We start from the raw sequence: 113382 nt of genomic DNA, 5'->3' as shown, positions 1-113382 counted from the left end.
GGTCTGTGCACAGCTTTCACCTGGTCAGTCTGTCAGGGAGCGAGCTGGTGTCCTTCATGTTTTGTAAACTCAGTGTAAAATGTACTTTGTTGGGATAGTTCAGGGTTTAGGGATTAAGGAAATGTCTTAGTTCCTTTATGACTCTTGTCTGGATAGTTCAGGGGTTTCCCCTTACTATGAAAAGTGAACAACTTCCTTGACATACTTCTTATTTCCTTTATGACTCATATGATTTAACCTCTTGTCTGGATAGTTCAGGGGTTTCCCATTACTATGGAAAGTGAACAACTTCCTTGACATACCTCTCTGGTTCAGTGGAATAAGGAAGACTAATTATTTAATTTAGTAACATGATTATTTCCAATTTGGGGACTTGTGTGAAAGCATATAGATCCTACAATTCACGTGTGTTTATATTCTTTGTGAGAGCACACACAGGGCTCCATTGCAACATTTTCAGTTGGTGGCACAAGCCTATGATTTGGTCACGGCAATATTGTTGCAAGGTCAGGCAACAGAAAAAATGTGTAATCCAATGATCCCATCTAAACTAGTCAAAGTGCTCCATTCTAAGTGTAGGCTGCTTGACTACTAAAATGGTATGATTGAAAAGATGAGTTGTATAAACTAAATCGGATGTCCTTGCAGGAATGCATGATGCAAGTTACTTTGATGTGCAACCTTAGCCAGTGATTGTCACACCCAAAATTCATGACAATAGGACTACAATTCAAAATAGGGTTTCAGAATTGTTCAACATAGTAATTCATTTGTACACGTTGTTTTGGGCACTAATATCACTTAAGATAATACAGAAAGCTTGGGACCCTATTTTTTGTCAACGGTAACAGTGTTTTGCATGCATTCACAGTTTCAAATGTTCAACAATCACTAAGCATGCTCTATCCCGCTTGTCAGAGAGGGTGAAAGTGCACTGTCAATATGCAACAAAGCAGCCAGTAAAAACTCTACGGAGTCCAGACAACAGTCTGATTGGCCAGTGGGCCTGGTGTAAATGGTTTGGCAGCCTTATCTATTCATTCAATCAATTGGAATACTAAAGAAGCAATCCACCCTTGAGCGATCAACAGGACAATAGAATCTTGCCGAGTTGAGAGCATGTGAGAAGTCTTAATAATATATATAATAATAAGCATGTGAGAAGTCTTAATAATATATATAATAATAAGCATGTGAGAAGTCTTAATAATATATATAATAATAAGCATGTGAGAAGTCTTAATAATATATATAATAATAAGCATGTGAGAAGTCTTAATAATATATATAATAATAAGCATGTGAGAAGTCTTAATAATATATATAATAATAAGCATGTGAGAAGTCTTAATAATATATATAATAATAAGCTTAATAATATATATAATAATAAGCATGTGAGAAGTCTTAATAATATATATAATAATAAGCATGTGAGAAGTCTTAATAATATATATAATAATAAGCATGTGAGAAGTCTTAATAATATATATAATAATAAGCATGTGAGAAGTCTTAATAATATATATAATAATAAGCATGTGAGAAGTCTTAATAATATATATAATAATAAGCATGTGAGAAGTCTTAATAATATATATAATAATAAGCATGTGAGAAGTCTTAATAATATATATAATAATAAGCATGTGAGAAGTCTTAATAATATATATAATAATAAGCATGTGAGAAGTCTTAATAATATATATAATAATAAGCATGTGAGAAGTCTTAATAATATATATAATAATAAGCATGTGAGAAGTCTTAATAATATATATAATAATAAGCATGTGAGAAGTCTTAATAATATATATAATAATAAGCATGTGAGAAGTCTTAATAATATATATAATAATAAGCATGTGAGAAGTCTTAATAATATATATAATAATAAGCATGTGAGAAGTCTTAATAATATATATAATAATAAGCATGAGAAGTCTTAATAATATATATAATAATAAGCATGTGAGAAGTCTTAATAATATATATAATAATAAGCATGTGAGAAGTCTTAATAATATATATAATAATAAGCATGTGAGAAGTCTTAATAATATATATAATAATAAGCATGTGAGAAGTCTTAATAATATATATAATAATAAGCATGTGAGAAGTCTTAATAATATATATAATAATAAGCATGTGAGAAGTCTTAATAATATATATAATAATAAGCATGTGAGAAGTCTTAATAATATATATAATAATAAGCATGTGAGAAGTCTTAATAATATATATAATAATAAGCATGTGAGAAGTCTTAATAATATATATAATAATAAGCATGTGAGAAGTCTTAATAATATATATAATAATAAGCATGTGAGAAGTCTTAAGGGTGTGCGAAAGTGTTATCAAATGTTCCTATTACACCAGGTAATCCTACATGCTATTAGATCAAGTAATCAGCTGTTTTTAAGAATGTAACTAATCCCGGGTTACATTTTTTAAATAATCCGGGCAGATTGAAATATATAAATGTAGTAACTAATTATATAATCCCTGTCATCATGTCATCTGTTACTACCCAACCCTGAACACAGGTATGTTTACATCATACATACCTAGTTTAACTAAATTCAAATCTTTGGAGTGTTTTTTGGAATGTAGATGTGTAGCCAACTACTGGAACGACTCAATACATTTTTCTCAACAAAGGAAATAAATGGGAATTCATGTGTCATGTGAATGAAATATTCTGTTCCGACAACAAAGTTGACAGGACCACTTTGAAAATGAGAGCATGGAGTTATTGGTCTTGTACACTCAAACTCCATTCTGGACCTCGAAGCCAGTTATACACACTTCCACTGCATGTTTTAATTGTTCCCCTTTGGTTACTGGTTTAGACCTAGGACACAAGGTGGGTGCTATTAATTATCACGAAGAACAGAAAATAGTTGAATACACCTGGCCTGGTAGATAAAATGTCTTGCTCTAAAGACTCAAGTTCTGCATCTCTTTTGAATGTTCAAAAAATAACAGGGTCTCTTATTAATCACCAGGTAGTTTTGATGTTACTCTGAAAATGTAGTTCACTACAAGTTAAACCCCTTCAAATTAGTGGATTCGGCTATTTCAGTCACACCCTTTGCTGACAGGTGTATAAAATTGAGCAAACAGCCATGCAATCTCCATAGACAAACATTGGCAGTAGAATGACCTTACTGAAGAGCTCAGAGACTTTCAACGTGGCGCTGTCATAGGATTTATTCAAGTGTCAAGTAATCGGTAGCTTGTTTAACTATATTTCAGAGTAGCTTCCCCAGCACTGCTGGAAAGCAGGTAGTCATAGCAGTATATTTGTAATGAGTGGCCATCATATTCATCACGTTCATTGCATCTTATACGTTTCAAGTTCTTATTCAAATGTGTATTATCATCATCATCATCAAGTTGCAGAAAGAAATACTCTGCTTCTAAAAAAAAACAGCTCCGATTTGTGTGTGCCCACACTCATTGCAGTTTTCTTAATTTTCACTATTTTCTACATTGTAGAATACATCAAAACTATGAAAAAACTATGGAATCACGTAGAAAACAAAAAAGTAGGAGATTGCAAATAGGATACTGATGACACTGATAAGTGCCACTGACCAGTAGTAACTGTAAATTGGAGCTGTTTTTTTTATTTTTTAGAAATTTTGTATTTCTTTCTGCATCCAGTAACCAATAACACCCATGGAATCATGTAGTAATCAAAAAAAGTGTTATTTTATATTTGAGATTCTTCAAATAGCCACCCTTTGCCTTGATGACAACTTTGCACACTCTTGGAATTCTCTCAACCAGCTTCACCTGGAATGCTTTTCCAACAGTCTTGAAGGAGTTCCCACATATGCTGAGACCTTGTTGGCTGCTTTTCCTTCACTCTGCGGCCCAACTCAACCCAAACCTACTCAATTTGGTTAAGGTCGGGGGATTGTGGAGGCCAGGTCATCTGATGCAGCACTCCATCACTCTCCTTCTTGGTAAAATAGCCCTTACACAGCTTGGAGGTGTGTTGGATGATTGTATTGTTCAAAAACAAATGATATTCCCACTAAGGGCAAACCACACTGGATGGCGTATCACTGCAGAATGCTGTGGTAGCCATGCTGGTTAAGTGTTCATTGAATTCTAAATAAATCACTGACAGTGTCACCAGCAAAGCACCACCACACACCTCTTTCACCATGCCTCACGGGGGGTCCCACACATGCGGAAATCATTTACCATCATTTACTTTGATCTATTCTGCCTCTCACAAAGACACAGAGGTTGGAACCAAAAATCTCAAATTTGGACTCATCAGACCAAAGAACAGACTTCCACCGGGCTAATGTCCATTGCTTGTTTTTCTTGGCCCAATCAAGTCTCTTCTTCTTATTGGTGTCCTTTAGTAGGGGTTTATTTGCAGCAATTTGAGCATGAAGGCCTGATTCACGCAGTCTCCTCTGAAGAGTTGATGTTGAGATGTGTCTGTTACTTGAACTCTGTGAAGCATTTATTTGGGCTGCAATCTGAGGTGCAGTTAACTCTAAAGAACTTATCCTCTGCAGCAGAGGCAACCCTGGGCCTTCCTTTCCTGTGGTGGTCCTCATGAGAGTCAGTTTTATTATATCGCTTGATGGTTTTTGCGACTTCCCTTGAAGAAACTTGACAAGTTCTTGAAATGTTCCGGATTGATTGACTTTTATGTCTTAAAGTAATGGACTGTCATTTCTCTTTGCTTATTTGAGATATTCTTGTCATAATATGGACTTGGTCTTTTACCAAAAAGGACTATCTTCTGTATTCCCTCCCTGCCTTGTCACAACACAACCTATTGGCTGAAACTCATTAAGAAGGAATGGAATTCCACAAATTACTTTAAACAAGGCACACCTGTTAATTGAAATGCATTCCAGGTGACTACCTCATGAAGCTGGTTGAGAGACTGCCAAGAGTGTGCAAAGCTGTCATCAAGGCAAAGGGTGGCTATTTGTTATTTCATAGTTTTGATGTCACTATTATTCTACAATGTAGAATATAGTAAAAATAAAGAAAACCCCTTAATAAGTAGGTGTTCTAAGACTTTTGACCGGTAGTGTAAATATATATATATTTTAAAGGAACAGTTTCCCCATAATAAAACAAGAGTTTAGTTCATGTTAGAGTGATATACACTACCATTCAAAAGTTTTGGGTCACTTAGAAATGTCCTTGTTTTGGAAAGAAAAGCACATTTGTCCCAAAAAATAACATCAAATTAAACAGAAATACAGTGGTCATTGTTAATGTTGTAAATGACTATAGTAGCTGGAAACTACTGATTTGTAATGGAATATCTACAGTATATAGGCATACATAGGCCCATTATCAGCATCCCTCACTCCTGTGTTCCAATGGCACGTTGTGTTAGCTCATCCAAGTTTATCACTATAAAAGGCTAATTGATCATTAGAAAAACCTTTTGCAAATATGTTAGCACAGCTGAAAACTGTTGTTCTGATTAAAGAAGCAATAAAACTGGCCTTCTTTGGACCAGTTGAGTATCTGGAGCATAAGCATTTGTGGGTTCGATTACAGGCTCCAAATGGCCAGGAACAAACAACTTTCGTCTGAAGCTTGTCAGTCTATTCTTGTTTGAAGGCTATTCTAAGCGATAAATTGTCAAGAAACTGAAGATCTGGTACAATGCTGTGTGGTACTGTCACGCCTTCATCTGTTTCTCCTGTCCTTGTGATTGTCTCCACCCCCTCCAGGTGTTGCTTATTTTCCCCAGTGTATTTATCCCTGTGTTTTCTGTCTCTCTGTACCAGTTCGTCTTGTATGTTTCTAAGTCAACCAGCGGTTTTCCCGTTCGCCTGCTTTTTGCTATTCTCCTTTTTCTAGTCCTCCGGGTTTTGACCCTTGCCTGTTTCTGGACTTTGTACCCGCCTGCCTGACCATTCTGCCTGCCTGACCATTCTGCCTGCCTTGACCACAAGCCTGTCTGCCACTCTGTACCTCCTGGACTCTGATCTGGTTTTGACATTTTGCTTGTCCACGACCATTCTCTTGCCTACCCCTTTGGATTAATAAACATTAAGACTCCAACCATCTGCCTCCTGTGTCTGCATTTGGGTCTCGCCTTGTGCCTTGATAGAACGTTGGTTGCAATTTCAGTTTAATCCACCTGAAAAGACAGAACAAATAATACAACAAATATTGTGGTTAAACTCAAAGATACTAATTGATAAAAAAAAACGTTATTTTTCGATGACATTTAAAAAAAATAATTTTGTAAATTATATCACAAATAAGACTGGAGTTATGTTACACATGCATGGCTGTTACACATGCAGCTAACACAGACATGTGGAAATGTTTGCTCTACCCAAAATTACAACCAACTAATTGCATCATTACCACAAGAATGGATGAGGCAAGTTGAAGTAGGAAAAAGTTAGGAACTTTTTTTTCTCCATTGGCCCTGCCTTAAAGACTACAATTGGTTAAAGAAAATTGTGATAAATATATACCAGTTTCATTTAAGGACCAACAAATTGACAGCTGTACCATATAAATTGCAAAATAGTTGAAGAGATTTTTGATGTACCGATTCCATGGCACATGGTCTTTGAATTGACTCGCAAAACAATGCTGGATTAAAAAAAAAAAGAAACGTCCCCTTTTCAGGACTCTGTCTTCCAAAGATAATTTGTAAAAATCAAAATAACAGATCTTCATTGTAAAGGTTTAAACACTGTTTCCCATACTTGTTCAATGAACCATAAACAATTAACAATCATTCCACAGGTGCATGTTCAATGAACCATAAAAAAATAACAATTGTTCCACAGGTGCATGTTCAGTAAGACACTAACAGCTTACAGAGGCACGTAGGCAATTAAGGTCACAGTTAGGAAAACTTAGGACACTAAAGAGGCCTTTCTACCGACTCTGAAAAACACCAAAAGAAAGATGCCCTGGGTCCCTGCTCATCTGCGTGAACGTGCCTTAGGCATGCTGCAAGGAGGCATGAGGACTGCAGATGTGGCCAGGGCAATAACTTGCAATGTCCGTACTGTGAGACGCCTAAGACAGTCTACAGGGAGACAGGACGGACAGCTGATCGTCCTCGCAGTGGCAGACCACGTAACAACACCTGCACAGGATCGATATATCCGAACATCACACCTGCGGTTCAGGTACAGGATGGCAACAACAACTGCCCGAGTTACATCAGGAACACACAATCCCTTCATCAGTGCTCAGACTGTCTGCAATAGGCTGAGAGATGCTGGACTGAGGGCTTGTAGGCCTGTTGTAAGGCAGGTCCTCACCAGACATCACCAGCAACAATGTTGCCTACGGGCACAAACCCAACCGTTGCTGGACCAGACAGGACTGGCAAAAAGTGCTCTTACATTTACATTACATTTACATTTACATTTAAGTCATTTAGCAGACGCTCTTATCCAGAGCGACTTACAAATTGGTGCATACACCTTAAGACATCCAGTGGAACAGCCACTTTACAATAGTGCATCTAAATCTTTTTAGGGGGGTGAGAAGGATTACTTACCCTATCCTAGGTATTCCTTGAAGAGGTGGGGTTTCAGGTGTCTCCGGAAGGTGGTGATTGACTCCGCTGTCCTGGCGTCGTGAGGGAGTTTGTTCCACCATTGGGGGCCAGAGCAGCGAACAGTTTTGACTGGGCTGAGCGGGAACTGTACTTCCTCAGTGGTAGGGAGGCGAGCAGGCCAGAGGTGGATGAACGCAGTGCCCTTGTTTGGGTGTAGGGCCTGATCAGAGCCTGGAGGTACTGAGGTGCCGTTCCCCTCACAGCTCCGTAGGCAAGCACCATGGTCTTGTAGCGGATGCGAGCTTCAACTGGAAGCCAGTGGAGAGAGCGGAGGAGCGGGGTGACGTGAGAGAACTTGGGAAGGTTGAACACCAGACGGGCTGCGGCGTTCTGGATGAGTTGTAGGGGTTTAATGGCACAGGCAGGGAGCCCAGCCAACAGCGAGTTGCAGTAATCAAGACGGGAGATGACAAGTGCCTGGATTAGGACCTGCGCCGCTTCCTGTGTGAGGCAGGGTCGTACTCTGCGGATGTTGTAGAGCATGAACCTACAGGAACGGGACACCGCCTTGATGTTAGTTGAGAACGACAGGGTGTTGTCCAGGATCACGCCAAGGTTCTTAGCGCTCTGGGAGGAGGACACAATGGAGTTGTCAACCGTGATGGCGAGATCATGGAACGGGCAGTCCTTCCCGGGAGGAAGAGGAGCTCCGTCTTGCTGAGGTTCAGCTTGAGGTGGTGATCCGTCATCCACACTGATATGTCTGCCAGACATGCAGAGATGCGATTCGCCACCTGGTCATCAGAAGGGGGAAAGGAGAAGATTAATTGTGTGTCGTCTGCATAGCAATGATAGGAGAGACCATGTGAGGTTATGACAGAGCCAAGTGACTTGGTGTATAGCGAGAATAAGAGAGGGCCTAGAACAGAGCCCTGGGGGACACCAGTGGTGAGAGCGCGTGGTGAGGAGACAGATTCTCGCCACGCCACCTGGTAGGAGCGACCTGTCAGGTAGGACGCAATCCAAGCGTGGGCCGCGCCGGAGATGCCCAACTCGGAGAGGGTGGAGAGGAGGATCTGATGGTTCACAGTATCGAAGGCAGCCGATAGGTCTAGAAGGATGAGAGCAGAGGAGAGAGAGTTAGCTTTAGCAGTGCGGAGCGCCTCCGTGATACAGAGAAGAGCAGTCTCAGTTGAATGACTAGTCTTGAAACCTGACTGATTTGGATCAAGAAGGTCATTCTGAGAGAGATACCGGTAGAGCTGGCCAAGGACGGCACGCTCAAGAGTTTTGGAGAGAAAAGAGAGAAGGGATACTGGTCTGTAGTTGTTGACGTCGGAGGGATCGAGTGTAGGTTTTTTCAGAAGGGGTGCAACTCTCGCTCTCTTGAAGACGGAAGGGACGTAGCCAGCGGTCAGGGATGAGTTGATGAGCGAGGTGAGGTAAGGGAGAAGGTCTCCGGAAATGGTCTGGAGAAGAGAGGAGGGGATAGGGTCAAGCGGGCAGGTTGTTGGGCGGCCGGCCGTCACAAGACGCGAGATTTCATCTGGAGAGAGAGGGAGAAAGAGGTCAGAGCATAGGGTAGGGCAGTGTGAGCAGAACCAGCGGTGTCGTTTGACTTAGCACGAGGATCGGATGTCGTCGACCTTCTTTTCAAAATGGTTGACGAAGTCATCTGCAGAGAGGGAGGAGGGGGGGATTCAGGAGGGAGGAGAAGGTGGCAAAGAGCTTCCTAGGGTTAGAGGCAGATGCTTGGAATTTAGAAAGTGGCTTTAGCAGCAGAGACAGAGGAGGAAAATGTAGAAAGGAGGGAGTGAAAGGATGCCAGGTCCGCAGGGAGGCGAGTTTTCCTCCATTTCCGCTCGGCTGCCCGGAGCCCTCTTCACTGACGTGTCACGGTTTTGTCTCACCAGGGGTGATGGTCGGATTCGCGTTATTCATCAAAGGAATGAGCGTTACACCGAGGCCTGTACTTTGGAGCGGGATCGATTTGGAGGTGGAGGGTCCGTCATGGTCTGGGGTGGTGTGACACAGCATCATCGGATTGAGCTTGTTGTCATTGTAGGCAATCTCAACGCTGTGTATTACAGGGAAGACATCATCCTCCCTCATGTGGTACCCTTCCTGCAGGCTCATCCTGACATGACCCTCTAGCATGACAATGCCACCAGCCATACTGCTCGTTCTGTGCGTAATGTTTGTGTTCTGCCATGGCCAGCGAAGAGTCCGGATCTCAATCACATTGAGCACGTCTGGAACCTCTTGGATCGAAGGGTGAGGGCTAGGGCCATTTCCCCCCAGAAATGTCTGGGAATTTGCAGGTGCCTTGGTGGAAGAGTGGGGAAACATCTCACAGCAAGAACTGGCAAATTTGGTGCAGTCCAGATTTGCCAGGAGGAGATGCACTGCAGTACTTAGTGCAGCTGGTGTCCACACCAGATACTGACTGTTACTTTTGATTTTGAACCCCCCCCTTTGTTCAGGGACACGTTAGTTACATGTCTGTGGAACTTGTTCAGTTTATGTCTCAGTTGTTGAATATTGCTATGTTCATACAAATATTTATACATGTTAAGTTTGCAGTTGACAGTGAGAGCACATTTATTTTTTTATGAGTTTCTATGTGTATATATTCACCCTGGGGGGTTGGAAATGATGCAGACAATTACATTGATGGAAGCAACAATCTATCTGCAATATTAAAGCTGGTCACCACCCCCCCAAAAAAAGAAATTTTGAAACACCCAAGGTGTTAGGGACCCAATACTCTGAGGGTGTTAGTTCATCAACATATTGAAAACTGTTAGTTGAACACCATTTCGGTGGGTCAAATAGAATTTCTATGAAAGTATTATTTTTTAACACTGTGGGTGTTCAAATTCTAATTTCATTTGCTGTGTACTGGGCCAAACCGAGCCAGGCCAAGCCAGGTTGTACTGAGATAGCCTGGTTACATTCCTGAAACAGTTTGGTTTGGGTCAGTATGATTAAGGTGACTTAAAATAAAAAACATAAATGAGAGCTGTGCTATAAATTCATAATTTCCTAATCATTTTATGCATTTCATAGGGAGGGAGGTCGACAGCGCTTCAACCTAAATGAGATGAGGTGCAGGCAAATATCACACGAAGATAAAAAATATATATTCGCTTTAAATTTCAAACAAGAGTCACACCTATTGTTCTCTCATATTATTCTGACTTGTTTAATGTTCATCAACATTTCAGTGTCACATCATTTAGCAGGAGAACTCATTTTCACCAGGAGTCCCTGTAGTCCATAGTTATATGACACCAGAAATGAATCTGTAAGAAAAACACTGTATTTATTAGCAGATATTAACACATACACATTTAATAATAACATCAACAAGTTCTTTGTCTGTGAGGGACACCATGTTGCGGTGTGTGTTGGTTTAACACAGTTAACACTAGTGATACAGCAATAACATTCTGACTGAACCCATAGTGAGATTTCCATTTATCTGATAGAACTGGGACAGTTTAGCGAAGCTGTAAAACATTGTCTAGGTTGAAGGTGTGCTATGTTTAATAGTGTATGCCTTTATAGATTGCTTTCAATGTAAGGCTTTGCGTTACCCAGAAAATGCATCAAAATAGGTAAAACTGAATATATTTATCTCCCGAGTCGTTTTAGATTGCTACACTGTTCTCTACATTCTCAGAGTTCAAATAGGTGTAGGGCTTCATTACAGACAGAAATACTCCTCAGTTTCATCAGTTGTTCAGGTGGCTGGTCTCAGACAATCCCACATGTGAAGAAGCAAGATGTGGAGGTCCTTGGCTGGTGGGGTTATACATGGTCTGCGGTTGTGAGGCCAGATGGACGTTACCGATTGCAACACTATTTGCACGCACCCCTCTAACTAGCTAGCCATTTCACATCGGTTACACCATGATGGCTGACAACGTTCTTATCCTTTACTTGCTAGCCAGCCAATGGTAAAAAAAAATAACATTAAATTCTCTGGCAACAGCTCTGGTGGTCATTCCTACTTCAAGGTCTCAGAGCGAGTGACGTTACCGATTGCAACACCATTTGCACGCACCCCTCTAACTAGCTAGCCATTTCACATCGGTTACACCATGATGGCTGACAACGTTCTTATCCCTTACTTGCTAGCCAGCTTATGGTAAAAAAATAACATTACATTTTCTGGCAACAGCTCTGGTGGTCATTCCTGCAGTCAGTTTGCACGCTCCCTCAAAACTTGAAACATCTGTGGCATTGTGTTGTGTGAGAAAAATGCACATTTTAGAGTGGTCATTTGTCCCCAGCACAAGGTGCACCTGTGTAATAATCATGGAGTAAATGGCTTCTTAATATACCAAACCTTTCAGGTGGATTGATTATCTTGCTAAAGAAGAAATCACTAACAGGGATAAAAACTAATTTGTGCATGAAATTTGAGAGAAAGCTTTTAGTTCAAATTGAACATTTCTGGGATCTTTTATTTAATCTTATGAAACATAGGATCATCACTTTACATGTTGCATTAACATTTTTGTTCAGTGTATTTGCCGCCATCTTTTCAAGGTCTGATCTTCTGTCATTGATCGAGACAGGTGGGTGTCATTCAGAGCGACTCTTGATTTCTGAGTCAGGCTCATGACATGCAGCACTTTAGGGTGGACCGTCTGTGGGGTGGACACCCATCTGTCTTAACCATGGAAGTGTAGAAGACACTAGTGCCTTCCAAGTTGAGAATTAGGTATCGCCTAGTAAAGGCTTGTTGAAAAATGGTCCCCTATTCAATATCCAAAGCCATGACCCTGTTCATGGGAGGATAATCAATCACAAGACAAGTTATTTCAATAGCTGAATCATAGTGTAACATGAAGAATAATGACTGACTACTGAATGTCTGGTGGAGATGTACACATTTCACCATCTTCACCTTTTTTATCCTTGTGTGCTACACAGTTTAAAGCACCGGTGTGTAAAGGTCAACCAGTTTAACAAATGATAGAGGAATTTTTAAATTCCCTTATGTTTTATTATCAAAGCCAATCAAATTCGCACTCATTTCTAATTCATGATAAGTTGTAAGTTTATCATTTGCATGAATTAGCAGAGACCAGTCTTAAAAAAACAAGTTCAGCATTTATTCTTGATGAGTACTAAATGCTCACACACATTACCACAGGTTATAAACTGAAAATGACGTCAGCGTTTTCCAAACTTTCCATTTCACAAACAGAGGGCCCCTCTAATTCTCAAGCCTCCGCGTTATCAGCACGAAGTCAAGGCCAGTCAGCATAAATCAACATTCCCGACCATTTTGGAGATGGCCCGTTCCCACCACCTGGAGATTTGTACAACTGAATGAACTTAAAGAACAGACCTTCATTGTTACTAAACTTCTTGACTACATTATATACAATTGTGAAAGGGAGCAAGAGGGACAGTACATTATAGCATTCGCACTAGTCAGTTTCTGATTGGAATGTATACATAATTAGTAATTTCAAACATATTTTCCTCTATCAATCCTCCCTTTGATCAAATATTATACATTCAATTCTACATCTAGTTTTATTTAATCATAAAAAATGAAAGTATAAACGAACTTATCTAACCTTTTTATAGAGGTTTATCAGATTATCATATGAATAGACAAATAATCAACAAATCAATTATAAATGTTTATCCAACTCTCCACATTTCATTAATCAATTCTAACCTTAACTCCAACTGTTTTTAAACCTACATCAGAATCATAACACTTCCTTCCGGATTTTCGTCACGGCCTTCATTAAAAAAACAGTTTAATCATGGAAACAAATTACAATCTAATTCCCCTTTATCTCAACACTAGCCTCATCAAACATAAATTCCCCACAAATGACAGATCCGGATTCGTCCACTTCCTCTGTAGACATGCCTTCAAGTCCTCCACAGGTCAGAATCTGGAATCGGCCCATAACGCACCATCTGTTGGGTCATTGATCTTTCCAGAGTCCTGGAAACAAGGCCTCGCACACAGGGAATTAGACAACAGCCGCATAAAATTAAAACAGTCATACAGGTAGATACAGCCCAAAACACCGTGATTACAACACTTTTCCATTTTCCAAATGTACTATCAAACCAATTAGTCAGGGAAGGATCCACCCCAGAGTTTTCTGCCAACTCGTGAGCCAGGGTGGTCAAACCAGCTAAGGCTTTGGTCACAGATCCGTCCGGAGCTGTATTATTCGGGATGAAAGTACAGCACATGTTCCCGAAGATCACACATACTCCTCCCTTTTCAGCCAATAACATATCCAATGCAATTCTATTCTGCCAAGCCATCAGGCTGGTTGCTTCAGTCTGTTCTGCCAACCCTTTAATCGCATCTCTGGAATAATTGATAAAGCGCTGTTGATTATAATAAATATAATTAATCCAGTCTACACTCTTATTGAGAGTAGACCACCAAAAAATACTTGACTCTAATCCTGCTAGTATCTGATTTCTTGCCTTGAACTCATCCGGCACCCCTCGTGGAACCCCAATGTTATCAATATATACTCTGTCGTCAAAAGACCCCGATGGAGCATCCCTTCTCTCTCTCGTTTGACTAACTTCATGTCTTGGTGTTGTATGAGTGTAAAAGCCATTCCTATATGTACTAGAGCACATAGTCCAGTCCAATCAGTCGGTAATACCGGCCACAAATTCATTCCCCCGCACAACCACCAGATATATATGCCATTTAGCAGACACTTTTATCCAAAGCGACTTACAGTCATGTGTGCATACATTCTACGTATGGGTGGTCCCGGGAATCGAACCCACTACCCTGGCGTTACAAGCGCCATGCTCTACCAACTGAGCTACAGAAGGACCACTATGTCAGCCCTGGCCACCTTCAACATTTTGAAATCTCCAGAGTTCAACCAGCCTGTCAAATCAGACATGTTCTCGTCAGTGGTAATATTCTCTGTCTTATTGCAGGTACCAACTTCCCCCACGTATTTCCCGTGTGTACTGTATCTGGCCAAACAGTAATATTCTCCTCTCGTCACGGTAAAGGGAGGAAGTCTTGATTTAAATGGAACCTGGAGATATAAATAGTGTAAATCAATACAGCTATCATTACTTGGCATTCCTGCTTTCATGAACAGCTTTACCATACATGCCATTCCCTTAGGGAATTAATTCCGTTCAGTGGGAAAGGGATAGTTGTTAACTGTGGTTTTGCATAACATTCATCTTTAGCCACTGATCTGGCCGTATATTGAATCCATTCCAACCAAATTGAGTGTATGGGTTTACATAGCCATCTCTTTCAGTGTGAGCTATGACCTGGCTCCACGACCTACAGGATGATTTACACAAATATTTCCCATAGAGTCCCATGGTTCTAGACTGCCAAGGGGTGAAAGACCCCATTTGATCTACACAAAATTTTACTGAGAGATCCTTGCCCAATTCCACCCTCACTTCCTTACTATTTTGTTTCAGTGACCTTCTGAGAATCTTAGGTAACATCCCATTTCCCTCATCTAGCACATGAGTCAAATTATCCTCTTTGGCACTTTCCGGGGGATCATGGTGAATCAGGAATATGGCCCCCACAATAAAACAGCTCAGGACGGTCAGTGCACACGTGAAGCCCCACCCTCTCCCCGAGAACATATCAACAGCCAGAGGCCAAGCCATCACTTCACTTCTATGAACGCTCACAGCTGGGGAAAGGTCAGGTATAGGGAATCTTCAGGAGGAGTTTGACCCCCGTTCCATATGGGTCACGGTTCCTCTCCTCCTCCTGTGACCGCTCGACAGTGCCAGTATGACCCACCCTCCTACAATGTGTGACATGTACCCAGGTAGCTCTTTCGGCTATTCTCACAGCGAAGGCAGTCACCAGTAGTACTTGGAATGGTCCCTCCCACCGAGGCTGCTTCCATTTTTTTTTTTTTTTTCTTCAGTGATCGGATCCAGATCCAGTCTCCTGGTTGAATCTCGTGTGCCACCTCCCTCTGTAGTTCTCCTGCTGGGCATAAAACTTTTGACATACGGGTTTGATTAATGAACCACCTCCTCATGTGTTTCACCATACTGCTTTCTATTTCTACATTTGCTTCCTCCAATCGCCCTAATTGGGACATTCTATAGGGTCTACCAAAAACCTTCTCAAATGGAGATAGCCCCTCCCTATCAGGGGTTATTCTAATAGTCATTAACACTATGGGCAGGCATTTTATCCAGTTCATTCCAGTACTTAGGTGTGTTTTCCTTAATCGACCTTTTACCGATCGATTCATGTTCTCGATAAGGCCAGCGCTTTGGGGGTGATAAGAACAATGTTTCTTCATATTTATATCCAATTTCTGACCTATATGATCAATTACTTGATTAGAAAAATGGGAACCATTGTCGCTATAAATAGTTTTCTGGTAATCCGAATCGCGGAATTATCTCCTGACATAATGCTCTAGCCACTGTTTCTGCGTCTGCTGAGGATGTAGGAAACGCTTCTACCCATTTGGTATATTTATCAATTATTGTTAAACACCACTTCTTGTTTTCACTCTTAGTTAATTCAATATAGTACACCGTGAGCAAAAGTTTTTAAAATAGTTAGTTATTCCATATGCTACAAAGTGCTGTTTAACCATTCCTACCATCCCCCCTGTTGATACATGGCTTTGCCCATGTATCAATACAGCAGCATATTTAAACAGTGACTTAGGTAAAACAGGTAGATTCCCTTTATGCCAAATACCTCCTCTATCTACAGCTCCCATTCTGACCCATTTAGTAACTTATTTACCCACTATGTTATCTTTGCTCTTCCTGGCCCCCTCTAACTTCTCTGCTCTCCCACCTTCAAGGTCTCTGCGGTGCGGGGGAGGGCTCCTCTGTATGTTTCTCATGTTTTCCAAATTTGAACTACATGGGAACTACAAACCCATGGACCCTCTTTTAGAAAAAAATGTCTATGAGCGGCTTTTCTCCAAATTCCTTAATCAATCTATCTTAATCCCAACAATAATCCTAACTCCTCATAGATGTCCTATATTCCTGTTAAATATAATACTATTTAAAAACTTATAATCTAATAGATGCTAACCATATTAAAAATCCTTCCTACACTAACAAGCCCTCTCCTTGGGGACCCTCAGTATTCTATCTGACAATAACATGGGTTTAATATGTGTTGCAAAGTGTGGAATAAAACTTTGGTCCTGGAAAACAGAGTAAAGCAGAACAAAGCATTCTTATACCCCATCTGGTCCTCTCAGCTATTCTTATCCAGCATCAGGTGGGCACCATGCCACCCTTCACGACAGGGAGAACAAACATACATGGGTCATCCTCAGTCAGTAAATAATACAGGAATTAGGGTCAGAAATCCAGTAACCACCATACCGGTATACTTACCAAACCAGTCTCCCAACCAGGGTGGACAGTCAGACTCCTCTACCCCCGCCATGGTCCTCATCTCAGCAGATAGTGCATCAAGCCCATTTAAGGCCCTTAGATATACTACCATCTGGCCTAGTGTTATTAGGGATATACGTACAACATTGTTCACTGAACATTTGTAGACTCCCCTGACTAGCAAGAAGCATATTCTAAGCAAGTCCATTCTGTATAAGACAGCCACAAATTGTCCCTACCATCAAAACCAGTCTCCGTGCCTCATTGATCAATAGCTGAATAGTCTAACATTAATTACCTGAATGGGATTTTTAGCATAGTGGTGACAGGTTCGGTCCAGGGGTGATAGAGGAGTGTGTCTGGCCCCGCCCGATCCGTCTGAGACCTCCGGTTTTGGCAGTACCTTAATAGAAAACACACCCACCGTGTCTGTCCCGGTCCCTTGCAGTCCGGGGGTGCAAGTGCCTGCATCAGAGAGCTTAATAGTTTTGATGGTTAGTAGGATTTCATCACCTTTACAAAGTTCAACAGTGCTCCCAGGTTTCCCCCATATCATGGAAAGCCTATCCACCTTTGTGGGGTCCCCTATGCTATAAGATATCCTCTTCTCCAGTCCCAAAACTGTCCCAAGTAGATTATCATACGGACACCCTCCCCTATTACACAGGTAATGTCTCCCGTCTTTTGACACTCCTGTAACCGAGTGTTAAAACCAAACAAAAATATCTCAATTTCTTCCCTGCCCTGTTGGCTCTAAATATGTTATCTTCCACTATTTATTCTCAATGATAAATATGACTTTCTCTCTGTTACAATACCAAATCCCTAATAGCCCATTCAAAAAACTTCACAGCTAATGTTATAAGACAGAATCCTGAACCACTTTCTCATTTGCGGTTCAAACCGTAATTCTAACCCTCAAACAAAACTGCTTCATTTCTAATGAATTTACCTTAATACTAGTAACTCAATATGACCCCATTCATTATACAAATGACTCTCCCCCGAGGCTGATCAGACCTTGGGAGCCAGTCATGATAAGGTCAAAAGGTCATACCATATTAGGCATAAAGAACCCTTTATCTTTTGAATAGAAATAGTCACCTGTATAATTCAAACCCATAAAAAAACATCTCATACGGTTCCATATGTGAGCCTGTCTCTTTAAAATACCCTTGCACTAAACAAACAGTTCTAACAGTTGTTCCATGTGTATAATTTGCAGACCTTTTTCAATTTGGTCGTTTAAAGCTTCTCTCCCCAAAGTTATAATCCCAGGAGGCCTCTGAAGTGTGCCACCACACCTCTAACTATCATTCCCTAATGCTATTTCGAATCAGAAACTCAATAAGTGAACTATAACTAAACCTAATGATAATTCCCCTTTGACTCAAATCATTAATCATAAGTTTTAAACATCGTCTACGGATATGTTTACTTAAATGACCATGCTACCTTTAGATACAATTAACCCGATAACATTATTATCCAATGCATTACTTTTTCTCTCTGCCGCAAATGTCATACATTTCACAGTGTAAGGAATCCGTAATTTAATCCCCGATATTTAATAAATATGCATTCGCATTCTCTCATGGCTCCTTTAATTTACTTATCTTGGGTAACTTTCATCCGTTCCGGAACAAAGAGTTCTACCTAAACCCGCCAGAACACACTGTTCAACTAAGTTAAATCAAACCCAAAAATTGACTATAACCAATAAACAAATAAACAAAACACTTTTATCTCAACTTCTGAAAGGTTTACTCGAAGCCTCGATACACACTCTAATAGCCATACAGTTTGCTCCGTTATTGCCAGTTTTCTGGTGACAAAAGTGTCGTGCTAGTGACGTCATCATCAAGCGCTCAATCTGCCAATTCGTAGCGACTTCAAATGAATTGTAAATAATTATTGTTCGATTAACAAAACCTAATTTGTCACATCTGTTCAAATTCTGAATTATAATTTACCACCCCAACCAATCGTCTCTAAATTCGCCAATTTTATAAAATCTTTTCGATGGGCATAAATCATAATTGTCTCTTTGTTATCATTTAGAATCCATTTTGCTCTAAATACCTGTCTCGTCTTTGACTTAGTATTTTAATTACAACTCTATTCCCAATACGTTATTCACTTGTCTAATTACAACTCAGACCAGCATTAGCGAAAATGCAGAGAATGCCTTGTCTCTGGGAACAGGGAATTTACTCCTACAACGACACCCAATAATTCTTATGATCCCTTCACGTCGTTCGTTTTAAATCTCTTGATGTATCATGTAACTTATTTTTCTCTCTTCGAATTGTCGTCCTACAATATTTTTTTTTCCACTGTCATACACTCAAACCACTGTGATTACCGTGCACTGTCCCTTTAAGATAAGACTTTTCCTTTGTTCCCCGCAATGAGAACGGAAACCAGATCGTTTTTAGAATACGTTACTTTTTTGTTCAAATTCACTGGCGTTACCTTAACCAAACATCAATAATCAGAAAAACAATCACAACTTCTTACGATTAAACTATTCTTACCTAATTTATAGTCAAAAGCGCTGCACTATATAGCCCCATTTGAGTGTCTAGCAATTCCGTTGCTTGGCTATAGACACAAATCTGCCCGCATTTGTAAAATATATATTCCCTATTCCGATTGAGTTCAGTTTTAAATTATAATCAGAGTAAACCCAACCGAACTTCTCAATTTAATTTACCCCAACATTTAACGTACCCTGTTTTTGTTTTAAACTTCTCATGTCAATTGATTCATAAATAGCCATAACGTCCAGGCAGGCTGGAATTGTATTGTATCTCTCCGTTATCCCCTTTTTCACAGTTAATTGTATTTGTTACTCCGACATCTAGTCAACAGAAAATAGCCCAAATTTAAACGCCCAAAGTTTTCCCTCAGTTCCCTCTCTTTACTCGATTGTCGCCTCTGACTTCCCCACAGTTAAATTACAACCTGTTGATGATTTTTTTTCGTGGAGTGTTACACTCCCAATTTTGTTACAATTAAAACATCTTGTATTTTTCTTTTTCACATTATTACCACATTCCTTATGTATTTGTTTTACCAGGAATTCTAACTTTTCGACATCTAGGCGTCCGTCAAGACCATACCTTTTTCCCCATTTAGGACAGAAATCTACATTCCTTCTATCTTTTTTGTTTCATATAACGGTAATCTTCCGTCTCTTCAGAAAGCAGTTTAGAAGGGTTACTACCCATTATAGTAAATTCCTGCCCCTCCTACTAATTCCAATTTTCAACCCTTTATGTTAATTTCTCTTTATTGGAATCCTTATCTACTTACGCCTAGTAATTCCAATATCTAACACCTTATGGTTAATATCTATTTTATTGGGATCCTCATTTACTGAAGCCTGACATTAAGTTTCACCCGTATACGATACATTACTGTTCCTTTAGGACTTTTGCTAAGATTGCCGCTCCAAATCAGCCTATTTGTAGGGTTGACCGAAGACAAATAGACGGAGTCTCAAGAGTCTCCGTCCACTCGTCGTTCAATCTGATATTAGTTTTCACCCGTATACATGATCAATGTTCCTATAGGACTTTGAACTTAATATCGCCCCAAATATAGCGTAATCTGTAGAGTTGATTGAAAATGACCAACGGAAAAGCAACTCAATTGTTCCCCATAATCTACTATATATCTATGGGGTCACTTGTTCCGTCTCTCCGCTGGATACATTGTTCAATCTGACATTTAACTCACCCGTATACAGTAATCCTCGTTCCTTTAGGACTTTTAACTTGAAATATCGCCCCAAATACAACCTACTTGTAAAGTTGACCGAAGACAAATGGATCGAGGCCAGTCCCAAAACCAATCCTGCAGTGTCTATTCTTGAAAGCTGATGGCATAAAATCACCTGTTCCGTTTCTTCCCACGGAACCTCAACCACACGATCACTTTTCACTATCAAGAACACCGACTACTAAAAACCGGGAAAGACCCCCCGTCCATTCATCGCTCACTCTGACATTTAGTTTTCACCCGTATACAGTGATCACTGTAAAACTATACAGTAATCCCTGTTCTCTATAGGACTTTGAACTACAATGTCGCTCCAAGCATAGCCTATTTGTAGAGTTGACTTTTAAACTGAGAACAACTTAAATCACTCTATGATAATTTAAATCATTCTCCCTTAATCAAGAATAAAACATACTGACCTTATCGCCGACTGGGAAAGCAATGTTCGTTGTATCTAGTCACTCTCTCTGTCCTCTGTGGTAATACGCAGGCCTGTTTCAATTTTTAACCTCAATTCAGAGGTCAGGTCTTTAGTAAAACGAGTCGAACTCGTCCGTGCACGATTTTCCAGCTTACTACCCCCAGGCACAGAGAGAGATGTTTAGATCCGGCTCGAAGGACCAAATTGATAGAGGAATTTTTAAATTCCCTTATGTTTTATTATCAAAGCCAATCAAATTCGCACTCATTTCTAATTCATGATAAGTTGTAAGTTTATCATTTGCATGAATTAGCAGAGACCAGTCTTAAAAAACAAGTTCAGCATTTATTCTTGATGAGTACTAAATGCTCACACACATTACCACAGGTTATAAACTGAAAATGACGTCAGCGTTTTCCAAACTTTCCATTTCACAAACAGAGGGCCCCTCTAATTCTCAAGCCTCCGCGTTATCAGCACGAAGTCAAGGCCAGTCAGCATAAATCAACATTCCCGACCATTTTGGAGATGGCCCGTTCCCACCACCTGGAGATTTGTACAACTGAATGAACTTAAAGAACAGACCTTCATTGTTACTAAACTTCTTGACTACATTATATACAATTGTGAAAGGGAGCAAGAGGGACAGTACATTATAGCATTCGCACTAGTCAGTTTCTGATTGGAATGTATACATAATTAGTAATTTCAAACATATTTTCCTCTATCACAAACAGCTTGGGCAACATGGACAATGAACACTGAAAGAGACAAGGATGAAAATTAACAAGCTGTTGATCAGCCAGCAAATAGAGTTACAAAGCAGAGTTAGAGATTCTAATTGTATCTTGGCTGTATGGACAGGAGTTTCCTTTTGGCTCTCACACAATTGAGTGGGTTCAAGCTACACTGCTAATAAATCAGGAACGTCACATGCAGTTCTCTCAGCAGCAAGGCACTATGGGAAGTGAGGTCTGTAGGTGTTGTCCATTTTGTAGTTCATTCTCAAAGATCCCTTTTTAGAGGGAGGCAGGTAGCTGAAATAAGTTTACCTTAAGGTCACCTGTCTCTATGGAAACCATACAACACACCTACTGGTGTGGTTAGCTGGAAAATGGAAGGCCACATACTGAGTCCAGGTGAAGCAAATACAGTAGATTCCCATTTTGCATAAAAGGTTAGGTTTTTGCTAATAACAGGAAGGGACTTGAGGTACATTCAGTTATACAAGGGTATACTTAGATAAAAGGAATCAGCTAGTGGCATTCACAACAACACAGAAGTAGAAACATTTAACTTCTCATCTTGGCTGCATGTGGCTATTAAAAGAAAAAGTGGACTGAACCGCAATAGAGTAAAGTGCCTGGGTCATAATGATTAGGGCACACCATAAGATACATGGTTTAAAACAGGTTTCAACAGAAAACAAGGTAGTCTCTCCCTGTATCTGTGCATTTCTTCCATTTGGTGCCTAATAAATACGACTGACTCATTTTACAGGGCCACACTGTTCTCCACATTGTTGGGATTCAGGTAGGTATATGACAGGGGCAAAGAAACATTCCTGCCTTTGATTTCAAAGTTGTATTTCTTCAGCACATTTTGAGTTTTGTGAATCAGTTCCAGAGGGGTCTTCTCACTGAAGTGATCCTGATAGCCATTTCCAAGAGCGACCTAAGGACGCAAGAGGTGATGAAATTTGAAATTCATGAACCACTGATATTAATTATGACTACTGAGGAAATTATTTGAGAGTGTCATGAAATGCTTTAACGCCATATATAAATTTTTAAAAGCAGTTTCTCATATACTCACAAAGTCAGTGGACTGCCTGCTCAGAAGGTACACCGCTGCCATGCCATTAACGGTGGTGTTGATGTCAGGGAAGGTCTTCAGCATGGTGCTCTCAGTACACTGCCCCTTAGTGGTGGGAGGTGGTTGTTGCAGACTGATGGGGAAGTTGGGCATCCAGCCCCAAAATCAAACTGGAATGACAATGGTGAAATAGATCAAACTACTTTGCTTTTCCAATATAATTTAACAGAAACAAACTAAAATGATACAATTGGTTTCATCACCTGTCCATTGTTGACTGCAGCATGTTGGACAGACACTGTGAAGATCACCATGGTGAGAAACTTGATCAGCTCTGTCATCAACCTGAAAGACTGAGGGATTCCTGCATGGAGAAGGTACAGTAAACCACTTCATTCAGACACTGTGAAGATCACCATGGTGAGAAACTTGACCAGCTCTGTCATCAACCTGAAAGACTGAGGGATTCCTGCATGGAGAAGGTACAGTAAACCACTTCATTCAGACACTGTGAAGATCACCATGGTGAGAAACTTGACCAGCTCTGTCATCAACCTGAAAGACTGAGGGATTCCTGCATGGAGAAGGTACAGTAAACCACTTCATTCAGACACTGTGAAGATCACCATGGTGAGAAACTTGACCAGCTCTGTCATCAAACTGAAAGACTGAGGGATTCCTGCATGGAGAAGGTACAGTAAACCACTTCATTCAGACACTGTGAAGATCACCATGGTGAGAAACTTGATCAGCTCTGTCATCAAACTGAAAGACTGAGGGATTCCTGCATGGAGAAGGTACAGTAAACCACTTCATTCAGACACTGTGAAGATCACCATGGTGAGAAACTTGACCAGCTCTGTCACTGAACTGAAAGACTGAGGGATTCCTGCATGGAGAAGGTACAGTAAACCACTTCATTCAGACACTGTGAAGATCACCATGGTGAGAAACTTGACCAACCTGAAAGACTGAGGGATTCCTGCATGGAGAAGGTACAGTTCATTCAGACACTGTGAAGATCACCATGGTGAGAAACTTGATCAGCTCTGTCATCAACCTGAAAGACTGAGGGATTCCTGCATGGAGAAGGTACAGTAAACCACTTCATTCAGACACTGTGAAGATCACCATGGTGAGAAACTTGACCAGCTCTGTCATCAACCTGAAAGACTGAGGGATTCCTTCATTCAGCATGGAGATCAGGTACAGTAAACCAAAGACTTTCCTGCATTCAGAAACACTTCATTCAGACACTGAAGATCACCATGGTGAGAAACTTGACCAGCTCTGTCATCAACCTGAAAGACTGAGGGATTCCTGCATGGAGAAGGTACAGTAAACCACTTCATTCAGACACTGTGAAGATCACCATGGTGAGAAACTTGATCAGCTCTGTCATCAACCTGAAAGACTGAGGGATTCCTGCATGGAGAAGGTACAGTAAACCACTTCATTCAGACACTGTGAAGAATCACCATGGACACTGTGAAGATCACCATGGTGAGAAACTTGATCAGCTCTGTCATCAACCTGAAAGACTGAGGGATTCCTGCATGGAGAAGGTACAGTAAACCACTTCATTCAGACACTGTATTGACATTTTGAATTATCCGGGATATAGTTTTGGAATGTTAACCATGAAAGGGAAGTTGACTTAAAATCCAGAAATTCCCAAGTGATTCCATGTGACATTGAAACTAATTTGAAAGTGGGGATTCCTGTTTAAACCACTTCTTCTCCCATGGTGAGAAACTCCTCTGTCATCAACCTGAAAGACTCCCTGTAGTGCAGAACGCAGACAGCTGCAAAAACTAGTCACATGATACATTATGTGTCGTTGTACACTTCATTCAGACACTGCTTTATCCGCTTCCATTTGTCAGTGAATGAGTCAATCAGAAATCTAGGATTATTGTGGACAAAAGTATTTTTCCATGGACATTGTAGATACTTTCACCAGCTAGCAAAAGGGCGAAGGACTCATCTGGACAGCTGGTAAGAGCTAGCTACTATCTTTTTCTGAGAGATTTAGAGGATTACTGCAGTTTTTGTCACCTTTGCAAAAATGTTTAAGTTTATTTGCCAACGTTTTGCTACTTTCTTGGAACGTGTCTGAAACAGAATCTCTGAACAACAGTAGCCCTGAACCTCTAGCTAATGCTAAACTAGCTGGATCATTAGACATGTTAATCAAGCTGGACCTTTGGACAATGCTATTTACTTTGTAGCCCCCATCACTTCTCATGGGGGGCTACTAAAAAGATCTAACTACCACCAGCTTTTCAGGGAGATGGCACTTGGGTTGTTTGCTTGCTGGTCTTGTCGCTTTGAAGTGGCTGTGCAGGCAATGTACAATCTGCCAGATATGGAGTTGGGCCTGTAATAGCCTCAGTATTTCCCACGCACCTAGCTGATTCAGCACTCTTATACTGGGACAGCCTTTCGCTAATGGTTCAGAAGACCTACTCTGTTGTCAAGACTAAACTCAAGGAAGCCCTTGGCCCCAAGCACTCTCTTTAAGACACATGTAAATGCTTGCCCTAGGAAGCCTGGTGAGAGCTTGGATGTGTACATTGCTGACATCACTCGTTGGTTCTGGAGGCCTTCCCCGACTAGATCAAACCGCAGTGGTGAAGTTTCACCACTGCGGCCGGATTGGACCCAGCCTTGCATGCGAAGATTCATGGAGCGGAGGACATCGGTGATGCCCAGTTCGTCAGCACTTTGCAAGTTTCTTTGAAAGAACTTGTGCAGCTCTCCAACTACATGCTGCATACCCGCCAGTGGCACAGACCCCAGACTAGGTTGCTATGTTTCGTTCTAATGACACAGATGAGAAGCTCCTTCATGCTGACTCTCACTGTGAATAGCCTGAAGAGTGAAGTACACCAGCTACAGGTGGGAAACCAGAACCTCACACAGTGTTTTGGCTTCTGGGCCGACAGGATCTCCACCCCATCCAATGATGCTGCCAGAAGAGCACTCAGGTTTTCACCAGACCATCAAACTCAACATCCATCATGAGCCTACTACTCACCTGAATGCCGTGGCCCAGAGTTTCACCGTCTGTAATTTATTGCCTCTCCAGAGTACTGCCAAGGCCAACGTGATTGGAGCTCTGATGGTGGAAGCTGTCACTACTACTCTCTAGACTACCCACCAAGAGTTCACTACCCAGACTACAGGCACCAGTCTAATGCAAGGGATAGATGACACAACAGCCCGAGTCCACCTCCAAGGATAGAGGGATATGTGAGCCCTCATTACAGGCTCAGTGTAGACTTCCAGTCCCCTGACAGACATTAGGCAGTCTAACGTGTCTGGTTCCACACAGCAGGGAAACGATCACTAGTTGTTTGTTAAGGAGCAAACTTCAGCCAGTGCAACAGAGCTCCCTGTTGACATCCCACGATTCAAAAACGAAAGTGACAAGATGGCTTCCACAGAGGGTGTTTCAGCTAACATACTTGCCATCTTTGAGGGAATTGAAGTGTCTGCTCTTCTTGACACAGGATCGACCATTTCCATCATCAGTGAGGATTTCAGAACTTCACATCCAGCTCTGAAAAAGCGCCCCATGAAGACGTTCTTTGCATTTGCTTGCTCTGTCAATGGACAATGTTTGAACAATGTTTGGACATTCCCAGGACTTTGTCAGTATGCATTTCCCCTAGGGAAAGAACATCTCAAGCATGAGTTTCAAGTTGTCAGAGGGGCCCATCATTCAGTGATACTAGGCTTGGTTTCCTGCAACAGCAACATGTCCTACTGGATATCAGTTGTGGAAGACATGCTGTACCACATCATCTTCCCTGGATGTTGCTGCACCCTCTATGAAGATAGATGACTTGTCTCCATGCTGCTGTGCTGTTTGTTGCTACTTGGCTACCTGCCAAACGTTTCAGTTTTATTAACAGTTTAATCAAAATCTGCATTTAACATCGTCTTGTTTTTTTCTCCCCTCTACTCTCTTCATTCAACTTGTTCACCCTGGATGCTTTATCTGGACATGGTTCTACAGGACCTCCACCAGCCGAAAAAGCTAAGTAGTAACATCTAACTGCAGTCGCTGTACTCATAATATACAGGAGATCTATCGCCTTATGGTGAGGATGGCCGTGTTGCAAGCCCAGCTTCAGATGCAATCGTTAGGCCCTGACAAATTGAAAACCCTAGTCATTTGCGATGCCATTACCCGCAATATTAGACTTAAAAATCATCATCCAGTGATCATACACTGTTTACGGATCGAGAAAAGACAGCAGTCACAAGAGGTGAGCTGTATGCCAATGAGGTGAGCTGACCAATGCTCCAGTGACATTCAAGAGAGTAATGAAGTATGTACTGTGAGGCCTCCGATGACAAACTTGTACTTGGATGATGTCCTCATTTACATCCGTTCCTTCAAGGGAAACACCTGCAGCACCTGGAAGAAATCCTCTCCCGATTCCAAGCCAGCGGCCTGAAGCTGAACCCTGCCATGTGTCGTCTCACCCAAGACCAGGTACTATTCCTAGAGCACATCGTGTCCAAAGATGGAATTCAGCCAGAACCAACTAACGTGCAAAATGTGAAGGACTGGCCTACTCACACATCCACAGAAGTGAGAGCCTTCCTGGGACTCTGGATATTACCATATAGTTTATCAAGAACTTTGCACACCATGCTGTACTGCTAAATATGCTGACTGAAAATAATGTTCCATTCTAGTGGACTTAAGCATGCCAAGATGCATTCTCCTACCTCAAACACTCCTTGTCAGAGCCTCCCATAGTTGTCTTCCCAGACTTCATGCAGCCGTTCTACCTTTACACAGACACATCCTGCTCTGCGGTGAGCGCTGTGCTTGCCCAAAAAGAGGAAAGGCGTGAGACTGCTGTTGCTTATGCTAACCATGTACAAGAAGCTTTTACAGAATAAAAATATTCTAAGACCTGCTTGCAATAAGGCACTAAAGTCATACTGTCCTGAATACAAAGTGTTATGTTTAGGGCAAATCCAATACAACACAAACTGAGTACCACTCTTCATATTTTCAAGCATAGTGGTGGCTACATCATGATATGGGTATGCTTGTAATTGTTAAGGAAAGGGAGAGTTTTTACAGAATGGACATAAGCACATGCAAAATCCTAGAGGAAAACCAGGTTCAGTCTGCTTTCCACCAGACACTGGGAGATGAATTTACTTTTCAGCAGGACAATACCCTAAAACACAAGACCAAATCTACACTGAAGTTGCTTACCAAGAAGACTGTGAATGTTCCTAAGTGGCCGAGTGTTTTAATTTGCTATGGCAAGACCTGAAAATGGTTGTCTAGCAATGATCAACAAAAAATGTGAGCTTTTATTTAACTAGGCAAGTCAGTTAAGAACAAATTCTTATTTACAATGACAGCCTAGGAACAGTGGGTTAACTGTCTTACTGAGGGGCAGAACAACATATCTTACCTTGTCAGCTCAGAGATTTGATCTGGCAACCTTTCAGTTACTGGACCAACGCTCTAACCACTAGGCTACCTGCCGCCTGACGAGCTTGAAGAATTTGGAAAAGAATAATGGGCAAATATTGTACAATCTAGGTGTGCAAAGCCCTTACAGACTTACCCAGAAAGACTCACATCTGTAATTGTTGCCAAAGGTTATTCAAACATGTATTGATTGACTCAGGGGTATGAATATGTATGTAAAGTAGATATTTCATTTTAAATAAATTTGCACAAAAAAAATGAAAACATTTTCACATTGTTATCATGGGGTATTGTGTTTAGATGGGTGAGAAAATAATAATATTTCATCCATTTTGACTCCAGGCCGTAGCACAACAAAAAGTGGAATAAGCCAAGAGGTATGAATACTTTCTGAAGGCACTTTATGTGCTTGTGGTGCAGGATTACTTTTCAAAGTACGTCAACCTCTGTACCATGAAAGACCAGGGTCAGGTACCTGCTGGACCAATCTAACAAGACCCAAGTGATCCACTAAAAATGTTTAAGACCGTACATCTCACCTGTACCCCGACCTGGAACGAATGAGCCTTTGGAACACTTTCCTGCACCTCCTCGACCGCTGACCCTGACAGTCTTGTCAGGTGCCTTACCCTTCAGATCCTCAAGGCCTTGTGAGACATGGGAACACTACTTACCTGAGATGTCCCTGGATCCCCCTGTGCCTCACCAGGCCCCTTGTTAGGACCCCTCTTGCCCACCTGACCCCTCAGTAGACCAGATGTCTACACCTCAACCAGCAGTACTGGAGCAAAGTTCGTCTGAGCACCCAGATTGCCGTCGAGTTAGTCTCTTAAGTGACAGGGGAGTCTATGTACTGAAGTGAGAAGTCTATAGATCTATGGACCTCCAGCAGTATTATTTTTTTCTTATCGAATGTGGAAATGGGGATGTTTCTCTAGGGGCGGGGGAAGAAATGTAAGATTATTGTATGCGAGTTATTTTCTAAGCCATTGTTGTTAGTCCTACAGTGTGGTGAATTGGAATGGTAATTGATTATCTACCTTGCAACTACTTTGCGCTCTTCTGATTGGTCAGATTTAGTTAATTATTGGAAGAGAACAGGAAGAATGGCAGTTCATGAATGCTTGTAACAGTGTTCAGTTAAAGATTTTAAAAACCAAAGAGTAATCAGTCTCCATCCAGTTTGTATCCACAAAGAGAGTCATCCATCCACCATTGACAGAACCATCAAATTCCATTAGTTGGTGTAACTATGTTTCCATCCACAGCTTTTATGTAAGTCACACTGTATAAAACAAGTAATGACAGCTGTGATGGAAACAGGACGTTTCAGTACAATTACAATAAATCGACATTGTGGGATATTTGTGTGTCGGTCAAATGTATTATGCAAAAAAATGGCAGTGGAAATATCTTTTGTGCAAATATTGATATAATAACCATCATATCCAAGAAAACTTTGAGTCACACAATGATATGGTGTGTGGTCCACTACCACTTGGTTATTGTGGGAAGTTTATAGAGCTGCAACAGGCCTGGTCTCGCTTTCCGTGGTTATGCTTCCAGGAACTGACACCGCCACTCATTTTATCATACACATTTCAGCAACATGCTACAGATTAAATCAATTATGATGAACTTCCCAGGGTGGTGAAAGTGCACGGTGATGACCTTGATGCTACTTTCAAGAAATATCGAGGGGTTTATTCTGGTGACATGATGATAGATGCTTGACTACCGTTTGACAGATAAAAATCCATAATAATCTCATAATGTAGACTACCCCCATCCTCACTGTACCTGCCAGCTGTTGTCTAGAGCACACGTGCCAAGACCAGAGTAGGCACATTTGCTATTTAACGCAACAGTTTGTGACAAAAAAATGTGATGGAAACACATTGGAAACACATTGAACTTGAGATTTAAAAAAACAAAAACGTTTGTGAAAAAGTACATTTGTCATCATGCACTGATTTGTATTGCGGATACAAGTCCATTTGGTGGAAACACCACTGGTGGGACAATTTGAAAAAAGATTTTAGAATATTCACATGAAAATCTGATGCTAATTGGTTTCAAACCTACAGTAGATACTGTATGGAATCACTTGGAATTTTCTGGATATTACGTTTCTGGATATTACGTATTATCAGAAACAATCATCAACAAAACAGATCTGTACATTTGTATTGCACTGATGTAGTCTTATGATTAAGAGTTGAGAAAGAGCTAGTGTGTCGTTTAAATGAGAAAAGTGTAACCTGTGCTGGTTTCTGCCAGGAACCCATGGAAGAAGATCTCCTTGATCCAGTTCTGCAGTTCAGAGTCCTTCTGGACGTCTGAGTCACAGGTGTAGTAGTGACCAATCACATTGTGAACAAACCTATACAAAACCACAGGACAACATCAGGTATTAGCAAAACACTATGACAAAACACGGGACTGTTCCACCAGTTAGGTGCCTTATGAGTAAGGTAACTTGGTGATTTTTATTTCACCTCATTTTAACATTGTCATAAAGAGCACATGTTAAACTTAATTTAAAAAATACATCAGAGGTTAAATAAAAATAAAAATATTATAGTAAGGGCCTATTAAGTGACAAACAAATCTACAGGGTTGACCGTAAGTGTTTTGACGATTTTATCTTAAATCAGCCATAAATCTCATGGTGACAGGGAATGGAAGCTTGTTCTATGCAACAGGGAGGGGCAATTACATGTTTAATATATTTAACTAGGCACAGATGACAGCACAAAGGGCAAGAAGGTAGAGACAACAATACATCACGCAAAGCAGCCACGACTGTCAGTAAGTGTCCATGATTGAGACTTTGAATGATGAGATGGAGATATAACTGTCCTGTTTGAGTGTTTGAGTGTTTGTTGCAGCATGTTGCAGTCGCTAGCTGCAGCGAACTGAAAAGACATGCGACCCAGGAATGGAAGCTTCATTTAAAAATAATTATAATTGTGAAAACATTTGCAGCCTGTCTGTCTATGGGTAACTGGGTTGAAGTGTTATGCTTATGACATCTAGTCAAATGGTTATGATTTGACTAGATGTTCAGTGTTTCTTTACGGAAAAAATAGTTAACATAAAATTGGGTCACCATTTTAAAAATAGTTCAGTTCACTTAACAGGATTGGTCTTAAAATTAGGAACAGTTTTTTTAAACTTAATTAATCACTAATAATGTGAAATATATAATAATCTTCATAAATTACTTTATCAAAGCAACAAAATAACTAAAGCTTTAAAATGGTGAAAAGTAGAAGTCACAGAGGATGCACAGAGGGACATGTTAAAATCTTCCTAGAAGTCACAGAGGATGCACAGAGGGACATGTTAAAATCTTCCTAGAAGTCACAGAGGATGCACAGAGGGACATGTTAAAATCTTCCTAGAAGTCACAGAGGATGCACAGAGGGACATGTTAAAATCTTCCTAGAAGTCACAGAGGATGCACAGAGGGACATGTTAAAATCTTCCTAGAAGTCACAGAGGATGCACAGAGGGACATGTTAAAATCTTCCTAGAAGTCACAGAGGATGCACAGAGGGACATGTTAAAATCTTCCTAGAAGTCACAGAGGATGCACAGAGGGACATGTTAAAATCTTCCTAGAAGTCACAGAGGATGCACAGAGGGACATGTTAAAATCTTCCTAGAAGTCACAGAGGATGCACAGAGGGACATGTTAAAATCTTCCTAGAAGTCACAGAGGATGCACAGAGGGACATGTTAAAATCTTCCTAGAAGTCACAGAGGATGCACAGAGGGACATGTTAAAATCTTCCTAGAAGTCACAGAGGATGCACAGAGGGACATGTTAAAATCTTCCTAGAAGTCACAGAGGATGCACAGAGGGACATGTTAAAATCTTCCTAGAAGTCACAGAGGATGCACAGAGGGACATGTTAAAATCTTCCTAGAAGTCACAGAGGATGCACAGAGGGACATGTTAAAATCTTCCTAGAAGTCACAGAGGATGCACAGAGGGACATGTTAAAATCTTCCTAGAAGTCACAGAGGATGCACAGAGGGACATGTTAAAATCTTCCTAGAAGTCACAGAGGATGCACAGAGGGACATGTTAAAATCTTCCTAGAAGTCACAGAGGATGCACAGAGGGACATGTTAAAATCTTCCTAGAAGTCACAGAGGATGCACAGAGGGACATGTTAAAATCTTCCTAGAAGTCACAGAGGATGCACAGAGGGACATGTTAAAATCTTCCTAGAAGTCACAGAGGATGCACAGAGGGACATGTTAAAATCTTCCTAGAAGTCACAGAGGATGCACAGAGGGACATGTTAAAATCTTCCTAGAAGTCACAGAGGATGCACAGAGGACATGTTAAAATCTTCAGAAGTCACAGAGGATGCACTTTGGGACATGTTAAAATCTTCCTAGAAGTCACAGAGGATGCACAGAGGGACATGTTAAAATCTTCCTAAAATAGTCACAGAGGATGCAAGAGGACATGTTAAAATTTCCTAGAATCACAGAGCACCAATATTATGGGCTACATTGTCATAGTGCAAAGAGGATGCACATGTTAAAATCTTCCTAGAAGTCACAGAGGATGCACAGAGGGCAGCATGATTTACTTTGACAGAGGATGCACAGAGTAAACTGTTAAAATCTTCCTAGAAGTCACAGAGGATGCACAAATCTACATGTTAAAATCTTCCTAGAAGTCACAGTGCACAGAGGGACATGTTAAATCTTCACCACAAAACTCAGAAGTCACAGAGGATGCACAGAGGGACATGAGTCCATCTTCCTAGAAGTCAAGAGGATGCACAGAGGGACATGTTAAAATCTTCCTAGATGTCCTCAGAGGATGCACAGAGGGACATGTTAAAATCTTCCTAGAAGTCAAGAGGCCATGCACAGAGAACATCCAAAATCCCTGGAGGGCATTCTTCAAGATGGACATGTTAAAATGGATAGTTTTTCACGTTAAAAACACTTTGTTGAATGGATTGAAAATTTCCATGTTGAGGGTTTATTTATTTATATAGCTTTTTTATAAATTAAAAAATATCAAAGGGATACAAAAGACCTCATTTCATGGAATGACCCAGCACCATATTATGGGCTACATTGTCATAGTGCAAAAGAGCAAAATCTTTGCAAAAAGACCGTAAGTCATTATAATCTGGCAGCATGATTTACTTTGGAGGAACGACTAGACTACAGTTTAGTAAACTGAGCAAAAATGTAGCTGCATGAACTAGCCTCCTTATAATGCACAAATCTAATTGTGCTGTCAAATTTTTTTCACCACAAAACTCAAGAGACTTGTACACAAACTACCTGTGAACGATGTCCCACAACCTGAGTCCATCTTCCCTGTACAAGAAGTTGGGGATTGACTCCAGACCACGTGCTGTGATGTCCTCCGGCATACAGAGGGCAGCTGTTGGTCAATGATATCAGGAACTCCACCATCCCTGCACCTCCTATACTGGCATTCTTCAAGATGGGTTAAAGGGATAGTTCACCTTTTTTTTAATCATGGCATAATCTATTTCACAGAGCAAAATATCACCCTTGTTGAGGGTTTATTTATTTATATAGTTTTTTTTTTTTATTGCAAAATGTGCTGTTTTCAAGCCTGTTTAATTCAGCCTCATGATGGTTGGATGGAAACATGGTTTATGTAATCAGTGAGAAAACCTGTCACTTCTCTTTGTGTCATTTTCATAATTGGACATGCAGTTGGGTTCTAATGGTGATCAGTGTTTTAAATATCAAACAGGGTTATCAATGACAGAACTTGTTAATGACAGACGTCAGAGCAGCTCTGTGGTTTAAGCGACAAAGGCAGGTTGCCTGATATCACAAAAATGATGCACACGCATAGATGGCTGTGTGTTATGAGTCTGAACGGTCAGATAGCACTTCAATGACAAGAAGCTACCATGTAATCACAGGTGGCTTGTTTCAGCTAGTTGCATTTTGTCCTGATACCATGTCTTGTTTTCAGGTGTTTAAACTTTCACATCTATGCTAATATGTGTCGCTAATATGGATACAACGCCTATCTAGTTCAGCCTGATGATATATTTGAGAGACAAGTGCTTATTGTGCAAATGTATTTATGTTTTCAATAAACATTTGGAGACAAAATAGACAGATAAAGTTGATCAATAATATTTACTTGACAGTTGTTTTGCCCTCAAATTGCGCTGCATTGGTATTTGTTGGCAACCTGGCAAGCCTCCCGTTTACTCTAGAGGTTCGAGATGTATCACAACAACGCCTGACACTTCAGCCTGATGATCAATTTACTCTACCGCGGTATGTGTCGCTAGGTGTACATCTCAAAACGATAACCAGCTCAGTGTCAAATGTGTTACAAGCTTTGATTTTCCCATTTATGTTTTGAGGTTGGACTTTCAGCCTGACAATTTACAGTATAGCTCGTTAGCATGTAGGGCGCACTGATTTGTGTCACCTCACTAGACAGTATGTGTTACACCTGTGCTGATTGCCATCTTGTTAGTGGGAAGGTGTTTCACGGTGCTGGCCCAGGTGCTATTTAAGAATGGGTGGCCCAGTGCTCCAGATGTCTTGAGATATGTGGAGGGTCAACACCTTTAGGTGTGGTGCTCCCTATATGAGTTCTAGAAAAATATTCCTGATTTTCGTTTTGCTCCACCTTTTTGGTTTGCTTCCTGTCTGTACGTTTGATGTGGGTTTTTCTTTTGTTTGCCTCTTCTTGGGCAAATTTTGTCGGAGCTCATGGTGGGTGTCTTTTAGGTTCCAGTTGTTGTTGCTAGTCAACTTTCAGTGGACACCCCCATGAGTGTCTTTCAGAAGCCCTCCTAAAACCCCACCTGTTTTGTTTTGGTCGTTGGTCAGTGACTCTGTTAGTTCCCCCTTCTGTTTGAGTGACATTTTTGCTGGGGCACGTAACAAAAGTTACGATTGTATAACCGTATAGTGTTTAGAAGGCCTTGTTTTAGATGTACTTCACGCTGTTTAATCCAAACAGTTTTTAAATAAGTTAGCTGGTCATTTTGGAACGTCCAGAATAATCATTTTTGGAGAATGTAACAATGCTAGTGGAAATGGATTGTATCAGCGGTGCATTTATTAGCATACGGAAAGCAGGGTGCTTATTTTTGAACACAGAGCTCTCTTATGCTTTTGAATCAGTTTCCACTAGCATTGTGACATTCCACATGTATTAACGTATTATAGAACATTATAAGAATGGAATAGGCAGTACCTCTGTGAACAGCCCATTCTCTGATATGAGGGCCTGTCTAGCTAGAGTGTTGATCTGCAGAGTGTAGCGGAAGTGAGAGATCAGGAGCTATGGAGAAAGATGGAACGATCATACATGAAATTCACACCTAAAAATGCTATGTATTGTACTGTACTACAAACAACCTACTGCTTGTTTCAATTACAAAAAAATACATACAATGAATACATTAATTCCAAATACGTCAGGTTCTCTTAATCATGTTAAAAGTATTGAGTTAATAGGAAAATGAAAACTCACACAACTGTAGTGTTATAACAGTTGAAAACATACTCAGTGTCTGCGTGCACAGCAGTAGGTATGTACCTTGTAGATGGGATGCACCATTGGTAGGTTACGCAGTGTCGACACGGCGAACACCTCAGCCAGCAGGTGAGTCCTCAGCAGGTGAAAGTTCAGCTCATGTTCAGCGAAGTCAGCGCTCCTCACAAAGATCTTGGCCAGAAGCCAGTCATACTCAGAGTCAGTAGGAAGGAAGATGGGGTTGTCTTCTCCAGGCTCCTGCTTCAGCTGTGAAAGGAAGCAGAACAATCATGGCTTGCTTCATTAATTGAGAATGTGTATATTGTTACAATTTAAAGACATACGGAAGTTTTTATAGTTGTTTTCTTAAACGAGTGTTGCCTGTATGGTTCATGCAGACAGAGGATATAACATCAATCATGAAACCCCCAAATCCTTAGTTTTAGGCTAACAGTATATGCTTTTGCTCATGCTTTTTTCTTTCTGGTTAGTTTATTAGTTCATTTCTGGGCAATTTTTATGTCCATTTATGGGACTCCTTTTGGTTCAAGAGAACTCCCAGTGACATTCTGTTAAGATGATTTAGTTTGGGTTTGGGAAGTAAAGATCTCATTCTTATGTGAGATGTACCTGGATTGCGATGGGAATGAGCTTATCTTCTGGGGTCACATAGAGCAAGCAGAGAGGAGCAGCCAAGAAGTGCTGTTTCCCGTGGATCACGTTTGCTGTCACTCCATGTAGACGCTTGTAGTCAACCAGGAAGATGTTGCCTTTCTGTTTAGGTTAGGACATTAATGAGTAAGGGAGGCAGATGTTGCCAACAACACCACCATGCCAAAGGAAGTGTACTGACACAATGTACAACATATTGTACTGTACCACACACAATTTCCCGAGGAAGAAACCACTAGAGCAATAACAGAACGATGAATGACATACATTACTCCATTTTTACAAACCTGAATTTCTGCTTCAAGGTTTTTTCCGAAAAGGGAAGCCTTCACCATGTCTTCTGTGACGGGGAAGTTCTCTGGAAGCTTGGAGCAGCGATGGATCATCATGGGGTTGATGCCGTTCAGAAGCTGGTACCCAAAAAACTCATCCTCCTTCCAGTTCTTTTCGACATATTCTAGAAAAAAACAAAATCATCATTTGTAAAATGAAACTTTGTGCAAAATAATAATGAGATGCTAATGATTCCAGTGAGCTATTTGAATGCTGCCTTTTTAAAGACTGAGACCAACTTACCATAGACGTCAGTCTTGTGTCCATTGAAAACGTGACTGAGTTCATCTAGGCTCTTCCATTGTTTCTTGTTGGTGGAATGGGTTTCTAGTTTGAGTGACAACAATCTGCCAGGATAGAGGAGGAACTTGACTTCAACATGAGAAAGATGGTGCAGTTGATTAGAGAATGTTGCTAACAATGCCAGGATGTCCCCCAGGGCTCTGTGCTAGGTCCACTACTCTTCAACATCCTCCCCCTAGGGTGATCGACTCATTCACAGGCCACATATCCTTAATATTATGTGTCAATCGGCATTTGATTTGGTGAAAAGTTCAGCTATTTGGTTATAATGTCTGCTAAATGGTTAATGGGCTTGTTATTTGATATGATTTCAGGCATGATTTGAGTGGCTAAAAACTCATTTAGGAGTTTTTAATTCATTTAGGAAAACCTTGCCTGAGGGTGTTATTACTGGCATCATTCCTATAATCCACGTTCCACCACAAACCTGATGGCCACATTCCCAACATCTCATAATATCACAATTACCTGAACTGGTGTAGGACAATCACATCTCATCTCACCGTAAAGGAAGTATTTTTAAAGGTGTATTGGGGATATGCCAATAGAGATGAATAAATATCTAATTCATTTTCTAATTCATTTCCTGCCTCTTATGGTTCTCAACCTGGTTTCCATGTTCCCCTGGGGATACTTGGCCTATACTCAGGTGGTACTGGCGAAGACTCACAAGAGCATAGGCCTACAGGTAAAATGCACACGAGGGGGGATACGTCAGGGGTACTCTGGGAAGAGCAAAATGTGACTGTTTTACAGTAAGCAAAACCATTTTGAAAACCAGTGCTCCAACTTACGCTTCGACTGCTGTGAACTTGAACTCCAAGTCCTTGGTGAAAGAGAAGCGGACCTCAGCAGGGAGATCAGAAGCACTGTCACATTCCATTATTTGGGGTAGACCCTCGGCATATATACTCCAGCTGAAGGGAACAGACACGGTAAATCAAGACGGGATACACAGCCTGTCATTCACCATTACATACAAAATGGTAGCTTAGGTGACTTCACATGAATGTATCTGTGTTTAAGAGTTATTTGTTTCTTTGGAGTTTAGAGTTTATAGTTTAGAAAAAATGATGTGTCATTCCACAAATGCTACAACTATACACTACTGTTTTTTTAATACATTGTGGACCACTCAAATTGAGTTGAGACACTAAAATCAATCATAGTCAAACATGGTGCAGTAGAGGTGTGATCTATAATACATTACATCTGTACGCATAAACATCTGTACATAAATGGACAAATAGGCACTTATAAACAAGTCTCCATTGGAGGATAAGTCGCATTTACATAATTGTTACTTGAAGATGTCGTCATTTATTATTTTCATCTAGACTGTTAAAACAATATTTTTGACTGGACAGCTGAGGAAACACATCCTCACTCCACATAAAACATGTGCAAGAGAGCTTCGATATTGCTGGGATTAAACGGTACGTACATAGGGCTCAGTCCCAAACAAGGCTATTATAGTTATTTGTTTTTATTTTTTATATTTAAACAAAGAAATAATAATAACCTGTTTAGTTTCAATTCATTTTCAGGCTTAATTTTCTAGTTTAGATTCTGTTTTCATTTGATTAAAAACATTTCTATTTCATTTTATATTATTTTGGTTTTAGTTTTTGTGTAAGGGACAGAAAGTAGCCTAGGCGTGGGAGGCTAGAAGACATTTATGTGTTGTTGGACTATAGTTTGAGTGTTTTTGGGGGATTTCAAATCTTGCCACTGGGGGCAGTTTTAAATAAGGTGATGGGTCAGGTCATAGTCTCGGTTATATTTAAATTATGAAGTCAATCTCAATGTGACTTGTCCATGTTAACAGCAATCCAATGCTTTTATTTAACCTTAGTAGTCAAAACCACATTTTATTGGACACATACACATATTTAGCAGATGTTATCGCGGTGTAGCGAAATGCTTGTGTTCCTAGCTCTAACAGTAGAGTAGTATCTAACAATTCACAACAATACACACATCTAAAGGTAAAATAATGGAATCAAGAAATATATAAATATTAGGACGAGCAATGTCAGAGTTGCATTGACTAAAATACAGTAGAAGAGAATACAATATATACATGAGATGAGTAAAGCAGTATGTCAACATTATTAAACTGACTACCGTAAGAAGAATAAAGTACCTTTACCTGACAGAAAGAGGGGAAAAACATCAAATGAAGTCATTGCACATGTGTCAGCTACTAAGAGCTAGTAAAAGTGGTGCACTAGCTGCCTATTTGAAATGTCACCATTTTCCTGGCAGAATTTACCCATCCGATTCAGAACTTTTAAAAGCCATTTCGATTTTTGCCCAAAGTTTAGTAGAGAAACAAACTACAGCTGAACATAATTTGATGATTTTTGTTTTAGTTTGTTTTAGAGGCAAATATAATAGTTTCAGTATAGTCTTTCAAACTGATTTCTTAATCATTTTATTTCAGTTTAGGAAATAGTTTTTTCATGATAAATTTTTGTTTCAGTTTTAGTTTACTATAATAACTTTGGTCCCAATAGTGTGTTTAAAAGACAGTAGGTGCACATTTTGTTACTTTCGTGTTTGTACCACTTTAGTTCATTGCTCTCTAAAAGTGCTGATTCAAAAGCATTTGGATGTTGTTTTGAATTGTTTCTGCATCTTAGGAGTTGAGTTTCAAGATCTCAGAACCAGCCTCTCACCGGTACACCTTTTGCCGACTCTGCAGCTCCTTCTTTCTCTCTTCTATGGCCTCTGGCCAGGTCTCATTGAATATCAGTTTACCTTATCAACAAAATGCCATAAAGTGTGATTATTGTCATGTTTTAGGAGGATTGATCAACATCTTAAACCATTTAAAGTATATTATTATTCCATAAAAATGGCCCGTTTGACACATTTCATAATAAACTTCAAATGACATTCAGCGAGCTGATGTATAATAGGCACAGCAGGTCTACTCACAACTTAACCTAGACAATGATCTATATACCAACATACTGACCAGTGGCCTCCCTGAACATCAGCCGCTCATTGCCTGAGATCCAGTGGTAACAGGGGAAGTTGACTGTGTCTCCCTCTGGTGTGGTCACCACTACTTTAGAGCAGAACCAGTCATCGTTGAGGAAGCAGAATGGGAGGTACGGCTCTGATTCCAGCACCACAAACTCCAGATGGCCCAGGGAGGAAGGACAGAATACATCAAGCTCTATCACCTACAGAGAGATAGATGACATGTTAGACTGATTCCAGCAAACAAACAACTTTCTCTCAATGTTGACTAAGTTGAGCCTGTTTGTTTTGTTGTTTTTCAATTTATTTATTTTTTATTTCACATTTATTTAACCAGGTAGGTTAGTTGAGAACAATTTCTCATTTACAACTGCGACCTGGCCAAGATAAAGCAAAGCAGTGCGACAAAACGAACACAGAGTTATACATGGGATAAACAAACGTACAGTCAATAACACAATAGAAAAATCTGTATACAGTGTGTGCAAATTAAGTAAGGAGGTAAGGCAATAAATAGGCCATAGTGGCAAAGTAATTAGAATTTAGCAATTAACACTGGAGTGATAGATGTGCAGATGAGGATGTGCAAGTAGAAATACTGGTGTACAAAAGAGCAGAAAAACAAAAACAAATATGGGGATGAGGTAGGTAGTTGGCTGGATGGGCAATTTACCGATGGGCTGTGTACAGCTGCAGCGATCGGTAAGCTGCTCTGACAGCTGATGCTTAAAGTTAGTGAGGGAGATATAAGACTCCAACTTCAGTGCTTTTTGCAATTCATTCCAGCAGAGAACTGGAAGGAAAGGCGGCCAAAGGAGGTGTTGGCTTTGGGGAGGACCAGTGAAATATTCCTGCTGGAGCGCGTGCTACAGGTGGGTGTTGCTATGGTGACCAGTGAGCTGAGATAAGGGGGAGCTTTACCTAGCAAAGACTTATAGATAACCTGGAGCCAATGGGTTTGGCGACGAATATGTAGCGAGGACCAGCCAACGAGAGCATACAGGTTGCAGTGGTGGGTAGTAGATGGGGCTTTGGTGACAAAAACGGATGGCACTGTGATAGACTGCATCCAGTTTGCTGAGTAGAGTGTTGGAGGCTATTTTGTAAATGACGTCGCTGAAGTCAAGGATCAGTAGGATAGTCAGTTTTACAAGGGTATGTTTGGCAGCATGAGTGAAGGAGGCGTTGTTGCGAAATAGGAAGCCGGTTCTAGATTTCATTTTGGATTGGAGATGCTTAATATGAGTCTGGAAGGAGAGTTTACAGTCTAGCCAGACACCTAAGTATTTATAGTAGTCCACATATTCTAAGTCAGAACCTTCCAGAGTAGTGATGCTAGTCGGGAAGTTGGTTAGCAAACGGTTGAAGAGCATGCATTTAGTTTTACTAGCATTTAAGAGCAGTTGGAGGCCACAGAAGAGGTGTTGTATGGCATTGAAGCTCGTCTGGAGGTTTGTTCAATTCCAGAATGTAGCTTTAATTTGGCATTTGGAACAGTACAGAGGGTTTAATACTTTGTTCACTAGGTACAGACCACACCTTCAACATAGTTTTAAAGATTTTATTGTAAGGGAATGGGTAGTATGTGGAGGATGAGGGTTGCAGTAGGTATCTCAGAGGGGAGTGAGGCCTAAGCGGCTTTTATAAATAACCATCAACCAGTGGGCCTTGCGCCGGGTAGACAGAGATTTCCAGTTTACAGAGGAGTTTAGAGTGCAGTGACTTGTCCTATAAGGAGCATTGGTGGAAGTCTGATGGCCGAATGGTAAAGAATATCTAGCGGCTTGAGAACACCCTTACCTGACAATCTATAAATGATGTCTCCGTAATCTAGCATGGGTAGGATGGTCATCGGAATCAGGGTTAGTTTGGCAGCTGGGGTGAAAGAAGAGATTACGATAGAGGAAACCGAGTCTAGATTTAACCTTAGCCTTGGATATGTGCTGAGAGAAGGTCAGTGTACTGTCTAAACATACTCCCAAGTACTTGTATGAGGTGACTACCTCAAGCTCTAAACCCTCAGAGATGGTAATCAATGACACATCCATCACCTGAGCGGAAACCAGATTGCATACCAGAGAGAATACTACAAGTGTTTCCAACACTTTTTATAACAGTTAGGATCAGCATGAGCTCTCACTTTAAATAAAGGAAGCACTGTGGCTGCCTTCCAAGCGTCTATGACAAATCCGGACAAGTCATTTAACTGAGCAGCCGTGAAACAGTGATCACTAAGGTTATTACAGAAAACACCAGTATGATACTGCGATGGACATTTTTATAATGTAAAGAGAGAGCCTTAAAAATGTTCATCTTGTCTTACTGTCATAAATAATCCTTGGTTCCTGCCTGTGCTTGGTAAAGATATGAGGTGGGGCGACATGACCCCCTCCTTAGGACCATCTGGCAGAACGCCCAGAATAAGTTATTTCAGTTAAGATAGGAGACTGTGCCAGACACATGCCAGAACCAACTCTATCAACTATGTAACATGTCTGTAACCAGAATATAAGGGATAACGGGACTGCCCCAGAAGAGAGAGCTCCTAATCGACCATTGTACTTGGTGCATTGAGTTGGTTGGAACCTCTCCAGTGTGCTGGTAATGAAGGATTATTCATTTAATATTGACTTCGACTTCAGGATTATTTGTGAGGATAACATCAAGGAGAGGAGCCTTTTCTGGGTGTTTGGGGTTAGTAATGATCTGAGAGAGATTTAAGGAGTCCTATTGTTTTAAGACTTGGGCCGGTGGTTTAATCATGTCCCGTTTAGGTCACCTATCAGGACAAATTCATACTTACTGTAAGGGCCCAGGAGAGAGCTTAGGGCAAGTAGGTTACAGGCCGGTGCTGATGGTGGACAATAACAACCAGCAACAATCAACAAAGAGCTATTTGAATGCTTAATGCTGAAAACCAGCAAAACCAATTGTAAGACAACCGAGCACTGAAGGTGATCTTTGGTAAATATTGCCACTCCACCACCACTGGAAGATCTGTCTTGCAGAAAAAGGTTATATCCAGAAAGGTTATCAGTGTTTAGAACAGTCTTTCTTAAACATGTCTCAGTAATGCATATATCATCCGCGGTAATAAAATCAGGGCATGGCAGAGGACAGGGAGAGCTTTGCAGTGTTGATTTTTTATGACATTTGAATGTGTATCAGATGTCAACAAGATCATATTGTACAGCAATTTTATCAGCTAACATGAATACAAAGCCAGCGAGAGAGGGTTAGAATAGGATGGGAGGCCCAGAGTTGTGAGTGTTAGAACAAACATTTTCTGTCCCATGGTCAGGTAAACGAGCTGGAGAACGAGTGCTCTTGGTGTAGGGGCGACGTTGTCCATAGGGCGCTGAAGAGCAGGTGCTCTTAGTGGAGGTACGTGGTTGACTTCAGGTGCTGGAGGAGCGGGTTTCCCCTGAAGTTGGAGGCATGGTGATTCCATCGTGGAGGAGTGATGGGATAAGGTGGGGATCGGAACTTTGTGTTTGGGAAAGGAGTCCTGTTCGGCATCTGGCTTGTGCAGTGCACATCCCAAAAGTCCGGACTCACATATAGTAGTTCAGGAACAGAGGGTATAGGGGGCTTGGGGAGATCTTGTGTGTTGGATCGGATTTAGCTGTGGTAAATCCTGGGGTCCAGCTGCTTAGGAGTTAAACTATGTGGTCAGGCAGCTCTTGGCGAGAAGCAGTGATCAGCAGAAACCTGTTGTATTCGCGCATGTGACAACAAAAATTTGATGTGATTTGATTTATGAATGATGGAGGCCACTGTGTTCCTGGGGACCTCCAATGCTGCAGAAATGTTTTGGTACCTTTCCCAGATCTGCACCTCAATACATTCCTGCCTCGGAGCTCTACGGACAGTTCCTTCGACCTCATGGCTTGGTTTTTGCACTGACATGCACAGTCAACTGTGGACCCTACATAGACAGGTGTGTGCCTTTCCAAATCATGTCCAATCAATTGAATTTACCAAAAGGTGGACTCCATTCAAGTTGTAGAAACATCTCAAGGTTGATCAATGGAAACAGGATGCACTTGAGCTCAATTTTGAGTATCACAGAAAAGGGTCTGAATAGTTATGTAATTAAGGAATGTGTTTTTTTTACTTTTATACATTTGTAAAAATGTAAATTTTAAAATCCATTTTAGAATAAGGCTGTAATCTGACAAAATGTGGAAAAATCTAACTGGTCTGAATACTTTCCGATGGCACTGTATATGGAAAAGCACGTTTTAAAATTCCAAACAATTGATTGGAACAGACGACTTTCGGTCTATCAACAGTTTTGGGGGACAGTCCTACTCCACATATACTTCCACACACAGATGGATTGTGGTAATCATTGGAGCAAACCCAAATAAAATTTGGGGGATGCATGCCAGCAAAGCCACTACACAACACAACACTAAACAATACATTCATTGCACTATAACGGTAACGAACAGTGCCCACAAACCTTTAGGGCCTACATAAAGCTGTCCCAGGAACAAAATCCCCACACCTTGCCACTCCTACTACACCTGGCTATCAACGGAGCCTTGTCTGGCAGTGAATCAGTTCATTCATTTGCTGCCTTTAAAAACATAGCTGATATGGCTGACTTGCTTAAATTAATGTGGTTCCTACTGACAATTGAGGTGTGCAAACTATGGCATAAGGGGACTACAAGCAAATAAGAGTCAATCAGATCATTTCGATTAAGACAATGAGTGAGCTAGGATGGATCTAGTCAATAACTTTTTGTTCAGCACTTTTGAAATGTACAGAATTCAGAACATGGGCCGTTCTTACAGTGTTCTCCCTGTACACCAAGTCAGAACAGTAAGATAAATAAAGGGTGCATATAGGCAGACAATGAAAGCTTTTACAATATTTGATGAATACATTTCTCTGAAACAGATTAGCAGCTAATGTGCACCACCAAGTCAGAACAGTAGGTGAAATTAAGAGGGCAAAATAGACCAAATTATTAGGGTGAGGCACATGGGCTTCTAACAGCTTACTACACAACATACACTTAGTATTACTTTCTTAGCTACAGTATACATCTCTCTCTGGCATATTACATCATGTATGGAGCAGCATACATGAGTCATCAAACATTGTCAAAGTCTGGCATTCTCTGGATTTACTGTGCTTTCAAGACAACTGGGAATTTGGGGGAAAAACAAGGTCGTATCTCTAGAAAGAGGCCCGAGCTCCCGACTTGGATTACCATTCAAAATGTATTTTTCCAGTCGGAACTAGTTTTTTCCTGAGTTCCCAGTTGTCTTGAACTCAATGAAGTCAGATTTCCCAGTTCTGAGTTGAAAGTTGTTTTGAGCACGACAGAAATCATGCTGGATTGACAGCATTGCCAATGTTGAATGTTTATCCTTTTAAGCTTGGAAAAGAAAACCATAAACTGAGAATTGGGACCACACACCAACTCCACCGAATAGCAGGCTAGCGACTGCTTTGTAATGCTTGCAGTTAGCCACTGATTCCTTCCAAAGCACACATTGTTCAATTTGCGATTTCCAACTTGATGTGTAATGTTTATGGCCGATGAGCACCGATGCGTTTTGTCGATCATTTCTCTTCAATATTTCTCTTCATATGACAAGGATTAAACATGATTTGGTAGTAGATTGTCGACTTGATTCATGACTGCTAGCTAAGATTTTGAAAGTATGATGGTCAGCTACTGTAGATAATGTGATTTCACGTAATTTTATCTGTGGCCAAAGACTTTGAGCCTTCTTGGATAGGCACTTCTAATGTAACTCTATGGCAGCACTCAATAGGCTTGAATTTTCGAGCTCTACCCTTAGATTTAGTGTGTCCCCATGAATGACAGAACACTGAGCCACTCACAGCGCAATTAGAGAGCGTTACCAACCCCTATGCTCTGTATTTTCCGCTGGCTGCCCCACCACCACAAAAAGCACTGAGCTAGGCTGAAGCACCTGTATTTTGGAGCTGCCTTACTCAAGAAAGAAAAAATAGGACATTTAAGTATGGAGGCTTTATTACCTCAATAATTTTTTATTTTATTTTGCATTGTTTTTGCTAACTACACTGCTAAAAAAAATACAGGGAACACTTAAACAACACAATGTGACTCCAAGTCAATCACACTTCTGTGAAATCAAACTGTCCACTTAGGAAGCAACACTGATTGACAATAAATGTCACATGCTGTTGTGCAAATGGAATAGACAACAGGTGTAAATTATGGGCAATTAGCAAGACACCCCCAATAAAGGAGTGGTTCTGCAGGTGGTGACCACAGACCACTTCTCAGTTCATATGCTTCCTGGCTGATGTTTTGGTCACTTTTGAATGCTGGCGGTGCTTTCACTCTAGTGGTAGCATGAGACGGAGTCTACAACACACACAAGTGGCTCAGGCAGTGCAGCTCATCCAGGATGGAACATCAATGTGAGCTGTGGCAAGAAGGTTTGTTGTGTCTGTCAGCAAACCTAGCATGGAGGCGCTACCAGGAGACAGACCAGTACATCAGGAGACGTGGAGGAAGCCATATGAGGATAACAACCCAGCAGCAGGACCGCTACCTCCGCATTTGTGCAAGGAGGAGCAGGAGGAGCACTGTCAGAGCCCTGCCCTCCAGCAGGCCAAAAATGTGCATGTGTCTGCTCAAACGGTCAGAAACAGACTCCATGAGGGTGGTATGAGGGCCCGACGTCCACAGGTGGGAGTTGTGCTTACAGCCCAACACCGAGCAGGCGTTTGGCATTTGCCAGAGAACACCAAGATTGGAAAATTTGCCACTGGCGCCCTGTGCTCTTCACAGATGAAAGCAGGTTCACACTGAGCACATGTGACAGACGTGACAGAGTCTGGAGACGCCGTGGAGAACGTTCTGCTGCTTGCAACATCCTCCAGCATGACCGGTTTGGCGGTGGGTCAGTCATGGTGTGGGTGGCATTTCTTTGGGGTGCCGCACAGCCTTCCATGTGCTCGCCAGATGTTGCCTGACTGCCATTAGGTACCGAGATGAGATCCTCAGACATCTTGTGAGACCATATGCTGGTGCGGTTGGCCCTGGGTTCCTCCTAATGCAAGACAATGCTAGACCTCATGTGGCTGGAGTGAGTCAGCAGTTCCTGCAAGAGGAAGGCATTGATGCTATGGACTGGCCCGCCCGTTCCCAGACCTGAATCCAATTGAGCACATCTGGGACATCATGTCTCGCTCCATCCACCAATGCCACGTTGCACCACAGACTGTCCAGGAGTTGGCAGATGCTTTAGTCCAGGTCTGGGAGGAGATCCCTCAGGAGACGATCCGCCACCTCATCAGGAGCATGCCCAGGCATTGTAGGGAGGTCATACAGGCACGTGGAGGCCACACACCTTACTGAGCCTCATTTTGATTTGTTTTAAGGACATTACATCAAAGTTGGATCAGCCTGTAGTGTGGTTTTCCACTTTAATTTTGAGTGTGACTCCAAATCCAGACCTCCATGGGTTGATACATTTGATTTCCATTGATATGTTTTGTGTGATTTTGTTGTCAGCACATTCAACTATGTAAAGAAAAAGTATTTAATAAGGATATTTCATTCATTCAGATCTAGGATGTGTTATTTTAGTGATCCCTTTATTTTTTGAGCAGTGTATTATGTGACACATACTAATGCCAAAATAACATACAAAAAAGCTAGAATTTATTTAATTGGGGCTCAAAACATGCCCAGGGGGCTCAAAACATGCCCAGGGGGCTCAAAACATGCCCTGAATGTTGATTCTCAACTGGGTATAATACAACTTTTGGAGAACTTGGGATGGGATACTCTCCCCTTGTTCCAACCAGTTTAAACCCCCCGAGTGTCTATGTCTGCGCCCCTGCAGAAATCGAATTAGCATAAACAAAAATCCCCATCAAAATCCATCAGTTTAAGATAGAGATCATATTTTGCATGGGCTGCATCTCAATCCATCGCATCCACCAATGTTCAGCATCTAGGGTGAAAGGTGACAGAGCCTGAGCTGTGTTTGTCAGACCATGAGACACCCCAAAAATCTGTCTTCTCACAAAAACGTCTGTAGCTTCCGAACAGTTTGGCCTGCAAACTATTCTGACCCCTCTATGGAAAGATGAGACTATCACAAACATGTGTTTTGCTCTAGGAAGCCTGCAAGCTTCACAAGACTAGATTAAAGGTAGCGGGGAACTAGTTACAAAAAATGAATGGAAGTATATATGAAGATAGTTTAGTGCCTAAAATAAGGGGTTAACTACATGTAAAAATCATATATATAAATAGTTTCCTGACATTTCTTATATCTCTCAGATATAGGACAGATACTTCAGAGCAAACTTCCTTTAGATAATCTGTTCATCTATGTATGAAGTTTTCTATGGGCTAAGAGCAGTAAGGCCAAACTCAACGTTTCATCAAATATTTTGGGGTGTATAAAAGGGGTCCTACAATTCTAATAGCTAAATTATCCTGGGTATGATCATCTTAAAACTTGTTAGGGACGTGGTCCCGTGGTGGGAACATCAATCAGCGGAAATGTTCAAGAGTGCCACCTATAGAGGTTGATAAAACTCAAACGTTCATTAAAATGGACATACAATGTACTGAATTAAAGCTACACTCGTTGTGAATCTATCCACCAAGTCAGATTTGTAAAATGCTTTTCGGCGAAAGCATGAGAAGCTATTATCTGATACCATGCACCCTCAAAATACTGCAACGTCACCTAACACGACAGATTTTGCGTTAGCCGGCGCAAACCAAAACGCAGAAATAAAATATAAAACATTCATTACCTTTGACGAGCTTCTTTCTTGGCACTCCTAAATGTCCCAATAAACATCATTTAGGTCTTTTTTAGATTAAATCGGTCCATATATAGCTTAGATAATGATCTAAGAATACTGTGTGAACAACGGAAAAAATAGCTTTTTCTAACGTAACGTCATTTTTTTTAATTAAAAAGTTGACGATAAACTTTCACAAAACACTCCGAAATACTTTTGTAATGCAACTTTAGGTATTAGTACACGTTAATAAGCGATCAAATTCATTAGTAGGCGATGTAAATTCTATAGATGTCCGTCTCGAAAAAATGTCTTGGAGAGAGCTCGAGCAAAACATCCGGTCGGAGACCGGAGGGAATCGGTTCCCTTGTGTCGGTTTGACCAAGAATCAAATCCGAATCAAATGACAAGACTCTAGACATCGTGTGGAAGCTGTAGGCACTGCAACCTCGGCCTAATTTAATTTGGTTCACTTTGAACAATTCCTTGAAGTCGCGCATGGATATTTATTTCCATTTTCAGTGATCAGATTTTCATGCACTTTTCAATGAAACACACATTCTGTTATAGTCACAGCCGTGATTTAACCAGTTTTAGAAACGTCTGAGTGTTTTCTATCCCACATACAAATCATATGCATATACTATATTCCTGGCATGAATAGCAGGGCGCTGAAATGTTGCGCGATTTTTAACAAAAAGCTGCGAAAAGCTGCTTAAATTCTCGACTTCCCTAACAGGTTTTAAACAATTCCACATGTTAGCTTAGTATATGCTAGTCATAAGAATGAAAATGATGTGAATGGATTTAGATTTTGTCACCCAAATGAACAGATGGTCAAAGGAAGGAAAGTTGTGGCAATGGGTTACTCACAGCCCCTCGGCGGTGGCCCCCAATGAATCTACTTTTGGGGAGACAGATGCGATGGCTTGAATCCATTGTGCCACGGAGATGTATATAGATACTGTTCGTGGTGCCGGCGTGCAGCATTTCTCCAGTGAACACCTCTGCTTTGTAAATAACACTTTTGTCTCTACTACAAAGCAAGTTCAGAAGACAGAAATATGATAAATATATGATACATTCAATATTTCATTTATACTGATGACCAATCCCTTTTGTTTAGCTATTGTGTCAGAATGAGGCCACAGGATGATCCAAAGGGATTGTTACCTTACCTACAACAACAGCACGGGAACATTGTTAATGTGGAAGGCAACCCGTCTGCCTAGGGAGGCAATTACAGCAGGGTTATTCAAATCTGATGATGGATTGCACCCACCTGGTGTCACAGTTCTAAATCAGTTCCTGATTAGAGGGGAAGAATGAAAAATACAAATCAGTGGAACTGGCTTCGAGGTCCAGATTTGAATTTAACGGCCATTGGCTGCATTTACACAGGCAGCCAAATTCTTATCGTTCAACCAATTATTAGCAAAAAAAGCTGATCTGATTAGTCAAAAGACCATTTAGTGATAAAAATATAGAGTAGAAAAATAATCATTCTGAAGCTACATGGATGACACTCAGAGCCACAAATAGTAACTACAAGTATGAAAATGAGTCAACACTTATTGTACGCTATATTCAACATTCAACAGAAAAGTCCAAAGAAAAAGGAACATGGGATCAATCTAGTACATGACAAATAAAGAACTTTATAAATATATCTAGCTCATATAAAATGTCAGCTTTCTTACCCCGATATGATGCAGTGAATTAGCAGTGAGAAATCAGAGTTCCACTGTACTCACCACCTCAGACATCACTGCTCTTTTATATGCTTTATAGACGTCCTGTTTGTTCAATCATTCATTAACTTATTAACTCATTAACTTATGATTCGTTATAGTTTCGTCTTTCAGCAGACATTGTGTTTGTGACAGCTTACACACATTCAAAGTTAGCTCATATCCTGGTTAAGGTCTTATCAGACTTATCAGGCCTTTCAAATCTAATCTAAATGTATTTGTCACATGCTTTGTAAACAACAGGTGTAGACAAACAGTGAAATTCTTACTTGCAGCCCTTCCCAACAATGCAGAGAGAAAAATAATAACATGAGGAATAAATTCACAATGAGTAGTGATAACTTGGCTATATACACGGGGTCCCAGTACCGACTCACTGTGCAGGGGTACAAGGTAATCGAGGTAGATATGTACAGTACATATACCTGGGGATAAATAAGAATAGATAATAAACAGTAGCAGCAGCTTATGTGACATGTCAAGAGTTAGTGCAAAAGGGCCAATGCAGAAAGCTATTTGGTTAACTATTTAACTATCTGGATGAACTATTTTGCAGTCTTATGGCTTAGGGGTAGAAGATGTTCAGGGTCCTGTCGGTTCCAGACTTGGTGCATCGGTACCACTTGCCGTACAGTTACAGAGAGCACACTATGACTTTGGTGGTTGGGGTCTTTGATAATTGTTTGGGCCTTCCTCTGACACCACCTGGTATAGAGGTTCTGGATACTCACGAGTATCCCTGAATAAACAGAATATTCCTAAATTGCCCAGAGGCTGCAGAAATATTTTTTCTGCTTATAATTTCTGACATTAGGTAGGCTGTTAGAAAACTTGTCTATGATTAGATACACTCATCTTCTCTTCTGTCATTACCTGATGCTCATCTAGAACACTAAATAAAGCCTTGCTCACCAGAACGTCATAAATCAATAGAATTATCATTGCATCATCAACAATCTAGTTCAGTGGTTCAAAACAAATTTGCCCAGGGACCCCACCTAGGCAAAACCGGAAACCCAGGGACCCCACCTAGGCAAACCGGAAACCCAGGGACCCCACCTAGGCAAACCGGAAACCCAGGGACCCCACCTAGGCAAACCGGAAACCCAGGGACCCCACCTAGGCAAACCGGAAACCCAGGGACCCCACCTAGGCAAACCGGAAACCCAGGGACCCCACCTAGGCAAACCGGAAACCCAGGGACCCCCATCCTATGTTAACAAAAAAAGTAGCATCTTGTCTTATCAGGTGAATGATAATGGCAAGTAGAAGTAATCAATCATTTTAAATGAATAGATTTGGATGAAACCAAGATTGAACTCTTTGGCCTGAATGCCAAATGTCACCTCTGGAGGTAACCTAGCACCATCAATACGGTGAAGCATGGTGGTGGCAGCATCATGCTGTGGGGATATTTTTCAGCGGCAGGGACAAGGAGACGAGTCAGGATCGAGGGAAAGATTAACGGAGCAAAGTACAGAGAGATCCTTGATGAAAACCTGCTCCAGAGTGCTCAGGACCTCAGACTGGGGCGAAGGTTCACCTTCCAACAGGACAACAAAGGAGTGGCTTTGGGACAAGTCTCTGAATGTCCTTGAGTGGCCCAGCCAGAGCCCGGACTTGAACCCGATCGAACATCTCTGGAGTGACCTGAAAGTAGCTGTGCAGCAACGCTCCCCATTCAACCTGACAGAGCTTGAGATGATCTGCAGAGAAGAATGGGAGAAACTCCCAAATACAGGTGTGCCAAGCTTGTAGCGTCAAACCCAAGAAGATGTGAGGCTGTAATCACTGCCAAAGGTGCTTCAATAAAGTACTGAGTAAAGGGTCTGAATACTTGTATAAATGTAATCATTTTTGTTTTTAATACATTTGCAAAAAATACAAATAAACTGTTTTTGCTTTGTCATTACGGGTATTGTGTACAGATTGATGAGAGGGAGAATTTTTCAAAATCCATTTTAGAATAAGGCTTTAACATTACAAAATGTGGAAAAATTCCAGGGATCTGAATACTTTCCGAATGCACTGTATACAGTTCAATATATTTTGCATGCTTTCTGTCTGGTTTTGGTTGTCACTGAAGCCGTTTTTCGATCCCGTACATGACCACATAGACGGCCCGCAAAACAATCTTCTATACAGAAAGAAAATCTGCAATTTCCTCTATATTAGCTAACATGCTAACAGTTTCTGTAGACTTACAGTCATTGCACTAATGCTAGTTAGCATTAACTCATGAAACTACCTCTAACTTCCTTCATACTGGACGCAGAAACATAAAAATGGTAGGTAAAATGTTATTATGTGTTACGGCTTATTTCCTCCTATTCGTCTGAAGAGGAGGTGTAGCAGGGATCGGACCAAAACGCAGCGTGGTTATCTTCATACATCTTTAATAAAGATAATGACGAAGAATACAAAAACAATAAACGTAACGTGAAACCCCGAAACAGCCCTATCTAGTGCAAAACAATCACAGAGACAGGAACAATCACCCATGAAACACTCAAAGAATATGGCTGTCTAAATATGGTTCCCAATCAGAGACAACGATAAACACCTGCCTCTGATTGAGAACCACTCCAGGCAACCATAGACTTTTTTAGACAACTATACTACACCACAATCCCATAACCTACAAAAACCCCTAGACAAAACACACCACATAAATACCCATGTCACACCCTGGCCTGACCAAAATAATAAAGAAAACACAAAATACTAAGACCAGGGCGTGACATTATGTTGCAGCTAGCGATATTAATCAAAGAATAATTTCTCCGCTCCATGTTCCTGAGACAAAATGTAACATTTGGTCTATAATTTTGCTGCAAGAAACAGTTCATTCTGCAGGAGTTAATATTCAAATAGGCTACTGTCAGACCTCAGTTACAACTTTTTACTGTTCCCATCTGAACATCAAATGTGATACTATGTGAAACAGCCTGAGCAAGACCACGAAAACCACAGTAAACGGGATAAGATGTTTACATGCTACTGCATCCTGTCAGTATCCAGGCATCTTATTCAGGTTTCCCAAAACCGGGATACAATCTCCTGCTATTGTGCCGTTTAGCAAAGCCCTGCGCTGTGCCATAGCTGACCCTGGCTTTCAACCCCTCATGGTGTGTGTGTGTGGTTGAAGCTTGCTTAACCTACAATGTGTGATGGCGTGAGTTTTTGCAGAAACATTTGTATTATTTTTTAAATTGGGGGGCTGCAGTAGAACAATATGAATGGAATGACGTTTTTGTTGGTGTTTCTTCATTTGGAGCACCTGCCCCATCAAAGGTCTGTGCACAGCTTTCACCTGGTCAGTCTGTCAGGGAGCGAGCTGGTGTCCTTCATGTTTTGTAAACTCAGTGTAAAATGTACTTTGTTGGGATAGTTCAGGGTTTAGGGATTAAGGAAATGTCTTAGTTCCTTTATGACTCTTGTCTGGATAGTTCAGGGTTTCCCCTTACTATGAAAAGTGAACAACTTCCTTGACATACTTCTTATTTCCTTTATGACTCATCCTCTTGTCTGGATAGTTCAGGGTTTCTGGTTCAGTGGAATAAGGAAGACTAATTATTTAATTTAGTAACATGATTATTTCCAATTTGGGGACTTGTGTGAAAGCATATAGATCCTACAATTCACGTGTGTTTATATTCTTTGTGAGAGCACACACAGGGCTCCATTGCAACATTTTCAGATGGTGGCACAAGCCTATGATTTGGTCACGGCAATATTGTTGCAAGGTCAGGCAACAGAAAAAATGTGTAATCCAATGATCCCATCTAAACTAGTCAAAGTGCTCCATTCTAAGTGTAGGCTGCTTGACTACTAAAATGGTATGATTGAAAAGATGAGTTGTATAAACTAAATCGGATGTCCTTGCAGGAATGCATGATGCAAGTTACTTTGATGTGCAACCTTAGCCAGTGATTGTCACACCCAAAATTCATGACAATAGGACTACAATTCAAAATAGGGTTTCAGAATTGTTCAACATAGTAATTCATTTGTACACGTTGTTTTGGGCACTAATATCACTTAAGATAATACAGAAAGCTTGGGACCCTATTTTTGTCAACGTTAACAGTGTTTTGCATGCATTCACAGTTTCAAATGTTCAACAATCACTAAGCATGCTCTATCCCGCTTGTCAGAGAGGGTGAAAGTGCACTGTCAATATGCAACAAAGCAGCAAGTAAAAACTCTACGGAGTCCAGACAACAGTCTGATTGGCCAGTGGGCCTGGTGTAAATGGTTTGGCAGCCTTATCTATTCATTCAATCAATTGGAATACTAAAGCAGCAATCCACCCTTGATGAGCGATCAACAGGACAATAGAATCTTGCCGAGTTGAGAGCATGTGACTTAATAATATATATAATAATAAGCATGTGAGAAGTCTTAATAATATATATAATAATAAGCATGTGAGAAGTCTTAATAATATATATAATAATAAGCATGTGAAAGTCTTAATAATATATATAATAATAAGCATGTGAGAAGTCTTAATAATATATATAATAATAAGCATGTGAGAAGTCTTAATAATATATATAATAATAAGCATGTGAGAAGTCTTAATAATATATATAATAATAAGCATGTGAGAAGTCTTAATAATATATATAATAATAAGCATGTGAGAAGTCTTAATAATATATATAATAATAAGCATGTGAGAAGTCTTAATAATATATATAATAATAAGCATGTGAGAAGTCTTAATAATATATATAATAATAAGCATGTGAGAAGTCTTAATAATATATATAATAATAAGCATGTGAGAAGTCTTAATAATATATATAATAATAATGAAGCTTAATAATATATATAATAATAAGAGAAGTCTTAATAATATATATAATAATAAGCATGTGAGAAGTCTTAATAATATATATAATAATAAGCATGTGAGAAGTCTTAATAATATATATAATAATAAGCATGTGAGAAGTCTTAATAATATATATAATAATAAGCATGTGAGAAGTCTTAATAATATATATAATAATAAGCATGTGAGAAGTCTTAATAATATATATAATAATAAGCATGTGAGAAGTCTTAATAATATATATAATAATAAGCATGTGAGAAGTCTTAATAATATATATAATAATAAGCATGTGAGAAGTCTTAATAATATATATAATAATAAGCATGTGAGAAGTCTTAATAATATATATAATAATAAGCATGTGAGAAGTCTTAATAATATATACAATAATAAGCATGTGAGAAGTCTTAATAATATATATAATAATAAGCATGTGAGAAGTCTTAATAATATATATAATAATAAGCATGTGAGAAGTCTTAATAATATATATAATAATAAGCATGTGAGAAGTCATGTGAGAAGTCTTAAGGGTGTGCGAAAGTGTTATCAAATGTTCCTATTAGACCAGGTAATCCTACATGCTATTAGATCAAGTAATCAGCTGTTTTTAAGAATGTAACTAATCAAGGGTTACATTTTTTAAATAATCCGGGCAGATTGAAATATATAAATGTAGTAACTAATTATATAATCCCTGTCATCATGTCATCTGTTACTACCCAACCCTGAACACAGGTATGTTTACATCATACATACCTACCTAGTTTAACTCAATTCAAATCTTTGGAGTGTTTTTTGGAATGTAGATGTGTAGCCAACTACTGGAACGACTCAATACATTTTTCTCAACAAAGGAAATAAATGGGAATTCATGTGTCATGTGAATGAAATATTCTGTTCCGACAACAAAGTTGACAGGACCACTTTGAAAATGAGAGCATGGAGTTATTGGTCTAGTACACTCAAACTCCATTCTGGACCTCGAAGCCAGTTATACACACTTCCACTGCATGTTTTAATTGTTCCCCTTTGGTTACTGGTTTAGACCTGGGACACAAGGTGGGTGCTATTAATTATCACGAAGAACAGAAAATAGTTGAATACACCTGGCCTGGTAGATAAAATGTCTTGCTCTAAAGACTCAAGTTCTGCGTCTCTTTTGAATGTTCAAAAAATAACAGGGTCTCTTATTAATCACCAGGTAGTTTTGATGTTACTCTGAAAATGTAGTTCACTACAAGTTAAACCCCTTCAAATTAGTGGATTCGGCTATTTCAGTCACACCCTTTGCTGACAGGTGTATAAAATTGAGCAAACAGCCATGCAATCTCCATAGACAAACATTGGCAGTAGAATGACCTTACTGAAGAGCTCAGAGACTTTCAACGTGGCGCTGTCATAGGATTTATTCAAGTGTCAAGTAATCGGTAGCTTGTTTAACTATATTTCAGAGTAGCTTCCCCAGCACTGCTGGAAAGCAGGTAGTCATAGCAGTATATTTGTAATGAGTGGCCATCATATTCATCACGTTCATTGCATCTTATTTCAAGTTCTTGTTCAAATGTGTATTATCATCATCATCATCATCATCAAGTTGCAGAAAGAAATACTCTACTAAATATATACCAGTTTCATTTAAGGACCTACAAATTGACAGCTGTACCATATAAATTGCAAAATAGTTGAAGAGATTTTTGATGTACCGATTCCATTGCACATGGTCTTTGAATTGACTCGCAAAACAATGCTGGATTCAAAAAAAGAAACGTCCCTTTTTCAGGACCCTGTCTTCCAAAGATAATTTGTAAAAATCAAAATAACAGATCTTCATTGTAAAGGTTTAAACACTGTTTCCCATACTTGTTCAATGAACCATAAACAATTAACAATCGTTCCACAGGTGCATGTTCATTAAGACACTAACAGCTTACAGAGGCACGTAGGCAATTAAGGTCACAGTTAGGAAAACTTAGGACACTAAAGAGGCCTTTCTACCGACTCTGAAAAACACCAAAAGAAAGATGCCCTGGGTCCCTGCTCATCTGCGTGAACGTGCCTTAGGCATGCTGCAAGGAGGCATGAGGACTGCAGATGTGGCCAGGGCAATAACTTGCAATGTCCGTACTGTGAGACGCCTAAGACAGTCTACAGGGAGACAGGACGGACAGCTGATCGTCCTCGCAGTGGCAGACCACGTAACAACACCTGCACAGGATCGATATATCCGAACATCACACCTGCGGTTCAGGTACAGGATGGCAACAACAACTGCCCGAGTTACATCAGGAACACACAATCCCTCCATCAGTGCTCAGACTGTCCACAATAGGCTGAGAGAGGCTGGACTGAGGGCTTGTAGGCCTTGTAAGGCAGGTCCTCACCAGACATCACCAGCAACAACGTTGCCTACGGGCACAAACCCAACCGTCGCTGGACCAGACAGGACTGGCAAAAAGTGCTCTTCACTGACGTGTCACGGTTTTGTCTCACCAGGGGAGATGGTCGGATTCGCGTTATTCATCAAAGGAATGAGCGTTACACCGAGGCCTGTACTTTGGAGCGGGATCGATTTGGAGGTGGAGGGTCCGTCATGGTCTGGGGTGGTGTGACACAGCATCATCGGATTGAGCTTGTTGTCATTGCAGGCAATCTCAACTCTGTGCATTACAGGGAAGACATCATCCTCCCTCATGTGGTACCCTTCCTGCAGGCTCATCCTGACATGACCCTCTAGCATGACAATGCCACCAGCCATACTGCTCGTTCTGTGCGTAATGTTTGTGTTCTGCCATGGCCAGCGAAGAGCCCGGATCTCAATCACATTGAGCACGTCTGGAACCTCTTGGATCGGAGGGTGAAGGCTATGGCCATTTCCCCACAGAAATGTCTGGGAATTTGCAGGTGCCTTGGTGGAAGAGTGGGGAAACATCTCACAGCAAGAACTGGCAAATTTGGTGCAGTCCAGATTTGCCAGGAGGAGATGCACTGCAGTACTTAATGCAGCTGGTGTCCACACCAGATACTGACTGTTACTTTTGATTTTGAACCCCCCTTTGTTCAGGGACACGTTAGTTACATGTCTGTGGAACTTGTTCAGTTTATGTCTCAGTTGTTGAATATTGTTATGTTCATACAAATATTTATACATGTTAAGTTTGCAGTTGACAGTGAGAGCACGTTTATTTTTTTAATTTTTTTTCTGAGTTTCTGTGTATATATTCACCCTGGGGGTTGGAAATGATGCAGACAATTACATTGATGGAAGCACCCTGGGAAATACACCCTACGGTTTTAAAAAACAATACTGTAACACTACATGTGTAATTCCCCAACACTGGGTAAGTGTAACAGCATCAGCTCTAATAAAGCGCTCATTTAAGTCAGAATTTGAAACACCCATGGTGTTAGGGACTCAACACTCTGAGGGTGTTAGTTCATCAACATAATATATAATAATACTATTTGCGCGCACCCCTCTAACTAGCGAGCCATTTCACATCGGTTACACCATGATGGCTGACAACGTTCTTATCCTTTACTTGCTAGCCAGCCAATGGTAAAAAAAAATAACATTAAATTCTCTGGCAACAGCTCTGGTGGTCATTCCTACTTCAAGGTCTCAGAGCGAGTGACGTTACCGATGGCTCTAACTAGCTAGCCATTTCACATCGGTTACACCATGATGGCTGACAACGTTCTTATCCCTTACTTGCTAGCCAGCTTATGGTAAAAAATAACATTACATTTTCTGGCAACAGCTCTGGTGGTCATTCCTGCAGTCAGTTTGCACGCTCCCTCAAAACTTGAAACATCTGTGGCATTGTGTTGTGTGACAAAACTGCACATTTTAGAGTGGTCATTTGTCCCCAGCACAAGGTGCACCTGTGTAATAATCATGGAGTAAATGGCTTCTTAATATACCAAACCTTTCAGGTGGATTGATTATCTTGGTAAAGAAGAAATCACTAACAGGGATAAAAACTAATTTGTGCATGAAATTTGAGAGAAAGCTTTTAGTTCAAATGGAACATTTCTGGGATCTTTTATTTAATCTTATGAAACATAGGATCATCACTTTACATGTTGCATTAACATTTTTGTTCAGTGTATTTGCCGCCATCTTTTCAAGGTCTGATCTTCTGTCATTGATCGAGACAGGTGGGTGTCATTCAGAGCGACTCTTGATTTCTGAGTCAGGCTCATGACATGCAGCACTTTAGGGTGGACCGTCTGTGGGGTGGACACCCATCTGTCTTAACCATGGAAGTGTAGAAGACACTAGTGCCTTCCAAATTGAGAATTAGGTATCGCCTAGTAAAGGCTTGTTGAAAAATGGTCCCCTATTCAATATCCAAAGCCATGACCCTGTTCATGGGAGGATAATCAATCACAAGACAAGTTGTTTCAATAGCTGAATCATAGTGTAACATGAAGAATAATGACTGACTACTGAATGTCTGGTGGATATGTACACATTTCACCATCTTCACCTTTTATATCCTTGTGTGCTACACAGTTTAAAGCACCGGTGTGTAAAGGTCAACCAGTTTAACAAAACAGCTTGGGCAACATGGACAATGAACACTGAAAGAGACAAGGATGAAAATTAACAAGCTGTTGATCAGCCAGGAAATAGAGTTACAAAGCAGAGTTAGAGATTCTAATTGTATCTTGGCTGTATGGACAGGAGTTTCCTTTTGGCTCTCACACAATTGAGTGGGTTCAAGCTACACTGCTAATAAATCAGGAACGTCACATGCAGTTCTCTCAGCAGCAAGGCACTATGGGAAGTGAGGTCTGTAGGTGTTGTCCATTTTGTAGTTCATTCTCAAAGATCCCTTTTTAGAGGGAGGCAGGTAGCTGAAATAAGTTTACCTTAAGGTCACCTGTCTCTATGGAAACCATACAACACACCTACTGGTGTGGTTAGCTGGAAAATGGAAGGCCACATACTGAGTCCAGGTGAAGCAAATACAGTAGATTCCCGTTTTGCATAAAAGGTTAGGTTTTTGCCAATAACAGGAAGGGACTTGAGGTACATTCAGTTATACAAGGGTATACTTAGATAAAAGGAATCAGCTAGTGGCATTCACAACAAAGAAGTAGAAACATTTAACTTCTCATCTTGGCTGCATGTGGCTATTAAAAAGAAAAAGTGGACTGAACCGCAATAGAGTAAAGTGTCTGGGTCATAATGATTAGGGCACACCATAAGATACATGGTTTAAAACAGGTTTCAACAGAAAACAAGGTAGTCTCTCCCTGTATCTGTGCATTTTTTCCATTTGGTGCCTAATAAATACGACCGACTCATTTTACAGGGCCACACTGTTCTCCACATTGTTGGGATTCAGGTAGGTATATGACAGGGGCAAAGAGACATTCCTGCCTTGGATTTCAAAGTTGTATTTCTTCAGCACATTTTGAGTTTTGTGAATCAGTTCCAGAGGGGTCTTCTCGCTGAAGTGATCCTTATAGCCATTTCCAAGAGCGACCTAAGGACGCAAGAGTTGATGAAATTTGAAATTCATGAACCACTGATATTAATTATGACTACTGAGGAAATTATTTGAGAGTGTCATGAAATGCTTTAACGCCATATATACATTTTTAAAAGCAGTTTCTCATATACTCACAAAGTCAGTGGACTGCCTGCTCAGAAGGTACACCGCTGCCATGCCATTAACGGTGGTGTTGATGTCAGGGAAGGTCTTCAGCATGGTGCGCTCAAACTGGAATGACAGTACACTGCCCCTTAGTGGTGGGAGGTGGATGTTGCAGACTGATGGGGAAGTTGGGCATCCAGCCCCAAAATCAAACTGGAATGACAATGGTGAAATAGATCAAACTACTTTGCTTTTCCAATATAATTTAACAGAAACAAACTAAAATGATACAATCGGTTTCATCACCTCATTGTTGACTGCATGTCAGACACTGTGAAGATCACCATGGTGAGAAACTTGATCAGCTCTGTCATCAACCTGAAAGACTGAGGGATTCCTGCATGGAGAAGGTTCCACTTCATTCAGACATGGAAGATCACCATGGTACAGCTAAACCTGAAAGACACTTTCATTCAGACACTGTGAAGATCACCATGGTGAGAAACTTGACCAGCTCTGTCATCAACCTGAAAGACTGAGGGATTCCTGCATGGAGAAGGTACAGTAAACCACTTCATTCAGACACTGTGAAGATCACCATGGTGATCAGCTCTGTCATGACTGTTCCTGATGGAAACAGTAAACCACTTCATTCAGACACAGATCACCATGGTGAGAAACTTGACCAGCTCAACCTGAAAGACTGAGGGATTCCTGCATGGAGAAGGTACAGTAAACCACTTCATTCAGACACTGTGAAGATCACCATGGTGAGAAACTTGATCAGCTCTGTCATCAACCTGAAAGACTGAGGGATTCCTGCATGGAGAAGGTACAGTAAACCACTTCATTCAGACACTGTGAAGATCACCATGGTGAGAAACTTGACCAGCTCTGTCATCAACCTGAAAGACTGAGGGATTCCTGCATGGAGAAGGTACAGTAAACCACTTCATTCAGACACTGTGAAGATCACCATGGTGAGAAACTTGACCAGCTCTGTCATCAACCTGAAAGACTGAGGGAGAAACTCCTGCATGGAGAAGGTAGAAGAGACAGTAAACCACTTCATTCAGACACTGTGAAGATCACCATGGTGAGAAACTTGACCAGCTCTGTCATCAACCTGAAAGACTGAGGGATTCCTGCACAGAGGAGACAGTATGACCACAATGATCAGACAACCTGAAACTGAACAAATGATCCAGAATATAGTTTGGGAATGAAAGACTGAGGGATTCCTGCACAGAAGAGACAGTATGCCATGAAGTGAACGGACACGTTTATTATCAGAAATCATTTAAGTGTAGTCTGTCAAATTGCACCCTTTTCCCTATATAGTGTACTACTTTTGACCAGAGAGCTGTTGCCATTTGTGATGCAGATTGTGTATTTAAATGAGAAAAGTGTAACCTGTGCTGGTTTCTGCCAGGAACCCATGGAAGAAGATCTCCTTGATCCAGTTCTGCAGTTCAGAGTCCTTCTGGACGTCTGAGTCACAGGTGTAGTAGTGACCAATCATTTTCTGAACAAACCTATTCAAAATATCCAGCATTAGCCAAAACACAATGACAACATAGCAAAAGAGCAAAGATGCATTTTAGAAAACCAGGTACTAAGACAAGTGTTTTTCAGTTTTGTTTTGGTGAAGACATTCTTGAGTCTACTAGCAATTATAAATATTTGGTTCTTTTTATTGATGAACATATGACCTTTCTATACGGAACATCAGCCCTGGCCGACTCAGGAAGTAGAGCACTTTGAGTTAGAGGAACAAACTCAGATATTGGCTATGCTACATATTCCAAACGGTATCAGATATGCATGTGTCCTGTTCTGGACTATTCAGCAGGAGTGTGAGGTAACAAGAGGTATTTTTAAAACAAACATGTCCATAACAGAGCAGAACGTCACTTTTTAGGTGTCCACAAGTTTGCACCTATACTTGCAATAACTGGGGACATGGGCTGGAAACCCTGTGAGGTGAGATGGAAGGCCTGTTGGGGGACATGGAAACCCTGTGAAGATGGAAGGCCTGTATGACAATAACTGGGGACATGGGCTGGAAACCCTGTGAGGTGAGATGAAGGCCTGTATGACAATAACTGGGGACATGGGCTGGAAACCCTGTGAGGTGAGATGGAAGGCCTGTATGACAATAACAGGGGACATGGGCTGGAAACCCTGTGAGGTGAGATGGAAGGCCTGTATGACAATAACAGGGGACATGGGCTGGAAACCCTGTGAGGTGAGATGGAAGGCCTGTATGACAATAACTGGGGACATGGGCTGGAAACCCTGTGAGGTGAGATGGAAGGCCTGTATGACAATAACTGGGGACATGGGCTGGAAACCCTGTGAGGTGAGATGGAAGGCCTGTATGACAATAACAGGGGACATGGGCTGGAAACCCTGTGAGGTGAGATGGAAGGCCTGTATGACAATAACAGGGGACATGGGCTGGAAACCCTGTGAGGTGAGATGGAAGGCCTGGGCTGGAAACCCTGACAGATGGAACTGTATGGGACATGGGCTGGAAACCCTGTGAGGTGAGATGGAAGGCCTGTATGACAATAACAGGGGACATGGGCTGGAAACCCTGTGAGGTGAGATGGAAGGCCTGTATGACAATAACAGGGGACATGGGCTGGAAACCCTGTGAGGTGAGATGGAAGGCCTGTATGACAATAACAGGGGACATGGGCTGGAAACCCTGTGAGGTGAGATGGAAGGCCTGTATGACAATAACTGGGGACATGGGCTGGAAACCCTGTGAGGTGAGATGGAAGGCCTGTATGACAATAACACATGGGCTGAAACCCTGTGAGGTGAGATGCCTGTATGAAACCCTGTGAGGTGAGATGGAAGGCCTGTATGACAATAACAGGGGACATGGGCTGGAAACCCTGTGAGGTGAGATGGAAGGCCTGTATGACAATAACAGGGGACATGGGCTGGAAACCCTGTGAGGTGAGATGGAAGGCCTGTATGACAATAACAGGGGACAAAACCCTGTGAAGATGAAGGCCTGTATGGGGACATGGGCTGGAAACCCTGTGAGGTGAGATGGAAGGCCTGTATGACAATAACAGGGGACATGGGCTGGAAACCCTGTGAGGTGAGATGGAAGGCCTGTATGACAATAACAGGGGACATGGGCTGGAAACCCTGTGAGGTGAGATGAAGGCGTGTATGACAATAACAGGGGACATGGGCTGGAAACCCTGTGAGGTGAGATGAAGGTGTGTATGGTGAGACTTTGGAAGACTGTTGGATATGCCAACCGCCAGAATAGCTAGTGGGATCTATCCATAGGGGGAGCCTGGGCAACTGAAATGGACAACCTTTTTCAACAGTCTGACTGAACATCTATACGAAAACCAAATTAAGGGAGACAGATGATTAAAAAACAACTGCTGATGCAATATGGAAAAAATGGGTGGAGAAGATTAATTATAAACCCAAATTGAGAACCTTGTCTGATTAAAGGTGCATTTGTGTGTGAGTGATATCCAAGATGGCGTAGCAGTAAGTCGCCCTGTCGTCCCTTGTATATATCGCTTCTTTTTAGTTTTTTTTTTACATATTTTTCTTTGCATACCTCTTTAAAAACATTTTGCTAAACCTAAGCTTCCAAATACTCTCCTGCAACCTGCCTCACCCAATGTAGCTATTTTTCCTAGAGTATTTATATTTACTTCGGAACCGGAACCCCTCAACTGAAGCTAGCCAGCTAACCACCAGCTATGCTGGCGGTCTTCAGCTAACCAGTCATCAGCTAAACTTTAGCCCGGAAAGCTCTCGCCAGTTCGAACAACGCGACTCTAACCAGAGCACAACGGACCTATTTATTTTTCATCCCCGGATTCCCACCGCAAACGGAAAATTTTTCAGATGGATCTTCACAACTAGCCATCTAGCTAAACTGCAACCCCGGATGATTACCCCTGGCTAGCGTTTCCACCCACTTAGCCTGAAGCTAGCCCGGCCAGAGCACCTGTAGCATACTCCTGGGCTACAATACCCGGGCCCACGACCGGTCTGTCGACGTCACCGCATGAAGATTAATAAACAGACTCACCCCATCGCGACGTCCCCTAAAGGCTAACTCTAGCCCTCGCTATCTCCCTGCTTGCTAATTCGGCCTGCTAGCTTGTCTAGCTCCGGTCCGCTAACTGCTACCTTGTCTAGCCCGGGCCTACGAACTGTTAGCTTGTTAGCACAGGCCTGCTAACCGTCTGAATCACCGCGTCCCAAACACTCGACCCATTTACTTTCTATCTCTTTTTGATTTTTAATTTGTTTATACCTTCCGGAAACTTGCCTCACCCAATGTGATACGGAATCGCTATTATATTTTTATTTTTTTAGAACACACTCAAGAACCTCCAGACGCTAACCAGCTAACTAGCTACAAGCTATTTAGTCATTATTAGTCTTTTTAACCTGGATAACACTCGCCAGTCCAGCTTCCCTGCCCATCCACCGCTGCCCCCTGGACACTGATCTCTTGGCTACATAGCTGACGCACGCTGGACTGTCCATTAATCACGGTACTCCATTCTGCTTGTTTGTTTTGTCGGCCCGTTGCCTAGTCAACGCCATTTTACCTGCTGTTTGTTGTGCTAGCTGATTAGCCTCGCCTACTGTTTTAGCTAGCTTTCCCAATTAAACCTGTGATTACTGTATGCCTCGCTGTATGTCTCTCTCAAATGTCAATATGCCTTGTATACTGTTGCTCAGGTTAGTTATCATTATTTTAATTCACAATGGAGCCCCTAGTTCCACTCTTCATACCCCTGTTACCTCCTTTGTCCCACCTCCCACACATGCGGTGACCTCACCCATTACAACCAGCACGTCCAGAGATACAACCTCTCTCATCATCACCCAGTGCCTGGGCTTACCTCCACTGTACCCGCACCCCACCATACCCATGTCTGCGCATTATGCCCTGAATATATTCTACCATGCCCAGAAACCTGCTCCTCTTATTCTCTGCCCCCAACGCTCTAGGCGACCAGTTTTGATAGCCTTTAGCCGCACCCTCATACTACTCCTTCTCTGCTCCGCGGGTGATGTGGAGGTAATCCCAGGGCCTGCATGTCCCCAGGCACCCTCATTTGTTGACTTCTGTGATCGAAAAAGCCTTGGTTTCATGCATGTCAATATCAGAAGCCTCCTCCCTAAGTTTGTTTTACTCACTGCTTTAGCACACTCTGCTAACCCTGATGTCCTTGCAGTGTCTGAATCCTGGCTCAGGAAGGCCACCAAAAATTCAGAGATTTCCATACCAAACTATAACATCTTCCGTCAAGATAGAACTGCCAAAGGGGGAGGAGTTGCAGTCTACTGCAGAGATAGCCTGCAAAGTGATGTCATACTTTCCAGATCCATACCCAAACAGTTCGAACTACTAATTTTGAAAATTACTCTCCAGAAATAAGTCTCACTGTTGCCGCCTGCCACCGACCACCCTCAGCTCTCAGCTGTGCCCTGGACACCATTTGTGAATTGATCGCCCCCCCATCTAGCTTCAGAGTTTGTTCTGTTAGGTGACCTAAACTGGGATATGCTTAACACCCCGGCAGTCCTACAATCTAAGCTAGATGCCCTCAATCTCACTCAAATCATCAAGGAACCCACCAGGTACAACCCTAACTCTGTAAACAAGGGCACCCTCATAGACGTCATCCTGACCAACTGGCCCTCCAAATACACCTCCGCTGTCTTCAACCAGGATCTCAGCGATCACTGCCTCATTGCCTGTATCCGCCACGGAGCCGCAGTCAAACGACCACCCCTCATCACTGTCAAACGCTCCCTAAAACACTTCTGTGAGCAGGCCTTTCTAATCGACCTGGCCCGGGTATCCTGGAAGGACATTGACCTCATCCAGTCAGTTGAGGATGCCTGGTCATTCTTTAAGAGTAACTTCCTCACCATTTTAGATAAGCATGCTCCGTTCAAAAAAATGCAGAACCAAGAACAGATACAGCCCTTGGTTCACTCCAGACCTGACTGCCCTCGACCAGCACAAAATCATCCTGTGGCGGACTTGCAATAGCATCGAATAGTCCCCGTGATATGCAACTGTTCAGGGAAGTCAGGAACCAATACACACAGTCAGTCAGGAAAGCTAAGGCCAGCTTCTTCAGGCAGAAGTTTGCATCCTGTAGCTCCAACTCCAAAAAGTTCTGGGACACTGAAGTCCATGGAGAACAAGAGCACCTCCTCCCAGCTGCCCACTGCACTGAGGCTAGGTAACACGGTCTCCACCGATAAATCCATGATTATCGAAAACTTCAATAAGCATTTCTCAACGGCTGGCCATGCCTGGATGGTTCCGACCTTGAATATGTGGACATCTATAAGTACCTAGGTGTCTGGCTAGACTGCAAACTCTCCTTCCAGACTCATATCAAACATCTCCAATCGAAAATCAAATCAAGAGTCGGCTTTCTATTCCGCAACAAAGCCTCCTTCACTCACGCCACCAAGCTTACCCTAGTAAAACTGACTATCCTACCGATCCTCGACTTCGGCGATGTCATCTACAAAATGGCTTCTAACACTACTCAGCAAACTGGATGCAGTCTATCACAGTGCCATCCGTTTTGTCACTAAAGCACCTTATACCACCCACCACTGCGACTTGTATGCTCTAGTCGGCTGGCCCTCGCTACATATTCGTCGCCAGACCCACTGGCTCCAGGTCATCTACAAGTCCATGCTAGGTAAAGCTCCGCCTTATCTCAGTTCACTGGTCACGATGGCTACACCCATCCGTAGCAGGCGCATCTCACTGATCATCCCTAAAGCCAACACGTCATTTGGCCGCCTTTCGTTCCAGTACTCTGCTGCCTGTGACTGGAACGAACTGCAAAAATCGCTGAAGTTGGAGAATTTTATCTCCCTCACCAACTTCAAACATCAGCTATCTGACCAGCTAACCAATCGCTGCAGCTGTACATAGTCTATTGGTAAATAGCCCACCCATTTTCACCTACCTCATTCCCATACTGTTTATACTGTTTTTATTTATTTTTCTGCTCTTTTGCACACCAATATCTACCTGTACATGACCATCTGATCATTTATCACTCCAGTGTTAATCTGCAAAATTGTAATTATTCGCCTACCTCCTCATGCCTTTTGCACACATTGTATATAGACTGCCCCTTTTTTCGACTGTGTTATTGACTTGTTAATTGTTTACTCCATGTATAACTCTGTTGTCTGTTCACACTTCTATGCTTTTTCTTGGCCAGGTCGCAGTTGCAAATGAGAACTTGTTCTCAACTAGCCTACCTGGTTAAATAAAGGTGAAATAAAAAATGATCTACCTAAAAGCAAGAGATCACTATGTGTACTGGTAAGATCAGGGATATTGACCCTGCGTATTTAAACAAGTTGGTATTGTGGTGAAATGGAAGAGGAAACACTAACTATTGTGACCTCGAAGAACTAGAGAATAAAACTTCTTATCCTCTATTACCCTTTCTACCATGATATACGCTTGTTCTTATTCCAGAAAGCACACCATATATACCCTGGTATTATGTGGCTGAGTGACGAGGAGAAATTGTCCATTGTGTATTTCCATTTGCGGAATATTACAAAAAAAGTTTGGACTAGAAGGGCTATCTATAATTAAATTGTAAAAATATTAGGCTTCTATGTAGTTTATGGCGTGTGCATATAGATTGTGTATACTGTAGGCTTGTCTCCCATATGAATCTTCTTTGTGCCACACTAGGTTCAAGTGGCTTCTGTTCTTCCTGTATTTATTTATCTGTATATGGTATACATGTATATTATTTTACTGCTCTATGGATGTTATTTACTATGTATTGATTTGTACCTTTATTCTATTTTTTACTCTTTATTGTATTGTTCATGCATCAATTAATCCAATTAGGGAAGGGTTGCCAATTGACAATTGAGTTTAGTAGAATATAGTTTAAACTGAGCAATGCAAAATGCAGTTGCATGAGTTTATAATACACAAATCAAATCATTCTGCTTATGGAGGTATACAGAATTTCTTTATGCAGATCTGGGCTTTTTTTGCACCATGAAAATCTATAGGCCTGTAGAAACATTACCTGTGGACGATGTCCCACAGCCTGAGTCCATCTTCCCTGTAGAAGAAGTTGGGGATTGACTCCAGACCACGTGCTGTGATGTCCTCCGGCATACAGAGGGAGCTGTAGGTCAATGAGGCCATCGCTTTCTTCAGGAACTCCATCATCCCTGTACCTCCTATACTGGCATTCTTCAAGATGGGTTACATTACATTTACATTTAAGTCATTTAGCAGACGCTCTTATCCAGAGCGACTTACAAATTGGTGCAATAGTGCATCTAAATCTTTAGGGGGGAAGGATTACTTATCCTATCCTAGGTATTCCTTAAAGAGGTGGGGTTTCACCGTACAACTCCTTGGCCGCTGGTTCTCTCAAGCCTATCATTCCTACATCTCTCCTGACATCAACATCAGGAGAGATGTTGAAGGGTTAAAGGGATAGTGTGTCTGGGGACTCGCGATGAGCATTTATAAAATCGCAGATAAAGTAAACTCAGAGGCAAACATTACATCATGGCCCACTTTCCTGGAATTCCGATTTTTACGGGCTCCCGGGCACTCTACAGCATCCTGATAATTTTTTGATATGTTCGAAAAGTACTAATCTAGTGTCGGCCATTAAGATACTAATGACTACCGTAAAACTTCCATTTCACAAGTTTAAGGACCAGACATGAAAATGGGTTTAGAATATTTGAGGAAATTATTGAGGATTAAGGAGGGAAATTAGAATGGACCAGAGGAAGCTAAAGGCTGCAGATTAAGTATCTGGAGAGATTGACCATAGGTTTGGCTTAGAGTCTCAGATAGACATCAGTCAGGCCATGGTGGATAGGAATTGCCTTCACCACAGAAGCCTAATAAGAGAACTCCAAGTGAGTCGGACCCTGGAGGGGAAGTGAGCTGTTCTGGACTGCAGGTGCTGAATGGTTGGCGATATAGCTGAGGTAGTACAAGATGCCCATGAGTGAGCCAACAGACCCAATGAGCAACGGTGGTAATTCCCTTCAAGGAAGGAAATGTGGAGGAACCAGGCTCAGCTGGAGAGCCATTCCTCTTTTGGCTGGTTGGGTATGATATTGTGCGTGAGGTAGATGGTGTCCATGAAATGAGGCATAGACTGGAGGTCTGTGCCAGATTTAATGCAGGTTCTGAGAGATGAAAGTTGTGGGCTGTCCTGATGTTGATGTCAGGAGAGATGTAGGAATGATAGGCTTGAGAGAACCAGCGGCCAAGGAGTTGTACGGTGTTGTCTTAGATGCCATGGAAAAGGCTCCAATGCGGAAGGATTGTCCGGAGAATGGGTCAGCAGGATAGCCGGAAAGGGATAGTATTAGTCTCAGATGGGAATGGAACCAGAATCTGTGATGAATAGTGTATCGGATGGAGGCATTTTGAGATTGAGCTGCAGGAAGCAGAAGGGTGGTTCGATGGTAGACGGCAGCCAGAACAGGTAGACTGTGGTTCCAAACTGATTGGTTTTGCTGTGTTTGATGTGTTTGATGGTGAAGTCTTTGTTGAGGATGGTTACATCTGACACGCCAGGATGACAAGGGTTGTAGATAACAGATGATAAACTCTGAACATTGCAGGAATCCCAAAAGAAACCTTGATTCTAGTGTGGAAGAAACTGATGGAGATTTAAACAGACCGGTGTTTGGATGCAGGCAGAAAGGATGTCTAAGGTGATGGGCTGGTGGACTTGTGCGTTGAGGCCCTTGAGAAGGTAGACTTGCAGGTGACAGGAACACGAAGACCCAGTAAGCAACTTGAGAAAGTGGCCTGATTCCAACCAGGTATGTCCAGATGGAGGATGTCAGCATGGAGAGGGGTGACAATGGCAGGTAATAGATGGTATGGAAACATCTCCAGGCTGTCCAGTAAGAGGACAGTGTCCTTGGTGCAATGGCAGATAGGATGGAGTGGCTGGGAGATTAGGAGAAGGGTCACGGGAAAGTCATCATGGTTTAAGGAGGGATTAGGGTTGGTAGGGGTTCTCCATACGGGGAAAAGCACCTGCATCTCTGAAATTGGAGGCGGGACAGAGAATCAGCGAAGGAGTTACATTGACCGGGTACATGTGCAGCTCTGAGAAGGAACTAATAGGTGACGGATGGCTAGGTTAGATGTCTTAAGAAACTCATGATAGGGAGGTAGTCAGAACGGCCCTTGTTAATGAGGTGTACTTCTCTCTGGAGGAACGAATGGTCAAAGGGCCATACCGAAGGTTGTCAGAATGGATGAGTATGGCCCTTCAACCATTCGTTCCTCCATAGAGAAGCAGCTATGACAATTAGGTACAACTCGAGAGGGGCAGAGGGGGCTGCAGGAAAAGCAATCGAACGATCGATGATAGGCTTCTTGCCTGAATACTTTTGGGTGGCAATTCCGAGGGGACTGATGCGGTAGGTGGAGAATAGCGGGGAAGAAAAGGGGCCAATCATAAACCCCTGCTTCACCTCCTTGACCAAGAGGGAGGAAACTGGCTTGTCAAGTGCAGAACAGAGGTTGGAGCAGAAGTGAGGAGACCAGAAAATATTTCAGGCCATCAAGAAAATAAATATTGGATAAAGGATGGTTCAGGGGGAAAGTCCAAGGCCGCAGCCATGGTGGTGAAGTTGGTGGGCTGGTGAGGTTGGCTAACAGTCATTTATCAGTAGAAGGAGTGGGATTGAGGGCAGGATTTTAGCGTCACACTACAGAATGTGTACGAGCTTGCATGACGAAGTACTGCAGCCGTAGTTATTGAAATTGTTGCAGATTATGCAACCGGAGGAGAGTACAGGTCTCATTGGTCCTTCCTCCCACAAGACACGGCAAACGCATAATATCATCTAGCAGGAGGAAGAAGGTAGGGCGGAACAGCGAGCAGAGGCAGGGCAGATGACACTTCAGGGGCGACTGAGCAGAAAGAGAGCATGGTGGCAGGGTGGGATGGGCAACCACAGAAGTGGTAGGCGAAGGATACTTTGACAGCAAATATGCAACAGTAGAGCGCCACGTCGAGGGCGCCCCAGTATGTCATGCTACACTGAAGGAGCCTGGAAGCAAAAGCTTCCGAGAACCGGCAATGGAAGTCGTATAAGGTTGCACCACCGTTTCGGTGGTGATTGGTAGTCATCCAACTCTTGAGAAGGATGGGATGAGCAGATGGAGTCTCTGTAATGGGAGAAAGCCAAGCAAAACTCTGGGACAGAGAACCTGGAGTGGTGAGGGTCAGTGGAGCTCAGGGGCACCTGGAAGAGGTCGTGGTTGATAATGTGGGTTAAGGCCTGTGCGGGAGAGGAAGTGAGGAGAGAGGCACGATTAACACCTACCCCTTGTAGTATCTTCTGGCAGAGAGGGGAAGAGACTGCAGGTTGATTGAAGATCAAGAAGTTGGGTGGAGAATGAGCCGGGGTGGCAATAGAGAGAAACTGGTGGGCCAGAGAACACAGAGAGAGATGGAAGGCAGGGGGGGATGTTGAACTCCGGCGTGCAGGGTGGTGGGGAGAAAGACCTAGAGGCCAGATATGGCATTGCAGTTATTTTAAGGTCTGAAATAGTGATAGGGCACTGAAACAATGGACGGCAGCCATCTGGTTAAAGATGGTGTGTCCTTGATAATGGAGAGTCTAGAAATTGGTCTGAAAACACATCGGAATCGGAGGCAGTGAGCTCAAACTCCATAGTAAACGAAATAAGGACTCCAACTTAATTAGAACTACGATAAAACAAGGCTTATCACGTTCAGTGTCTTGCATGAGACGCAAACAGAGAGGATGAATGACTGTTCGGTCAGATTTAAGTAAGGTGGTAGTGGTGATTAAGGAGAGTGAGAACAGGTGTTGAGGTTGAATAACAGTTAGTAGCAGATGGAGCTTGTTTGAGGAGTTATGTTCAAGGCAGCTAGTGTTGCCAACAGTAGTTGAGGCTGATTGGCAATGGTTAGCTGCTGGTGCTTGTTGAATTGGCAGGGAGCTGCGTTCAAAGCAGCTAGTTAAGTGTTAAAGTCTGGTCCTTTCTCACAAATTTTTGTTATTCATTAACACCAATCTCTTATAAACAGCCGGGCATCATTTCATATTTTAACAAATAACACACAAGTGTAATTAGGCTTTGCATGACATATTTTGCCAGTCTGGTCTGGTGGAATCTAACAGCATCTTTATCGCATGCTGAATGATTGATTCCTGCCAAGCCAAAACGCAACTCTGTCTATAGCTAGGTTTCCATCCACTTGTCGATAGATTTTCAAGCGAATGTTCAAATATTCACCTAAAAAAATATGTGCATTTGAACGAATAGGAGTGTTTGTCAAACTGGCTTGATTTCCATCAAAGCTGGGCTTGATGACCTAGTACACATAAAACAGGACATGTTTTCATGTACTGAGTAAAAAAACAGAAGTTCAATGCGTTTCCAGCACATTTAACTATGGTTTTGTCACAAAAACTGTTGAGATAAATAGCAAACCTCGTCTTGGCGCATGCTCTCTAGTCTAGATAACAGTTTGCTGATAAAGTGGGGAGGGTAGGATACATGATGAGATATGGATAAGAGCAAGATCATTTTTACTTGAAAATAAGTATTGGCAGCCGTGCACCGATCATCATGTCATCAGCATACAAATAATACCCTCTATATTTATTGACAATTCGCATCAAACTCATCACCGTGCACTTAACCAAAATGCGCAATTCATCATAATGGATTTAATCTGTAGTCTAATAAACTCATGCTTTTCCACGCTGTGGTGGGAACACAACATATCATTGCATGTTTACTTCAACATGATAGTAATTATATCAATATTTGAGTATAAAAGCCTTTCCACAGCAATTGTGGCATAATCTATTTCACTGACAAAATGATCCACCCTTGTCTAGCGTATTTTGTTTTGTCAATATTATATATTATTTGTCAATATTTCCTGAATAAATGTGCTATTTCCTTTAGGCCTGTCAGGAGTTTTATATGCGTCATCTAATTCAGTGTTTTCTAACGGTGATCAGTGTTTTAAACATCAAACAGGGTTATCGATTACAGAACATGTGAATGACTGATTTCAGGACTGCTTTGTGGTTGAAGCAAAAAAATGACAGGCTATTAATTACATGTTTATGGCTAAGAGGTTCACATAAATGTGTCCCAACAATGTAAACCTGACAGAGTTCAGCCCAATGATAGAATCACTCTACTGAGGTATGTGTTGCTAGGCGTACATCTCATAAAGATAACCAGCTCATTATGATTTGGCTTGACTGATTCGTCAAATGTGAGAGGTACCCCAATGTTAAGATTATACGATTATACAGTCTTCAGAAGGCCTTATTTGAGATTTACCGAGTGTCGTTTCATCCAAACAGTTTTTAAACCTCTACAGGCTCGGTGTCCCCACCGCGGGGCGGTTGAGTTGCTGTTCTGTACCTTGTCACACCACCCTGGATTACTGAGCTCTGCCCGCCATTAACCTGTCGTTTTGCCTGCCTCTGTTCTCGTAATAAACATTTGTTACTTCGACACTGTCTGCATCTGGGTCTTCCCTAAAACGTGATAAGCGCTTGATGGTTTTTGACTGGTACTGTATATTTTCGGAGCCTTAAATATCCTAGATAAAGCACAGACAGTTAAACATCTTATTCATTATGATTTATCAATGCGTTTCTATGGGCTTCAGTAAAGGCCAAATTCAATATTTTATGAAATAATTTGTACATTTTTTGTGGGATACCTAAAGTGGTCGTAGCCTACTTTGCATTTAACATGGGAAAGTATTTCTGTTAACCCACAATACGGTTATAACAACTGGCTATACACGGACAGTGTGATAGACAAACGCACGCATCACAAACAGACTGGAGCAATATTGCTGGAAATGAATTGGCAGATATTGTTTTAGGTTTCGCTTTTTAAGCCAATAGTGGCAAACCAGGGGTGAGATGATGTTGCATTGATTAGATGGTGTCTAATACTTGTGAGATTTGTTAATGAATTGTTTGGCGAGCTAACCATGTGGTCTGCGAGCTATTGGTATCTCGCGATCAACCTGTAGGAGACACCTGTGCTAACTGATACAATCAGTTTCCACTAGCATTGTGACATTCCATAAGTATTAGCGCATTATAGAACATAACACAATAAGAATGGAATAGGCAGTACCTCTGTGAACAGCCCATTCTCTGATATGAGGGCCTGTCTCGCTAGAGTGTTGATCTGCAGAGTGTAGCGGGAGTGAGAGATCAGGAGCTATGGAGAAAGATGTAACAATCGTACATGAAATTCACACCTAAAAATGCTATGTATTGTAGTATCCTACAACAATTTAATTATAAAAAAAATACATGCATTTTATATAGAATTTTTACAAATTCTTTAAGTTTCTCTGGAATTATGTTAAACATATTCAGTTGATTGGAAAATAACTCACAGATATTGTTCAATAACAGTTGAAAACATGCACAGCAGTAGGTATGTACCTTGTAGATGGGATGCACCATTGGTAGGTTACGCAGTGTCGACATGGCAAACACCTCAGCCAGCAGGTGAGTCCTCAGCAGGTGAAAGTTCAGCTCATGTTCAGCGAAGTCAGCGCTCCTCACAAAGATCTTGGCCAGAAGCCAGTCATACTCAGAGTCAGTTGGAAGGAAGATGGGGTTGTCTTCTCCAGGCTCCTGCTTCAGCTGTGAAAGGAAATGCAAAACACAATCATAGCTTGTTTCATTAATTGAGTATGTGTATATTATTACTATAATTAATTTAAAGATAGAGTACCAGTCAAAAGTTGACACACCTACTCATGCAAGGCTTTTTCTTTATTTGACTATTTTCTACATTGTAGAATAGTAATGAAGCCATCGAAACTATAAAATAAAACATATGGAATTATGTTATAAAGGGGATTTCAATTTGTGCTTTTCGTAAAACTAATTTCTTTGTTCTATTCATGTGCTATTCTATAAACCGATTTGTGTTCATGCAATGGTTGACTGTACAAATCCTCATTCTCAGCAGCTGCAATTTGCCCAGACAGTGTTTTGAGAACAAACTAAAGATATGTTTCAAGGTCTCAGCTTAGAGAGAAAGAAGCCTCGTGAGGTATTGGTCTGTCACATGAAGTAAACTAAATGGTAATGATGAATTAATTATGCAAATATAACTTGTCTGTATATTGCCGTATATATGTAAGACAACTGCTGGGTCTGCACAGGCAGAGCTCCTGATTGACATGTGTACAGTTCTTTTTGACATTGAAATGGTTCGAACCTCTCCAGCGCGCTGACAAACAATGATTTATTTAATATTCATTTTGAGTGTCCCTGTTAAAGAATTTCCACAACAATGTAGTAACCAAAAAAAAGTGTTAAACAAATCAAACCATATTTCAGATTCTTCAAAGTAGCCACTGTCTCTTCCGACAAAAGTAATGTCCTTTGTCTGAAGAGTACATTTTCGATTTTTGTTTCCAACCTCAGTGTCTTTGTGAGACGCAGAGTAGGTGAACGAACGTTCTGCTCATGTGTGGTTCTCACTGTGAAGCATGGAGGAGGTGTAATTGTGTGGGGGTGCTTTGCTGGTGACACTGTCAGTAATTTATTTAGAATTCAAGGCACACTTAACCAGCATGGCTACCACAACATTCTGCAGTGAGATGCCATCCCATCTGGTTTGCGCTTATTGGGACTATGACCCAAAACATGGCCCAAAACACACCTCCAGGCTGTGTAAGGGCTATATGACCAAGACCGCGAGTGATGAAGTGCTGCATCAGATGATCTGGCCTCCACAATCACCCGACCTCAACCAATTGAGATGGTTTGGGGTGAGTTGGACCTCAGAGTGTAGGAAAAGCAGCAAACAAGCACTCAGCATATGTGGGAACTCCTTCAAGGCGGTTTGAAAAGCATTCCTCATGAAGCTGGTTGAGAGGATGCCAAGAGTGTGTAAAACTGTTGTCAAGGCAAAGGGTGACTACTTTGAAGACTAAAATATATAGTATTTTGATTTGTTGAACCCTTTTTTGGTTACTACATGATTCCATGTGTAATGTCTTAGTTTTGATGTCTTCTCTATCATTCTACAATGTAGAAAATAGTACAAATATAGAAAATACCCTTGAATGAGTAGGTGTCCAAACTTTTGACAGGTACTGGACATAAGTTTAATTGTTTAAAGAAAACGTTGTTTGGAGTGTTGTCTGTATGGTACATAAGGTCATATGATATAATATGAATCAAATTCTTAACTCTTTAGTTTTAGGTTAACAGTATATGCTGTTACGTAATTTCCGGGCAATATTTCTCTCCATTTAGGGGACCCCTTTTGGTTCAAGAGCATCCCCAGTGGCAAATGTTCTGTTAAGTTTCTTCAATGTAGATTTCGGAACTCTACATTTTGCTTCATGTGAGATGTACCTGGATTGCGATGGGCATGAGCTTATTGTCTGTCATGTAGAGCAAGCAGAGAGGAGCAGCCAAGAAGTTCTGTTTCCCGTTGATCACGTTTGCAGTCACTCCATGTAGACGCTTGTAGTCAACCAGAAAGATGTTGCCTTTCTGTTTAGGTTAGGACATGAATGAGTTAGGAAGACGTCAACACCATACCAAAGAATACACACGACTTACTCATGAGGAAACCAATAGAGCAATAACAGAACGATGAGTGACAGACAGACTATTTTGACAGACCTGAACTTCCGCAACAAGGCTTTTTCCGAAAAGGGAAGCCTTCACCATGTCTTCTGTGACGGGGAAGTTCTCTGGAAGCTTGGAGCAGCGATGGATCATCATGGGGTTGATGCCGTTCAGAAGCTGGTACCCAAAAAAACTCATCCTCCTTCCAGTTCTTTTCAACATATTCTAATAGATAACAAAAGTATCAAATAATGAGATGCTAATGGTTCCAGTAAACCATTTGAATCCTTGACTTATTCAAGACAGACACCACTGAGCAGACCTTACCATAAACATCAGTCTTGTGGCTATTGAAGACATGACTGAGTTCATCTAGGCTCTTCCATTGTTCCTTGTTTGTGGACAGTCCTGCTAGATTCAACTCCACCAATCTGCCGGGACAGAGAAGGAAATTAACTTCAACATGCAAAAGATTTCGTTGGATGGTGAAGTTGGTTAGAGATTGGTTTTAACACCAGAGTGTCCCCCAGGTGTCTGTTGTGGGTCCCTTACTCTTCATCCTCCCCTTGGGTGGTTGATTCATGCACAGGCCACATATATTGAATATGTGTCAATCGCGATTTGATATATGTCTGCTCTTTGGGTTAAATGTGTTCCTATAGTCCTGTGTGGCCAGTTGGTAGACTATGGCTACAATGATAGTGGGTTTGATTCCTGCTGGGGCCACCAATATGAAAAATATATGCACCCACTTTAAGTTGCTTTAGCTAAAAGTGTCTGCTATATGGGATATAATGTATTATATTGATATAAGAAATAAACATACAGTACATATCAAATCAAACTTTATTTGTCACATGCGCCAAATACAAGTGTAGACCTTACTGTGATATTCTTACAAACCCTTAACTCTTCTTGAAATGCACTGTTGGTTATGTAAATATTTACCAAATAAACTAAAGTAAAAAAATAAGTAACACAATAACATAACAATGCTATATACAGGGGTTACCGGTACCGAGTCAATGTGCGGGGGTACAGGTTAGTTAAGGCAATTTGTACATGTAGGTAGGGGTGAAGTGACTATGCATTGATAAACAGTGAGTAGCAGCAGTGTATAAAACAAATTGGTGGAGGGGGGTGTCAATGTAAATAGTCTGGTGGCCATTTGATTCATTGTTCAGCAGTCTTATGGGTTGGGGGTAGAAGCTGTTAATGAGCCTTTTGGTCCTAGACTTGGCGCTCCGATACCGCTTGCCGTGTGTTAGCAGAGAACAGTCTGACTTGGGTGACTGGAGTCTCTGCCAACTTTATGGGCTTTCCTCTGACATCGCCTATTATATAGGTCCTGGATGGCAGGAAGCTTGACCGCAGTGATGTACTGGGCCGTACTCACTACTCTGGTACGCCTTACAGTCAGATGCCGAACAGTTAACATACCAGGCGGTGATTCAAATGGTCAGGATGCTCTCGATTGTGCAGCTGTAGAACCTTTTGAGGATCTGGGGACCCATGCCAAACCTTTTCAGTCTCCTGAGGGGAAAAAGGTTTTGTCGTGATATCTTCACAACTGTCTTGGTGTGTTTGGACCATGATAGTTTGTTGGGGATGTGGACACCAAGGAACATGAAACTCGACCCGCTCCCCCACTACAGCCCAGTCGATGTTAATGTTGGCCTGTTCAGCTCGCCTTTTCCTGTTGTCCACGATCAGCTCCTTTGTTTTGCTCACATTGAGGGAGAGGTTGTTGTCCTGGCACCACACTGCCAGTTCTCTGACCTCCACCCTATAGGCTGTCTCATTGTCGGTGATCAGGGACTATGGTGACTATGGTGGTCTGCATGAAACGTGTAGGTATTACAGACTCTGTCAGGGCATCTGTAATAACATACACTGAACAAAAATATAAACGCAACATGTAGCAATTTCAAAGATTTTACTGAGTTACAGTTCACATACGGAAATCAGTCAAATGAAATGCATAAATTAGGCCCTAATCAATGGATTTTACATGACTGGGAATACAGATATGCATCTGTGGTCAGATACCTTACCTTTTTTGTAAGGTCATGTATCAGAAAACCAGTCAGTGTCGGGTGTGACCACCATTTGCCTCAGGCAGCACGAAACATCTCCATCTTTGATCACACTATTGATCATTGCCTGTGGAATGTTGTCCCACTCCTCTTCAATGGTTGTGCAAAGTTATTGGATATTTGATGGGAACTGGAACACGTTGTCGTACATGTCGATCCAAAGCATCCAAAATATGTTCAATGTGACATGTCTGGTGAGTACGCAGGCCATGGAAGAACTGGGACATTCAGCTTCCTGGAATTGTGTACAAATCCTAGCGAAATGGGGCTATTCATTATCATCCTGAAAAGTTAGGTGATGGTGGCGGATAAATGGCACGACAATTGGCCTCACGCTCTCGTCACTGCATTCAAATTGGCATCGATAAGATGCAATTGTGTTTGTTGTTCGTAGCTTATGCCTGCTCATACCATAACCCCACCACCACCATGGTGGGCACACTGTTTACAACGCTGACATCAGCCAACCACTCGCCCACACAATGCCATACACACAGTCTGCCATCTGCACGGTACAGTTGAAACCGGGATTAATTTGCAAAGCAAAGAGCACACTTCTCCAGAGTGCCAGAGGCTGGAGCATTTGCCCACTGAAGACAGTTATGACAAACTGCTGTCAGGTTGAGACCCTGGTGAGGATGTAGAGCACACAGATGAGCTTTCCTGAGACGGTTTCTGACAGTTTGTGCAGAAATTCTTCGGTTGTGCAAACTCAGTTTCATAATTTGTCCGTGTGGCTGTTCTCTGATGATACCGCAGGTGAAGAAGCCGGATGTGGAGTTCCTCTGCTGGCGTGTTTACACGTGGTCTGTGGTTGTGAAGCCGGTTGGACATACTGTCATTCTCTAAAACAACTTGAGGCGGTTTATGGTAGAGAAATTAACATTACATTCTCTGGAAACAGCTCTGGTGGACATTCTTGCATCCAGCATGCCAACTGCATGCTCCCTCAACTTCAGTCATCTGTGGCATTGTGTTTTGTGACAAACTGCACATTTTAGAGTAGTCTTTTATTGTCCTCAGCACAAGGTGCACCTGTGTAATGATCATGCTGTTTAATCAGCTACTTGATATACCACAACTATCAGGTGGATGGATTATCTTTGCAAAAGAGAAATACTCACTAACAAGGATGTAAACAAATTTCTCCACAAAATCTGAGAGAAATAAGCTTTTTTTGAGAATATGGAACATTTCTGGAATCTTTTATTTCAGCTCATGAAACACTGGACCAATACTTTACATGTTGTTTATATTTTTGTTCAGTGTATATAACCTATATAACATTTCTGCTAAATGTCTGAATGGCTTGTTAGATATACCATTTTAGATATGATTTGCGTAGCTAAAAATATATTTAATTTAGGCAACCCTAGCCTGAGGTGTCATTCTTGGCATCGTTGCCATATTCTACGCTTCACACTCCTGGCTGCCAAATTCCCCTCTTCTCAGGATCTTGCAATTACCTAAACAGGTCTAGGAGAATCACATCTCATTTAAAAGGAAATGTTTTCACAGGTATGTTGGGGACATGCCAACAGATTTTGACAGATTGAATACATTTCCTGGTGTTGCCTCATGGTTCTCAACCTAGGGTCCATGTAACCCTGGGGGTTCTTGGCCTGTACTTGGGAAGATTCATAAGAAAATCAGCCTAAAGCTGAAATTCACACAAAAGGGGTACTTCAGGTGTACTCCACAAAGAGCTATATGTGATTGGAGTACAGTAAGCAAAAGAAGGTTGAGAACCAGTGCTTTAACTTACGCTTTGGCTGCTGTGAACTTGAACTCCAAGTCCTTGGTGAAAGAGAAGCGGACCTCATCAGGGAGTTCAGAAGCGCTGTCAACTTTCATTATTTGGGGTAGACCCTCGGCATATATACTCCAGCTGAAGGGAACAGACATGGTAAATCAAGACGGGATACACAGCCTGTCATTCACTATTACACAACATCATACCAGACCTGGGTTGATTCTTTTTTAAGTGCAAACCCCACCCACCTGCTACTCCAGGCACGCTAAACTAAATGCTCTGAGTATTTCAAAGATTTACAATGGTATATGAACCCAGGCATAAACCATGCAAAAAGGGGGGCTTAAATAAAAATGACACGCTTATCCAGAGCAATTAGGGTTAAGTGCCTTTCTCAAGGGCATATCAAAAGATTGTTCAACTAGTCAGCTTAGGGATCCAAACCAGCAACCTTTTGGTTACTGGCTTAGCGCTCTTAACAGCTTGGCCACTGGCTGCTTTTATTACAATCGCACACCATTTTCTGTGTGTATGAGTTATGTTTTTATTTGGATTTGTTTAAAGTTATTGTATCTTTACAAATTATGAATGTTTCCATAAAGCTTACCAGTACACCTTATGGCGACTCTGCAGCTCCTTCTTTCTCTCCTCTATGGCCTCTGGGCAGGTCTCATTGAATATCAGCTTACCTTATATACAAAAGACCAGAAATGTTGATCATTTTCATGTGTTTATGGATTGGTCAACATCTTAAGAAATCCACTGTATACACTACTGTTCAAAAGTTTGGAGTCACTTAGAAATGTCCTTGTTTTCCATGAAAATATACATGAAATTAGTTGCAAAATGAATAGCAAATATAGTCAAGACATTGACAAGACTAGAAATAATGATTTTTTTATTGAAATAATAATTGTCCTTCAAACTTTGCTTTCATCAAATAATCCTCAATTTGCAGCAAGTACAGTCTTGCAGACCTTTGGCATTCTAGTTGTCAGTTTGTTGAAGTAATCTGAAGAGATTTCACCCCATGCTTCCTGAAGCACTTCCCACAAGTTGGATTGGCTTGATGGGCACTTCTTACATACCATATGGTCAAGCTGCTCCCACAACAGCTCAATATGGTGAGATCCGGTGACTGTGCTGGCCACTCCTCTATAGACAGAATACCAGCTGACTGCTTCTTCCCTAAATAGTTATTGCATAGTTTGTGATCTGAACACCTCAAACTTAGATTTGTCTGTCCATAACACTTTTTCCAATCTTCCTCTGTCCAGTTTTTGTTCTTTTGCCCATCTTAATCTTTTTTTTTTATTGGCCAGTCTGAGATATGGCTTTTTCTTTGCAACTCTGCCTAGACGTTGACGTCACTGTTGACGTTGAGACTGGTGTTTTGCTGGTACTATTTAATGAAGCTGCCAGTTGAGGACTTGTGAGGCATCTGTTTCTCAAACTACACACTAATGCATTTGTCCTCTTGCTCAGTTATGCACCAGAGCCTCCCATTCGTTCTATTCTGGTTAGAGCCAGTTTGCGCTGTTCTGTGAGGGGTGTAGTTCACAGCGTTGTATGAGATCTTCAGTTTCTTGAAAATATCTGGTGTATTTCTGATCAATTTGATATTATTTTAATGGACAATTGTTTCTTTTCTTTCAAAAACAAGGATATTTCTAAGTGACCCCAAGCGTTTGAACGGTAGTGTATATCAACCATTATTCCATAAATATAGCCCCTTTCACACACATTTCAAAATAAACTATAACTACCCAGACTATTTGCAATGAACCCCTCTTTATTCTTATTAATACATTCACATACGCTGCTGCTATTCTCTGGTCATTATCTATGCACTTTACACCTAACCTTCATGGACATAGTACTTAAATGACCTTGACAACCTGTACCCCTGCACATTGACTCGGTTACCGGTACCCCTTGTACAGTGGTTTGGGAAAGTATTCACCCCCTTGGCATTTTTCCTATTTTGTTGCCTTACAACCTGGAATTTAAAATAGATTTTTTGGGGGGGGGTTGTAGTATCATTCGATTTCCACAACATACCTACCACTTTGAAGATGCAAAATGTTGCAGCAACTACAGCTGCAAGTCTCCTGGGGTATGTCTCTATAAGCTTGGTACATCTAGCCACTGGGACTTTTGCCCATTCTTCAAGGCAAAACTGCTCCAGTGCCTTCAAGTTGGATGGGTTCCACCGTGCTTCTACACCTGCATTGCTTGCTGTTTGGGGTTTTAGGCTGGGTTTCTGTACAGCACTTTGAGATATCAGCTGATGTACGAAGGGCTATATAAATACATTTGATTTGATTTGATTTGTGTACAGCAATGTTTAAGTCATACCACAGATTCTCAATTGGATTGAAATCTGGGCTTTGACTAGGCCATTCCAAGACATTTACATGTTTCGTCTTAAACCACTTGGGTGTTGCTTTAGCAGTATGCTTAGAGTCATTGTCCTGTTGGAAGGTGAAACCCTGTCCCAGTCTCAAATCTCTGGAAGACTGAAACCGGTTTCCCTCAAGAATTTCCCCGTATTTAATGCCATCCATCATTCCTTCAATTCTGACCAGCTTCCCAGTCCCTGGCGATGAAAAATATCCCCACAGCATAATGCTGCCCCCACCATGCTTCACTGTGTTCTCAGGATGGTGTTCTCAGGGTGATGAGAGGTGTTGGGTTTGCGCCAGACATAGCGATTTCCTTGATGACCAAAAAGCTCAATTTTAATAAGTTCTTTGGAATAGGGGCAATATTTTCACGTCCGGATGAAAAGCGTGTCCAAAGTAAACAGCCTGCTACTCAGACCCAGAAGCCAAGATATGCATATTATTAGTATATTTGGATAGGAAACACTCTGAAGTTTCTAAAACTGTTTGAACCATGTCTGAGTATAACAGAACTTATTTGGCAGGCAAAACCCAGAGGACAAAGGGCTCAGATTCTTTTTTGAGGTCACTCTTTTCAATGAGTTCTCATTGGGAATCCAGATGTCTAATCGACTTTCCTGCAGTTCCTATCGCTTCCACTGGATATCAACAGTCTTTAGAAATTGGTTGAGGTTTTTCCTTTGAGAAATGAAGAAGTAACACTGTTCAGAACGAGGCTCAAGTCTAGTGTACACTTTGTTAGAGGAGAGTGACCTGAAAAGCACGCTCCACTTTGCTATCCTCAGATAATAGCATTGTTTGCTTTCGCAGAAAAGCCTTTTTGAAATCTGACATGTTGGCTGGATTCACAACAAGTGTAGCTTTAATTTGGTATCTTGCATGGGTGATTTCATGAAAGTTTGATTTTTATAGTAATTTGAATTTGGAGCTCTGCATTTTCACTGGCTTTTGGCCAGGTGGGACGCTAGTGTCCCACATATCCCAGAGAGGTTAATCTGACCATATTACATTTTTCCATATGTTTGGAGAGTCTCCCACATGCCTTTTGGCAAACACCAAACGTGTTCGCTTATTTCTTTCTTTAAGCAATGGCTTTTTTTCTGGCCACTCTTCCGTAAAGCCCAGCTCTGTGGAGTGTATGGCTTAAAGTGGTCCTCAGGAGAGATACTGCAATCTCTGCTGTGGAGCTTTGCAGCTCCTTCAGGGTTATCTTTGGTCTCTCTGATTAATGCCCTCCTTGCCTGGTCTGTGAGTTTTGGTGGGCGGCTCTCTCTTGGCAGGTTTGTTGTTTTGCCATATTCTTTCCATTTTTTAAATAATGGATTTAAATGGTGCCCCGTGGGATGTTCAACGTTTCTGATATTTTTTTATATCCGATCCCTCATCTGTACTTCTCCACAACTTTGTCCCTGACCTGTTGTTTGGAGAGCTCCTTGGTCTTCATGGTGCCGCTTACTTGGTGGTGCCCCTTGCTTAGTGGTGTTGCAGACTCTGGGGCCTTTCAGAACAGGCGTATATATACTGAGATCATGTGATCGATCATATGACACTTAAATAAAGTCCACCTGTGTGCAATCTAACTAATTATGTGACTTCTGAAGGTAATTGGTTGCACCAAATCTTATTTAGGAGCTTCATCACAAAGGGGGTGAATATATATGCACACACCACTTTTCCATCTTTTAGAATCTTTGAAACATGTTCTTTTTCTTCATTTAATTTATGTCCATTATATGAAATCCAAATAAAAACCTATTTAAATTACAGGTTGTAATGCAACAATATAGGAAAAACACCAAGGGAGGGGGATGAATCATTTTGCAAGGCACTGTATATAGCCTTGTTATTGTTTTTATATTGTGATAGTTTATTTAGCAAATATTAACCTTTTTTAAAACTCTGCTTTGTTGGTTAAGGGCTTGTAAGTAAGCATTTCACGGTAAGGTCTAAACCTGTTATAATTGGCACGTGACAAATAAAATTAGAGTTAAACTACAAATGACATTCAGCTAGCTGACCTGTAGCTATGCGTCTTGGGCACAGCAGTTATATCCAAAACTAAACCTACACAATGATCTATACTGTATACCAACATACTGACCAGTGGCCTCTCTGAACACCAGACGCTCATAGCCTGAGATCCAGCGGTAACAGGGGGAAGCTGGCCGTGTCTCCCTCTGGTGTGGTCACCACTACTTTAGAGCAGAACCAGTCATCGTTGATGTAGGCGAACAGGGCATACGGCTCTGTGTCCAGCACTACAAACTCCAGATGGCCCAGGGAGGAGGGACAGGACACATTGTGCTCAATCATCTACAGAGAGATAGACGACATGTTAAAATGATCCCAGCAAACAACGTTCTCTAAACATTGACTAAGTTGAGACTGCTGGTTTAGATATTTTCGAATCCCAAAATGGAGATTGTATTTGGCATTCGCAACACCCAGATGGATTGTGGTATAATACAACTTTTTTGTGAACTTACCGATCCTTGGCTGCCGGTTTTAGGGATATACACGCGTTTACTTTCTCCCTTTGTGCCGACCAGTTTGACGTAAACACTGTTCAATGTGCCGGCAAGCAGCATTTCTCCAGTAAACACTTTCACTGTGTACTTCACCATGATGATTCTGTAAGACAAATAATTCCACACAGCAAGACAACATGTTAGACATACAGCATTAAAACTTAACTAGAACCAACTCAATGGAACCACATAAGACGATCAACTGCAACCAAATGTTTGCCACAGTCTTTTTCAAGATGAAGATGTACCATACAACTTTTTCCACATTTTGTTGTGTTACAGCGTGAATTTAAAAGGGATTACATTGCGATTGTGTCACTGGCATTATGTTTTAGACATTATTAGAAATGAATTCAAATGTAAAATCTGAAATGTCTTATCTCAATATTATATTCAACACCTTTTTTAGGGCAAGCCTAAGTACAAATGTGCTTAGCAAGTCACATAAGTGACATGGACTCACTGTGGGTGTGTAATAATAGTATTTAAACATGATTGAGTGACGACCTCATCTATGTACCCCACACATACAGATAATATTAAGGTCACTCAGTCGAGCAGTGAATTACAAACAGATATAACCAAAGACCAGGGAGGTATTCAATGCCTCGCAAAGAGGTGCACCTATTGTTAGATGGGTAAAAAAAAGTTGACATTGAATATCCCTTTGAGCATGGTGATGTTATTAATTACACTGTCAATACACCCAGTCACCACCCTGAACAAAACAGGACAAGGTGGGCTGTCAGATTGACAAAAACATGAGATTTACTCAAACATGTTTTGTTTCTCCTCTCAATGTGATTTCATTGCTTGCAATCAATGCAACACAAAGATTGGTGCTTTCATGCAGTTTAACAGTTTTCCCATGACTGCCTCCAGGTGACATACATACTTATTGAAATGGATGTAGAGTTATTTTTAGGACTTGAACAGTGTTACTTTATATTATGGGTGTCCATTTATCAATACATTAAACATATGTGTATATGAGTGGATGCATGCATAAATCAATAAATAAAACATTTCATAATGAAAAACATATCATTTCATGAACAAAATGGGTATTTACAGGTCGATGATGTTTGCCAACCACATTTGTGCTGCTTTGTCTACCCATTCAAAAGCTATACAGTGTTTGTGAGTACTCTTACAGGTTGTTTGTTCGGTTACGCCCAATTTCAGTCTTTAAGTCGTGATTTTTCTGCTCTTTTTTTCACTGTTGTGTAAATGTGGAAATGTAAGGGGTGTTCAGAATTGGTGTCAAGTAGGTTCCAACTTTTGCATCATTACAAGTTAAAGCACCCACATTATGGCCGTACTGTCCGTTACCTATGTACATACATTGACCGTCCATGCGCATTTAAGACCTGGAATGCCTTAATTGTGCACCAAAGTCATGTCCACTCCACAGAGGTTACTACAAATCTGACTGAGAAGTGTTCCTTCACTGTATGTGGAGGATGGAAAACCAGTTTGAAATACAAAACTGGCAAACTACCGCGCTCGCCTGAGAAGACTGGGATGTCCAGGGGTGACAAACTCCTTGAAGCACAAAGCTGCAAGTCAGTCAAGTGCAGCCTATGGTGTTAAAAAGCCAAAGAGAGCAGAAGTTAACTTTTGCCCCACATATCCCTCAAGAGAAACAGAAGAGAGCCTCGAGGACATGTGGAAAGCTCTGCTGTCCCATGTGAAGAAAAGGAAAAACAGAGAGACAGTGAAGTTCAAAAATAGAGAAGACATTTGCATACCGGAGACATGAAGTTGTCTGATGCACCCATGGCAGAGGACTTCATGGCAAGATGGCCTGCGCTCTTTGAAGTCATTGTGGTAAGTTACCCAACAATAAGACAAGCATGGCTATGTTATCTGGGATTTGTTGGTAAAGGTAGAATATTTTTTTCCTTCAGCTTGCCACATAAGTGAGCCTTAATCAGAGTTATCACCATTTGTGCCGACTGCCTAGTTATTTCCCTCCCTATAGAGAAACCTCTTGTTTGCTGCATGTGTGATCATCTCCAGTCTATTTTCCTTTCTGCTTTTAAAAGAACATCTCATTTGTTTAACTACCATTTTCAGGTCAATGCTGAGTTTAAGAGAATCACCACAACCCCACTCCATTCCAAATGTCTTTCTCAACGTGATATACAGTCTGATGACCTGCTGAAGTCGTTCCAAAGGAGGAAGACAGCTGGGCAGAAGACTCATATCAAGCATGGCACCTATGGCTGATGTAAGAATTCCTTATGCTTCAAAAGACATATTCATATGTGGTTCTACACCAAAAGATGATTTAAAAACTAGACATAAATCAAATAAATCCTGTTTTGTTAGAATAGCAACATAGATGTGGGACGAGAGTGCGTCAGAAAGGAAGTGTGAGTATATGGGTGAAGAACCAGAAAGCCTTGTACAGGAATATGTGGGATGTTCTTTTTTTATTATTTCACCTTTATTTAACCAGGTAGGCCAGTGGAGAACAAGTTCTCATTTACAACGGCGACCTGGCCAAGATAAAGCAAAGCAGTGCGACAAAAACAACAGAGTTACACAAACAAACGTACAGTCAATAACACAATGCTATTGTGTGTTAATAGATAGAAGGAAACGCTTAATTCTCTTCCTGTTCTGTGTCACCATCATATTCTATCACTAGCTATTTTGTTACTGTGTCATCTCCTCTGTCTTCCATCTTATTTCAATAGCAGCGGTTAGATGCACTTTTTAAAATCAGAATTGTATGATTCAGATTAGACTCCGTCTTTTTGTTGTTGCATGGATGCTGAATACAGAGATCAAATTGGCTGTGTCTCAAATGTAATCTGAATAGAATAGAAATCTGGTTTAGAACCACTTCATTTTAGCCTTGTAATAGTGTTCAAATATTACCAGCAGTTCTTGATTTAGTTGACACTGAAAAGGACTCGTCTTGATTTATTTCTGTCTGTATCATACTCTTGTGCTTCATGAGCTATACTTTTTTAACTACTTAATTGATGAATGATTCATTTTGTATGATTGACAAATGTTGCCTTTGTGTCTTGTTCGGAGCATGGATGAAGAGTCCACCAAGGCAGCCATTGAGGAAACTACTGTGGGGGGGACCATGCCGCGAGTGAGGAACCAGAGGACGCTGGGATTGTCCTTGAGGGCATCAAGGTGCTGCAGGATCTGGGCAACGTAGCATTTGCTGTTTGGCCTGATGTATGTCATGAACCTCAGTTACCCACCACTCCTTTGAAGTCTTTCAGAAGGTTTTTAATGGAACTGAACAGGAACAAACTTTCGAACAAAGCGGTTGCATTTGAAAACAGGCTGTTTCAGTGAGATGTTTTGTTGTGTGTTTCAGACTGTATGTTTGACTTGTTCAAACACCCAAAGAATGTGCATGTACAAAGATGGAGCTATTGTGATTTTGTATAGATGCCCTTAGTTTTCTGCTTATGGAAAAAGTTCAGCTTCACTTTGTAATGACTTTTATTCAAAATAATTAACATGAACAAAAATGTACACATACCTACCTCATTCTTTGTCTAACTCCTTATGAAAAATAACTACCTCATTTTGTAACAAAATGCATTAGAGAGAGTGCCCAATCATTGTCAGGCAACTATTTGTTTATACAGCCATATAGCCTACTGCACTGTGATTTAGACCTGTGCAATTCATTGAACACTGAATGTCAGTGAATTTACATTTGTCGTTCCAAAGAGCTGAACCGTTACAAAAAAATACAGTATCATTTTTTAAAACACATGAATTTTGCCTTTGTCGCTGATGCAAATGGTCTCTTGCTCCTTGGTTACACATATTTAGCATGCATTTTATATTTCCCTATTAATTTGTGTGAATACAAACACTAAGGTAGAAAATGGCAGCATTTAATCTTGTGCTTACATTAATAATGTAGAAACTTGTCCATAATACAGAGTAATGTCATCAATAAAAGAATGTTGGTTATTAAGTAGTGATCAGGTTTAGGGAACATGATCAAATCCATTTGAAGCTACACATTTAATTCAAATAAAATGAGCTTTACCAAATCATGTTAAATTGATTTTATTCCATTACAATGCATTTATGCAAATTATTATATTTGCCTCGCAAAAATAATATTGTGTTTAACATGTTTCATTCATGTGGAACCGATGCACACATTTGAATTAAGTAAATTCAAAGCACCATTTTTTTTTTCAGTGTACCAAGATGCAGGTATCCTTCCTAACTCAGTTGCCGGAGAGGAATGAAGCCACTCAGGGATTTCACCATGGGGACAATGGTGACTTTAAAACAGTTACCATTCTTCAAAGGCTGTCGTTACTCCACAATACTAACCTAATTGATAGCGTGAAAAGAAGGAAGCCTGTACAGAATAAAAATATTCCAAAACATGCATCCTGTTTGCAACACGGCACTAAAGTAATATTGAAAACAATGTGGCAAAGCCATTCACCTGAATACAAGTATTATGTTTGGGGCAAATCCAAGACAACACATTACTCTTCAAACTCTCTTTTCATCAGTTCAATCATATTCCAGAATTGACTATTTTTTTGTTGGACTCCAAACTAATTTCAGCAGCTGAGTCGGTTACCTATTACCCTATTCTAATTACGGACCACTCTCCTGTGTCCATGGTGCTGAAACTCTACAATATGTCGACAGGTCAGCGACCGTGGCGCTTAGAGCATAACTGCTGAAAGATGAGGCTTTTTGTCAGTATTTGAAAGAGCAGATTGCCCTTTTCCTCGGAACTAACGACACGGGGGATGTTGACGAGTCCACGCTTTGGGAATCTCTAAAGGCTGTGATTAGAGGTTACATTATTTCTTATACATCAGAGGGGAAGAAACGCGCCAATACTAGGCTGAGAGAAATTGAAAGAGAGTTAGGGGAACAGGAGAAGGTTTTTAGGACGAATTCCTCATATACAGTCCTTGAGAAGATCAAAGTTAAAATATGAATACAATACCATCCTTTCGAAATGGGTGGGCTCTACTTGCTAGAACGCAACAAAGTTATTTTGAACTGGGTGACTAACCACATAAATTATTATCAAGACAGCTAAGGCATGTAGAGGCATATAGAGGTATTCACAAAATAAAAGACAAGGGTAAAATAGTAACAGATCCGCAGGATATTAATAACCTTAAGGATAGGGGGAAGCATTTTCACTTTTGGATAAATGGCGTGCACAATTTCAACTTCCTGCTACTCATGACAGGAATATATTATATGCATATGATTAGTAGGTGTGGATAGAAAACTCTGAAGTTTCTAAAACTGGTTCAATCATGTCTGTGACTATAACAGAACTTATGTAGCAGGCAAACCCCAGAGGAAAAACTAATCAGAATGTATTTTTTTTTTTTTGCCTCTGAACATTCCCGCAGTTGTCTTTGCCAAGGGATATTTTATAGCGAACATTTATAGTTCCTACAACTTCCACAGGATGTCACCAGTCTTTGGAATTGGGTTGAAGTTAATCATTGGTGCAACGAAGAAGAAGCACATCCTGGAACAACATTACACTGTTGAGTTACGCAAGAGGGAAAAAGGTGCATGTTTTGTTTACTTGCTCTATTGAATACAGATTGCCCAGTCTACAATTTGATCGATTATTAACGTTTAAAAATACCTAAAGTTGTATTACAAAAGTAGTTTGAAATATTTTGGCAAAGTTTATAGGCAACTTTTGAAATGTTTTGTAGTGACATTGTGTTTTGGCAAGCTGTTTTTTTCCTGGATCAAACCTGCTTTATAAATGGAGATTTTGGGTATACATGGACAGAATTAATCGAGAAAAAAAAGGACCAATTGTGATGTTTATTGGAGTGCCAACAAAGAAGCTCGTCAAAGGTAATGCATGTTTTATATTTTATTTCAGCGCTTTGTGTAGCGCCTGCCAGCCTAGTTATTTTGTTTACTACTGGTTGATGGGTGCATGCTGGGTGCATGCTATCAGATAGCTTCTCATGCTTTTGCCAAAAAGCATTTTTAAAATCTGACATGTTAGCTGGATTCACAACGAGTGTAGCTTTAATTGAGTATCCTGCATGTGTGATTTAATGAATGTTTGAGTTTTAGCGTTTTATTTGAATTTGGCGCTCTGCATTTCCCGGGGCAATTGGCCACTTGAGACGCTAGCATCTCACTATCCCCAAGAGGTTTTAATAAATGCTTTGCGCAGTTCTACTCAGAGCTATACCAATCAAAATGCGATGCTACTGATCCACAAACTATGGAACGCTTTCTCGCTGAATGTGAACTTCCTAAACTCGAGGGGGCAGCTGCTGCACTCGATGCAGGGATAACTTTAGAGGAAATTAACACAGCGATAGCACAATTTCCAAACAGCAAGGCCCCTGAGCCCGATGGATATGTAATATAATTCTATAAGAAGTACTGCGCCAGTCTATCTCCACTTATGTTGCGAATGTTTAAACAATCCAAAGAAAATGCCAAACTCCCGCAAACACTTTGAGGCTACAATAGCACTGATCTTGAAATAAAATAGATTACATGGCGATGTCGTCTTATCGCCCCGTGTCGTTACTCCCCATAGAAAACAAGGTGTTGACAAAGATATTGGCAAACCGATTGAAAACATATTTCCGACATCATGCACCCTGACCAGACAGGTTTTATCCCGGGCCGACATATACTACAATTTTAGACGCCTTTTCAACGTAATGTATCATAAGGTTGAGGCAGTGGTAATAGCTCGATGCAGAGAAGGTTGAGGCAGTGGTAATAGCTCGATGCAGAGAAGGCGTTTGATCGGATTGAGTGGAAGTATATGATGTCGGTTCTGGAGCACTTCGGGTTCGGAAAGGAATTTATTAATTGGATAAGAAATATTTATGCACACCCAATGGCGTCAGTGGTAACCAATCAAGAAATGTCGCAGTCATTCCGCTTGTTCAAGGGGTGCCGACAGAGGTGCCCTATTTCGCCTGCTCTCTTCGCTATAGCCATGGAACCCCTTGCTACTCGCATTCGGGCATGTGCAGATATAGCTTCTGTTAAATATAAAGGACACACAGCACAAAATATCCCTATATGCAGACGATGTTCATTTGTTTTTGTCCAGGCCTAAAACTTCGATTCCACCCTTACTTAACTTGATAAACACATTTGGCACCTTCTCTGGCTACAAGATAAACTGGCAAAAAGTTAGGAAATTATGATTAATATGACTGAACAAATCATTTTAAATGGAACTGTAAGTAAACTTATACTCTGTTATATTATATCTGATTAACAATATGAGTTCATAAGAAGAAATTGTGTGACAGGACAAGGAGGAATAGAATGTTAATGAACACCATTTCTACTGGGCAGGAACAAATGGGTTGTGGACTGTGTAAACACATAAGGTCGTTAGCCTATGGTTGACCCAACCTGAAATTTAGCTCTGGGGTTTTAGATTAGGCAGAGAGTGCATTCCTAGGGTTTCTGTTAATTAAACCTGTCAGTTCAGTGGTGATCGATAATGTTGAGGGGTCAAAAGTTATCTGGGAGTGTGTTAGTTAGTAAGTTAGAATTAACTCTTCACCTTACTTTGTCCTGTCGAGAGGGGGGTTCGTTTAAGACAGTGAAATGACATCATGATCTGTATTTAAACTGATGCTTTTGTTTTGAGTGGTAGCGCGCTCCGATAATAAATTCTATTACCTATTATTTAAAGACTGTCTGCGTCTATTTTATGCAACAAGAAATCTTACAAATTCTCATAAAATAGATAAAGGGCTTTCAATTGATGAAAGCACATTGGCATAATTAAATTATACTAACAAAAAGTGAGTTGATGCCAATATCACAGCCTGTGGATATGCAATTTCTGCAATCTACCCCGTTTAGAACAGTGATGGACAAGTTCACAAGCCTTGGCATTGTAGTGACAAGAGACCTTGATCAGCTATTGAAAGCTAATTGGGACATGGAAATATATCAGCTTAAACAAAATATAGATTTTTGGAAAACTCTGCCTATCTCCTTGGTTGGTCGTATAAAAGCTATTAAAATGGTTGTCCTACCCAGGTTTCTTTACCTCTTCCAATGTCTACCCAATTTCATACCACAAAGCTATTTTAAGAAACTGGATTCAATAGTAACTCAATTTTTATGGGATAACAAGGCAGACAGAATGTCAAAGAAGCATTTATGCAAGTACAAGATAGAGGGGGCTTTGGCCTTCCTCACTTAACTATTATTGGGCTGCTAATCTGAACATTGTGTCTTTCTGGAGGGAAAGTTTACCTGTGATGAGACAGAAGGATATGCCTGCATGGCTTTTAATTGAGCAGGTCTCCTGTCAACGTTCCTCACTTCCTGCACTTGTTAATAGCCCATCATATGTGAAAAAATCCACTTATGACTCTAACCAAGTCATTTGTCATACGCTTAGGATCTGGAAACAGATGAGGTATTTTCTTAACATACCCACTGTATACATTGACAGCCCGATTTGCCTGAATCATGCTTTCCACCCCGCATTGGATGATGTGGTGTTTTCACAGTGGAGGGAGACGGGGCTCACAACAATTGCTAATCTATACATAGATGGTCAGCTTCATTTCAACAATTACAGGGAAAGTTCAACATGCCAATAACAATTTTTCAGATACCTCCAAATCAGGAATTTCATAAGGACACATATCCCACAGTATGGCATGAAGCCAAATAGTCCTACATTAGATATCTTGATCCTTGTCAAACCCCATTCAAAAGGGTCGGTCTCTAGACTGTATGATGTGCTACAGGCCCACATAGAGGTATCCACAGACACCATTAAAAGGGCTTGGGAACAAGAACTTGGTTCAGAAATCTCAGATGAGGACTGGGTAGAAGCTCTCAGGAATATAAACCACAGTTCAGTGAATGCCAGACACAACCTTGTACAGTTTAAGGTGATACACAGGTTACATTACTCAAAAGTGAAACTGCATAAAATATTCCCGGACACCTCACCACTGTGTGAGAGGTGCAAGCAGGATGAGGGGACGTTGACCCACTTATTCTGGACATGTCTTAAGTTACATGTTTACTGGGCTCTCATTTTTATTACTTATCTAGAGCCTTTGATAGAGTTCTAGCCCCAGACCCATTGACCGCTCTGTTTGGTACAGTTGATGGGAATAACCACGAAGGGAAAGCTGTCTCTCTTTGTACTCTACTAGCCGAAAGGCTCATATTGCAATTTTAGAAATTGGAGACTGTACCTACCTTTGAAATGTGGTTACGGGATTTAGGGAATGTAATACATATGGAAAAGATTCGATACAAAACCTCCAATAGAAGTTCAATGTTTTACAAAATATGGCAGCCGATACTGGATAAATGGTCTCGTCCCGCTTCATAACTGGGTTGACGATCTGCTGCTACTCTGTGCTGTACTCCACTCAATATTTATTTTTGGCTTAATTAACTACACTGCTTGTAATGACTATATGCTGTCTTCTTATACATGTACCACCTAATAGGATTTTGTTTTATTTTGTGTATGTGTGAGTTAAGTTTTGTCCTCTAAATTGGCCATCTCATTCAACAGTACAATGAATGTCATTGTTAGTATTGCTGTCTTTAATTTGATTTTTATTGTAAAATAATAAACATTAAAAATAAAAAGTAGCTTCATAGCTTCATGATTGTTCAAGCTGTTTTCTAGTGATTTATTTGTTATACATCCATAACAATCAGCTAATGATGTGCCATTTCGCATGGCATATAACATTTGCTCTTTCGCCTGGCCACTGTTCATAAGAGATTGCCAACTACATAGCTAACACAATCACTTCAAACTGAAGCTGAAATGACAACAAACTAGCTGCATTTTGTGTTTTTCTATTGATTACTTTGTATATATGCATAAAAATCATGCCGATTCATGATTTCGACTGTCTGAGAAAAGCTGCCAGCCTGTCTGTCTTGTCCCGACATTCATTACTACAAATCTCCACTGTTGAAAACCAAAATGTTCGTCTAAAAGAAATAGGACATAATGTCGAGGTGCTTTTTATAGTGTAGATCTAGTTGAGCTGATGAGACAGTAGATTGCGCAGTCAGATGGAACAGTAAATTTCAACATCAGATTTAGCCGGTGACTTGTGGAATAGACACTAGCTGGAACGCGGATTTAACAAATGAGCATCCAGGTTTAGATCCACACGTTGTATAAAATAAATGGTATATTTAATTGAGAGACTGATGACCAATCATTTTGTTTAGCCATTGTGTCAGATTAAGGCCACACAATTATCCAAAATAATTGTTTAGTATTTTTTTTTTTCTAAAACCGTATGGATGACAATCAGTACAGTATACTTTATACAAAGATCCACAAATAGATACATGTTTGAAATTAGAGTCAACACTTATTGCAATATAAAGTTTAAAAGTCGTATGTACTTGCAGGTTCCTTTTGACAATGTGAAACGTTATATTCAACAGCAAAGTCAAATGAGAAAAGGTCATGGAAACCATCTATTACATGTCAAATAATAAAGAATGTTATGAAAATAAGCTTTCTTACCCCGATAAGATGCAGTAATTCAGCAATGAGAAATCGTTCCGCTGTACTCAGCACCTCAGACATCATGGCTCTTTTATATAGTTTGTTATCTCGTATGGACAATGAAAAGTGTTCATTGACACACCTTTCTGATTCAGTGGAAAAAGGAAAACTTATTCGCTCGACATTCTCTGGAATGTATTCCGGAGTAGAAATACAGGATGTGCTGTAAGGGTTTTCTGGTGAAAGGGAGGCGGACCAAAATGCAGCGTAGTGGTTATTCATGTTTTTAATAAAGACGACTATACATGAACAGACTAAACAAGAAAAGTGACAAACCTAAACAGTCCTATATGGTGCAGAGACAGGAACAATCACCCACAAAACCCAACACAAAACAGGCTACCTAAATATGGTTCCCAATCAGAGACAATGACTAACACCTGCCTCTGATTGAGAACCATATCAGGCCAAACATAGAAATAGACAAACCAGACACACAACATAGAATGCCCACCCAGCTCACGTCCTGACCAACACTAAAACAAGGAAAACACATACGAACGATGGACAGAACGTGACATGTGCTCACAACCCAACCCCCAAGAAACAAAATGTTGCTACTTTGTATGAATCTTGTCAACCAAGCCCCTTGGTGTGAATTGTATTTGCTCAAGCTTAGAAATCAGAACATGTTATTGGTCACATACACATATTTAGCGGATGTTATTTCAGGTTCAGAAACATTAAATAACATGCTAGCTCCAACAGTGCAGTAGTATCTAACAATTCACAAAAATACACACATCTAAAAGTAAAAGAATACAATTAAGAAATATATAAATATAAGGATGAGCAATGTCGGAATGACATTGACTAAAATACAATATCAAATCAAATGTATTTATATAGCCCTTCGTACATCAGCTGATATCTCAAAGTGCTGTACAGAACGCTGCCTAAAACCCCAAACAGCAAGCAATGCATGTGTTGAAGCACGTTGGCTAAGAAAAACTCCTTAGAAAGGCAAAAACCCAGGAGGAAACCTAGAGAGGAACCAGGCTATGAGGGGTGGCCAAGACGTTCAAATGTTCATAAATGACCAGCATGGTCAAATAATAGGTCTGTGACAGGTAGCAAGTCCGGTGAACAGATCAGGATTCCATAGCCGCAGACAGAACAGTTGAAACTGGGGCAGCAGCACGGCCAGGTGGACTGGGGACAGCAAGGAGTCATCATGCCAGGTAGTCCTGAGGAAAGAGAGAAAGAGAGAATTAGAGAGAGTATACTTAAATTCACACAGGACACCGGATAAGACAGGAGAAGTACTCCAGATATAACAAACTGACCCTAGCCCCCGACACATAAACTACTGCAACATAAATACAGCATAAATAGAATACAGTATATACATATGAAATGAGTAAAGCAGTATGCAAACATTATTAAAGTGACTTCTGTTCCATTATTAAAGTGACCAGTAATTCCATGTCTATGTACATAGGGAAGCAACCTCTAAGGTGCAGAGTTGAGTAACTGGGTGGTAGATGGCTGGTGATGGCTGTTTAACAGTCTGATGGCCTTGAGATAGAAGCTTTTTTCAGTCTCTCGGTCCCAGCTTTGATGCACCTGTACTGACCTTGCCTTCTGGATGATAACGGGGGAACAAGCCATGGCTCGGGATGTCCTGATGATCTTTTTGGCCTTCCTGTGACATCGGGTGATGTAGGTGTCCTGGAGGGGAGGCAATGTGCCCCCGGTGATGCGTTGAGCCACTCTCTAAAGAGCCCTGTGGTTGTGGGCGGTGCAGCTGCTGTACCAGGCAGTGACATAGCCCGACAGGATGCTTTCAATTGTGCATCTGTAAATGTCTGTGGGTCTTAGGGGACAAGCCGAAATCTTCAGCCTCCTGAGGTTGTTGCGCCTTCTTCACCACACTGTCTGTGTGGGTGGACAATTTCAGATTGTCATCGATTCATACTTTGAGGAACTTTTCACCTTTTACACTGTGGTCCCATCGATGTGGATAGGGACTTACTCCCTCTGCTGTCTCCTGAAGTCTTTGATAAGCTCCTTGGTTTTGTTGATGTTGAAGGAGAGGGTATTTTCCTGGCACCACTCCGCCCTGGCCCTCACATCCTCCCAGTAGGATGTCTTGTCATTGTTGGTAATCAGGCCTACTACTGTTGTGTCGTCTGCAAATTTCATGATTGAGTTGGAGGCGTGAGTGGCCACGCAGTCATGGGTGAACAAGGAGTACAGGAGGAGGCTGAGCATGCACCCTTGTGGGACCACTTTGATGAGGATCAACATAGTGGAGGTGTTGTTTCCAACCTTCACCACCTGGGGGCAGCTCGACAGGGCGGGGTTCAGACTCAGGGTGCATTGCAATGGCAATTGCATCGTCTACGGATTTATTGAAGTGGGTTTAGGGTTTCAGCTAAGGTGGAGGTGATATGATCCTTAACTAGCCTCTCATTGCACTTCATGGTGACAGAAGTGAGTGCTTCGGGTAGATAGTCATTTAGTTCAGATTCCTTTGCATTCTTGCGTACAGGAACAATGGTGGACATCTTGATGCAAGTGGGGACAGCACACTGGGACAGGGAGAGATTGAAAATGTCCGTAATGTCCGCTGACAGCCTTGCGAGGGTTAAATGTCTTACTCACTTCTGCCATGGAGAACGAGAGCCCACAGTCCCTGGGAGCAGGCTGAGTTGGTGGCACGGCACAGTGTTATCCTCAAAGCAGGTGAAGGTGTTTAACTTGTCTGGGAGCAAGACGACGCTGTCCGCGACGTGGCTTGTTTTCCCTTTGTAATCCGTGATTGTCTGTAGACTCTGCCTCTTATGTCTGAGCCGTTTAACTGCGACTCCACTTTGTCTCTGTACTGACTGTTTGCCTGTTTGATTGCCTTACAGAGGGAATAACTACACCATATTCTACCATATTCCCAGTCACCTTGCCGTGGTTAAATGCAGTGGTTCAGGCGTTCAGTTTTGCGCAAATGCTGCCATCTATCCACGGTTTTTGGTTTGGATAGGTTTTAATAGTCACAGTGGGAACAACACCCCTAAACACTTCCTGATGATCTCAGTCACCGTGTCAGTGTATACGTCAATGTTATTCTGAGGCAACCCGGAACATATCTCAGTCCACGTGATCAAAACAATCTTGAAGCATGAATTCTGATTGGTCAGCATTGAATAGACCTTAGCACGGGTACTTCCTGTGAGTTTCTGGTTGTAGGAAGGAAGGAGCAGGATGGATTCGTGATCTGATTTGTCAAAAGGAAGTAGAGGAAGGGCCCTGTAGCCATCCCGGAAGGGGAGTAACAATGGTCGAGAGTTTTTGATGTGCGAGTACTAGAGGCAATTTGCTGATGTAACTTCGGTAGCGTTTTCCTCAAATTTGCTTTGTTAAAATCCCCAGCTACAATAAACAAGGCATAATCACAAATCATGACGTTACTACCCTGCATGAATCTGCAGGTAGCTAACCAACCAGGTTGAATGGCTATAACTAGTCAAACAAATGTTTCTGAGATAGAAAAAACAAGATCATACACATACACACATCTTTCCCTAAATACCACATGGCAAGGGTGAGGAAGTTCCTGCAAGGTACTTACGACCTTCATAAAACTGACCAAATCCCCCAGGAGGGGGTCTTGAAACCTTTGATTAGCCGGTATCCAGGAGGGCAAGTCATGGCACGGATTATGCAACCTGTTTTCCACTCGACTACATCAATCCAATACTAAGCATTGGATTCAATACCGATGTTTTTTTTAGAGTTGGTGTTTACCAAATGCCTCTCTTTTGTCTGGCTCCCTTTGGCCTCGATGGAAAAATGTACTGGAAACTGATCTTGCCTTGGATAGGCAAGATCTCAAAGAGATGATCTACGTGCTGTAGGTGAGAGTGTAGAGATGGGTCATTTTGAAATGCTTGTGCTTTCTGCTAACACAAGCATTAGTCATAGGAGGGGTTTTCATACTACGTAATGGGAACCATGTCATCCAAAAACGAAAATCAAGTTTTCCAAAAAGCACCTGGATGATCATCAAGACTATTGGAAGGATGATCATCAAGACTCTTGGAAGAGAGTTTTATGGACATATGTAAAGTATAACTTTTTTGACATGGGTCCCATTATGCCTGGGGAACACCAAACACTGCATTCCACAGTAAGAACCTCATACCAACGGTCAAGCAAGGTGGTGGTAGTCTGATGGTTTGGGGATGCTTTGCTGCTTTAGGACCTGGAAGACTTGCCTTAATAGAAGGAACAATGAATTCTGCTCTGTATTAGATAATTTTACAGGAGAATGTCAGGCTATCCGTCTGTGAGCTAAAGCTGAAGAGCAGCTGGGTAATGCAGCAAGACAATGATCCAAAACACACAATCAGGTCTACATGAAATACCTAAAAAGCAACACATAATTAGAAGTTTTGGAATGGCCTAGTCAAAGTCCAGACCTAATCCCAATTCAGATGTTGTGGCAAGACTTGAAACGAGCAGTTCATGCTTGAAATCCCACAAATGTTGCTGAGCAGTTCTGCATGGAAGTGTGGGTCAAAAATCCTCTAAAGCAACGAGAAAGACTGACCGACAACTACAGGAAGTGTTTGGTTGGAGTCATTGTAGCTAAAAGGTGGCACAACCAGTTATTGAGTACAAGGGGGCAATTACTTTTTCACACGGGGGCATTGGGTGTTGCATACCTTTGTTTATAAAATAAATCAAATAAGTATGCAATTGTTGTGTTATTTGTTCACTCAGGTTCCCTTGATCTAATGTTAGGTTTTGGTTGAAGATATGATAACGTTCAGTATAAAAAAAATGCTAAAGGGAGCAAATACTGTTTCTCGGCACTGTACACAGTACACTGTACACACTGTACACACTGTATACAGTACATAAAACATACATACATACATACATACATACAGTGGGGCAAAAAAGTATTTAGTCAGCCACCAATTGTGCAAGTTCTCCCACTTAAAAAGATGAGAGAGGCCTGTAATTTCATAGGTACACTTCAACTATGACAGACAAAATGAGAAGAAAAAAAATCCAGAAAAAATTTAATGAATTTATTTGCAAATTATGGTGGAAAATAAGTATTTGGTCAATAACAAAAGTTTATCTCGATACTTTGTTATATACACTGTACATACATAACTTTGTTTATGAAAATATGTAATTGTTGTGATATTTGTTCACTCAGGTTCCCTTTATCTAATATTAGGTTTTGGTTGAAGATCTGGTAACATTCAGCATCAAAAATGTGCAAAAGTTGAGAAAATTAGGGCAAATACTTTTTCACGGCACTTTAGAATGTTCCCAGGACTAACGGGAAACTGGGCATTCAAACATCAGAGGAACATTACAAAAATGTTCTCTCCCTATACTTGTTAGCTGGGTAAGCCCCTATTTACACCCTGAATAAACATGCAACATGTGATAGGAACATGTGGTGTATGGCTCATGGCCACATTGGACTCTATTCCGCAACAAAGCCTCCTTCACTCACGCCGCCAAGCTTACCCTAGTAAAACTGACTATCCTACCGATACCCGACTTCGGCGATGTCATCTACAAAATTGCTTCCAACACTCTACTCAGCAAACTGGATGCAGTTTATCACAGTGCCATCCGTTTTGTCACTAAAGCACCTTATACCACCCACCACTGCGACTTGTATGCTCTAGTCGGCTGGCCCTCGCTACATATTCGTCGCCAGACCCACTGGCTCCAGGTCATCTACAAGTCCATGCTAGGTAAAGCTCCGCCTTATCTCAGTCGCCAGACCCACTGGCTCCAGGTCATCTACAAGTCCATGCTAGGTAAAGCTCCGCCTTATCTCAGTTCTACTGTGTTATTGACTTGTTAATTGTTTACCTCATGTGTTGTCTGTTCACACTGCTATGCTTTATCTTGGCCAGGTCGCAGTTGCAAATGAGAACTTGTTCTCAACTAGCCTACCTGGTTAAATAAAGGTGAAATAAAAATAAATAAAACATATTCATTAGCAAAATGTCACAACGGAAAATGACTAACACGCATTTCTTATTGGACAAATTCCGCTTGGTTCGTATATGACCCTGGTGTTGTCTAGAAACATAAAGGACGCATGCTTAAATGTGATCTAATTGTGATTCTACTTTCTTGGTCTGATAACAGTTGTTAATATAGTCACGTGTGTATTGTAAACTGGATCAACAAGTTTTTACACTGCAACAACAGGACATGATAGGTGATACGTTGTGTTGAAATCATCTGGGAGGCATGTTGGCACAAGTTAGATGTGTTCCAGGAAACAGGTGTAATCAGATTTCTTAAAAGAATGGGAGTGGAAAAGGAAAGAAGGGGAGATCTGGTTCTCAATATGACTAAAAGTGAGGGACTGGCAACTGACTATTTCTCATTTCAACTCTGTCAAACTTCCACTAAACCAGTAGGCTATTTGACCAAGAAGGAGAGTAATGGAGTGCTGCATCAGATGACCTGGCCTCCACAATCAACTGACCTCAACCCAATTGAGAAGGTTTGGGATGAGTTGGACAGCAGAGTGAAGGAAAAGTTGCCAACAAGTGCTCAGCATATGTGGGAAATAATTCAAGAATTCATTCCAGGTGAAGCTGGTTGAGAGAATGCCAAGAGTGTGCAAAGCTGTCATCAAGGCAAATGGTGGCTACTTTGAAGAATCTGAAATATAGAATATATTTTATTTTGCTTAACACATTTTTGGTTTCTACATGATTCCATGTGTTTTTTCATAGTTTTGATATCTTCACTATTATTCTACAATGTAGGAAATAGTCAAAATAAAGAAAAACTGCAATGAGTAGGTATGTCCAAACTATTGACTGTTACTGTAGATTTGGGAATGTCAGGTATTGGCAAGGAACTCTTCTGAGGAATACAATAATTACACAAGCATGTCTTTCTGAGGAATTATACCTCATCTGCATTGTTCCCACCTCTGAGGAGTAGAAGTGTTTTGATCACATCCTGTAGGTCTGGTGATCTGATTGGAAGTTAACTTTTACAGGATTCTATTGTCAACAACTCATAGTTTGAATACCAGCAGAACAAATGGTTTTAAAGGGTTCTCATATCTCTTGATGCTGTCCTGAGGTTTTCTCTCTCTAAATGATCATTCATTTGAATGTGTGCTTTTGCGTTGTATAATGACATTAATTCCTTTTACAATGTTATTAAATGCCTTTGAGTTAACTTTCAGACCAATTTTTTTATAGTCAACTATAACTCATAGCCTAATACTTTATTGTGCATTGCCAATTACCTTATGGAATGTACTAGACTTTGTTCATATACAAATGACATTGGTCTGACTGTGGCTCCTGGTGAGGAATATATTGTTACTAACGGTATTCGTCGTCTGAAGAAGAGGAATCATCGGACCAAAGCTGTTAAGGGAATTTTATGAATAATGACTAAATTATGTATACATTTCAATCAGAACTATAACTAAACAGAATACTACTATGTTACTGTATGGATGTATGAATCTTATTATAATCATAATACTGAATGTAATGTGTGTAGTTTTCGTCAAGAATTAGAAGGACTTTCTGTTCCTTGTTAGAAACGAATGGAGCTATCGTCAGACTAGCTGGAATGCTGTGTTCCTTACAGGACATCCTGTCTCTACCCAGGGAGGGGAGAGACCTTGGGCTTGTAGTAGATTGTTTAACAGGTGTCAGACAATGTGGGAAGGCTTGTGAACTATATTGCCATTGTATCGGAGAGAAGGAGGAGCAGCATTCAAAACGCTATGACGAAATGTACACTGTATTATGATCAGTACTCTCGAGAATAAACGCTATTGATTGATTTTGAGACTGGTCTCTGTCCAATTTATGCAAATAAGTATCTTACAAATTCTTAGAAATGGGCAGAGTATTTTAATTTAATTGGTTGATGAACATATAGGAAAGAAATTCCTTTAACAAAGAGCAGTGTGGTAAGTGTTCATGCTTTCTTTATTAAAACTGAACACGATGACAAAATAACAAAGGGAATACTCGAAACAGTCCTGAAAGGTGCAAAACACCAAACAGAAATTAACTACCCACAAAAACCCTGTGGGAAAAAACTACCTAAGTATGGTTCCCAATCAGAGACAATGATAGACAGCTGTCCCTGATTGAGAACCATACCCGGCCAAAACAAAGAAATACTGGAAGCTCCGGACTGAAGGGCTCCTCTGGAAGCTCCGGACTGAAGGGCTCCTCTGGAAGCTCCGGACTGAAGGGCTCCTCTGGAAGCTCCGGACTGAAGGGCGCCTCTGGAAGCTCCGGACTGAAGGGCGCCTCTGGAAGCTCCAGACTGAAGGGCGCCTCTGGAAGCTCCGGACTGAAGGGCTCCTCTGGAAGCTCCGGACTGAAGGGCTCCTCTGGAAGCTCCGGACTGAAGGGCTCCTCTGGAAGCTCCGGACTGAAGGGCTCCTCTGGAAGCTCCAGACTGAAGGGCTCCTCTGGAAGCTCCGGACTGAAGGGCGCCTCTGGAAGCTCCAGACTGAAGGGCTCCTCTGGAAGCTCCGGACTGAAGAGCGCCTCTGGAAGCTCCAGACTGAAGGGCTCCTCTGGAAGCTCCGGACTGAAGGGCGCCTCTGGAAGCTCCGGACTGAAGTGCGCCTCTGGAAGCTCCGGGCTGAAGGGCGCCTCTGGAAAAGGAACATAGAATGCCCACCCAAATCACACCCTGACCAAACCAAAATAGAGACATAAAAAGCTCTAAGGTCAGGGCGTGACAGTCAAAACCCTACAAACAAATTATTATTTCCTTGACAAGATGTTGAGGGATATGCTGGCTTCACAAACATGACTGTGCAGGAATACAAATCTTTTCTCATCAATCAAATTCCAAGCACCTGATTTTTGGAGCTGGTGTTCACGTAGTGCTTCTCTTTGGAAAATCTTTTCAGTCTTACTGGAAACTGGAACGCTATACATACTGTAGGTGAGAGTGTGGAGACGGGTCATTTTGAAATGCTTGTGGTTTCTGCAGCCGTTCCAGGAATAGAGTAGACTTAGCGTCGCTTTTGAAATTTGAAGAAGATATTGTGCACTCAATTTTAAAAGTCTGATATATTAAATGAAGTGCCCTTTAATATAGACCACATGGACATTTCTATGCATCCGATTTTTTTTATGTGAATACAGATATTTCTCCCAATTTTCAACATCATTGTTCCTGATTTTAAGGTCACCCCTGTAACTGTAACGTGAACTGAACTCTTGTTTTATTATGGTAAAACAATTACAGTAAAATCATTTATTTATATATAAACACACACACACACACACAGACTCAGCAAAAAATTCAACGTCCTCTCACTGTCAACTGCTTTAATTTTCAGCATATTTAGCATGTGTAAATATTTGTATGAACATTTCAAGTTTCAACAACTGAGACATGAACTGAACAAGTTCCAAAGACATGTGACTAACAAAAATGGAATACTGTGTCCCTGAACAAAGGGAGGGGGTCAAAATCAAAAGTAACAGTCAGTATCTGGTGTGGCCACCAGCCGCATTAAGTACTGCAGTGCATTTCCTCCTCATGGACTGCACCAGATTTGCCCGTTCTTGCTGTGAGATGTTACCCCACTTTCCCACCAAGGCACCTGCAAGTTCCCAGACATTTTGGGGGGGAATAGCCCTAGCCCTCACCCTCCGATCCAACAGGTCCCAGATGTGCTCAATGGGATTGAGATCCGGGCTCGTCGCTGGCCATGGCAGAACACTGACATTCCTGTCTTGCAGGAAATCAGGCACAGAACGAGCAGTATGGCTGGTGGCATTGTCATGCTGGAGGGTCATGTAAGGATGAGTCTGCAGGAAGGGTACTACATGAGGGAGGATGTCTTCCATGTAACGCACAGCGTTGAGATTGCCTGCAATGGCAACAAGCTCAGTCCGATGATGCTGTGACACACCGCCCCCAGACCATGACGGACCCTCCACCTCCAAATCGATCCCATTCCAGAGTACAGGCCTCAGTGTAACGCTCATTCCTTCGGCGATAAACACGAATCCGACCATCACTCCTGGTTAGACAAAACCGCTACTCGTCAGTGTAGAGCACTTTTTGCCAGTCATGTCTGGTCCAACGACAGTGGGTTAGTGCCCATAGGCGACATTGTTGCCGGTGATGTCTGGTGAGGACCTGCCTTACAACAGGCCTACAAGCCCTCAGTCCAGCCTCTCTCAGCCTATTGCGGACAGTCTGAGCACTGATGGAGGGATTGTGCATTAATGGTGTACCTCTGCCAATTGTTGTTGCCATCCTGTACCTATCCTACAGATTTGATGTTCGGATGTACTGATCCTGTGCAGATGTTGTTATACGTGGTCTGCCACTGCGAGGACGATCAGCTGTCCGTCCTGTCTCCCTGTAGCGTAGGCATCTCACAGTACGGACATTGCAATTTATTGCCCTGGCCACATCTGCAGTCCTCATGTCTCCTTGCAGCATGCCTAAGGCACATTCGCGCAGATGAGCAGGGACCCTGGGCATCTTTCTTTTGGTGTTTTTCAGGGTCAATAGAAAGGCCTCTTTAGTGTCCTAAGTTTTCATAACTGTGACCTTAATTGCCTACCGTCTGTAAGCTGTTAGTGTCTTAACGACCGTTCCACAGGTGCGTGTTCATTAATTGCTTATGGTTCATTGAACAAGCATGGGATACATTGTTTAAACCATTTACAATGAAGATTTTTGAAGTTATTTGGATAATTACGAGTTATCTTTGAAAGACAGGGTCCTGAAAAATGGACGTTTCTTTTTTTGCTTATATAAATAAATTTAAAAAATACAATAAAAAAATATATATAAAAAGACTGTTTTAAATGAACAATTCACTCGAAAAGCGCCCGGAAATACACCCTACAAAAATACTGTAACACTACATGTGTAATTCCCTAACACTGGGTAAGTGTAACAGCATCAGCTCTAATAAAGAGTTAAGTCAGAATTTGAAACACCCAAGGTGTTAGGGACTCAACACTCTGAGGGTGTTAGTTCATCAACATATTGAAAACTGTTAGTAGAATACCATTTCGGTGGGTCAAATATATTTATTTAAAAATGTAACACTGTGGGTATTCAAATTCTAATCTCATTTGCTGTGTACTGGGCCAAACCGAGCCAGGCCAAATCAGGCTGTACTGAGATGGCCTGGTTATGTTGCTGGAACCAGTTTGGTTTGGGTCGGTATGATAAAGGTGACTAAAAAAACAGAAATGAGAGTTGTGTTATAATTTCATAACTTCCACATCATTTAGCAGGAATGCTCATTTTCACCAGCAGTCCCTGTAGTCCGTAGTTATATGGCACCAGAAATGAATCTGTTAGAAAGACACTATATTTATGAACATCCATTAACATGTACAAATGTAATAATAACATCAACAAGTTCTTTGTCTGTGAGGGACACCATTTAACACAGTTAACACTCGTGATACAGCGATAACATTCTGACTGAACCCAAAGTGAGATTTCCCTTTATCTGATAGAATTGGGACCGTTTAAGCGAAGCTCCAAAAATGGTCATGCTCAATAAAACATTGTATAGATTGAAGGTGTGGCATGTTTACTAGTGTATGCCTCCAGAATCATTACAAGGCCTGGGTCATGTTCATCAGGGCACACAACTTTATGTAAAAGCTACACAAAGGAAAACAAAAATAAACCTTTCTTATTGGAAAGGTCCAGGTAGTTCCTTAGTTTTCTCCCAATTAGTCCCTAATGAGCTGGACCCTGGTCTAGGCCCTTGGCTTATCTAAATGGCCACGCTGTTCTTCACCACAGAAGGGTCCATGTAGGTGTATGGCAAATCAAATCAAATCAAATGTTATTCGTCACATACACATGGTTAGCAGATGTTAATGCGAGTGTAGCGAAATGCTTGTGCTTCTAGTTCCGACAATGCAGTAATAACCAACAAGTAATCTAACTAACAATTCCTAAACTACTGTCTTATACACAGTGTAAGGGGATAAAGAATATGTACATAAGGATATATGAATGAGTGATGGTACAGAGCAGCATAGGCAAGATACAGTAGATGGTATCGAGTACATTATATACATATAAGATGAGTATGTAAACAAAGTGGCATAGTTAAAGTGGCTAGTGATACATGTATTACATAAGGATGCAGTCGATGATATAGAGTACAGTATATACGTATGCATATGAGATGAATAATGTAGGGTAAGTAACATTATACAAGGTAGCATTGTTTAAAGTGGCTAGTGATATATTTACATCATTCCCATTATTAAAGTGGCTGGAGTTGAGTCAGTGTGTTGGCAGCGGCCACTCAATGTTAGTGGTGGCTGTTTAACAGTCTGATGGCCTTGAGATATAAGCTGTTTTTCAGTCTCTCGGTCCCAGCTTTGATGCACCTGTACTGACCTCGCCTTCTGGATGATAGCGGGGTGAACAGGCAGTGGCTCGGGTGGTTGATGTCCTTGATGATCTTTATGGCCTTCCTGTAACATCGGGCGGACATGACTGTAAGTCGCTTTGGATAAAAGCGTCTGCTAAATGGCATATATTATTATTATTATATTAGGTGTCCTGGAGGGCAGGTAGTTTGCCCCCGGTGATGCGTTGTGCAGACCTCACTACCCTCTGGAGAGCCTTACGGTTGAGGACGGAGCAGTTGCCGTACCAGGCGGTGATACAGCCCGCCAGGATGCTCTCGATTGTGCATCTGTAGAAGTTTGTGAGTGCTTTTGGTGACAAGCCGAATTTCTTCAGCCTCCTGAGGTTGAAGAGGCGCTGCTGCGCCTTCTTCACGATGCTGTCTGTGTGAGTGGACCAATTCAGTTTGTCTGTGATGTGTATGCCGAGGAACTTAAAACTTGCTACCCTCTCCACTACTGTTCCATCGATGTGGATAGGGGGGTGTTCCCTCTGCTGTTTCCTGAAGTCCACAATCATCTCCTTAGTTTTGTTGACATTGAGTGTGAGGTTATTTTCCTGACACCACACTCCGAGGGCCCTCACCTCCTCCCTGTAGGCCGTCTCGTCGTTGTTGATAATCAAGCCTACCACTGTTGTGTCGTCCGCAAACTTGATGATTGAGTTGGAGGCGTGCGTGGCCACGCAGTCGTGGGTGAACAGGGAGTACAGGAGAGGGCTCAGAACGCACCCTTGTGGGGCCCCAGTGTTGAGGATCAGAGGGGAGGAGATGTTGTTACCTACCCTCACCACCTGGGGGCGGCCCGTCAGGAAGTCCAGTACCCAGTTGCACAGGGCGGGGTCGAGACCCAGGGTCTCGAGCTTGATGACGAGCTTGGAGGGTACTATGGTGTTGAATGCCGAGCTGTAGTCGATGAACAGCATTCTCACATAGGTATTCCTCTTGTCCAGATGGGTTAGGGCAGTGTGCAGTGTGGTTGAGATTGCATCGTCTGTGGACCTATTTGGGCGGTAAGCAAATTGGAGTGGGTCTAGGGTGTCAGGTAGGGTGGAGGTGATATGGTCCTTGACTAGTCTCTCAAAGCACTTCATGATGACGGAACTGAGTGCTACGGGGCGGTAGTCGTTTAGCTCAGTTACCTTCGCTTTCTTGGGAACAGGAACAATGGTGGCCCTCTTGAAGCATGTGGGAAGAGCAGACTGGTATAGGGATTGATTGAATATGTCCGTAAACACACCGGCCAGCTGGTCTGCGCATGCTCTGAGGGCGCGGCTGGGGATGCCGTCTGGGCCTGCAGCCTTGCGAGGGTTAACACGTTTAAATGTCTTACTCACCTCGGCTGCAGTGAAGGAGAGACCGCATGTTTTCGTTGCAGGCCGTGTCAGTGGCACTGGTAGTTCCTGGCATTGACGATCTCGCTGAAGACTTTCAGCTCCGCCTGGAATTTCTTGATCATCCTGCAGGGTGGTACCTGCAGATGGAGACCTTCCTCTGGGTACTGGCCAAGGGCTACCTGCATATGGAGAATAATCAAAGTTAGAGAAATATTGATAGTTACAATATAATTAACATTAAAAAGCACACGTAAATAGGATATTTTGTAGCTAAATATAGTATTTTGGGCCTAGATCATATTGATAATAGTTCATGAAAGATGTCAGACTCACAAAATTGGTGAATTTCTTGCTAAAGAGCCACATGGTGGACATTCCCTGTAATGTGGTGCCGGCATGGGGAAGTTCCACAGCATGGTGCTCTCAGTAGACTGCCCCTTAGTGGTGGGAGGTGGCTGTTGCAGGGAGATGTGGGTGTTGGGCATCCAGCCACCATAGTCATACTGTAACATGAAGAAAAATGACAGATTATTACTGACATCCAATATGGTGGTATTCTGAAATGATGATATGATAGTGGCAAGGAATTACAGCAAAACCTTGCAACATTTTTACAAATACAGTACCAGTCAAACGCTTGGACACAGCTACTCATTCCAGGGTTTTTCTTTATTTGTACTATTTTCGACATTATGAAGTGATAGTGAAGACACCAAAACTATGAAATAACACATGGAATCCCATAGTAACCAAAAAAAGTGTTAAATAAATGAGATTCTTCAAAGTAGGAACCCTTTGCCTTGATGCTTTGCACACTTTTGGCATTCTCTCAACCAGCATCATGAGGTAGTCACCTGGAATGCATTTCACTTAACAGGTGTTAATTTGTGGAATTTCTTTCCTTCTTAACGCATTTGAGCCAATCTGGTAGGGATGGTATGCAGAAGATGGCCCTATATTGTGAAAGACCAAGTCCATATTATGGCAAGAAAAGCTCAAATAGGCAAAGAGAAACCAAAGTCCATCGTTACTTTAAGACATGAAAGTCAGTCAATCCAGAAAATATCAAGAACTTTTAAAGTTTCTTCAAGTGCATTTGAAAAATCCATCAAGAGCTATGATGAAACTGGCTCTCATGAGGACCGCTACAAGAAAGGAAGACCCTGAGTTAGCTCTTATCGCTGCAGACAATAAGTTCATTAAAACTACCAGGCTCAGATATTGCAGCCCAAATAAATGCTTCACAGAGTAAAAGTAAGACACATTTCAAACATCAACTGTTCAGAATCAGGCCTTCATTGTTGAATTGCTGGAAAGAAACCACTGCTCAAGGACACCAATAATAAGAAGAGATTTGCTTGGGCCAAGAAACACAGGCAATGGACATTAGACTGGTGGAAATCTGTCCTTTGGTCTTATGTGTCCAAATTTGAGATTTTTGGTTCCAACCGCTGTGTCTTTGTGAGATGCAAAGTAGGTAAATGGATGATCTCTGCATGTGTAGTTCCCAATGTGAAGCATGGAGGAGGTGGTGTGTTGGTGCTTTGCTGGTGACACGGTCTGTGATTAGAATTCAAGGCACACTTCACCAGCATGTCTACCACAACGTTCTGCAGCGATACGCCATCCCATCTGGTTTGGTCTTAGTGGGGCAGTCATTTGTTTTTGAACAGGACACCTCCAGGCTGTGTAAGGGCTATTTGACCAAGACGAAGAGTGATGGAGTGCTGCATCAGATGACATGGCCTCCACAATCACCTGACCTCAACCCAATTGGGATGGTGTGGGATGAGTTCGACCTCAGAGTGAAGAAAAAGCAGCCAACAAGGGCTCGGTATATGTGGGAACTCCTTCAAGGCTGTTGGAAAAGCATTCCAGGTGAAGATGGTTGAGAGAATGCCAAGAGTGTACAAAGCTGCCAACATGGCAAAGGGTAGCTGCTTTGAAGAATCTCAAATATAAAATATATTTTGAATTGTTTAACACCTTTTTCTTTACTACATGATTCCATATGTGTTATTTCATGGTTTTGATGTTTCCTACTCGACTACATCATCAATCCAATACGAAGCATTGGATTCAACACCAATGTTTTTCAGAGTTGGTGTTTACCTAATGCCTCTCTTTTGTCTTGTTGGCCTCAAGAGAAACGTTGACTGGAAACTTATCTTGCTTTGGATAGGCAAGATCTCAAAGAGATGCTCTACGTGCTGTAGGTGAGTGTGTGGAGACGGGTCATTTTGAAATGCTTGTGATTTCTGCTAACACAAGCATTGCTCATAGGAGGGTTTTCCTTCCTACTTAATGGGACCCATGTCATCCAAAAAGTTGACTCAAG

General features: G+C 41.4%; 2 protein-coding genes and 2 pseudogenes across 32 annotated transcripts; 1 reads left to right on the top strand and 3 right to left on the bottom strand.

The window, feature by feature from the left end:
• Window positions 1-12644: 12644 nt before the first annotated feature.
• LOC118375025 (hydroperoxide isomerase ALOXE3-like) lies at window positions 12645-50775 on the bottom strand (annotated as a pseudogene).
• An 8884-nt stretch (window positions 50776-59659) lies between these two features.
• LOC127929203 (hydroperoxide isomerase ALOXE3-like) lies at window positions 59660-61366 on the bottom strand. The gene is made up of 2 exons (XM_052517085.1): window positions 61279-61366; window positions 59660-61137 (listed from the first exon to the last, which is right to left on the bottom strand). Exons 1-2 carry the CDS (start codon window positions 61360-61362, stop codon window positions 60958-60960), a joined length of 264 nt encoding a protein of 87 aa, XP_052373045.1. The 5' UTR covers window positions 61363-61366; the 3' UTR covers window positions 59660-60957.
• Window positions 61367-61550: 184 nt separating this feature from the next.
• On the bottom strand, window positions 61551-97510 carry LOC118375030 (hydroperoxide isomerase ALOXE3-like; annotated as a pseudogene).
• Window positions 62799-68026, top strand: LOC127929202 (uncharacterized). 31 transcript variants are annotated; one of them, XM_052517056.1, is made up of 7 exons: window positions 62799-63231; window positions 63327-63553; window positions 63611-63724; window positions 63798-64025; window positions 64105-64218; window positions 64310-64423; window positions 64480-68026. In XM_052517056.1, exons 2-7 carry the CDS (start codon window positions 63332-63334, stop codon window positions 64486-64488), a joined length of 801 nt encoding a protein of 266 aa, XP_052373016.1. In that variant the 5' UTR covers window positions 62799-63231; window positions 63327-63331; the 3' UTR covers window positions 64489-68026. The 31 variants fall into 31 exon arrangements, 28 of the variants coding, with proteins under 28 accessions (XP_052373016.1, XP_052373042.1, XP_052373044.1 ...); XM_052517082.1 differs by lacking the exon at window positions 64480-68026 and having other exon boundaries at window positions 63327-63382; window positions 63497-63553; window positions 63668-63724; window positions 64310-64471; XR_008133839.1 differs by lacking the exon at window positions 64310-64423 and having other exon boundaries at window positions 63327-63496; window positions 63798-63968; window positions 64162-64218.
• Window positions 97511-113382: the final 15872 nt, after the last annotated feature.

The sequence above is a fragment of the Oncorhynchus keta genome, unplaced genomic scaffold, assembly GCF_023373465.1.
Source record: "Oncorhynchus keta strain PuntledgeMale-10-30-2019 unplaced genomic scaffold, Oket_V2 Un_scaffold_5722_pilon_pilon, whole genome shotgun sequence".
Lineage (NCBI taxonomy): Eukaryota > Metazoa > Chordata > Actinopteri > Salmoniformes > Salmonidae > Oncorhynchus > Oncorhynchus keta.
Note: the sequence above shows the minus strand (reverse complement) of the source record. Positions and strands in the feature narration are given on the sequence as shown.

Bases quoted from the DNA above. Each gene is read 5' to 3' on its own strand.
- LOC127929203 (XM_052517085.1), bottom strand. From the start codon at position 61,362: ATGCTGAAGACCTTCCCTGACATCAACACCACCGTTAATGGCATGGCA. The intron at 61,138-61,278 runs GTGAGTATATGA...TTGCGTCCTTAG, and splicing joins GCAGGCAGTCCACTGACTTT to GTCGCTCTTGGAAATGGCTA.
- LOC127929202 (XM_052517056.1), top strand. From the start codon at position 63,332: ATGAAGGCCTGTATGACAATAACTGGGGACATGGGCTGGAAACCCTGT. The intron at 63,554-63,610 runs GTGAGATGGAAG...AAACCCTGTGAG, and splicing joins TGGGCTGGAAACCCTGTGAG to GTGAGATGGAAGGCCTGTAT. The intron at 64,219-64,309 runs GTGAGATGGAAG...AAACCCTGTGAG, and splicing joins TGGGCTGGAAACCCTGTGAG to GTGAGATGGAAGGCCTGTAT.